The following is a 116,230-nucleotide window of genomic DNA, read 5'->3' on the forward strand; positions in this document are numbered from 1 at the left end:
TCTTTTGTTTTTCTTCCATGTATTCCGAGTATATCCACATCACCATCAGACCAATTTATTGGTAAACTACATGGTAATGTAAAACATTTATTTTTTAGTGATCCAATACGTAATATAGTACATTTATCATAATTTGGTTGTAATCCAGAGAGGTTAGAAAATGTATCTAGATCCTCTATGAGGCTGTGGAGGGATTCAAGTTGTGGATTTAAAAGAAAACATGAATCATCAGCGTACAATGACACCTTTGTTTTTAAGCTCTGGATTTCTAATCCCTTAATGTTATTGTTGGATCTGATTTTAATAGCTAACATCTCGATAGCCATAATAAATAGATATGCCGATAGTGGACAACCTTGTTTCACTCCTCTTGACAGTTTAAAACTTTCTGAGAAATAGCCATTATATACTATTTTACACCTAGGGTTACTATACATGATTTTAACCCATTTTATAAGAGATTCTCCAAAATTGAAATGCTCCAGACATTTATATATAAACCTCAGTCGTACTTTAACTAATACCTTTTCAAAGTCTGCTATGAATAGCAGGCCTGGTTTCCCAGATATTTCATAGTGTTCTATTGTTTCCAGTACTTGCCTTATATTATCTCCAATGTATCTTCCATGTGAAAAACCTGTCTGATTAGAATGAATAATATCCGACAATACCTTTTTAATTCTATGCGCTATACATTTTGCTAGAATTTTTGCATCACAACACTGAAGTGTAAGGGGCCTCCAATTTTTTTAATGGACTGGATCTTTATACCATTTTCTATCTAGCTAGTTGGTCATCTACAGTGGGGAGAACAAGTATTTGATATACTGCCAATTTTGCAGGTCCTTCAGGTTTCGGGGCTGTTGCTGGGCAATACGGACTTTCAGCTCCCTCCAAAGTTTTTCTATTGGGTTCAGGTCTGGAGACTGGCTAGGCCACTCCAGGACCTTGAGATGCTTCTTACGGAGCCACTCCTTAGTTGCCCTGGCTGTGTGTTTCGGGTCGTTGTCATGCTGGAATACCCAGCCACGACCCATCTTCAATGCTCTTATTGAGGGAAGGAGGTTGTTGGCCAAGATCTCGCGATACATGGCCCCATCCATCCTCCCCTCAATACGGTGCAGTCGTCCTGTCCCCTTTGCAGAAAAGCATCCCTAAAGAATGATGTTTCCACCTCCATGCTTCACGGTTGGGATGGTGTTCTTGGGGTTATACTCATCCTTCTTCTTCCTCCAAACACGGCGAGTGGAGTTTAGACCAAAAAGCTCTATTTTTGTCTCATCGGACCACATGACCTTCTCCCATTCCTCTGGATCATCCAGATGGTCATTGGCAAACTTCAGACCGGCCTGGACATGCGCTGGCTTGAGCAGGGGGACCTTGCGTGCGCTGCAGGATTTTAATCCATGACGGCGTAGTGTGTTACTAATGGTTTTCTTTGAGACTGTAGACCCAGCTCTCTTTAGGTCATTGACCATATCCTGCCGTGTAGTTCTGGGCTAATCCCTCACCTTCCTCATGATCATTGATGCCCCACGAGGTGAGATCTTGCATGGAGCCCCAGACCGAGGGTGATTGACCGTCATCTTGAACTTCTTCCATTTTCTAATAATTGCGCCAACAGTTGTTGCCTTCTCACCAAGCTGCTTGCCTATTGTCCTGTAGCCCATCCCAGCCTTGTGCAGGTCTACAATTTTGTCCCTGATGTCCTTACACAGCTCTCTGGTCTTGGCCATTGTGGAGAGGTTGGAGTCTGTTTGATTGAGTGTGTGGACAGGTGTCTTTTATACAGGTAACGAGTTCAAACAGGTGCAGTTAATACAGGTAATGAGTGGAGAACAGGAGGGCTTCTTAAAGAAAAACTAACAGGTCTGTGAGAGCCGGAATTCTTACTGGTTGGTAGGTGATCAAATACTTATGTCATGCAATAAAATGCAAATTAATTACTTAAAAATCATACAATGTGATTTTCTGGATTTTTGGACCTCTACATGCTTTGTAAGTAGGAAAACCTGCAAAATTGGCAGTGTATCAAATACTTGTTCTCCCCACTGTACATGTTGCTAGTTATACATATCGTTATATGTCTGTCATAATGAGGTATCTAGCTATGTTAAACATGATCAATCAAATGGATAGGTGTAAGCAATTATGGTAATTCCAAATGCCCTTAACTAGGTGTCTTCGCTAGACAGACACACAGAGAAAGAGGGGGAGAGAGAGGAAGAAAGTGAGAAAGGAAGGATTCAAGTGAGAGCGGGAGAGAGAGAGGTGGGAAGAGAGTGGAAGACAGAGAGAGAGATGGAGAGAGAGAACGACAGTAGTGCAAATTTACTTAGACTTGAGTATTTCAACAACTCGTCTCTTCCAACTTGTTAGACAATCATATGTACCTAAGGAGGAAGGATGGCCAGCCACACAGGAGGGTGATTTTTACAAAGGAGGAGAAGGAGGCCGTGCTGACCAAGATGCATGCTGGCCATTTTGGAGTGAAGCGCATGATTGCCAAAATCAACCCACGCTTCTTCTGAAGTGGAATTGTCAAGGAGGTGGATAGCTGGGCAAGTGAAATAACCCAGGGGCGCAACTTTGGTTTTAGAAGTGGGGGGGGGATATAATGTTTTTATTTTTATTTTTTATACAGTCTGATAAACACTCCAAACAGCCTACCCGACCGCTCTGAGGCATCCGCATGGTCCTAAAGCACACCTGTGCCTAGTTTTGTATCACATTCCAATGATAAAACTGAGGGGGGACGAAAAAAATGAAATTTCAGAATGTGTGGGGAGGGGGGGGGGGGGGGGGCATGAAATAACCTTTTGTTTATCAATCACGTTCTATTATATCTGAAATTATTATTATTTCAACGAATGTCATATCAGAGAGCACACAATGTTTCAATTTGTCACTTTGTGCTTAAAGGTCAGTACCCTGTCTAGCCTGCCAGAAGTTTGAGGGGGTGAAGACTGTGTGCCGGAGTTGAAGCCCATCAAAGTTGTTTCACCATGGCACATGATCGGTAAGTGTCCCAATTCAAATTTTGCCCTGATAAGTTGTTTTGTAATGGTTGTTTTATTTTACCACAGCAGAGTTCAATATTATAGAATGTGTGTGTCAGTATTCTTACAAATATGAAAATCTGCATACTGTATGACACAGATACGGGTAAGAATAAAGTAATATTTTCTAACACTTTAAATGTTAGGAGTGAACCTCATCGGACCCTTCATAAAACCCAGGATTGGCAACAGCTGGTGTCTGACGGTGACCAATCACTTTACCAAGTGGGTGGAGGCTATACGCATTAAGTTCAGTGAAGGAAGAGAACGTGCTTAACTCTAAATTCCCTTCTGTTACCCATTAAAAAGGGTACTTGGAACCAAAAATAGATGTTCCTTTTGTATGATACCCATCAAGGACGAGACTGGTGAGGCCACCTCCAAGGCGATGATGGACATCTTCAACACCCACGGTTCTCCTGAGGTCATCTTGAGTGACCGAGGTCATGAACACTGGAACAAGGTACAGATGTTATAGGTTATATTCTGTCACCAATGGTTTGTTTTATTTATTTTTTACAATTTGTTTTTGTTTTTCCATGGTACATAATCAGACATTTCAATATCTTCCATTGTCAATAGATATCGCTTTCCTACCCCCTCCTCCAGGTTTGGATGAATGAACCAACCAGACCCTCAAGACTGCCATGGGCAAGTCCCTTGACGGGTACCAGGAACAGCAGTGTCCAGGCCTCCACCGAGTACGGACGGGAGCCGCAGCTGTTGACTGAGGTAAACAATGCAATTGTATATACAATTATTGCATATACTGTAGTTTTTCAAATTTGTGATTGACTTTGTGTTGTTGTTTGTCTATTGCTATTTTTGTCTAAAGTACTTTCAGATCACTGAAACCCCACCTGATGTGGTGGAAGATGTCGAACCAGATCACAACGCCTTAGAGGACCACCTTCAGACACGGACTGAGAAGGATGTGGGATGTGGAGGTTTTTGACCAGGTAAAAATGATTGTCCGCTGTTAATTTATTTTCTGGCCCTCCAAGAGATATGTAAGAAATGAATTTGTAGTATGAAATATAATATCATTTATTCCTGTTATCAATCAAGGTGAGACTGAACATCGACAAGGCGCAGGAGAAACAGAAGTCTACCGGAGGAGAATCAAGGGGACCAAGTGCTTCGACATCCGGGCGAATGACTTGGCTTGGAAGAAGGAAGAAAGGAAGGGGAGACCTGGGAAACCTTGCTGCTCTTCCTCCTAGCTGGGGTCACCATCCGTTAAGGTGAATATAAAAAATCTCAGATAATAACTATTTGCATTTGCACACAAAATAACCTGAAGCTAGTTTTAGTTTCCCCAACACTGATAGTTTTCTCTTTGTCTTCCTAAGGTTACCTCGGTGGAAGCCAACAATCTTCTCCAGTTGGAGCAGTTGGACGGTCGGCCACTGAAAGCCCTGACGCCCTACACTTCGGTGAAGCCCAATAGACAAAGTATGTTCAGCTTTGGTTGACATTTGAAAAAGCAAGAAATTGTAGTTATTCTGAGCTTATAAAAATGTACCTCTTCAATTTACCTCTCCAAATGACTTTAGGACCATCAACTATCTGAGCACCCAGGAGGTATCCCATCCACCAGAGCCAGTGAGTTCGGATCAGTCTGATTCTCTGTGCTCTGAGTCGAAGGGGTACCAGCTTAAGGTAGGCTGTACCTTCCAAAACTGTTGAAAAGTACATATCTCCCATTTATAACACTGCACTAATCCATCAAATGTTCTCACAGTAAAGTGTAACCTGTGTGTTTGCTTGTTTACGTCTCTGTCTCCTACCCCGTTCCCTTTAAGTCTGCTCCTGTTCTCCAGGACCTAGTGGTTCTGCCCAACACCCAGACATGGATCCACCTGATGTCCTCCATTACCAACCACCCTCCAACTTTTCATTACATCATCTACAGCTACTGTTATTGTCATGTTGTCATTATCTGCTAAGAACGTTTTCTTGCTCTATTATACTGGGCACATAATGTGAGATACACAGATTAGCTAAAAACACTAGCACTGCAAACACTCAGAACAAAGAGAGCAGCAGTGCCTGGACTTTGCAGTCTCCCTCTTCCAGTCCCCCTTCTGAGACTGGCTGCCTGTTGAGAACAAGTGATAGGTATTACCTCCCAACCACACAGCCACCACCTCTATATTACACACCAGAATTCTGTATTTTAGTCTATGATTGTCATGTGAGTGAACAAAAAATCTGTGAAAATAAATTAATGACACAACTGTACCAAAAAAAATATCAAAGTTTGTATATTAAAATCTTAAATATTGCCAGGTTGGTTTTCACAGCTGTTTCACAAGGTGTTCATTATTCTAAGTTGTAAGGTATCCTTTGATGGTATTTATTAGTTCTACATGTATTCATTGTTGTATCCTAGGACCTAAAGTATGAAAAATGTATGCACTCACTAACTGTAAGTCGCTCTGGATAAGAGCGTCTGCTAAATGACAAAAAAAATTACAATTAAAAATAGATAAATATATATTCAACCACATTTACATTTACATTTTCGTCATTTAGCAGACGCTCTTATCCAGAGCGACTTACAAATTGGTGCATTCACCTTATGATAGCCAGTGGGACAACCACTTTACAATATTATTATTATTTTTATTTTTTTGGGGTGTGGGGTAAGGGGGGGTAGAATGATTACTTTATCCTATCCCAGGTATTCCTTAAAGAGGTGGGGTTTCAAGTGTCTCCGGAAGGTGGTGAGTGACCGCTGTCCTGGCGTCGTGAGGGAGCTTGTTCCACCGTTGGGGTGCCAGAGCAGCGAACAGTTTTGACTGGGCTGAGCGGGAACTGTGCTTCCGCAGAGGTAGGGGGGCCAGCAGGCCAGAGGTGGATGAACGCAATGCCCTCGTTTGGGTGTAGGGACTGATCAGAGCCTGAAGGTACGGAGGTGCTGTTCCCCTCACAGCTCCGTAGGCAAGTACCATGGTCTTGTAGCAGATGCAAGCTTCAACTGGAAGCCAGTGGAGTGTGCGGAGGAGCGGGGTGACGTGAGAGAACTTGGGAAGGTTGAACACCAGACGGGCTGCGGCGTTCTGGATGAGTTGCAGGGGTTTAATGGCACAGGTAGGGAGCCCAGCCAACAGCGAGTTGCAGTAATCCAGACGGGAGATGACAAGTGCCTGGATTAGGACCTGTGCCGCTTCCTGTGTAAGGCAGGGTCGTACTCTGCGAATGTTGTAGAGCATGAACCTACAGGATCGGGTCACCGCCTTGATGTTAGCGGAGAACGACAGGGTGTTGTCCAGGGTCACGCCAAGGCTCTTTGCACTTTGGGAGGAGGACACAACAGAGTTGTCAACCGTGATGGCGAGATCATGGAACGGGCAGTCCTTCCCCGGGAGGAAGAGCAGCTCCGTCTTGCCGAGGTTCAGCTTGAGGTGGTGATCCGTCATCCACACTAATATGTCTGCCAGACATGCAGAGATGCGATTCGCCACCTGGTTATCAGAAGGGGGAAAGGAGAAGATTAATTGTGTGTCGTCTGCGTAGCAATGATAGGAGAGGCCATGTGAGGATATGACAGAGCCAAGTGACTTGGTGTATAGCGAGAATAGGAGAGGGCCTAGAACTGAGCCCTGGGGGACACCAGTGGTGAGAGCACGTGGTGCGGAGACAGATTCTCGCCACGCCACCTGGTAGGAGCGACCTGTCAGGTAGGATGCAATCCAAGAGTGAGCCGCGCCGGAGATGCCCAACTCGGAGAGGGTGGAGAGGAGGATCTGATGGTTCACAGTATCAAAGGCAGCAGACAGGTCTAGAAGGACGAGAGCAGAGGAGAGAGAGTTAGCTTTAGCAGTGCGGAGAGCCTCCGTGACACAGAGAAGAGCAGTCTCAGTTGAATGACCAGTCTTGAAACCTGACTGGTTTGGATCAAGAAGGTCTTTCTGAGAGAGATAGCAAGAGAGTTGGCTAAAGACGGCACGCTCAAGAGATTTGGAGAGAAAAGAAAGAAGGGATACTGGTCTGTAGTTGTTGACATCGGAGGGATCGAGTGTAGGTTTTTTGAGAAGGGGTGCAACCACAAGAGTGTACTAATAAGCTATGCGAGATAGAAAAAATTGAATCATAATAGAGGACTACTGAAATTATATTATTTCAGTGTCGATAAGGGAAGGGCAGGGCAGGTTAAAATAAAAATATGACAGCCAGACAAGCCAGTGTATGAATCAAACGGATTTGCATATGAATGGAGTGGAAATTAGCTGACTTTGATCTGTAAGGTAAGTAACATTAATGTGTCAAGCAGATTACACGTTTTCTTTGCTATTTCTGAAATGTAGCAACGTTTAAGACATGGATTTCATGTTGTAATGTTAACAAACTACCCAAAAGTTGTTTGAAGCAATGTTTTCATTTTATTAACTAAACAAACCTTGTTTAAACAGTGAAATTGTAGCGGAAATCATCCTTGTTTGAATAGCAGGGATGAAAATAACATTATTTAGGCTGTAATGATCTCCAAAATTTGAATCATTAGATCATCACACCGTTGACATAGCAACGGACGCTAATAGTTCATCAAATCCCATTGTGATGCGGGGGGGGGGGGGACGACGACACTTTTTGGCTGGGGGACATTATATGGCATGACAGGCCCCCAAAATGCTAGGGCCGGTTCTGGATGCATGTGTGGGTATGGAAGTGGGTAGGCTGTGGCCCTTCATGATCAAATCAAATTGTATTTGTCACATGCGCCGATTACAACAGGTGTAGACCTTACAGTGAAATGCTTACCTACATGCCCTTAACCAACAATGCAGTTTTAAGAAAAATAAGTGTTAAGAAAGTATTTACTAAAAGAAAATGAAGTTTAAAAAAAAAAGATGAACAAAAAAAGATGATAAATACCATAACAAAAACTAATAATTAAAGAGCAACAACAAAAGAACAGTAACGAGGCTTTATACAGGGGGTACCGGTACAGCGTCAATGTGCGGGGGCACCGGTTAGTCGAGGTAATTGAAGTAATATGTACATGTAGGTAGAGGTAAAGTGACTATGCATAGATAATAAACAAAGAGTAGCAGAAGTGTACAAATGGGGGGAGGGGGGGTCAATGCAAATAGTCTGGGTAGCCATTTGATTAGCTGTTCAGGAGTTTATTGCTTTGGGGTAGAAGCTGTTAAGAAACCTTTTGGACCTAGACTTGGCGCTCCGGTACCTCTTGCCGTGCAGTAGCAGTGAGAACAGTCTATGACTAGGGTGGCTGGAGTCTTTGGGAATTTTTTCAGGGCCTTCCTCTGACACTGCCTGATATAGAGGTCCTGGATGGCAGGAAGCTTGGCCCCAGTGATGTACTAGGCTGTACGCACTACCCTCTGTAGTGCCTTGCGGTCGGAGGCCGAGCAGTTGCCATACCAGGTGGTGATGCAACCAGTAAGGAAGCTCTCGGTGGTGCAGCTGTATAACTTTTTGAGGATCTGAGGACCCATGCCAAATCTTTTCAGTCTCCTGAGGGGGAATAGGCGTTGTCGTGCCCTCTTCACAACTGTCTTGGTGTGTTTGGACCATGATAGTTCGTTGGTGATGTGGACACCAAGGAACTTGAAGCTCTCAACCTGCTCCACTACAGCCCCGTCGATGAGAATGAGGGCGTGCTTGTGAGTTAAGGTTTTTCGTGGCCCCACCCCCATCAAAGTTGCCCATCCCTGCTCTAGGTCAATGTGAGAATCAGAAATGGATAGCAATCAATAATGGATAATACATTTCTTATTCCAGATTACATGTCTGGCATCTATTAATCAGTTATTGTCCCATTTGGTCAATGCCAAGGGGATGACAGGCACCCACACAATAAGTAACAGGGACATTATTTCGTTCTAGACCTTTAAACATAGTTGGTGATCTTGAACTGCTTGCTACCCTTGACAACATTTTTGGAGTTCTAGGTTTTGATAGGTCATTTAGAATGTCCCCATTCTCACAATAACCCACCCAACCTTGTGACACCACACCACCATAGCATCCATAACTGCCAATTACCTACCACTTTTCAAAAGCTCTGACATGGAATCATCAAATGACTAATTTGCTTTATCAATTTCCGATTAGGAAAATTAACCACAGTCACAATAATATTGATCGTGACTGTGAGGCTAGCACGCTTGCGGTGATGCGCTTCTGTGTTGCGTGGCCTTTGAACCCATTGTTGTGTCGCGGCTGACGTCAGTTCTGTGTGCGAGACAGGCAGAGCGGCGTGCGCCTGGCGAGACAAAGGCGGCGGACCAGGGAACAGCCGGGATAAATATCCAGATACAATTGTCGGGAGGTATCTGGCTGCATGGAAATATAATGATAGACTACGAACCGATGCAAAGATTGACGGGCCGCTAAATGACCTCGACATTCGTCTGGAATAGGATCTTATAAACAGCCTGTCCCTTCTCTTTCGTTTTAAAAAATTTTCTCCAACGCCCCCAATTTAGCGAGCTAGCTACTAGATAGCATTAGCGCACTGGTCGCCACTCATCTTTCCTTCAAGAATCAAAAGAGAGGAACTCCATAAAATTGGGAGGTTGCCAAAAGGTAAAGTAACTTCATGATAGTTTATTCAAATAAAAAATACAAGTATTTGGCTTAGACAAATTATTGAACTGAAATATTTTTGCTCGGCTATCGAACTAGCCAGCTAGCTGTGGTACTCCCAAACAAAGGGGACGACAACGTGACAGACTCAACTGTGTGGAGCTAGTTTGCTAACCTTAGTTAGCTAGCAGATTACCGGTTTTCCTAATTTGATGGTCCTTTTTGGGGATGAGACGGGCTGAATAGAGAACAGAAAATGCTCTAGTGTTGGTCAGTGTTAATGAATATTTAATGTGTGTATGATGCATATTTCAACAAGAACCAACCAGTCACACACAGTGAGACAGAATGCAACAACACACAGACAAAGCAGTATAGGAGAAGGGTTGAAGTGGAGCAACACACTAACCTATTTATGAAACTAGCAAACTATATGACATAAGATATGTTTTATAACATTTAGTGCATTTAAGTTGTGTGTTTTCTAAAACGTATCATGGCGCAACACGTTTTGTGCTGAAACTCCCTTTGTTGTGTCTCTTCCCTAGAAAAGAGCGCTTTGCACACAGTCGACCCAAGAACTGATGTTCATCCTCGTGGACTATGCCTAGCCCCTTATTCCACCCCGAGATTATGGACCACGACATGGTAGTGAGCAGCCAGCACAACGGGGTCAGCCTGCCGCGAGAGACGGACCAGGAGTCCCGGGACGAGGACCATCAGGAGGCGCTCCGCTTCGCCCTGGACCAGCTGTCATTTATGGCCCTGGAGAAGGTGGACTGTGGGGGCGGTGGTGGGCTCGTTGACACGCTCGACGGGAACCAGGGACCGGGCTCCGAGAATTGCAACGGCGGTTATGTCGACCTGCAGATGCTGGAGCACCAAGGAGGCTCTCGGGACTCCCCGACATCCTGCTCCCCGTCTCCAGAGTACTATGGATCAGGCGGGTACCACATGGCTGGCCCGCACTCTCACCCCATGCTCGGGGAACAAAGCTCTGTTCTCTGCAATCGCAAGAGGAGTGTCAACATGACAGAATGCGTACCTGTGCCCAGCTCCGAACACGTTGCTGAAATAGTGGGAAGACAAGGTAAGAATTCTGTATTTTTTCACTTTTGTTTATCAATGTGGTTTGGCCGTATCTAGCTAATTCATAAGGTATTCTAGCTATAGAAGTTCAGGGTCTAGCAATTACCAACTACCTCTCTCATAACCACACGAATGCATAGGACTGCCTTCCTTTGTTTGGGTGGTGAGATGATGTCTCATAAGTTTATCAGCGCCGGCTCGTGTTATTGAGGGTTGGCCTCGATGGATGTTGTTTATGCGCTTTCATAATGCATGTAGATCAAGAATTACCTACTAGCCTAATTTGCATGTCCTGACAACAGTGTTGCGACTACTAAGGATGTTCTTGGTTATGTGTATGGTATTCGAGTAGGAGGGGGAGGGGTGGGACAGGGTCAGACAAAGCGGCAGATTGTCGGGAGTCTGGACATGTCTAGCAGCCTGCACCAAACAAAAGAAACCTATCGAATAATTTTTATTTAGCTATATGTACGCCACAAGTCACATTTAAACAATAGGCCTGCCGTTGACGTCCACTTTAAAAGTAGATTTTTTAGTCATTTGTATGTAATTTTGCTCAGCCCCAATGCGAGGCTGTTGGGAGGTCCGATGCACAGAACACGGGACTGGGCGGTGTTTTCGCACCGAATCCAGCCCCGTCGACCGCTCTCGACTGGTTTCAAAATCTACCCATATTTTATCTCCGCACATTTAGCTCAATATTCACCACTAGTTTGCATACACACAGTCTATGCTTGGCCCAGTTGTGGCAGCGTTATTGCATTGTTCTCTTTGTTTGAAAATGCCATGCTTTCTGCCTCCCAGAATGACATCACACACTCAGCACCCCATTGGTGAGTTAGAGTAAACCGTCCATATTTAAAGGAACAGTGCAGCGGTTCTTGGGTTAGCGTTATAAATACTACTGGGCTAACAAGCTATATGCCTACATATTATGGAAACAGATTTTAACCAGCCTGTTTGTCAACCAGTGATTGCAATGTGGCCAGATGAATATTTTAGCCTGCTTAGTAATTTTTTTGTGTGTCCGACAAATTCCTTGTCTTTGAATAAATAAAACAGCAAGCAGCGGTTGTAACAATAACAAAGCATATCCCCGCCCCTGTTTTGGTAAACCCCGCCCCTGTTTTGGTAAAAAGCTCAGGGAGGGGTTGGAGAATTGTAACCACTCTCAAATGCATAGACCGAGCTATAGATGTAAGGACAGACCATCTGTGATATCAAAATTATACTTAACGATGTTTTGAAGCTTTATAGTGTTTGTTTACATGTAATTTGTTTACAAACATTGGAGTCAAACAAGCTTATATTTGGGGTTCTGGTGGGGTAAGACAGTTGAACTAAGCCCATTACATTTTAGTCATTTAGCAGACGCTCTTATCCAGAGCGACTTACAGTTAGTGAGTGCATACCTTTTCATACTGATGAGGCATTTATTAGTTATATTCTTCAAGAATCAATGCGTACATATCATCAATTTAAATATGGATGTAGCTTGCCCCTTAAAGTTAGTCACTGTATATATTGTAGTAATTCATTTTCACATAGTTTATGCACAACTGATACTTTCCATTTAAATTCCCAATATGAAAATAATGATTAATTATTTAGTATTATATATACACACATTCTTCTTCACCCTTCCACCCCTCTCTGTCCCAGGCTGTAAGATCAAGGCACTGCGTGCGAAGACCAACACCTACATAAAGACCCCGGTGAGGGGCGAGGAGCCCGTGTTCATCGTGACAGGGCGCAGGGAGGACGTGGAGATGGCCAAGCGGGAGATCGTCTCTGCGGCTGAGCACTTCTCCATGATCCGGGCATCCCGCTGCAAGGCTGGGGCCACGGGCACAGGAGCACCCGGGACAGGGGGAGCACTCCCCGGACCCCCACACCTGCCTGGACAGACCACCATACAGGTACGACAACCACAGTAGGAGATACAGCAGCCTCATTTTTGTTAACCATTTATTTAACCAGTTGAGTTCCATTGAGATGGTCATCTTTATTTTACGACAAGGGAGCCTTGGCCAGTAGTCAGCATCACAAGCACCTGTGGAGATATACAAATATCTGTTGGTTAAAATGGCCCTTCTTTGAATAGATAAAGTAGAGGTCATAATAACGTCTACTTTCATACACTTATTGCACAACCGTTCAATTCCATTAAATGCCAGTTCTTGCCAATTGCTTTACTGCTCTGCCAGTACAGGGCATGGTTCATCCCCACTTTATCCTGTATTACTAAGTATTTCCTTCCCTGGTGCAGGTGCGGGTGCCGTACCGCGTGGTGGGGTTAGTGGTGGGGCCAAAGGGGGCGACCATCAAGCGCATCCAGCAGCAGACACACACCTACATCGTGACGCCCAGCAGGGAGAAGGACCCCGTGTTCGAGGTGACAGGCATGCCTGAGAACGTGGACCGAGCCCGGGAGGAGATCGAGACGCACATCACGCTGCGGACCGGGGCCTTTGTGGACCTCCAGGGAGACAACGACTTCCACACTAACGGAACCGACGTCAGCCTAGAGGGCCTGGGCTCGCTGGCTGGGGGACTGGGCGCCGCTCTCTGGGCTCGGGCCAACAACCCCCACCCTGCCCCTCCACCCCCGCCTCCCCCTCCACCACCCCCGCTCCCCCTGGCCATGCACCACTCGTCTGGGAGGAAGCTGTCCTCCTTGGCCGCCTACCACCAACACAACGGAGGGATGGGCTCTGAGAGCTACTGTGCCCCCAGGAGGGCCACTGAGGGAGGCAGCCCCACCAGCCCATTCAGCACAAGCTCCAGCAACGCCGGCGGAGGAGGGGGGTTCACTTTCGGGGGCGACTCCACCCCGGGCCTCCCCTCTGAGGAGCTGGGCTTTGAGTTCAGCGCCGCAAACATCTGGGCCCCTTTTGTCAACGGAGGAGGGAAGATCCCAGGCACCTCTCAGAAGCAGCCTCTCCGCCGAAACAGCAGCGGCCTGAGTGGCGGCGCCGTCACCCCCCGCCTGTCCCCCACCCTGCCCCCCGACACCGTGGTGGGACCCCTGGATCATCCACTGGCTCGTCGGGCCCAGAGCGACCCGCTCAGCACCCTCTCCTGGCTGCAGTCGGGCGGTGCCGGTGCAGGGTCCTTCTCTGGAGCATCTAGCTCCAGCTCCGGAGGCTCATCCACCGGCTACTCCTCCTGCTCAGCCTCCTCCCTGCCCGGAGGCTCTCCCACCGACTCAGAGGGCGGGGGCAGCGGAGTGGGCCTGGCCTCTGGCATGCTGGGCCGGCTGAAAGCCGCGGCAGGCTCTGGTGCTGGGGGTCTGGTTGGCATGGGGCCAGGGGGCGTGAGCAGGGACTGCTTTGTGTGCTTTGAGAGCGAGGTGACAGCGGCTCTGGTGCCGTGCGGCCACAACCTGTTCTGCATGGACTGCGCCGGACAGATCTGCCAGTCCGCTGAGCCTGAGTGCCCTGTCTGCCATTCCACTGCCACACAGTGCATCCGTATCTTCTCCTAATAGCCCCCCCTCACCCACCCGAAGACAAGGGAGGGGAGGGGGACAGAGGAGGGGGCGAGAGGGGTAGGGGTGTCATCTTAAAAAACAGAACTTTACTGTCTTACTATCCGAGAGAACTGCAGTGGAGCATCAACTGTGGCAGGACAGACGAACACCAACAACCTTCTCTGCATATAGGATGGACCATAATGATTACAATATTAGAAATATGACACTATACAGATGTTGATTCAATGATAATAACTATGACAATAATAATAATAATGATAATGAAAACATTTCCAGACTGACTGATTTTGATTGATTCTGCGGACTGCAGAAACAGTTGGGTGGGATCAAGAGGTTTCATGGTGGACTTGTATGGAAGGAAACCAGTGTCTTATCTTTCTTCAGGCTTTTGTTCTGACCTGGACCAGCCTTCAGGTCTGGCCTAGCTCAGCATCTAGGTTGCCAGCCTGTCTGTCTGTATAGTTTTCATTCTCTCGCTTCTTTTTCTTCTTCAGATATCTCCGCCTGCTTCTCTCACAAGCCTTTCCTTTGACACTTTTGTACTTAATAACAGATATTTTTGAACGGAGCTGCCTAGGCCTGCACTTTTCTACTCAGTTTTCTTTTCGATGTTCTTTGACAGGATGCAAAACGCCGTTTTTCTGGTCTTCTGAGTTCTCCTGTTCTTTTTTTTTTCAGCTCTCTCTCGCCATCTCTCCTCTCTCTCTCTGATTCAGAGGGGTTGGGTTAAATGCGGAAGACACATTTCAGTTGTACAACTGACTAGGTCTCTCTCGCTCTCTGGCTAGCTAGTGTAGTAACATAAAGGAAATGCTTTGGTATGAGCCTGGAACTGACTTTAAAACAGGCACAGAGACACCTATCAGACAGAAACAAGCCAGAAGACCCTCTCCTAGATCTTATGAAGATTGAAACACTTAAGATATTTATACTGTTCAAAAACTGATATCCAATGTTGTGGTTTTAATGAGTAGTATAGGAATAATAGAATGGTGTTACGTTATTTAAGGAATATCAGAACTAATGCCAGAGGTCAGTTACTCAGTCCCCCTTGGTCCGTCTTTCTCTCAACCCCTCTCTCCTCTCGCGCTCTCCCTCTCCACCCCCTCTCTCTCCTTCAATAGTGCCAGTCTCTTCCTCTCTCTCTTCCCCCTGTGGAGCTCAGTGTAGACACCTAGCCATCCACAACCCAGTCCACACAGATCCTGTATCTGTTAGTTTGCTTTGGAGTGTTAATGTATTTTTTAAATGGGTCTTTGGCTTTTGACTGTAAAGTATGTTGCCCCTGACTCCCTCCTCTCTGAACTGCATTGTTGAAGTCAAATAGGATAAGATGGGTCTTGGTGATGTCACACACACAGGAATGTCTCATCCAATAGGGGTCTTGGTCTTGGTTAAGGGGGGGTGGCCCGCCCCCAGTATTAGGGGCATCAGAATTAGCCGTCTCTGTGCCCTGCAAACCTTGAGCGACACATTGTAATGTTATTAGACCCCCCCCCCCCCCCTCCTCCTTGGGGTCCTCGATTGAGTGATTTTTGGTCTTCCCCGCCTCAACTCCCCCAGCAAAGCTCTTTGTCTCCTAGTCCAACCTGGATCACCCCTCCCAAGTGGCAGTGTCATCCTGGGAGTTCTATTTTGTGTTTCTATTTTTGTGTGTGTATTTTCATATCAACTGCCTCTCTCATACTGTGTTTTTAAGTATGACATGGTTGGTTTTGGTGTGACGGTACATGGTTGTTAAATGCAGCCCTCTGAACGTACATGCGGATCGACTCATAGAATGAGACAAGCCATGGCAAACAAAATCAAAACAATGAATGGGAGAGAAAAAAGGGCTTCCTTGCACACATGCTACATTCTCAGATGTTGACCTTCTCATCTGTGACAACAGCGAGAATAATCAATTTATCCAATATGGCAGCTAGTAGCTAGTTCATCCAGGGCTTCCAGACACTCTGTGTTCAAACCCCAACAGCTGCAGAATGTGTTGCTTGTTCTTTTCTCTCTGGTCTACATCTATAGAACACTGGTCAACCCTGTCAGTACCGTTCATGTCCATCGCCTGTGAACGAATGAACAGAAGGCTCTGTTCCAATACTTTTCAAATGCAGCATCCTTTTCTACCCTCACACCTTCAGGTACTATCCACTGATCTACCATGTGTGGACAGGTGAAAGCAGGTTCTCTACTGGATTTTTCTCAATAACGTCACTTCAGATCAGTGACTACCTTCAGGGAGGAAGGAAAGGATGTAGGGCAGCAGGGAGCCTAGCAGTGGGAGCGTTGGGCCAGTAACCGTAAGGTTGCTGGTTCAAATACCCGAGCCGACAAGGCGAAAAAATCTGATGTGCCCTTGAGCAAGGCACTTAACCCTAATTTACTCCATGGGCAACATACTACTATGGCTGACCCTGTAAAACAACACATTTCACTGCACCTATCTGGTGTGTGACAATTAAACATATAATTTACAAGTTTTTTTTTTAAAGAGAACGAACAGACAGTTCACATTGCTACAGAGCTCAAGTGCAGGTTGAGGTTCAAGCCGGGCTACTTTTTAACAAACAACTTCTGTGTCTGTGAGATGCCTGACTAAATGAGCTCGTCAAGTGAAGGGCACAGCGGCTTGACGTCTTAGTCTGTAATCTAATAATCGACCCTCCACATTGAACTACAGAGCAACGCTCCCAACTTGAAAGGCCCTCCATGTCCACAGATGTGGAGCTAGTAGCTGGCTGACTGATGAGTCACATTTCACTGAAGACTATAATGGTGCTTTGGTGCAACTCACTACTGACACAGATACTGTTTTCTACGGCAACACATGGTCATAGCGTCCTCTCTCCTGTTCTTCTTTTAGGAGTTAACTGTATAACTGGCAACCCTGACCCCGCTCTCTCTCTCCCCCAAACGTGGGAGCGATCTTTGTAAACTGGCAACCCGTCCCTGCTGGGTCTGACTTCAAATGTTTTTCATATCGTTTTTCTCTGCTCCTGCAGACTCAAATTGGGTGCAGGGAAGGATGTGACCATGTCTTTAAATGAACAGATAAACATGACTGTTTTTTGTGAATCTTTTTTAGTGTTTAAAGGAGGCCAATCTTAAAGGCCCTTTTCCAGAACTGCCCATCACTTCTCAGTCACTAAAATGTCCGGAGTTGAATTTGCCAGGTGGTTCTGGTGTAGGTTCTGGTCTGGTTGTTTCACCAGGTCATGTACAGTAGCATGAACAGTTAAAAGGTACAGAATATTCTCATTGACTGCAGATTATTATTTTTGCTGAACTTAACCCCTGACCCCCAACCCCCTTAAGGTTTGAAAACAGGGTTTATAGAGGAGTGACCTCTGACCTTTTTGTGACAGAGGTGGACCATGGGGGAGCCACGCCCTCCGGGAAAGCAGCTCCCCCTGGAACTCCGCCTTCCTATTTTGCTTTAATTATTTTATAATGCAGAACCAAAATGTTATGTCAGCAAACAAGGTTTCAGGCCTGACTTGTATGTGTATATACCCTGAATACAATCAATGGGGTCTCATTTTCAAAAAGTTACCAGACTTAAGTAATGAAGTTGTGTAGTTTTTAACAACATGTATCATTATTTGTAGGTTATCCATCTGCATGTCTTCAAGCCATCAAGCATTAGCAAATAATTTTTAAGATGGGTGAAAAAAAGCTTTTTACACTTTATTTTTGCAATTTATTTGCTTACCTAAATATCCCAGACAATAATGTGACCCTTTTTATTACTTCAAAATAATGTTTTATTTTCCATATTTTTCTTTATTTCCTGTGTACAACATGTAGGCAATTTATAACAAAATGAGAAAAAAATTATTGAAGAAATTTTAAAATTGAAATATATTTTATTTGAAAGTTTATGGACCTTTTTAACCGTGAGCCGGAACAATATATGCGTATCATTTCAGGTGTCTTGACGGTTATGAGAAATGTATCAAGAGTTTTATTTTTTATGCTTCTTTAATAAAATCTTGTTTTTGGTTTCATTTTTTTACTGTAAAACAATAACCCTATTGTGTTTGCGTTTTCTTTCTCCTCTCTTCACTTTATGGTCAGAATACTGCATGACTGGATAGTAACTAGGTGGTTACCTTGCATGACAAGCTTCCAACCCAATCAGTGATCTACTAATCTCTGATGGACAGCCTGCATAAACATATCTGAACAAATTATGCAATATTTTATGTCTGGGTTAACTGAGATTAGTGAGCTACACTGATTTGGTTGGAAGCTTGTCATGCAAGGTAGCCACCTAGTTAGGAATGCTAATTTGGTGTGGTTTGAACATGCTACATTTATCAGTTGACAGTGGCTAGGTTAACAAAACCGAAGCATGGATGTCCTTAGACTGCTTTCAGGGCAAGGAAACAAGTAACTTTTAAATATGTGTGAACTATTCCTTACAATAGGTGCCCAATTATTATTATTTTCTCATTTCACCACATGGTGGCAGTAGATACTCATTGGCTAGAGGCTATGAACGATGGCCGTGCATACTGCAGCCTGACAAAGCTCTCCCATTCAGAGGAGGGGCATTGCAGTTCAGTTGGCAGCCTGTAGATAGGTTAAGGAAATACTTTTTACATGTGATCATTGAGTCAGATGTTCTGGTAATGGAGGATAACAGAATTAAGAATAGAAAGGCAGTTTGTGACACAAATGTCATTTTATAGGAAGCAGTTCACAACCAGGCTGCATTCCAACACACCTTCATCCTTGATAAAGAACAATCAATCATAATGATAAACGAATTTGAAACATCCTCAAAAAAATTATCATGCGAATTCTGTGTACAGGCTACATTCATATTGGTTAAATATTTTGTCTTCACAAGCCTTTTGAAAAATAAATGTTCATCATCATTAATTAGGTATTCAAATAAAAACAAAATGTCCCATAACTAGTAACATCAAAGAGATGTGTGCTGGCAAGATAAAGTTAATTTTCCTTTCATGCACTGGTGTTTGTTTTTATTCACAGGGTGGGCATCACTTGGTCTCCATGGAGATGTGTTGGCATGCATGCGTGTCCATCTCACGTGTGCCCTTTTGTGCTTGAGCATACGTCAGTGTGCGTATATATGTGTGCAGAGTATGTAGAGACAGTAGGTTATTGTAGTTAAAGTAATTGTAGTTAAGTGATACATTCTCACTATCAGTGGCACACTCGGCTATCATGATCCTGTGATGTGAAATGACATTCAGAAGCCTTGAATTTGGCTAAACAGGTCGAAAGTAAAATATGAAGAAAAAAACAATTGTATTAGCTCTCCCTCCACAGTGCAACATAACACAGGCCATGTTGCTCTCTAGCAGTGGAAATAGCAACAGAAGCTCTAGTTGATTCAAACTCATTTACAATAAGCAGAAACATCACAATACAACCGTTTTGTGCGAACACCCATCATTTTGCATTGTAAACGTAGAACTGGTCAAAAATGGACAGACAGGTCTGTGTAACATGGTGTGTTTTCTGTATAGTAAGATAAGCTATGATATATATATATATATATATATATATGACATGGTAAGTGGTTGGTTGATTATTACCCCCCTGTCGTATTATTAAACTACTACATTGTCATATACAATGGCTTGGGCGTTGACACTGCTAGCCAACAGGAGTCTTTGAAAAACATTAGCTGGTCCGTTTGAGTTGGCCCATTCACCTCAATCTCCGCAAAGTCATCCACTGGAAAAGTCTGACCAGGAGCTGACAGAACAGTAGATAGGTCTTAATGTAAGCCGGAATGCTCTCCCGCTCCAATGTCCAGTATTCCTAAAGTATTCCCAGTATTACAAGAGAAACACACACTTCCTATGAGGAGGGGATTGAGATGAGTCCATCATAACAGGGAATTCCCCATTCAGTGATCCAATGAAAAGTTGGGATTTGGCATCCCGCTCCTTGGATCTGGGTATTGCAGTTGGAATTCCTGGGCGTGCCACAGGTTTCCAGTGATTACGTTGGGGTTATATTGCTTGCAACCACATTAAACAGATGAACTCTTAGCCCAGAAGTTAGGTAGGACAGAAAACATGCACACAAACACACTGCAAAATGCGCTGAAACCCTTTGACCAAAAAGACAACTAGATATTGCCTTAAAACACAGAATCAGATTATCATGAAGGCAGTCAGAGAGACCATGCAGTTGCTCTGCAGTTTCCTGTACGGTATATAGTGGCCTATGGGTTAGTAATCGTATGGCCCATAGCCAAAACATATTTCTTAAATTTTCACAAATGCAGACGTGTGGACTGACCAGGCAGTGTCCTTTCTGTGTCTGCTGGTCCTGTAGCCCTTTGCAGTATTTGTGCACTTTCAGGGGAACATAGAAGGGGGTTTGTTTGCGAGAGGTTGTCGCAACCATCTCTTGGCTATTATTTCTCCTTTATAGTGATGTGAAACGAGAGCCATTGCTAGAGTAGGTGAGTATGTAAAAAGAGCAGACCATCTTCAAAAGGTACATGCTTGGGTCTATTGCACCATCTCAGTGTCTATGTACAATACGGCCATATGGTGTGTCCCAAACAAGCCGACTAACATCCAACAACTGATCCAACCCTCAGGTAGGCTACACTCTACGCATGTGAAAGTCTGGCGTGTCTTACAAGCATTTCGCTACACCTGCAATAACATCTGCTAAACATGTGTATGCGACCAATAAAACTTGATTTGATTACAATCATATAAAATACACATTCATGTCAGACAGCGGAACATTCTTCTTATTTCACTTTGTGTTTTATACTGTATAGTAGTTTGGATATGAGTTATTATACCAGGTTATATGCACCGTGCACACAGGTATAAGGTGTCAAGTGAGAGTGGGTGTGTACAGATGTTGCCATGGTAACAACCGTTTTGTGCTAACACCCATCATTTTGGATTGTAAACGTAGAACTGTTCAAAAACGGACAGACAGGTCTGTGTAACGTGGTGTGTTTTCAGTATAGTAATGCCAAGGGATTTTTTTATTTCAGCTCATGAAACATGGGACCAACACTTTACCTGTTGCGTTTATATTTTTGTTCAGTGTAGATCAGTGTGGACGCATCTTCACCCTACTTGGTGTGATGATGTACTTCCTGCATGTTGAACCCAATTCTCAGAACACTGTGATTAATTTGCTGTTACCATGGCAAGGAATGTAAACACATTTGTGCACAAAATTTGAGTGAAATATTTTTGTGGGTATGTAATATTTCTGGGATTTTTTTTTTTTCAGCTCATGAAACATGGGACCAACACTTTACCTGTTGCGTTTATATTTTTGAGTGGGACAACATTACACAGGACACTATCAACAGCCTGATCAACGCTATGCGAAGGATTTGTGTCACGCTGCATGAGGCAAATGGTGGTCACACCAGATATTTACTGGTTTTCTGATCCACACCCGTACTTAAAAAAAAAAGGTATCTATATTCCCAGTCATGTGAAATCCATAGATTAGGGCCTAATTGATTTATTTCAATTGACTGATTTCCTTATATGAACTGTAACTCAGTAAAATCTTTGAAATAGTTGCATGTTGCGATTATATTTTCGTTCAGTATAAGATCAGTGTTAAATGTCCCCTTCCCTAACAGGCAAAGTGAGGACAAGGAGACTGTAAGCTGATCCTAGATCTGTGCCTGATGGCATCTTCTACCCAGAGCACATCACAACAGAGAAAAACCGAGAGGTAGCAAGAGAGAACAACAGACGGATATATCGACAGACAGAAACAGACAGAGGAATAAGAGTTGGGGTTAGGGCTGCTCTCCTGAACATGCAGAGAGGTCAAAGTGCAAAGTCATCCATCTCTATACCTCCTCAGGTGATATATTTTTTAACTATCTCACATTTCTGCATTAAATGTATAGAAAAAGTGTATGTAATATGCAAGAGTGAAAGAGAGCAGCAGAAATTGATAAATTAATTGATTGATAGGTGTCCAAAATCTGTCTATGGTTGAAGGAACCGTTGGCCACCTCAGTGTTTGTACACGTGATAATCGTTGTGATAGAGATTATTAGTGTGTTCATGACCATGTTTGTATAACATGCACATATGTTGTGTGGGTTCACGTATGTGTTTGCCTGTATTGTTTGTGTGTAATGTACAGTGTATGTTTGTGTGTGGTGTATGAATACATGTGTACCTCTGTATGTTGTGCGACTGTGTGTGTGTGTGCATATGTGCGTCAGTATCTCTAGATCTCTGTTCTCTCTCAGCTCCCCTGTCCCTCCTCGGCAGAGCGCTGGTCTGACTTAAGCTTGACGAACTCTTTGGCCACCTCATCGTTGTTGCGTTGAGATAGGATCCTCAGTACTGTCAGGCCCGTCTCATCCATGTGGACCCTCTTCCCCAGGGGGAGCCAGCATGTCACGCTGCCCCTAGAGGCCATGTCCTTCAACTGCATCAGGGCCATGCCCACCGTACGGTCCTCCCTGGCGAAGCAGTAGTCTTTCACACACACCTGCAGCTCATAGCCCTCAGGACCCAACTCACTGCCCAGGGAACTGGAGAGGAGACAGAGAAGAAGTGGGTTGGATAGTGCACACATTGACATTGACACGCACACACACCCTAACCAGAAATAGGCTTGATATACTCACTACTGAAAGGTCTCGTTGAACTTGGGCGACCAGCTGTTGTTCTTGGACTTGGTGGCGTGCTTCCTCTTCTTGTCACTGAGGTGGGGACCGATGATGTAGACCTCCACGAAGGGACGGAAGATCCCCTGGGTCTGCCACTTAATGTCATTAGCAGCCACCACTGGGAGAGAGAAAGGGTCCTGGGTTTTTGCAGTGCATTTCAGAGAAGCTCAAGCCTAGTGCAATTATGTATGTAAAGCCCATCATTACCACTACCTTATGCCCTCCCTTTCCCCATTACCCCCTCCATCTCTTTCTCCTTCCCCCTCACACCCTCCCTCCATCTCTTTCTCCTTCCCCCTCACCCCCTCCCTCCATCTCTTTCTCCTTCCCCCTCACCCCCTCCCTCCATCTCTTTCTCCTTCCCCCTCACCCCCTCCCTCCATCTCCTTCCCCCTCACCCCCTCCCTCCATCTCTCACCTCTCACAGTGATCTTGTGTTCTCCAGTGTTGGGGTGGGTGAAGATCTCCACATGCATGACCACCTCTCCGATCGGCTCCTCCACTCCCGACCCTACCAGAGGTCAAGTGTTAACCATGACATAAGACACACAGCATTGAGATCACTGCTGTTGACCAGAGCACACTATGACCCCCGCAGTGTTTCAGATTGTAGCAAGCAAGTTTAATGCACAATAAAGCAAAGGCAAGCTGATAAATCTGTCTACACGATGCATGCTGTGTGTGTGTGTGTGGGAGTCTGGCCATGTCTAGACGTTGGGATCATTCCACCACTGGAATCCTTTCCTACATTGTCCATTCCCTGATTTAAATGTTTTATCCAAGTTTTATTGTCATGTGCATAAGTATGTATGTGGTCTACTAGGACTAGACGGATATCTGTTTAATCCAGTTAGTTTAAGAGCGCAGCAGTGTTTTGCTGGCTGGCCATAGCTACAGTGGGTTTAGTGCCAGGGTTAAAGCCTGCAGCTGGTCTGCACCAGACTGTTATCCACTAATTGACGGTTATTCTCCGGAAACACGCTGTTTACATTAAATGAGTATGGAGAGGGGAGGGGTGAGGCAGTGGCAAAGGTACTTACCCTTCTCTGGTAATGTGTCTTCGTTGAGGGTATACCTGACCCCCTTCCCTCCATGGACTAGCAGGGAGAGAGAAAGAGAAGAGAGGAGAAAGTTCAGTAGGATATCCCAGCTCACATGTATCGTTGTACCAAATCTCACAAGGAGAGTTACCATTCACAGAGGCAGGCAGAGAGAGAGAGAGAAGTGGAGAGCCAGAGAGCCAGCCAGCCAGCCATCCAGACAAACAGAGAGCCAGCCAGACAGAGACAGAGTGAGTGTCGTACCCTGAGCGTTTTGGGAGAGGACAAACTTCCTGATGAGCTTGTCAGTGTGTTGTGTGTAAAGGGACAGGGCGTAGTGCAGAGACTTCAGGTCCGGACTCTTCTCCAGGAATGTCTTCTTCAGACCCACACCGCCCGCATGGAAGTATTGCTGCAGGGGAAGAGGCCAACAGGCATTGTTATTTATCCATAGAGAGACATAACATATTATAACCCTTGTTATAATACATGATGTAGGTTCATACATGCTTATAACAAGTTATAAAGCTTTATACCTGGATTCTTTAAGTAAAGTGCATTTTATGTACTACATAATACATACTACACATACTTCCTACAAAGTGTACATTATGTATACTGTACCTTAATGGTGTCCAATGCGAGCTCTATGACGGCACACTGTTTAGGAGTGAGAGCCTTGGCCTCCTCTCGCACCATGTGCTCCTGCAGGGCAGGGAAACAGAGGCCGAGTTCATTCATGCAACAATGTAGTTAATACAACACACTACACGACAGTGTGCTGCAGAAATGAACTCATCCTAATGTGTCATCATTACCTTGAGCTTGGAGAGCTGGCCCAACTCCTTAGCTGCATTAAAGATCATCTGAGTGCCCTGTGGAGGGGAGAGAGAAAGAGGTTGAGAGAGAGAGCGAGGTTGAGAGAGAGAGAGAGAGGTTGAGAGAGAGAGCGAGGTTGAGAGAGAGAGCGAGGTTGAGAGAGAGAGAGGTTGAGAGAGAGAGAGCGAGGTTGAGAGAGAGAGAGAGGTTGAGAGAGAGAGAAAGGCTGAGCGAGAGAGAGTGAGGTTGAGAGAGAGTGAGGTTGAGAGAGAGAGTGAGGTTGAGCGAGGTTGAGAGAGCGAGGTTGAGCGAGAGAGAGCGAGGTTGAGAGAGAGAGCGAGGTTGAGCGCGAGAGAGCGAAGGTTGAGAGAGAGCGAGGTTGAGCGAGAGAGAGCGAGGTTGAGAGAGAGAGCGAGGTTGAGAGAGAGAGTGAGGTTGAGCGAGAGAGAGCGAAGTTGAGAGAGCGAGGTTGAGCGAGAGAGAGCGAGGTTGAGAGAGAGAGCGAGGTTGAGCGAGAGAGAGCGAGGTTGAGAGAGAGAGCGAGGTTGAGAGAGAGATGGTGACGATAGAAGAGGGAGTAGGATGACGAGGGGAGAGTTGTGCTTGAAGAAGATAGAGAGTTTATACATAGCTAAACATAACATGTCACAATAAAGAATCGGGGGAAAAAGGCATGTGCAGGACAGGTTTCAAATCCAGTACCGGGTTGTGTGGAAACTCCAATCCATTCAACATACAGGCAACACTGTAGCGGAAGGACACACGATAGGACAGGAGGTAAGGGAGGAGAGGAAGAGGGGAAGGAGAAGCGTAAGGAGGGGTGGGGGTAAGGCGCTGTATTGCAGTGGCACCAGGTCAGGTAATCCATCTCTCAGTCGTGCACCATGCGCCTATCTAAAATACAGGGGATGATACTGACACTATTCAACACACTCAAATCCACCCCTCGCCCCTACCTACTAGTCTTACTGCTTACACCAACCACATTTTTCTAGAGTTATACAAGCGGGGGGTAGGGTCTTGGGCTCAATCTGAGAAGGAGAGATGGGGGACAAGAGGAGTGATACTGTGCTGTCGCAGGTAGCAGAGGAGTCTGTGTGTCCGTGCTGACAGACAGCAGACAGGGAGAAACACACACACGCACTTGTTCACACACACATGCACACGTACACACACAGTACTTACTATTGCCTAAGGAGGAGAGAAAGAGAGGGTGGGGCGATGGCGAGAGTGGGGGGGGGGGGGGGGGGGGGTCAGTGAAACTCCAGGCCCATCTCAACCAATCAACAACGAGCAGGGAGAGGAAGTAACCATTCAATCCTCTCCTCTTATTCTAGCCAGGACTTCATATTTATAAATGAATGGTAGATACGGTATTATACTATGGAAAAGGGCATGAAAAAAAGACCTGAAGCAGAGAGTATTGAAGAGAGTTTTGTGCAGGTTTGTAGACATAAGAAAAGTGTATGTGTGTTTACTCACTGACTGGTCTGTGAATGGTGGAAGCACAATGCTTTTCTCCATAGTGTTAATGACCAGTTTCCACAGTTCCTTCAGCACTCTCTTCAGTACGGTCTTCTCACAGATTTTAGCAAACAGCGACAGGCTAGGGAGGTGAGAACACATACATTTTAGCACACTCATGCTGAACAGAGAGAGAGGGAGAGTGTGTGTGTGTGTGTCTGTGAGTGCATGTGCATCTCTGACTCTGTGGCTCACTTGGTGTCGAGGAAGTCCATGATGGGCTGCAGGACGTTGTCGGCGTCCCCGGCCACGCTGTTGTTGTCAGTAACAGTCTGTCCCTTCACCTGGCCCAGGATGTCGCCCATCTGCTTCACATTCTCCTCAATATGGGGCTGGAAACTAGACACACAGACAACCATCAAAACCCACAACATTCTCCTTCATCTGGGGCTGGAAACTACACAACGGCAGACACACCACAACCATCAAAACCCATGACTCAGGGTCATATGCATTAGGCTCCAAGCGGAAGAAAACAGATTGAAAGAGGGAGTTCTGTTGCATGTCCTAATGAATACGACCCTGGAAGCACCATGCTTCAACTAAACAACTCCACACACACACACACGCGCACGCACACACCTGACGGCAAATATCCTACTAAGGTCGTCCATGACGTTGTTGAGCTTTAATTGCAGGTCCTTCAGGAAGTCACTGGCCTCCACATTAAGCTGGGGGCAGGAAGTAAGTGTCCTTAATACATGTATTTACATAGCAGGAAGTAAGTGCCCTTAATAATACATGTTTTTACATAGAAAATGACACTGTGGGTACAGTGTAATCATTACATTGTAGGTACACATTTTTTACAATGTGGTTCGTGTAATGGCACATTGAGCTCTGAGTGATGGCACATTTTACATTGAGGTTGACAGACTCACATTTTTGCCTCCCATGGCCTCAAACATCTTCTCCAGCTGCACTCTCAGCTGCTGGATGTTATTGATGATGATACAAGGCTGAGGGGAAAGGAAGACACACATAATTAGAGATCTTCTCTTGCAACTTTGCAGAAGCTGTATCTTGCTGATACAAGCAGGCAGACAGATAGAGAAGCTGTATCTTGCTGATATCCAAGCAGAGGCAGAGCAGACACAGAGAGAGAGAGAGAGAGAGAGAGAGAGAGAGAGAGAGAGAGAGAGAGAGAGAGAGAGAGAGAGAGAGAGAGAGAGAGAGAGAGAGAGAGAGAGAGAAAAAAAGCTCTATCTTGCTGATGTAAAAGCAGACAAAGAGAGAGAAAGAGTGAGAGAGACAGACAGACAGACAGAGAAGCTGTATCTTGCTGATCCAAGCAGAGGCAGAGCAGACAGACAGAGGCTCTAGGCTCAGTGTTGACTATAGATGAATCAGTCCACTGGGAGACTTGGTTTTCTGGGAGCCAGTCCAGCTTCTCCCTCTAGACCACAATCAGTTCTCATTCACTTACAGTACACACGCACATGCACAAACACACAGACACACACACACGTGACATTTCCCTAACCTACCACTTTCTCTTTCTCTTTGTTCCCGCATTGTTTGGGGAACTCTTTGGAAATGATCTCAGCATAGGACAGCAGAACATTGCCGATGGTCTGATAGAGAGAGAGAGACAGAGAGAGGGAGAGACAGAAAGAAAGAGAGAGAGAGGATGAGAGACAATTAGCATCTTCTGTATCATCTAACCCTGTTAGTGTTCGATCACAGAAGACCTCCACATTATATCATATTCATAAGGGCTTTTTCAAGTCACACATCATAGACCAATACAGTCTGAAATGTCGGCCATATTGGTAAGGCCTACAGGGAAAGTGGTACCTTGGCGAATCTCTTCATGTAGTTGCCTACGATCTGGGGGTCGGGACACTCTAGCTTGCGTATGATCTCAAAGCTCTGGTTGAGCTGGGAGAACACGTCCACCACCGAGCAGGAGAACAGAGCATGCTCCGACGTTACCTGGAACTGTAGGGGGGAAGAGAGGAGGGAAGGGAGGAGAGGAAGGGAAGGGGGCGGGAAAGGAAAGAACAGGGGAGAGGAGCAAAGGGGATGAGGAGAGAGGAAAGGAGAGAGGAGGGTGGGGGATGAGAGGGAGAAAGGTGACATGGCAGAGAAGAGAGGAATTGGGTAGAGGGAGATTGGGGGGAGTGGGAGAATGGACGAGACGGGGGATTATTAAAGTGCTTTGATATCTGGGTGCTTTGATATCTAACAAAAGGCACAAGTAACAGGTCCATAATGATCAAGACTGGGATCCCCACACTTCAAAGAACAGGAGAAGGATGCCCCCTTTTTCAAGGCCATACATTTCATCTTATATGCTAAAGATAGATGGCAAGTGCTGTTGAATTCTCTATGAATGGACAGCGTGTGGCTGGTTCCTCTCGCCACATTAATGATGTGGTGATCAGGGATATGATGGGGAGCAGAGCCCTCATTAACACCCCTGTCATTAGCGGGGTATTGAGCGGTGTTGTGAAGGGGAGGGTGGCGGTGGGACTGGATTCCTGCTGACACAGGAAACAAGAAGATGCTGTGGGCGACAGAAATTGGACCCTTAGGACCACAGACGAATGAGGGGAGAGAACCTGCTCATACGCATCGACTCGCGTGTGTGTGCGAATGTGTACTCAGTGTGTGTGTGAGTGTGTGTGTGTCAGTTCCTCGAGGGCTGCCGTGTGTGCTAGGTCTCATGTCTGTGTGTTATTGGCCACATATTGATTACGTTGAGCCTCTAACCTGCTTCTTCCTCTCTCCCAGACCACTTGGTGCTGAGTAAGGGAAGTACACATGATGGAAGTGTGTTGGGGGAATTGGTGGGAAGGACAGGGCAGTCATTTCTCTGTTGGGTGTTTACAACATTTACAACTTTTACAGTGAAATTGCATAGTACATCTTTATGTCTAGTAGGCCTACATCAGTAGGATCTTTAGTACCTCAAAATTCATTTAATAAGGTACATATTTTGAAACGTTTTAAATCATTTCAATTAATCTCAAATAAATAATAAACCTACAGTATCAATTATTGAGAAACAACTACGTAATTACAATTTGACGATGTATCGTCTAGCAAATAACACAAGTAAATAGAAGCCTGTAATACAAACCATTGCCAATTTATTTTTAATATCTCAGAGAGGAAACAGATGTGAGTTTACCCCGTCCTTTGTGTCCCTCACTAGGGCACCGTGCAGGAAGTCTCTGGACACTTCCTCGTTCTCGTCCAACCACTGGATGACAAACGGCTCAAACCACCTATGAGACAGCAGAGAAAGGGTCCCCAAAATCATCTCATTATGTGATAACAAGCCCCCCAAATATATATTCTTCATGGACTTTCCCTAAAAAAAGAGCTGAATTAGATGAGATAAAGGACACTCACGCTGGGTACTCAGGAACACGTTTCTGGAAGGTGGGCAGCTCTTTGCAGTATTCATTGTAGAGCCACTTAACCTTGAAGTGCAGGTTCATGTAATCAGCACTCTTACACAGACGGTTCTTCTCATGCTCTGGGAACCAGAGACAGGTTGGTAGCATTAGTTTAGGGACTTATTGATTGATACGACACACGTGCGCGCGCGCACATACACACACACACACACACACACACACACACACACACATACCCTCCATGGCATATCTCATGTCTTGAGCGAACATGTTCCACATGACCTCAGCACTGATGACACCCACGTTCAGTTCCTGAGGAAACCTACAGAGGGCAGAAGAACAGAGTGTTCAGAGAGGAGAGAGAGAGAGAGAGAGAGAGAGAGAGAGAGACAGAGAGAGAGAGCATGAGACGGAGAGAGGGAGAGACAGAGACAGAGAGAGAGAGAGAGAGAGAGAGACAGAGAGAGAGAGAGACAAAGAGAGGGAGGGAGAGAGAAGGAGAGACGGAGATAGAGAAACTCACTGGTTGAGACAGGGTGTGTAGGAGTTCTTGTCCTCTTCTATGATGGAGACAATGAGGGTGATGAGTTTGGACCAGAAATCCAGGTTCTTGATGCTCGGACCCTGCTCTTCTGGAACGTCAGCCTTAGCCTGGAGAGAAAGAGGACGGTCAGACACAAACACACAGATATGCATGCACTCACATGAACTCACATACACATCACACACCACAAACACACACCCCCCAACCACACTCACAGGGTCTGTCTGGTATTCTCTGCCGTAGAGTTCATGGCAGTTGTTGAAGATGTACTCGTAGGTGGAGTTGAGACAGGCTTTGACACAGTCCTTCACCACCTGACTGGCCCTGGGGGGGCTCTGCAGCTCCTGGACCTAATCACACAGTAAGTTCAAAGGTCAGTTAGCTTAGCATTAGCATGCAGTGCATTCGGAAAGTATTCAGACCCCTTGACTTTTTCCACATTTTGTTACGTTACAGCCTTTTTCTAAAATGTATTTGTTTTTTTCCTCATCAATCTACACACAATGCCCCATAATGACAAAGCAAAAACAGGTTTTTAGAAATGTTTGCAAATTTGAAATATCACATTTACATAAGTATTCAGACCCTTTACTCAGTATTTTGTGGAAGCACCTTTGGCAACGATTACAGCCTCGAGTCTTCTTGTGTATGACGCTACAAGCTTGGCACACCTGTATTTGGAGAGTTTATCCCATTCTTCTCTGCAGATCCTCAAGCTCTATCAGGTTGGATGGGGAGCGTCGCTGCACAGCTATTTTCAGGTCTCTCCAGACGTTAGATCGGGTTCAAGTCCGGCCTCTGGCTGGGCACTCAAGGACATTCAGAGACTTGTCCCGAAGCCACTCCTGCATTGTCTTGGCTGTGTGCTTAGGGTCGTTGTCCTGTTTGAAGGTGAACCTTCGCCCCACTCTGAGGTCCTGAGCACTCTGGAGCAGGTTTTCATCAAGGATCTCTCTGTCCTTTGATCCGTTCAGCTTTGCCTCGATCCTGACTAGTCTCCCAGTCCCTGCCGCTGAAAACCATCCCCACAGCATGATGCTGCCACCACCATGCTTCACCGTAGACATGGTGCCAGGTTTTCTCCAGGTGTGATGCTTGGCATTCAGGCCAAAGAGTTCAATCTTGGTTTCATCAGACCAGACAATCTTGTTTCTCATGGTCTAAGAGTCCTTTAGGTGCCTTTTGGCAAACTCCAAACAGGCTGTCATGTGCCTTTTACTGAGGAGTGGCTTCCGTCTGGCCACTTTACCATAAAGGCCTGATTGGTGGAGTGCTGCAGAGATGGTGGTCCTTCTGGAAGGTTCTCCCATCTCCACAGAGGAACTCTAGAGCTCTGTCAGAGTGACCATCGGGTTCTTGGTCACCTCCCTTACCAAGGCCCTTCTCCCCCGATTGCTCAGTTTGGCCGGGCGGCCAGCTCTAGGAAGAGTCTTGGTGGTTCCAAACTTCTTCCATTTAAGAATGATGGAGGCCACTGGGGTCTTGGGGACATTCAATGCTGCAGAAATTTTTCCCCAGATCTGTGCCTCGACAAAACCTGTCTTGGAGCTCTACGGACAATTCATTCGACCTCATGGCTTGGTTTTTGCTCTGACATGTACTGTCAACTGTGGGACCTTTATATAGACAGAAACATCTCAAGGATGATCAATGGGAACAGGATGCACCTGAGCTCAATTTTGAGTAATTACTTATGTAAATAAGGTACTTCTGTTTTCTATTTTTTATAATTTTGCTACATTTTCTAAAATCCTGTTTTCGCTTTGTCATTATGGGGTATTGTGTGTAGATTGATGACGAAAATGTTTTATTTAATCAATTTTAGATTAAGACTTTAATGTAATAAATTGTGGAAAAGGTGAAGGAGTCTGAATACTTTCCAAATGCACTGTATATGGCTGATACACCCTAACCGGTGCTAAATGTTGCCCTCAAGAGCTAGCCTGATCAAACCATCCTGATTGCTGCGCTCTCGTTTTGTTTTACTGAATCTGTGTAGCAAAACATGATGTAAGCTCGCGAGATCAGGATGGTCTTAAGAGGCTCCTCAAGAGCTAGCTTAGCAAGTAAGTCTATTTATGAATCCACATATATATTGCTTCTTTCCTGGAATTAAATGTTGGCTGGCACAAGCCAGCTCTACGACTTGAGGAAAAAGAGATGAAGAAGGAGATGAATGGAGTTTTGTTTTGTTTACCTTCATTCTGAAGAAGGTGATGCTGGTCAGTAGGTCTACAGTGGACTTGAGGTCCTGCAGCCTCTCAGGGCTACTAGCTGGGAAGTTATTCTACAAACACACAGGAACACCATTACAAACATAGAAACACACTGATATATACTCTACAACAGTGTAGAAACACACAGAAACACTGTTACGAACAGAGATATGTTCTTGAAAAACAGGTTCAGATACAGTTGAAGTCGGAAGTTTACATACACCTTAGCCAAATACATTTAAACTCAGTTTTTCACAATTCCTGACATTTAATCCTAGTAAAAATTCCCTGTCTTAGGTCAGTTAGGATCACCACTTTATTTTAAGAATGTGAAATGTCAGAATAATAGTAGAGAGAATGATGTATTTCAGCTTTTATTTATTTCATCACATTCCCAGTGGGTCACAAGTTTACATACACTCAATTAGTATTTGGTAGCATTGCCTTTAAATTGTTTAACTTGGGTCAAACGTTTCGGGTAGCCTTCCACAAGCTTCCCACAATAAGTTGGGTGAATTTTGGCCCATTCCTCCTGACAGAGCTGGTGTAACTGAGTCAGGTTTGTAGGCCTCCTTGCTCACACACGCTTTTTCAGTTCTGCCCATACATTTTCTATAGGATTGAGGTCTGGGTATTGTGATGGCCACTCCAATACCTTGACTTTGTTGTGCTTAAGCCATTTTGCCACTACTTTGGAAGTATATTGGTACTTTTCGCACCAAAGTACGTTCATCTCTAGGAGACAAAACGCGTCTCCTTCCTGAGCGGTATGACGGATCGGTGGTCCCATGGTGTTTATACTTGCGTACTATTGTTTGTACAGATGAACGTGGTACGTTCAGGCATTTGGAAATTGCTTTCAAGGATGAACCAGACTTGTGGAGGTCTACAATAATTTTTCTGAGGTCTTGGCTGATTTCTTTTGATTTTCCCATGATGTCAAGCAAAGAGGCACTGAGTTTGAAGGTAGGCCTTGAAATACATCCACAGGTACACCTCCAATTGACTCAAATGATGTCAATTAGCCTATCAGAAGCTTCTAAAGCCATGACATCATTTTCTGGAATTTTCCAAGCTGTTTAAAGGCACAGTCAACTTAGTGTATGTAAACTTCTGACCCACTGGAATTGTGATACAGTGAATTATAAGTGAAATAATCTGTCTGTAAACAATTGTTGGAAAAATGACTTGTGTCATGCACAAAGTAGGTGTCCTAACCGACTTGCCAAAACTATAGTTTGTTAAAAAGAAATTTGTGGAGTGGTTGAAAAACGAGTTTAAATGACTCCAAAGTGTATGTAAACTTCCGACTTCAACTGTATCACAAGACTGGTAAAATAAACATGGCTTGTTGAAGGCCTATCTAACTTAGAATGTAAGGTTTATTTTGATAGTATAATTTTGTAGTAGTCTATTCTATCTCCTCCATCATGCCCTTCAACTTTTGGTCGAATAAAAGTAGAATATAAATATAATAATGTCAACTGCAAGAAAATGCTACTCATCTAATGGCCTACAGATGGAACTGGAAGGATAATCAAATTACACAAAACAAAATATTCACAAACAAAAACAACTAAAATACAAAAACACATGAATGATTAGAAAACGCAAATACTGGAATAGAGGGCTAATCTAAAACAGTGACTTTCATACATAACACAGAATACAAACCAGTGTTTGTGTGAAGTCAAACTTTGTGAAAAACACTTCTAAAAGTATCTCAATACACTTAACACATTAAAAAAAGAAAAATAGAAAACAGTGAAAGAAAATAGTTGACATTACCCTGTACATGGAAAGGTCAATCCTCAGGGAGTTGTGGAGCTGATCTAGAAGTTTCACAAACCTGTCCTTCTACCCACAGAGGACACACACACAGGACAAGATAAAACAGGATTAAAAATTGTAACATCATCTCAGCTGACAGTGTATATTTGTGTATATTTTGCTTATGTCAATCCAGGACAGGATCTAGCTTAGCTTGGTGAGTCTGATTGGGCAGTTGGGGATGTAGGTTGGGCCACTGTTTGAAAATGGGTGTTGGAGGCTGTATTAGGGCAGAGGGCCCTCAGGACAATGTTCCGGTTTTGAACCTACTTTCCTTTTTACTTTACCTACACAGTTCAACATGTCTTGACATGTAATCTCTAAGAAGACATTTCCATTCATAATTAATCAATACAGTTAATACAATTTTAAATGAAATACCTTTTAATAAAATGTAAACCTAAAACAATAATGGTTGGTTTCAGGGACACAGATTAAGTGTAGTCCTGGACTAAAGAGAATCTCCATTGAAATAGCTTTTAGGTCCAAGACTAGGCTTAATCTATGTCTGGGAAACCGCCCCTAAAAGTATAAACTAATGAACTCACTCCAAAGTTGGATGCGGCGAAGCGGTCTGATGCTGAAACGTTATTGGTGGACTGGGTGGTGTGAGCATAGTAGGCATTGATGTTGGCCAGAAGGGTACTCATCACCGCGGGAACGCCCGGGCACATGTACTTAGACGACAGACATGCAAAATGGCTGTGGACACACATAATAGAATAATTATATTCATATTAACTGGGACTTTTAGGGATGAAATATGTTGTCATTTGTCTGTCCAGTGTAGTTTGTCCAGTAGTCTCAAGTGTGTTTTATTCTGTATTGTGTTACATGTTATCACAGTCAAAAACTGCACCATCGAGAGCATCCTGACTGGTTGCATCACCGCCTGGTATGGCAATTGCTCGGCCTCCGACCGCAAGGCACTACATAGGGTAGTGCGTACGGCCCAGTACATCACTGGGGCCAAGCTTCCTGCCATCCAGGACCTCTATACCAGGCGGTGTCAGAGGAAGGCCCTCAAAATTGTCAAAGACTCTAGCCACCCTAGTCATAGACTGTTAAGTGCCTTGCACATCCAACAGATTTTTCACCTAGTCGGCACGGGGATTAGAACCAGTGACCTTTCGGTTACTGGCACAACGCTCTTACCCTCTAAGCTACCTGCCGGGTGATGGTACATAATACTTGTTCTCTCCTTAATATAAGGTTAAAATCAGAGCTGTATATTTATGTAAGGGATAATCATCAACGCAGCGTTCTATGGAAAATAATGAACAACGTGGAAGGTGTGTTCCACGACGCGGCAGCGTGGCTATAATTTAACACATTTGCCAGTAGAAATATGTTCAACATCCATTGAAGTAGCAAGCAAGTTTACTAGATGGCTAGCTACAGTAGTTGCCATGGTAACGAAAAAAACAGAATTGCTAGTTTAGCTAACCAACCTATCAATCCTAGTTTGCCATTATGAAAATCGAATTCAACAATGCCAATAATGTTTTCAATTCAACTTTTACTTTTAAAAGCAGCTCAAACATAGAACATGTAAGAATGAACTATAGCCATTGAATTCTACCATGCAAATATACAGTGCGTTATAAGAAAATAATGCACACTCTAGAATGCCCTTCAAACCAATCAGAAAGGAGTATTCAACAATGCCATGGTATAAATGTATATATGTATAGCTACGTCTCTGGTCTAAACCAATGACCAAACTCTCTGTATGTGTTCTGTATGGTGATGGTACTGACGTCATAGCCTGGTAGATGGACTCCACTCCGTAACGCATGGCGAACTCATCCACGATCTCCTGAGGAGTCTCCTCGAAGTACACCTTCCACGCGTCGTCACCTTTGGCATCAGGTATCTTCACCACACCACTGTTCTGCTCCTCTGTAGTGTACTGAAACAGGTGCTTCACACACAGCGGGAAAAAACGGTTAGAGGTGTGTGTGTGTGTCTGTGTGTGTGGTAAGTAAGGTAAGTTAAGGTATGGTAGGTCTTACTTCATGTAGACAGGTGTACTGGACATGGTAGGGAGCCACAGTCTCCTCTCCTTTGATCTCTACACTGATGTGCATCCGGATGGCTCCAGACACAGCAGACTTGTCTGTTCTCTTGTCTGTCAGAGGACACCAACACACTCACATCAAGACATTCTGTTGAGGTGACCTCTGATGCCCTCTTCTGATCTCTCTCTCTCTCTCTCTCTCTCTCTCTCTCTCTCTCTCTCTCTCTCTCTCTCTCTCTCTCTCTCTCTCTCTCTCTCTCTCTCTCTCTCTCTCTCTCTCTCTCTCTCCCCTCACTCTCTCACTCTCTCACTCTCTCCCCCTCCATCACTCACCCAGGTTGTACCATACGTCCATCTCGCCGCTGAGTGTGCGGACCTCGATGATGGTCTGACCCAGGAAGTCATCTGACTCCCGTTTGAACTTCTGCTTCACCCTGGACTTGATGTCATCGTCTTCGTCCCACACGCGTACCTTGATGCGGTCCGACGAGTTGTGGCATTCGCTACGAGATTAAGAAATGATGTCAGACGTAACCACACACAGCCATGCATAGACAGACAGACAGACACGCACTCGCTGTACTCACAAGTGGAAGTTCTCATCCCAGACAGGGTTGAGGTTACCGTAGATGGTCTTGGTCCTCTTCTTGGTCTTGCCCACCTGAACTGTGACGTACGGGTCACTGGAGCCGGTCTTGTCCTTGGCCTGGAGGCCCTGGGCACACTGCACTGAGAGACGGACACAGTCACACCATTAGACTCTGGGCATACACCACACAGAGAGTTTTAGCTAAATGGTTGTTTCAGTCTCCTTACTTGAATACACATCAAAATCACTTTGTATAAGAGCATCTGCTAAAGAAAGAACTCAAAAGCAAACATGTAAAATATAATGTATTCTCTGGTTGGCAAAGGGAAGTCTACTGATGTAATCTTCCTACTGCCAGTCAGTAACCAACACCCCCTCCAATCCAAACCTAATCTCAATCTTAATCCCAATCTCAATCCCAGTCCTTGTTTTACCAGTCATGCTGATCATGGCCGACCACTTGGACGTCCCATCGAGCACACTCTGTTTGATCTGCTTCATCTGCGTGGCGTGCGTCGCCTTGACGATGCTAAACACTTCCTGGATGAGCTCGAAGATTTCCGGTTTGTTCCTCTCTCTGATCTTCATCCTGTCCTTTAGAACCATGATGATGTTCTGGGTTCTGTCCTCCTCCCCATGCTTAGAACTCTTCTCCGCTGCCCCTGGAGATGAGAGAGAGGGAGGGGGTGAGAGAGGAGAGGGGTTAGAGTATAGGAAAAGAGCCGGAAGAAAGGAGAGGACAAAGAGAGAAGAGAGAGAGAAGAGAGAGAGAAAGTTGAGAGAGGCAATAAGAAAAAGTTTAAAAGGGCATGAAGGAGGGAGAGAGACTAGGAGAAGAGAAATATTTTTTATGGCCCCCACCCCCATCAAAGTTGCCCATCCCTGGTATAGATGGAGAATATGAGATAGAGAGAAAAGAGGCAGTGATGGTCATTTGGGTAAACCTTCAGATTAAAGGCTCCTAAGGAATAGTGGGGAGAGGGGACAAGTGAGTAATAGGAGATAAAAGAGACCGTAAATCAGTAGTGAATTGAGCTAAAATCTAATCTTGGGGAATGTGAATTAGAGAAGTAATAAGGATGGAGGGACTGAGTCCAGGAGAGAAGCAGGAGGGATGACAGCACATTACTCAGGAGATAAATTGAAAAGGAAGAGGGGAGGAGAAAGAGAGAGAGGAGAGTAATGGGATGTCAATCGAAAAAGGGAAAGCAAGAGGGGAAATGAGAGGGAGTTTTTATGGGTGTATATTTATTTCTGTGTGTAGAGTGTAAGGAGAAAATAGTGTGTGTGTGTGTGTAATGTAAAAATGAGACACAGTAGTTATACGTATGTGTGCATGTTTTCGTGTGTGTGTGCACTTGTGTGTTCCTTACTCTGCAGGCAGTCGGCATTGAGCAGGTCCTGGCACTTGTCGTGGCATTTGACCCCGCACTCGGAGCACCTCATGCCCTGGCGAGCGATGCCCCACAACAGCCCCTCGCACTCGTAGCAGTAGGTGGGAGTGGTGGCTGTCCACACCTCAAAGTTATGGGGTGTGGTGCAGGAGATGGGGTAGATCAGAGCCTGTAGGGTCTTCTTGTACACATGAATCTTCTGCAGAAGGGATGGAAGGGGAGGGGGGGAGAGAGAGAGCAAGAGAGAGCGAGAAAGAGAGAAGCATAAAGAGCGAGAGGCAGAGAGAGAGAGCGGCAGAGAGAGAGAGAGGCAGAGAGAGAGAGAGGCAGAGAGAGAGAGAGGCAGAGAGAGAGAGAGGCAGAGAGAGAGAGAGAGAGAGAGAGAGAGAGAGAGAGAGAGAGAGAGAGAGAGAGAGGCAGAGAGAGAGAGGCAGAGAGAGAGAGGCAGAGAGAGAGAGAGGCAGAGAGAGAGAGAGGCAGAGAGAGAGTGAGAGGCAGAGAGAGAGGGGGAGGCAGAGAGAGAGATAGAGAGAAAGAGGCAGAAAGAGAGAGAGAGGCAGAGAGAGAGAGAGGCAGAGGGAGGAATATGGTATTAATTATACATGCACACTACCTGATGAAGGCAGCTAGCTGCCAAAAACCTTGGTTGTTTAATAAATCAACTGCATTTCAGCAATAAAAAGTGTGGTCGGCTACATTTTCTTTTCGAAGTGTTATGTTCCACCGTGAAAATTGCCCCTTGGGGATGATAACAATAAAGTTGATTGAAATTAGACTGAAACTGAATGGATATTTATAGCTGTGCCGAGACACGCTGAGGTCATAAGTCGTGTGACCCACCAGGTCCTCATTGCCGAGGGTGCTGCAGGCCATCGCCGTGGTGATCCCAGCCTTCCGAGCGTTCTGAGAGGCCATAGACTGGAGAGACAGACAGAGAGAGAGACAGAGACAGAGACAGAGAGTGAGACAGAGAAAGAGAGGAGAGAGACAGAGAAAGGGAGGGAGAGAGAGAGTCAATTATAAATGAATATGAGCCTTGGTACACTACATGACCAAAAGTATGTGGACACCTGCTCATCGAACATCTCATTCCAAAATCATGGGCATTAATATGGAGTTGGTCCCCCCTTTGCTGCTATAACTGCCTCAACTCTTCTGGGAAGGCTTTCCACTAGATGTTGGAACATTGCTTCCATTCAGCCACAAGAGCATTAGTGAGGTTGGGCACTGATGTTGGGTGATTAGGCTTGGCTCGCAGTCAGCGTTCCAATTCATCCCAAAGCTGTTTGATGGGGTTGAGATCAAGGCTCTGTGTAGGCCAGTCAAGTTCCTCCACACCGATCTCGACAAACCATTTATCTATGGACCTCGCTTTGTACACGGGGGCATTGTCATGCTGAAACAGGAAAGGGCGTTCCCCAAACTGTTGAAACAAAGTTGGAAACACAGAATCGTCTAGAATGTCATTGTATGCTGTAGCGCTAAGATTTCCCTTCACTGGAACTAAGGGGCCTAGCCCGTGCCATGAAAAACAGCCCCAGACCATTATTCCTCCTCCCCCAAACTTTACAGTTGGCACTATGCATTCGGGCAGGTAGCGTTCTCCTGGCATCCGCCAAACCCAGATTCGTCGGACTGCCAGATGGTGAAGCGTGATTCATCACTCCAGAGAACGTGTTTCCACTGCTCCAGAGTCCAATGGCGGCGAGCTTTACACCACTCCAACCGACACTTGGCATTGCGCATGGTGATCTTATGCTTGTGTGCGGCTGCTCGGCCATGGAAACCCATTTCATGAAGCTCCCGACGAACAGTTATTGTGCTGACGTTGCTTCCAGAGGCAGTTTGGAACTCAGTAGTGAGTGTTGCAACCGAGGACAGATTATTTTTACACGCTATGTGCTTCAGCACTTGGCGGTCCCGTTCTGTGAGCTTGTGGGGCCTACCACTTCGCGGCTGAGCCGTTATTGCTCCTAGATGTTTCCACTTCACAATAACAGCACTTATAGTTGACTGCGGCAGCTCTAGCAGGGCAGAAATTTGATGAACTGACTTGTTTGAAAGGTGGTATCCTATGATGATGCCACTTTGAAAGTCACTGAGCTCTTCAGTAAGGCCATTCCACTGCCAATGTTTGTCTATAGAGATCGTGGTCCTCTGTAGCTCAATTGGTAGAGCATGGCGCTTGTAACGCCAGGGTAGTGGGTTCGATCCCCGGGACCACCCATACGTAAAAATTTATGCGCACATGACTGTAAGTCGTTTTGGATAAAAGCGTCTGCTAAATGGCATATTATTATCATTGCATGGCTGTGTGCTCGATTGTATACACCTGTCGGCAACGGGTGTGGCTGAAATAGCCAAATCCACTAATTTGAAGGGGTGTCCAAATACTTTTGTATATATAGTGTCATTAAAGTATGGCTATTATGATTACAAGAGAGTTTCAAGGGTTGTTGGTAGTACACCAGCAGACTGGTACAGGTACTCACCATGGCCTGTAACTGCATGACAGATGTAGAGAGACAAGGGAAGGGGGTGAGGGAACATATGTTAGTAAACAAGCACCATACCAGAATTGTATATAGCATATTGATTTATACTCATGTCTCATTGAGTGGCATGTTATAGATGTTTATATACGATGTATAAGAAAGGGGAAGGGGGCAGAGGGTGTGTATGTAAATGAGTGTGTGTGCGTGTGTGTGCCTGTTTTGTGTGCGTGTTAAACAGCTTTTAGCTTGTAATATATTCTGCCCTCTCCCTCCTTTTACGTACATAGGCGTCTTATTCGCTGCCTGACAGCAATTCAAATATATGACTCAGACAGAGGATGCCACAGTTAGAGTCATGGCTATAGACTTCCTGTCACACCATCCACTGCAAAATGGTAATCCCTCATTTCGTGTCATGGTTTCACAGTTTCCCAGGACATAAGGCTGGCTAAAGAGGGAGCGGGTGTGATGTCTGTGGGAGGGAGCTAGGTCCCCAGAGTGCTGCAGAGGAAACTGAACAGACAGAAAGGCCAATAATGGCAGTAATGATTCCGAAAGGGGGAGGCGGAGGGGGTGGCATGGGCCAAGGTACGGTTGCTGTGGTGTGTGTGTGTGTGTGTGTGTGTGTGTTTGTGTGTGTTTGTGTGTGGTCTCTTACGAGGTCTCTGACCAGGGTTGGACCTTTCTTCTTGCGTAGGTCAGGCATGCTGTCGATGCTGTACAGAACCTCTCCTACCCTGAGCAGGTAAAACAACCTTACTGTTACACACCAGCCAACAAATATACTGTATACCTCTCAGACATTTATCCGCTGCTACTGGTAAGTTTAGACTATTTTGTTGAAGTGAAATGATGATGACAAGGTGCTCCAGATGTTGTTTTTTTATTGCTATTTACTTTTAAAATCTGGACAATAATGTATGTCTAATCTAATAATTCTCCTCTCCAATTCTATTCATAAAGCCCTTGAGAGGACTGGAGCCAGTGGATGAAACACTATCCTCAGTATTACATATTTACAGTAGTGGCAATCATTTATTGATTGATTGTTGTACTACGCTAGTTAGTATAGCATTTACTGTAAATGCAAATCTCATTGTGGTAACTGCACTGAGGTGCCGTGGTAGAGTGGTAGTTACTGTATGTGATCTTTTGTTGTGAGCAGTGATGGGTAACTCACCCTCCTTTACCAAACCACAAGGAATTGGACGGCTCTCCTCGTGCCTGGAGAGAGAGGGGGAAGAGGGAGAGAGAAAGAAGACAGGGAGGAGGAGGGTGGGAAGAGTACAGTTACGTCTGGGTGATGAGTATCTTTCACTAAACGTTTGAAATCAATTTCATCCATATGCAGAGCATCTAGAGTGCACAAGAGTGCAGCATTTAGCTGGTAAATTTGATTTTTTGTGGGGGAGGATGCCCCCGAGCCCCCAAACAAGGAAATCAAGACCATTTCCACCACTGATGACTACCTCAGACAACATTCTTAAAGCTGCACTATCTATTCATCCTCCTCTATCTCAATCTCTTTTCATCTTTCTCTCTATCCTCTCTTTCTCTCTCCCACCCTCTCCAGCTCATTCCTTCTGTCATAGAGATAAATTAGAGCTAGTAAACTGTGAAATCACTTCTATAGAGACCTTCTACTAAAGAACCCATTCAGACTCAGAACTCCAGGTGAGTGAACTCTCTGGCCAACCAATGACATGAATTGATCAGTCAACCACAAGGGAGAAAAGAAAACCAGCCTTTCTTTGTCCCTTAAGGCCTGGAATTGAGCAGCTCTGCAATAGGCCTATATCTAATATTAAAGCTACAGTCTATGATTCTGAAAAAAACACACACATATTCTTCAAGGATCAATGGCTATATATCACTAATTCAAAAGTCCAAAAATAGATTTACCAGCTTTAACTGAATAGACCGTCACAGCAATCACATGTACTTTTATCTCGCGCTAGCTATGGCCCTCGTCACACATTCAGACTCCCATCCTCCAGCTCAGGGTCAGAGAAATACCATAATAGAGAAAGAGAGAGTTTTGACTCATTCAACCTTGGGATTCTGCCACATCCTAACGCTGTTTGTCTGGTTTTATTTAAAGCCTTCTTAAACCCACAGATTTGAAGAAAAATATAATGAAGAAATACTGAAAGGAAAATTAATTCCAACTGCATACTGGGTAAAAATATAAACAGGTATAAAAAATCTAATGTTAATGATTGATTTTGCAAGCAACACTGCAAAGGTATTGATGGAAAAGTTTCTTGCCGATTTCACCTGACGGTAGTTAACTCCTACGAGCTTGGCTGAAAGATTGTTATAGTTATAAAATCATAATAATGAATATGCAAAGTATCCAAACCATGAAACTCAAACAATTAAACATTGTATAAGATAATACAGCATAGTTGTTATGAAGTAAAATGGAAAAGGTCAAATGAATGTGTGCACTGCAGGACATTACTGAAAAATCATTGGCCAACAAGTCCACCATTCTCTTCAGCAACCAATCATTGTACCCACCTGTCAATCTGCTCCAATCATGGCCGACCAGAGTGCATGTGAGTATCGCTATGGCAATGACATGAAACTGGAAAGAAAAAGTAGTGGGACAAACAAAAATGGGGTGAAAAGGGAAATCAACAAAACACAGGAGGAAAAAAGCAAAGTGACAAAACCCACAAACATCCAAGCAAGTGTTTATTAATTCAATTAAAAAAGAATGATTAGCAAAATGATGTGAATAAATGTGAGCAAACTGATAAATCAATCAAGCCAAGCTGAACGTTCAAATCAATTGTTTTAGCAGTTCCGTGAGACTTAAAGACAGAGTTGAGTGAGTTATTTTCCATACTAAGGGAAAATGTGCACCACCATCTATAGAAAATGTATTTTCAGATCATTTAAAATATTGATTGTATGTACTTTAAAAATAGTCTCAGGAACCCATTCACTCTAGCTTTGGGAGTAAATAATGCATATCACATGCATTTTTCAAAGCTGTGCAGAAAGTACTTAGACACTTTTAAAATGTTTCTACTACTTACCCCTCTCTTCTTCTCCAAACCTGGATAAAGCACTATGGATGGGACTGGGGTGCAGGGCAGGGGCTGGAAACAAGGCTGGTAGGACTGGGTGGCTAGACTACATAGGTCCGGGGCGGAATTTAGGGCTGGCGTGTTAGGCAAGGGTTAGGGGATGGGGCTGGGGGATAGGACAAGAGGATCGGGGATAGGACTGGGGTTGAAGTTAAGGTTAGGCTTAGGGATGTGGATATGTCTGGCGCTGGATCAGGCGTAGGGCCAGTAGTATAGGACTGGGACATGGAACAAGGTTTGAGTGTGATACCTTACCTCTCGAAGCTGCTGTTGGACCTTGTCGATGATTCGTAGCCAGTTCTCCCTAGCCCTCACGGACGGGTCCACCGGCTCCTTGGGCTCCTCATCTACTGGAGGACTACAAGGAAGAGAGCAGGTCTGAGAACAACTCCATATCTGGGGCTGAAATGGCCCCCTATATAGTGCACTACTTTTGAACATTTGTACATTTTTCTACATTTTAGTAATTTAGTAGATGCTCTTATCCAGAGCGACTTACAGTTAGTGCATTCATCTTAAGGTACACTATATATACAAAAGTATGTGGACACCCCTTCAAATTAGTGGATTCGGCTATTTCAGCCACACCCGTTGCTGACAGGTGTATACAACCGAGCACACAGCCATGCAATCTCTATAGACAAACATTGGCAGTAGAATGGCCTTACTGAAGAGCTCAGTGATTTTCACTATGGCACAGTCATAGGATGGCACCTTTCCAACAAGTCAGTTCGTCAAATTTCTGCCCTGCTGGAGATGCCCCAGTCAACTGTAAGTGCTGTTATTGTGAAGTGGAAATATCTAGGAGTAACAACGGCTCAGCCGCGAAGTGGTAGGCCACACAAGCTCACAGAACGGGACCGCCGAGTGTTGAAGCGCGTAGCGCATACAAATTGTCTGTCCTCAGTTGCAACACTCACTACCTAGTTCCAAACTGCCTCTGGAAGCATCGTCAGCACAAGAACTGTTCGTCGGAAGCTTCATAAAATGGGTTTCCAATGTTCCAACATCTAGTGGAAAGCCTTCCCAGAAGAGTGGAGGCTGTTATAGCAGCGAAGGGGGGACCAACTCTATATTAACGCCCATGATTTTGGAATGAGATGTTCGACAAGCAGGTGTCCACATACTTTTGGTTATGTAGTGTAGTTAGGTGAGACAGCAACATATCACAGTCATAGTAAGTACATTCTATCCTCAATAAAGCAGCTATCAGCAGTCAGTGCTAGTAAGAAAAGACAAGTGCAAGTGTTATTGCAGGAAAGGCACGTTTCTTCAAATGTGTTTTTAAGGGGGAAGGAGGGGGGGGGGGGGTTCTGTGGGATGAATCAAGATACTTGGTGCACTGAAAGGGAATAAGGGGGTCATTTCAGACGCACCCCCATGTGCTTTTTCACAGTCCACCCAATATGGTGGCCCAATAAACAAAGCCCCTGTTGCGCCTGTATAACAGAAAAGCTTGAAGATTTGAGATTTGGGAGGGGGGTTTACCTCTCAGGGAGGGGCTCCTCCTCCTCCTCTACGGGGGTGGGGGGGCAACTCTCGTCATACTGTTGGTCCTCATCTTCCATGGGGTGTTTCTCCTCTGTCGGGGTGGGGGTCCTAATTTTTGGGGGAAGGGGTTTGTCTCCCTCTAGGAGGAGTTGGTCCGCTGGCAGGGGGGGTTTGGCATCAGGGCCCTCTGATTGGGTGGTTGTAGGGGCAGGGGGCTGGGCCTGAGAGGCAGAGGCAGTGGAGGGGGTCGGCTGAGAGGGGGGGCCAGTGGTTGTGGACTGGGGCCCATGGGGGGGAGGGGTGGCAATGGCGGGGTGAGATGGGGGGATGGAGGAAGCAGACTGGGGCTGGGGTTGGGAGGCTGGGGGGTGAGCCTGGGCAGGTTGGGCAGTAGGGACTCCAGATGACAGGAAAGAGGAGGCCAGGCCTGTTACTGCTGCTGAGAAGGGCTTGGCCATGGAGAAGAAGGACTGGGCTGGGGCAAGGGCTGGGGCAGGGGCTGGCTGAGGCTGAGACTGGGCTTGAGGGGCCTGGGTGGGTGGCTGACCCGGGGGCTGTCCAACTGGAGCCATGCCTGGAGGGTGGGCCTGATTTGGGGCATGGCTGGGCGGTTGGCCAGGTGGCGCCTGCTGTTGATGCAGAGAGGGCTGTTTCTCCAGGGGGGGTCTAGAAGCACCTGGGACGTCCAGTGTGGGGGGTGCCGTGCTGGTGGGGGTGGGGGTGTAGGGGACCTCCATATCCTCACTGTGGGTCCCATCCAGATGGTAATCCTCATCGTCATATATGTGCCCCTCCTTTCCTTCATACGCTCCCTCTTCCTCATACAGACCCCCGTCATCCTCCTCATAGAGGGCCCCCTCCTCGCCCCCGTCCTTACTGTAGTCCCCCCCATCGCTGTACGCCCCCTGGGTCTCGTCGGGGTCCCAGTCGGGAGAACCTTTGCTGTAGCTGACAGAGGAGTGGCAGGAGTGGTAGGAGTCATTCTCATCGTAAGGGTCTCTCTCTCTGTATTCCGGGCCGTACTCCTCCTCACTCAACTGGCTGCTGCAGTGACTCAACTCTGCCGACGACGCATAGCTTCCCGTCGGACTGGAGAGGAAGGGGGAGCAAGACAGGGAAACAAAGATAAATGGGGGGAGAGAGAGAAGAGAGAAAGGGGGAAGGATAAAAAGAATAGGAAGCAGTAACCAACATGGCGGGACAGACAGAGACAATGTCCAGAGCATCCCTGAGCAATAGTAAAACACCTGACTGTGAAGGTAAAACTGATGGTTAATCAATGAGAGTTAATGGCGACAGCAGAGTGTCAGACAGAGAGAGAAATACAATTAGGGAAATAGAGAGAGAGAGAGAAGAGAGAGAAAGAAATAGAGCAGAACAGAAAGGTGACAAGTGAAAAAGAACAAGCATCCTCACAGGGAACAAACACAGGAGGAGTATGTACAGTATACGCCATGATGAATGAGGCTATTAAAGAAAGAATGGAGAGAGGGAGAGAGAGAGAGGGAGAGGGGGTGAGCAGAGAAGAGAGAAAGGTAAAGGAAAGGATACAGACACACTCACACACTCACTGGCCGTGTCCGAATACCCATACTTGCATTCTAAATAGTAGGCTTTTTGGGTATCCGAAAATGGAGCGTTTTATAGTTCAATCTAATACAGGCTTGACTGAATGGACAACAAAGATGGAATGAAATATGACATTTTATAAAATTGTTTGGGGAATGGCCTCGTCTCCGAGGCAAGATCCTTGGAGCCAGATGTGATGGCAGGTAGCTCTATACTCCGAGTCGATATTCACGTAATAATAAGGAATTTCCCTCGACCACAATTTTGGGAAAACAAACATTCTTTCCAATTGACCCCCAATGTAAAAGAGCCAACTTCGTTGTCAAGGTTTTGTTATACAGAAATAACAAAACATGCCGAAAAGCTGCTGTGTTGATCAATGTACATGTAACCAGGTAAAAAATCCCGACCGAAAGTCGCAATGCTCCCACGTAGGGAAATGGAGGCAGTGAGAAGAGCCCTGTGGCTTCAGGCTATTTGCCGTGAGAGAGTGGGAAATGTGGGAACCCAATGTCGAAGTAGACTACATGTAGCTATGTGTGTGGAAAACATTTAAAATCACAGGTAAGACATTTAACTTGTGTAGTCCATTTGTAACTCCACTCACTACCTATAGCTGTATAGTTTGTTTGTGTTGTTGGTCTTGGCTAGCTTAATGTTCTGGTCGGTAGCTAGCTAGCACTCACGTGGCTGCAAGCACGTCATGAAAAGGGGCATGAGGGAAGCCCTACAATATTACGTTTTTCTGAGTAGTGAGAATGGTAGGGAGCAGGCAATGTTGAAAAGGAATCTTTAGACATGCACTTTTCTTGAATGTAGTTTTGTAATTGATTAAAACGAGCAGACAAGAAAATTGCGTTTGAAACAGGTCAAGATTTTGCTGTGAGCCAATGGAGTAACATACAGTAGGTAACCACAGGTTGTTTTCCCCACACAGGGTGGGGCCGCGATGTTCTATCTAATACCGACTGGGACTATGAGGGGATGCTGGCATCAAAACCCCCCTGCTGGCGGAAAGGAGTTCCAATGACGGGCCCTAAGGTTATTATAGCTGGTGGTTGTGGGGAGGTGGATGGTTGGCGAAAATTGTTGCTGAAAAACAGCAAGTGAGAGAACAAGGGTAAGTTGACATATAAATACATCCAAAGATTTATGCCCATTGGTTGAGAGAGAGGAATGTGATAATTGCAAAAGTGAGCCCGTAGGTTAAACAGCAAGTGTGAGGAATGTACATTATTGTTCCGTGCTTATAGGCTATAAGGTAAATAGGTGAATGACATTCCTCACATGGCTAACAGGAAAGAGGAGAAGAAACAAGACGCTATGCTGATGATGATACGTTTGTGTTTATACCCACTATGCTCTTAGAATAGGAAACAATGTCAATTATGTTATGCTAACTGGATGAAGTTAAACAAGCATTCAGACCCGCCTTCCTGATTGAACTTTTGTGAACTACATTCTGTGACATTTCGAAATGTTGTATGCTTTAAATGCCATGATGTCATACTCATTTCGGCTTTTCATCTAGTGGAATTCGCTGCACATTCTTGAGGAAGAGAATTGTATTTCACACCCACGTGTGTTCGACAACAGCTGATAATCAGAATAGGGGACGCGGTCCAGACGGCATCCCTAGCCGTGTCCTCAGAGCATGCACAGACCAGCTGGCTGGAGTGTTTACGGACTTATTCAATCTCTCCCTATCCCAGTCTGCTATCCCCACTTGCTTCAAGATGTCCACCATTGTTCCTATACCCAAGAAAGCAAAGGTAACTGAACTAAATGACTATCGCCCCGTGGCACTCACTTCTGTCATCATGAAGTGCTTTGAGAGGCTAGGTAAGGATCATATCACCTTACCTGACACCCTAGACCCACTTCAATTAGCTAACTGCCCCAATAGATCCACAGACGAGGCAATCACCATTGCACTGCACACTGCCCTATCCCATCTGGACAAGAGGAATACCTATGTAAGAATGCTGTTCATTGACTATAGCTCAGCATTCAACACCATAGTACCCTCCAAGCTCATCATTAAGCTCGGGGGCCCTGGGTCTGAACCCCGCCCTGTGCAACTGGGTCCTGGACTTCCTGACGGGCTGCCCCCAGGTGGTGAAGGTAGGAAACAACACATCCACTTCGCTGATCCTCAACACAGGGGTCCCACAAGGATGCGTGCTCAGCCCCCTCCTGTACTCCCTGTTCACCCATGACTACGTGGCCACGCACGCCTCCAACTCAATCATCAAGTTTGCAGACGACACAACAGTAGTAGGCCTGATTACCAACAATGACAAAACAGCCTACAGAGTGGAGGTGAAGGCCCTGGGAGTGTGGTGCCAGGAAAATAACCTCTCCCTCAATGTCGACAAAACAAAGGAGATGATCGTGGACTTCAGGAAACAGCAGAGGGAGCACGCCCCTATCCACATTGACAGGACCGCTGTGGAGCAGGTGGAAAGCTTCAAGTTCCTCGGCGTACACATCACTGACGATCTGAAATGGTCCACCCACACAGACAGTGTGGTGATGAAGGCGCAACAGCGCCTCTTCAACCTCAGGAGGCTGAAGAAATTTGTCCTCGCACCTAAAACCCTCACAAACTTTTACAGATGCACAATTGAGAGCATCCTGTCGGGCTGTATCACCGCCTGGTACGGCAACTGCACCGCCCGCAACCGCAGGGCTCTCCAGAGGGTGGTGCGGTCTGCCCAACGCATCACCGGGGGCAAACTACCTGCCCTCCAGGACACCTACAGCACCCGATGTCACAGGAAGGCCAAAAAGATCATCAAGGACATCAACCACCCGAGCCAATGCCTGTTCACCCCACTATCATCCAGAAGGCGAGGTCAGTACAGGTGCATCAAAGCTGGGATCGAGAGACTGAAAAACAGCTTCTATCTCATCAGACTGTTAAATAGCCATCACTAGGTGGCTTCCACCCGGTTACGTAACCCTGCACCTTAGAGGCTGCTGCCCCATATACATAGACTTGAAATCACTGGCCACTTTAATAATGGAACACTAGTCACTAATAATGTTTACATATTTTTGCTTTACTCATCTCATATGTATATGCTGCATTCTATTATACTGTATTTTAGTCTATGCCACGCTGACATTGCTCATCCTAATATTTCTATATTCCTTAATTCCATTCTTTTACTTTTAGGTTGTGTGTATTGTGTGAATTGTTAGATATACTGCACTGTTGGAGCTAGGAACACAAGCATTTTGCTACACCTGCAATAACATCTGCTAAATATGTGTATGTGACCAATACAATTTGATTTGATTTGATGCCTTCTCAGTATGGAGTAGTATGTTGATATTTGTTGCTTAATGCATACGTTTGTCCTAAACAGTATGCTCTAAATAGTATGTAGTACGATTAGTACACATTATTTAGTTTAGGAAAGTAGTAGGCAAGCCACATTTCAGACACACACACACACACACACACACACACACACACACACACACACACACACACACACTATTGACCATGAGATTGTTTGTTGAATAATGCATGAAGAAGCAGCGAGAGAGGGACAGGCCAGGGAACCCAGTCAGGGAACCCAGTCAGGGAACCCAGTCAGGGAACCCAGGCAGGGAACCCAGTCAGGGAACCCAGGCAGGGAACCCAGGCAGGGGAGTGTGTCTTTTCCTCAGCCAAAGGGGAACAGGCCTACAAGGCAAGCACTGAGCTGAAGCAGGAGATCAGGCAGCAAACAAATAGACGGGAGTAGGACAACACCCACCTAATGGCCCTCTGGTGGTAGTCGAGGGGGTCACAGCTGTTGGAGGGGGGGTAGAAGGAGGGGCGGTTCTGTTGGTCTCTGATGGGGTACTGGTGGACGGAGGCGTTGGGCTGGGACGTGGTGTAGTAGGGAGGAGGGATGCCGTTACTGGTCTCACTGCGATAGTCACTGTCTCTGTCATCCACAGCACTGTCTGGGTCCTCATCTGGAGGGGAGGGGAGTGGGGGGGAGGGGAGGGGAACACATTCAATAAATGATCATTAAATTAATCAGGGCCCTGGTTATCCTCGAGGAACAGTGACACGGGATGGAGGGACAACTCCCTTGGGGCAGGAAGAAACCTTGAGAGGAACCAGACTATTGAGAATAGCTGGTCAATGAACAGTGTGGAGGTCTGCAACACTGACTCTTTCTATTCTCTCCCTCTCAGGGACTAACTTAGACCTGAAAGTGAAAGTGAAGCTGTCACTCTTGAGAGAATGGGTATAGGAGAGAGTGGGTGAGACTAAAGCTACATTTACATTGTGGAGATTTGGGACTGTCGTTCACACAGATAGTCTAGACTCATCTCATTTGGACTGGTTCAGATGATGTCTGTTGTGTTCACATTTTAAAACATTGGAACCTGTTCACACAGGAATCTGACTAAATCTTGCCCGGTTACACTGCCAGTTTGTATTTATTTAACATTTATTTTAACAGGGAAATCCCATTTAGACCAAGGCCTCTTTTGCAAGGGAGCCCTGCATGTACATAAATTATACAACATTTACAATTTTTTAAAAATAAAAACATCCAATATTTACAAGAAATGTAAGCAATCACATTCCTCAAGACATATGTTCTCCATCAACAACTTCAACTGGCCTAGAGGTAACAGAGCATCAAGGTGCAGAGAGATCTGCAGATCATTCCATACATGGGGCACAAAAAAACTGAATGCAGATTTACCTAATTTCGTAGAGATCAACGGGACCTCTAGAGTTAGCCATCCCTGTGTTCTGGTAAATCATATGTCTGTCATTTAAAAATGAAGGTATGGCGGAAGTTTATGCAAGAGGGTTTTATAAACAAAAAGAGAGCAGTGTATAAAAGTGCGCTGTGGTAAACTGCATCTACTGGTTTCAGTGTAGTGGCAGCTGCATTCATATATATTGTGTCACCGTAGTCTAGCACTGTTAGGAAAGTTGACTGAATTATCTGATTTCTGCTGTTTAGGGAGAGGCATGATCTATTTCTAAAGAAGAAGCCTATTTTTATTCTCAACTGCTTAACTAACTCATCCATATGCTTTTTAAAAGATAACCTTTCATCAATCCAGATGCCCAGATATTTATAAGGACACGATCAATGTGGGCACCATCCAATGTACATATGCGTAAATCCTCAGATACATTTTTAAGTGAATTTGAAAACATCATGTACTTTGTTTTACCTGCATTAAGTACCAATTGCACTTCAACAATGGCTTTCTGCAAAGCAACAAAGGCAGATTGCAGCGCCAAAAAAGCCTGGTCAACCTTACAGTGTCATCTACATATAGGTGTATGTTATTTTTCTTTTTGCAGATAGACCAATATTATTTATATTGACAGTAAAAAGTACAGGACCTAAAATACACACCTGTGGGATACCTTTCGTAATATCAAGGAAACTCGACTTAACACCATCAAAAAATACACAGTGTCCTGTCTGTCTTGTAGTGTTTAATCCAATTACATTAAGCCTGATTCAGGGCAATTTCAGACAACCTTTGAATTAGTAAAGAGTGGACGACAGTTATGAATGCTTTATACAAGTCAATGAATACAGCAGCACAGTGTTTCTTCCTAGTGAAAAAATGTACCACATCATTTAAAACCAGTGATTCTGCCGAGATGGTGCTATGCCCTGGTCTGAAGTTCTCCTGATGTACATTTAGAATAGATTTGGAAGTTAAGAAATACTGTATCTTAGCTGAGCATTAATCAAGAATTCAAACATGTTATCTAGGCAAGAAAGTTTAGAAATAGGATGATAATTATTAAGGTCACAAGGGTCACCACCTTTGTAAAGGGGGAGAACATGGGCCGCTTTCCAGACCAGTGGTCTGACTAAACTAGACTAACTAAAGGGTCAGTTAAACCACTATTTCTTTCACATAAGAAGCCTCCAGAGATAAAATGCTAATTAACTGTATCACGTATCTAACATTGTTCAGTAATGATGCCAGTGTCAGACAGAACGTGCTTAGGCAGGAAATGGGTGGAATTTCCACGCTTCAGTGCATTAACTATTTTCCTAAATGTAGCTGCATCATTAGCAGAGTCTGAAATAGAATTTAGAAAGTAGCTTGATTTAGCCTTCTTAATTGAGGAAGTGCATCTATTTCTCATTTGCCTGAAAAGCTGACAATCAGCTATCGAGTCAGTTTTTCTAGCCCAGGATTGATTTCTCATTATAATAAGGTCAGAAAGCTCTGAAGAGAACAAATGATTTATTCCTTTTTAACTCTAAGGCGTTTAAAGGGGGGCATGTCAGTCCGCCAGAGAGACAAAGATACATTTATTTATTTATTTAGTTCACCTTTATTTAACCAGGTAAGCCAGTTGAGAACAAGTTCTCATTTACAACTGCGATCTGGCCAAGATAAAGCAAAGCAGTGCGATAAAAACAACAACAACACAGAGTTACATATGGAATAAACAAAAACGTACATTCAATAACACAATAGACAATAGAAAATCTATATACAGTGTGTGCAAATGTAGTAAGTTATGGAGGTAAGGCAATAAATAGGCCATAGTGCAAAATAATTACAATTTAGTATTAACACTGGAGTGATAGATGTGCAGAAGATGATGTGCAAATAGAGATACTGGGGTGCAAATGAGCAAAATAAATAACAATGTAAATAACAATATGGGGATGAGGTAGTTGGGTGGGCTAATTACAGATGGGCTGTGTACAGGTACAGTGATCAGTAAGCTGCTCTGACAACTGATGCTTAAAGTTAATGAGGGAGATAAGTGTCTCCAGCTTCAGAGATTTTTGTAGTTCGTTCCAGTCATTTGCAGCAGAGAACTGGAAGGAATGGCGGCCAAAGGAGGTGTTGGCTTTGGGGATGACCAGTGAGATATACCTGCTGGAGCGCATACTACGGGTGGGTGTTGCTATGGTGACCAATGAGCTAAGATAAGGCGGGGATTTGCCTAGAAGTGATTTATAGATGACCTGGAGCCAGTGGGTTTGGCGACGAATATGTAGTGAGGGCCAGCCAACGAGAGCGTACAGGTCACAATGGTGGGTAGTATATGGGGCTTTGGTGACAAAACGGATGGCACTGTGATAGACTACATCCAATTTGCTGAGTAGAGTGTTGGAAGCTATTTTGTAAATGACATCGCCGAAGTCAAGGATCGGTAGTATAGTCAGTTTTACGAGGGCATGTTTAGCAGCATGAGTGAAGGAGGCTTTGTTGCGAAACAGGAAGCCGATTCTAGATGTAACTTTGGATTGGAGATGCTTAATGTGAGTCTGGAAGGAGAGTCTACGGTCTAACCAGACACCTAGGTATTTGTAGTTATCCACATATTCTAAGTCAGACCCGCCAAGAGTAGTGATTCTAGTCGGGCGGGCGGGTGCAAGCAGCGTTCGATTGAAGAGCATGCATTTAGTTTTACTAGCGTTTAAGAGCAGTTGGAGGCCACGGAAGGGGTGTTGTATGGCATTGAAGCTCGTTTGGAGGTTTGTTAACACAGTGTCCAATGAAAGGCCAGATGTGTACAAAATGGTGTCGTCTGCGTAGAGGTGGATCAGAGAGTCAACAGCAGCAAGAGCAACATCATTGATATACACAGAGAATAGAGTCAGCCCGAGAATTGAACCCTGTGGCACCCCCATAGAGACTGCCAGAGGTCCAGACAACAGGCCCTCCGATTTTACACATTGAACTCTATCAGAAAAGTAGTTGGTGAACCAGGCGAGGCAGTCAGTTGAGAAACCAAGGCTATTTAGTCTGCCAATAAGAATGCAGTGATTGACAGAGTCAAAAGCCTTGGCCAGGTCGATGAAGAAGGCTGCACAGTACTGTCTTTTATCAATCGCGGTTATTATATCGTTTAGGACCTTGAGCGTGGCTGAGGTGCACCCATGACTAGCTCGGAAACCAGATTGCATAGCGGAGAAGGTACGGTGGGATTCCAAGTGGTCGGTGATCTGTTTGTTAACTTGGCTTTCAAATACTTTCGAAAGGCAGGGTAGGATGGATATAGGTTTGTAACAGTTTGGATCTAGAGTGTCACCCCCTTTGAAGAGGGGGATGACCGCGGCAGCTTTCCAATCTCTGGGGATCTCAGACGATATGAAAGAGAGAGGTTGAACAGGCTAGTAATAGGGGTTGCAACAATTTCGGCGGCTAATTTTAGAAAGAAAGGGTCCAGATTGTCTAGCCCAGCTGATTTGTAGGGGTCCAGATTTTGCAGCTCTTTCAGCGGGGGGGCATGGGCAAGTTGCAGCGGAGGGTGCAGAGCTGGTGGCCGGGGTAGGGGTAGCCAGGTGGAAAGCATGGCCAGCCGTAGCAAAATGCTTATTGAAATTCTCGATTATCGTAGATTTATCGGTGGTGACAGTGTTTCCTAGCCTCAGTGCAGTGGGTAGCTGGGAGGAGGTGTTTTTACTCTCCATGGACTTTACAGTGTCCCACAACGTTTTGGAGTTAGTGCCACAGGATGCAAATTTCTGTTTGAAAAAGCTAGCCTTTGCTTTCCTAACTGATTGTGTATATTGGTTCCTGACTTCCCTGAAAAGTTGCATATCGCATCTTATAGTTGCATATGATAAGACTTCCAAGGCTAATTCAGGGTCAGGTATGCAACTGACAAAGGAAAGCTCAGAGCAATACTCTACCCTTGGGGAGAGACCATTTTCAAATGCATTTTCATAATTACACGAGGATCAGTGTTTTTCTGCTTTGTATCTCTAATACAGGCAATAGGACAGTGATCACTAATTGCATTAGCAAAGACACCATTTGACAAGTTCTTGTGCAGTTTGTCAGAATAAGATCAAAAAGGGGTTTAGGTGGTGGGCATGGCAGGGGGTGTGGCAATGGTCATGGTCGGCCCGTCGGCTAAATTGTAGATAATTTTTGTTGTTGCATTTTAAAGCACATTTCTTGCAATTTACACATTTTGCCATGGAGCTGAGAGAAAATGTTGCACTTTTTCTATGACATTTTGACATGGCTAATGCTGTGTTCTTTTGCTCAAACTCAATACTGCTAAATTCATTGTTTTGGGAATTTCAATTCTCCCTGATTGTCTAGCTTTTATTTGGTGATTGCTAGTTCTCAAAGATTATATTATAAAAAAATATATAAAAATCTCCATGATCTTTTCTACATACTTTATATCTGGTTTTAGTCGTTTAAGTTTACAGTGAAAGCGTTTTTCCATCCCAAAAATATATATATTTTTTTTACACTGTTTGGACTTAGGCGACCCAAAAAAATGCTTAGGTGGCCCGCTCCAAATAATTACAAAGCCAGTCTCCAGACCTTAATCCCATAGAAAATCTGTGGAGGGAGCTGAAGGTTCGAGTTGCCAAACGTCAGGCTCGAAACCTTTATGACTTGGAGAAGATCTGCAAAGAGGAGTGGGACAAAATCCCTCCTGAGATGTGTCCAAACCTGGTGGCCAACTACAAGAAACGTCTGACCTCTGTGATTGCCTGCAAGGGTTTTGCCACCAACTACTAAGTCATGTTTGCAGAGGGGTTAAATACTTATTTCCCTCATTAAAATGCAAATCAATTTATAACATTTTTGACATGTGTTTTTCTGGATTTTTTTGTTGTTATTCTGGCTCTCACTGTTCAAAGAAACCTACCATTAAAATTATAGACTGATCATGTCTTTGTCAGTGGGCAAACGTACAAAATCAGCAGGGGATCAAATAATTTTTTCCCTCACTGTAGAGAACTTCATTACTTTATTGTCCCACAGAGTAATATATTTTTTTAATGCTGCAGAATCATGATCAAAACCACTCAATCACAGTGCCCACTCATTCACAGTGCCCACTCATTCACAGTGGCTATCCCAGCTAATGTGGACCATCTTAACACCAACCATAGAACTCCCATTGAGCTCATCTCTCCAGGTCACCCAGAGTGCCATCATATAAATAATAATCTAGTTCCGTCACGACTCTCTACTCCACATCATTTACATTCTATAATCTCAATTTCTAGGTGTAAAATGGGGTTATAGGCTGCCATAGATCAGAGACTATAGGGTCCCAGTGGGATGGGGTAGGGGAGTTGAGCAGAACCAAATCACCCTCAGTGCAAACCTTAATCTATTCATCATTAATAATAATAATAATAATAATAATAATAATAATTGTTCAAAACCCTGACAAAACCTGCTAGAGCCATAACACCTATCTCTAGAGCGTTTTTAATCCATCTCGTCTTGCTGTATAAACAGAAGAGGCATACTTATCTTTTCCCACACAAGAGAGTGGGTTGGAGGTTATTCTGGAGGAGTTTTGCAATATGGTATTTTAGTTATGCAGCAAAGGTAATCAGGATAGCGGTTCTCTTTCCTTCATAATCCCATGTGGCGCTCCCTCCCTCCCAACGCTCCTTCCCTCCCACTCCCTCTACTACACTCCAGGAAGTGAATGGAGGTGGATTAGCAACACTGCAGGGGTGAGTGGGATTCTGATGGAGGAACCATGCTTATATAAGAGCATCAGCTAGATGAGCAAGAGAGAGTAATAGAGACAGAGGGTGTGATAAAGGGAGACTTCACAATTTGTCAACTTCATATTCATCCTCTTCAGCACCACCCCAACATCAACATACTGTATGTGAAAATGGTGCGTTTTTGTTTTGTAGTTAAAAAGATAGCGGAAGATAAGGGTTTCCAATTACATCATCGGTGTGCATCGTGTGATTTTGACCAATTGTGAGTAGGCATTGCCTACTAATTGGTTGATGCGCCATTTTCACATATGTTGATGTTGGAGTGGTGCTGGAGATGATGAATATGAAGTTGACATTTTTTGAAATTTCCCTTTGAGGGTACTCACTTTGTTGGTCTCCCCACAGACTCCAGTTACCTACAAAGAAACAGAACGTTTTGAGAAGGATTCTATCTTAATTACGAAACATTAGGAATATGACAATATCAACGTCATTTCATGGGTTTCAGAACACTTTAATTGAACTGTTTACACCATGGGTCCCCAATTACATTTAGCCGTGGGCTGAATTTTCCTTGAGCAGATGGTCGGGGGGGCCGGAACATAGTTATAAATAATTTGTACAATGCAAATTGACCGCAAGAATCCCAAACAGATATAGTATTTGACAAAAACAGAATAATTTCTAACCTTGATTACATTGGGATAAGATCACATATGCAACTGTATTTATGAGTGGGAATACTTGGGAACAGCTTTCCTAAATTAAAGTCAATTTGAGCTCATTTCCTGGTGATTCTACAGTCTTATGTCCAAGAACTAAAATGATAGGCCGCCTATTGGGGATCCCGGGTTTATGCTGGGTGTCTTACTACTGATATTGTATGTGCTGCAAGGGAACTTTTGGGTAAAGAGTGCCATGCATTGTTATTGTTATGGAATATTTTGGTGCCTACATGGAGGCTAGTTTGCTGAGCTCTCTGTGTGTGTTTGTGTGCATGTATGTGTGTGTGTGTGTGTGTGTGTACGCAGGAAGACTCAGTGGGGCTTGTCTGTCTGTGAGATGGGTCATAGGCAGACAGGAAGAGCCATAGCCCCAGTGTCTGCCTCCTCTCCCTGAGAGCTGTGTCAGCACGCCCAGTAAATTCTGACACCACCAGAAACTCTGCATCCAGTGCCTCTGTATATCTGATACTCATATTGATGTTTCACTTTATCAATGTGGATACACACTGACATGCAAACACACACAAACACACACAGGAAATAGGCATGCACGCACGCGCACAAACACACACATAAACAAACTCTTGTGCAATCCAAATACCTCTCACTGAACTGACAGGGCGATATCAAATAGTTGACTCTCATTGGTTAATCCCTAACACATGTCTATCAGACAAGCCCAGTGATTGGTGGATTACTCACAGCACTGTGTCACTGGGACAGGAAGTGGTCGCTCCTGGTCTTCTTGGTATGAGTACTGGTTAGTTATCTGAAATACATACACATTTGTATTTGTATTTATTATGGATCCCCATTCCTGGGGTCCAGCAAAAATTAAGGCAGTTCATACAATTTTAAAAACATTACAATACATTCACAGATTTCACAACACACTGTGTGCCCTCAGGCCCCTACTCCACCACTACCACATATCTACAGTACAAAATCCATGTGTACGTGTGTGTATGGTGGGTATGTTATCATGTGTGTGTATGCATGTGTCTGTGCCTATGTTTGTGTTGCTTCACAGTCCCCGCTGTTCAATAAGGTGTTTTTTTATCTGTTTTTTAAATCTCATTTTACTACTTGCATCAGTTACTTGATGTGGAATAGAGTTCCATGTAGTCATGGCTCTATGTAGTATTGTGCGCCTCCCATAGTCTGTTCTGGACTTGGGGACTGTGAAGAGACCTCTGGTGGCATGTCTTGTGGAGTATGCATGGGCGCCAGTAGTTCAAACAGACAGCTCGGTGCATTCAACATGTCAATACCTCTCATAAATACAAGTAGTGAAGTCACATATTTTTAATATTAGCTCTCTGTGTACATCCAAGGGCTAGCTGTGCTGCCCTGTTCTGAGCCAATTGCAAATTTCCTAAGTCCTTTTTTGTGGCACCTGACCACACGACTGAACAGTAGTCCAGGTGTGACAAAACTAGGGCCTGTGGGACCTGCCATGTTGATAGTGCTGTTAAGAAGGTAGAGCAGCGCTTTATTATGGACAGATTTCTCCCCATCTTAGCTTCTGTTGTATCAATATGTTTTGACCATGACAGTTTACAATCCAGGGTTACTCCAAGCAGTTTAGTCACCTCAACTTGCTCAATTTCCACATTATTTATTACAAGATTTAGCTGAGGTTTAGGGTTTAGTGAATGATTTGTCCCAAATACAATGCGTTTAGTTTTATAAATATTTAGGACTAACTTATTCCTTGCCACCCACTCTGAAACTAACTGCAACTCTTTGTTAAGTGTTGCAGTCATTTCAGTCACTGTAGCAGCTGACATGTATAGTGTTGTCATCTGCATACATAGACACTCTGGCTTTACTCAAAGCCAGTGGCATGTCATTAGTAAAGATTGAAAAAAGTAATGGGCCTAGACAGCTGCCCTGGGGAATTCCTGATTCTACCTGGATTATGTTGGAGAGGCTTCCATTAAACACATAAGTCATTCTACTGTGCAGAGCCCGAGGTGTACCAGTAATGCTTCCCAACTCTAACCACATGTACTCCTCTCCCACCGGAGACCTGGGTTCAATCCCTGTTCCAATTCTTCAAGCTATTTGTCCCACATGCCTGTATCCTCTGTCATTTTAAATCTGTCTCAATAAAGTGAAAATACGTAAAGAGAGTGGGAAAACTCAGTCTACTGTATAATAGAGGGTGATCCATAAATATGTGTTCGACAACAGCTTACGTCCTGATCTCTCATGGCGTTGAGTTGCTCCAGTTTTTTGGCCCAATAGCGTGCCTCCTCCTCAGGGATATCTGAAAACAAATATATATATTCACACAGCTGACCAGCACACACACACATAGGCATGTCCCCTCGCGACACACATCTGTAATGCCGCTAAGATGTTTATAATCTAATTCACACACACACACACACACACACACACACACACACACACACACACACACACGGCTAGCAGTTACCATTAAGCTTTCCACCAAGCTTTCACTTGGATAGCTTTTATACACTAATAGATGATTAGTAGTTAGCCTATCACACCCATTCCCCTCAAAATGATTCTTGCCAATGACATTGAGTGTGACTTTTCAGCCAGAACCCCACTTGACGGGTGCTCAGTCAGACAGACAGACAGGATCAGATCACCAGTATTGACCAGGGGATGGGAGGCAGTGTAAAACGACACCTAATCAATGCTAGGAGAACACAGCCTGAAGTTAAAGGGAAAGACACAAGCAGCCAATCAGTGTGTTTCTATGGGGACACATGGAATCTAATAAAACTGGTTAAGGGTGAGTTTCCCAAAAACATAAAGTACATATTATGATTATTGTTCATTCATTGCCTACAAATGGACTTAAGATGATTTTAGTGCTGAAAATAATCTTTATGTTTTTGGGAAACGGACCCTAACCCAGTTAACATTTACATTTATATTTTAGTCATTTAGCAGAGACACTCTTATCCAGAGCGACTTACAGTTAGTGAGTGCATACATTATTTTTTTATTCTTCATAACCCCTGTGGGAATCGAACCCACAACCCTGGCATTGCAAACGCCATGCTCTACCAACTGAGCTACATCCCTAAAGATCAGAATGCATGTTTAGGTGTGATTATGTTTACTGTAAGATGCTTCTGTGGCATGCCTGTGTATGTGGATTGTGGACATGTGTACAAATATGATTAGACACATTGCTGTATTTCAAGTCGTTTTTGGGGTATAAATTGCAGTCAATTAAGTATATTCATTACTTCATTCATTAAATTGTTCGTCTGTCCATTCATTAATTCATTTCCTTGTTTGTTCAGTTGTCCATCCATTCATCCATCCATCCATCCATCCATCCATCCATCCATCCATCCATCCATCCATCCATCCATCCATCCATCCATCCATCCGTTAGTTTGTTAATTCTTTCATTGATTCTCTCTCTCTCTCACTCACCCAGCGGCAGTTCAAAGCGTGTGTCCAGCAGCAGCTGGTGTAAGGTGGGGTCTTTGGTTCCACAGATATCGTTGTCCGCCATGATGACCTGGGAGTCCAGGGTCAACCACTCCCCCGGACTCTCCTACACATAGAAATAGAATGCATAGACCTGATATACCATTCATTATCATTGTTAGTTTGTTATTTAGATCCCAATTGTTATACTGCATACAAAAACATTAGTCAGGTCCCAGATCTGTTCGTGCTGTCTTACCAACTCTTCTACGGTCATTGTCACAAAGAGTTCGTAAAACAGCACAAACAGATCTGGGATCAGGCTAACAAAACATCATGTCTGTCCCTGGATCTTTCTGTGGGGACTCATTCAGTGAGTCATTCTGATTATTCATTCCACTCATTCTAATTCCATGGCTGGTATAATTCATTATCCCAAGGAGTTGCCTTGCCCTGGCTTAGGGAGACATGCTCACATAGTCACTTGGCATACTAAGTAGTATGCTAGTGTAAGTATTGGGGGGTGTAGTGTACCACGTTTGATTGGTGGATGCTGTGCAGGGGGATCCAAACGGTTCCCACCATGGTGTCCCATATTAAGCCTTTATTCCACACCTCCACCGTCAGCCCCAGGTCCAGCCTGTTGATCTCACTAGAGAGAGAGAGAGAGAGAGAGAGAGAGAGAGAGAGAGAGAGAGAGAGAGAGAGAGAGAGAGAGAGAGAGAGAGAGAGAGAGAGAGAGAGAGAGAGAGAGAGAGAGAGAGCGCATTCGGAAAGGAAAGAGAGAAAAGACAGCACAGAGGAGAGAATAGAAAGGGGAAAGATAGCAGGAGAGAGAATGGTGAGGAGAGATACACTTCTGTGTGTGTCAGGAGGACAGGAATAAACTGAGTGGAAGAAGAGAGGGAGGGGGAAGAGGGGATGAGGAGAAATTAGATTGAACAGAGACATAAACAGAGTCAAACAATAGCCCAGAGTGGGACATAAAAATGTGCTGTGTGATTGTAAAGATTCATCTCACACACAGCGTTGTTAACACACACACACACACACACACACACACACACACACACACACACACACACCAGACCTGGCGCCAGGATAAAGTGACTAAGGGGGCAATTTAAATCGGTGAGGGGGAACAATTTTGGGGGGTTCTTGCATTGGAATATATATTGAATTCTGCTTATATCACACTATACCACAATAAACAAAGTTCAAATGCCGAGACTCCAAAACCATTGATTGAGTGCTTTTGAAGTGGCAGGTTGGCGCGAAATCTCCGCTGCGCTGTATCAGCACAATGGACAGTGCCTTACACACTAAAGCAAGGCTGTTTTGTGGATGAATATAGGCTACAAGTTCGATAGGGTAATTCACCTATTACAAACACCCTATGTGAATGCAGCCATACACACAGCTGTCTAACAAAAATAATGCAAACTAAATGCTGAAAGTAGTAGCCTAGTTTTTCATGCATGCAAAACAAATACTGAATACTAGTTTGCATTAGAATTCCCACACAACTGCGAATGCGAATGAATTAATGTGAACAGAACAAAACAGCAGTAACAAGTAGGCCTAGTAAACTAAATATCAGATCGATAAAGGCATGACACCATCTATATTTAGGCTAGTTACTGTAGTGTCGAGTCAATGCTGGTAATTATTACTGAACCTTGATCATAAGTTTTATTCATATCACAAGATTTCAGCATAAGTTTACGGGTGTCATGATCCCCCCCGGAGAGCAGCGTTTCCCAGATTGTAATGGCCGCTCTAACCTCTTCTTCGTTTAAACCCAGTATATATAATCTTCCCCAAAATATGGGTGGCTCCCTCTACTGTCCAATCCCCTGTCTTCTCTGGGGCATCACCCTAAAAACGGCTCTCTTTGACACTAAATAAACATCCTCTCAGATTCCACTTAAAAACATTAACAAAGTCATAATCTTCATATACTACATTACATTAACAGTAAACAAATGCAGTAAACAAAAGACGAATGGAGATCCAAATAACCAAAACATAGCCTACAGCTTACTACAGAACTTTCGACATGGGGAAAAAAATGCCGGATCTGCAGTAACCGAGTATTCCAGCCACTCTCTTCCTATGAACCAGTTGCTATTAAATTAACATTTTTGGACAGAAAACCTGCAGCTAGCGTATGATTCTATGCTAACCTGGGCTGGCTCCTCTGTTCCAAGATCTTCAGGAACAGTCAGAGGTGGAGGGGGCTGTGGAGCCATTATCCTGGCGGTGCTTGTGGAAGGGTGGGTAGGCTCTGCACACGCGGAGCTAGCTGGAGCTCAGCAGTATCATCGCTGCTGGACTTGGCGGTGGCCTCGGTGGTTTGATGCTGCTGCTGCTCCTCGCTCTCCATTTCTGATATCCATCGTGGCAGTGGCAGATTAGCTGGTTCGAATTAGGCTAATAACACTAATGCTTTTTACAGCTAGCAGCTTGAACGGTAAACTTGACCCCGCCCTTATAAATCAAAATCAAATATTACAGGCGAAGGCGTATCACATTATTTTTTCCCGCTTTTTAAGGAAACCCAAGTCATACCTAACCACCTCAGTGGCTTTCCATAGCCCCCCTATACACACTGCGGCACGCTCTGTCCATTGTGCTGACACACACACACACACACACACAGGTGGTACACCGCTGTCTTCATACTAATTACTTATGGGTCTGATGGTAACAAAAAGAAAACATGTCTCTATAAGAGAGAGCCTGGGAGGAATCTAACAAACAGCCTTTACAAGACAACAGGGAGTTATTAAACAGAGAAATATGGGGGGGGGGAGACAAGAAAGTGAGCGAGAACGAGAGAGGAGAGCAGGGAACAGAAGACAAAGCATGTGTTTAACTGTATATGTGTGTCTGTGAGAGAGAGAAGTGCCATCTAGAGAGTAGAGGGAGGGGGGGGAGAGAGGGAGGTGGAGATTGTATTCAGCGCCTGGAGGGAAAGAGTGGGAACTTTAATTTAAAAAGAGGGAGGCAGGATTTCCAGTCTGGGTAGTGACTTTTAAGTGCCATTTTGATTAGTGTCCGTAACTGAGGGAGGGGACTGGGAGCCATTACAAAGGGATAGGAGTCTTACATAACACCTTCCGTGGTGCAACACTATTACAATGCCCAACGCCTAGCACCATCACACTACAGGCAGCCCAACGGACGCTAATCTGCAGTCAGCCAGCCAGCCTGCTGCCGCATGCTACACGTTTCATAACCCACTAGTGAGCACAATACACACCAGTCAAACTAGTATACACTCACTGGCACACTACACACCAGACAAACTAATACTCACTGGTAGTGATGGGGGGAAAACTTGTATACAGTTGCATATTACGATATTATATCGATATTTGACTCCAAGTATTGACTTGTAAAATATTTGCAACTGTAGACAGCGTTAGCTAGCGCTAGTTGGTTGTACATGCGCCAAAACTCCGGTATTTTTCATCCTATAGCTTGTTCTCCATCATTCTTTTTAAATAGTGAGCCAACATGTTTTCAGCACTTTTATTTCCCTGACTGATCAAAACGTGTTTTCTCATGCTCTCACTTGTCTCTCTACAGCAGACATATAGTGAGCAATATGTTTGGAACATCAAATCGCAATACAATCGCAGTATGAAAACGCAACACATATAGAATTCAGAGAATCGTAAGACTCGTTATACATATCGTATCGGCACCTAAGTATCGTGATAATATCTTATCGAGAGTTCCCTGGCAATTCCCAGCCCTAATGTAGTACACCCTCACTGGCACAATACACACCAGTCAAGCTAGTATACACTCATTAGCCGACTACACACCAGTCAAGCTAGTATAGACTCACTAGCTAGCTACCCACACCATCCACACTCACTGACTAGTTCACTACACACCATCCACACTCACTGATTAGCACACTGACTGTTACTAAGTGCCCCATTCAAGTCTGAAAATGGAAACGTCCCCAAAGAGAAGGTTATATGAAAGAAGAGGAAGAGAAAGCAGAGGGAAGCTGAGGGAACGGTTGGAGAAGAGAGGAGGAGGAAGGAGGAAGAAAGTAAGAGATCAAGGAGCAAATGGGTAGGAAGAGGAGAAGGAGGAGTGGAGAGAGAGGGGCTGGGAGGTAGCCAATGTGGAGGGGGAGTGAGTGATAGAGGTACCAAGGGAGAAAGGATGGATGAGAGAGCAGTAGAAAGGAAAAGGAGGTAGAGACGGAGACGGAGACATAACACAAATGAAGAGGATAAAGAGAGATGGAGATGAAAGAGGAAAGGTAAGGAGTGACAAAGAAAAGGAGAGACGCATGGAGAGAAATGGTGAAGAGAGGGAGATGGAGTGATAGAGAAAGAGAGGACTCACAACATGAAGTCCTGCTCCCAACTGGGCAGGCTGCCCCGGACAGCGATGGTGGTGCTCTTCACATTCTGCACCTTCAGGGTCACGTACGTGTTGAACTTCTCTGTGAGGGGGAGAGAGAGAGAAAGAACATAAGGTTACTTTCATAACCCCGGTTCTCTGATAATATGAGTGAGATGTATTACATATGGGGGATTCACTCCAGGCGGATTACTACACGAAGAACCAATCACACGACGTCTGTCGGAGACAGACAGATCGAGTGGCGAATGAGGTGAGGCCTTCCCTCTTTATAAGGCGCCACTCGCCAGTCCTCTGGTCATTCTCAAGCATGCCTCTATTCCTTGTGCTCTTGCGAGCAGGGAAATGCGGTGATACATCACACTCATATTATCAGAGAACCGGGGTTACAAAAGTAACCTTAAGTTCTCTTTCAAATACTTTTTTCGATGTATCACATGAGGATATGGCCAACTCCCATATTGCAGACATGCTCTTCAAAGCTAGGGTAGTCCCAACAACATCACCCCTCAGACACTGAGGACAGTATGCGCCAACGAAGGTGCAGTGACGTCCAGTCGGTAAAACCTCAAAACGTATGAGGAGTGGCCCAACATGCCGTATCGCAAATCTCTTGTAAAGATATTGCCTTTGAACAGTGCCCGAGAGGTAGCCATACCTCTGGTGGAATGAGCCCACAGGCCCTCCGGGGGCTGTAAACCGTTGCTACTATAAGACAATATAATAGCCTCCACTAACTAATAGGATAGCCTTTGATGAGAGAGGGGCCTCCCATTGCAGGGAGGTGCCCAAGAAACAAAGAGCTGGTCACTCTTGCATAAAACTCTTGTTCTATCCAAATACAGTGCCTTTAGAAAGTATTCATATCCCTTTCCTTGACTTATTCCAACTCCTTTTGCGTTACAGCCTCAATTCAAATTGCATTAAATTGTTTTTTTTCTCACCCATCTACACACACTACCGTAGTGAAGAGAAAAAAAATATCAAAAACGGCGACAGGTGGTGGTACTTGGATATTTTTTGGGGCATAATAGTACTTTTAAAAAGTGCCAATATTCCGAGAATAAAGTGCCAATATTTAGAGAATAAAGTTGAAATTAGATTTTGTGAATAAGTGGCAATATTTAGAGAATAAAGTGGCAATATTTAGAGAATAAAGTGGCAATATTTTGATTTAATTTAATTTAGAGAATGTTATATTTCCAGATTAAAGTCGTGGATTTGGTTAACTGCATATTGCCCTGGCTCCCTTTTGCTGTGTGTGCTACCGTTGAAATGCCTGTAGCTCAATTGGTAGAGCATGGCGCTTGTAACGCCAGGGTAGTGGGTTCGATCCCCGGGACCACCCATACGTAAAAATGTATGCACACATGACTGTAAGTCGCTTTGGATAAAAGTGTCTGCTAAATGGCATATTATTATTATTATAATATATTATTATATTATATACCTGGTGAAACTATACTTTAGAATGGGCTTTAGTAACAAGGAAATACTTTCTATTTTCATCCAAGTCTGTGTGGTTACATAAATTACTTATAGTGCATTCGGAAAGTATTCAGACCCCTTGACCTTTTCCACATTTTGTTACGTTACATCCTTATTCTAAAATGTATTTAAATAGTTTTTTCCCCCCTCATCAATCCACACACAATACCCCATAATGAGAAAACAAAAACAGGTTTTTATAAATTTTTGCAAATGTATAAAATGTAAAAAAAAAAAATGTCACATTTACATAAGTATTCAGACCCTTTACTCAGTACTTTGTTGAAGCACCTTTGGCACTGATTACAGCCTCGAGTCTTCTTAGGTATGACGCCACAAGCTTGGCACACCTGTATTTGGGGAGTTTCTCCCATTCTTCTCTGCAGATCCTCTAAAGCTCTGTCAGTTTGGATGGGGAGTGTCGCTGCACAGCTATTTTCAGGTCTCTCCAGAGATGTTTGATCGGGTTCAAGTCCAGGCTCTGGCTGGGCCACTCAAGGGCATTTTGTGTGTGTTCATAACGCACCATGGCCGTTTAGAAGAGTGTAGGCCTATAGTCTAGTCCAGGGGGAAACTTGTTGTGTGTGTGTGTGTGTGAATGCGCGAGTGTGCGTGCAAGTGTATTAGATCATTAGATTGATAGCCATTTGTTTGTTTTGCCCCTACTTTTTACCACCCACACACACAACCAGCCCATCTCTACCTAAGTATTTAACCACGGTTACACCTCCTGAAAATAATCTGTGGCACAGCCTCTTCCTGTTTCTAATACTTATAATAATATGGTTATTCTGTGCTAAAAGAGCAAGGATGTCCTTGTCACTAAAGCCAATTCTAAAGTCTAGTTTCACCAGGTCATCTAACTCAGGCATTTTAACAGTGGCGGGCACAGCAACAGGGATCCAGGGAGACATGACATTTACCAAATCCCCTATGTTCATCTTGAAATATAACTGCGACTTTATTCTTGAAATAGACACTTTTTAAAAGTTCTTTAAAAAACATCCAAGTACCACCACCCCTCGCCATGTTTTCATTTTTTCTCTTCACTTGGCTCTAATACTCTTCCATACAATACCCCATAATGACAAAGTGAAAACTTGTTTTTTGACATTTTTGCAGATGTATTGAAAATGAATTACAGAATTTCATTTACATAAATATTCACACACCTGAGTCAATACATGTTAGAATCACCTTTGGCAGCGATTACAGCTGTAAGACTTTCTGGGTAAGTCTCGAAGAGCTTTGCACACCTGGATTGTAAAAATTCTTCAAGCTTTGTCAAGTTGGTTGTTGATCATTGCTAGACAGACATTTTCAAGTCTTGCCATAGATTTTCAAGCCAATTTAAGTCAAAACTGTAACTAGGCCACACAGGAACATTCAATGTCATCTTGGTAAGCAGCTCCAGTGTATATTTGTCCTTGTGGTTATTGTCCTGTCTACAATTCCAGGGCAGTGGGAAGGTGGAAGTGTCACCGAGAGGAGGAGACAATGACCGTAAACTCTGCCAAAGAGAACTCTGGATTCATACCTTAGGCACCGTACAGCCGTTAAGGAGGATTTTGATATGAGGGTCATGTTGTAATTCCTAGCTTACACACACACACACACACACACACACCCTCCCTGGTATTATGGTGTCCTGTATTCATGACGGCCCTACTGGCCCGATACTTCCCCGACAGGTTACCTTTACCATTATCTAGATTTCTCTTGGTTCTACATATGTACATTTACATTTACATTTTAGTCATTTAGCAGACGCTCTTATCCAGAGCGACTTACAGGAGCAATTAGGGCTAAGTGCCTTGCTCAAGGGCACATCAACAGATTTTTCACCTAGTCGGCTCGGGGATTAGAACCAGCAACCTTTCAGTTACTGGCACTACGCTCTTAACCACTAAGCTACCTGCCGCCCCATAGGTGTTGTATATGTTTTCCTCTTCTTTTCTTTTGCTTTATTGCTCACTTTGAGAGTATGGGTTCCTTATACTAACACCACATTCCCTGTGTGCATGTTTCGTTCTAGTAGAAATACATCTAAAACATGTTCTGTTCGATCCTGTATTTCTATAGGATATGACATCTAGTGGCCCTTTTGGGTACTTTAGATTACCACAGGCAATTACCTCTGGCTTGCTGTGGCCTTATCTGTCCCACTATTGTTTGTGGAGATATGCTCTGATGAAGGTCGACTGACCGAAAGCTCAGCTATAATTAAAATAAATTAGCATCTGAGTGGAATTGTGCGGGGAATTTTTCCTGTTTCTCCAGTTTTGCCTTTTGCCTTCAGCACCTTCATAAATCAGCTTTGGGTGTGCGGTAGATTCTGCCTATTATCTATAGGTTATTGTCCTGCTGAAAGGTACATTTGTCTCCCAGTGTCTGTTGGAAAGCAGACAACCAGGTTTTCCTCTAGGATTTTGCCTGTGCTTAGCTCTATTCTGTTTCTTTTTATCATAGAAAAACTCCCTAGTCCTTGCCGATGACAAGCATACCCATAACATGATGCAGCCACCACCATGCTTGGAAATATAAAGAGTGGTACTCAGTGATGTGTTGTGTTTGCCCAAAACATAACGCTTTGTATTCAGGACAAAAAGTTAATTTCTTTGCCACATTTTTTGCAGTATTACTTAAGTGCCTTGTTGCAAAGGACTTCCTGACGGGCCGCCCCCAGGTGGTAAGGGTAGGTAACAACACATCTGCCACGCTGATCCTCAACACGGGGAACCCTCAGGGGTTCGTGCTCAGTCCCCTCCTGTACTCCCTGTTCACCCATGACTGCATGGCCAGGCACGACTCCAACTCCATCATTAAGTTCGCCGACAACACAACAGTGAGACAGCCTATAGGGAGGAGGTCAGAGACCTGGCCGTGTGGTGCCAGGATAACAACCTCTCCCTCAACGTGATCAAGACAAAGGAGATGATTGTGGACTACAGGAAAAAAAAGAGGACTGAGCATGCCCCCATTCTCATCGATGGGGCTGTAGTAGAACAGGTTGAGAGCTTCATGTTCCTTGGTGTCCACATCGCCAACAAACTATAATGGTCCAAACACACCAAGACAGTAGTGAAGAGGGCACGACAAAGCCTATTCCCCCTCAGGAGACTGAAAAGATTTGGCATGGGTCCTCAGATCCTCAAAAAGTTATACAGCTGCACCATTGAGAGCATCCTGACTGGTTGCATCACCGCCTGATGTGGCAACTGCTCGGCCTCCGACCGCAAGGCACTACAGAGGGTAGTGCGTACGGCCCAGTACATCACTGGGGCCAAGCTTCCTGCCATCAAGGACCTCTATACCAGGCAGTGTCAGAGGAAGGCCCTAAAAATTGTCAAAGACTCCAGCCACCCTAGTCATAGACTGTTCTCTCTCTCCAAAAGGCTTCTTTTACAGCTTCTACCCCCAAGCCATAAGACTCCTGAACATCTAATCATGGCTACCCGGACTATTTGCATTGTCCCCCCCACCCCCTCTTTTACGCTGCTGCTACTCTGTTTATTATCTATGCATAGTCACTTTAACTCTACCCACATGTACATATTGCCTCAATTACCTCGACTAACTGGTGCCCCCGCACATTGACTCTGTACCGGTACCCCCTGTATATAGCCTCCCTACTGTTATTTTATTTTACTGCTGCTCTTTAATTCTTTTTTACTTATCTATTTTTTATGTAACACTTATTTTTCTTAAAACTGCATTGTTGGTTAAGGGCTTGTAAGTAAGCATTTCACTGTAAGGTCTACACCTGTTGTATTCAACGCATTGGCCCAGCGTCGTCCGGGTTTGGCTGGTGTAGGCAGTCATTGTAAAAAAGAATTTGTTCTTAACTGACTTGCCTAGTTAAATAAAGGTAAAATAAATAAATACAAATGTGGCAAATAACACAGGCTTCCTTCTTTTCACTTTGTAATTTAGGTTAGTATTGTGGAGTAACTACAATGTTGTTGAGCCATCCTCAGTTTTCTCTTATCACAGCCATTAAAACGCTGTAACTGTTTTAAAGTCACCATTGGCCTCATGGTGAAATCCCTGAGTGTTTTCCTTCCTCTCCGGCAACTGAGTTGGGAAGGACGCCTGTATCTTTGTAGTGACTGGGTGTATTGATACACCATCCAAAGTGTAATTAATAACTTCACCATGCTCAAAGGGAATTTCAATGTTTGCTTTTTTATTTTAACCCATCTACCAATAGGTGCCCTTCTTTGCGAGGCATTAGAAAACGTCCCTGGTCTTTGTGGTTGAATCTGTGTTTGAACTTCACTGCTCGACTGAGGGACCTTACAGATAATTGTATGTGTGGGGTACAGAGATGAGGTAGTCATTCAAATATCATGTTAAACATTATTATTGCACACAGAGTGAGTCCATGCAACTTATTATGTGACTTGTTAAGTACATTTTTACTCCTGAACTTATTTAGGCTTGCCATAACAAAGGGATTGAATACTTATTGACTCAAGACATTTCAGCTTTTAATTTTGTATTTATTTGTAAAAATGTCAAAAAACATAATTCCACTTTGACATTATGGGGTATTGTGTGTAGGCCATTGACACAATTGAGGCTATTTCACAGCAGCCTTTTGAGCCGCTGGAAAGCATGGCGATGCAATATCTCTCCTTCATACCGCTACTAAAAACAGTTTCCAAGCTACTAATTTCCCTTACATCTGCAAAGCAATTGAGTGAGCTGCACGCAGTGTCAGTCCACCATTTGTGCCTACAGTTTGCCGCAGGGTTATCCAAGGTAACCTTGTTACCTAATCCCGCCATCATGCCTTAGAGCTTTTGGCTTTCCACCCGCTGCCATTCACCTCTACAGAGGAAGAGTGTGAGATTTACAAACTCCGGGTTACCGATAGTGTTAACTAATAATCATATAAGGTTGTATACGTGTGAGACCTAATTATCCATCGAAAGTCGCGATAATTAATTGTTTCAAGGAAGGGACTAAAATAGGTCGCGTGAGAAAGAATGGTTGTCCCATCCGTTTCATGAAACTGGGGTCTTAAAACAATCTGGGTTACGGGTTGAATAATTTAAATGGTTAATTACAAAAGTTGATCATAACATTTGCTCAAAAGTCGCACCTAATAATAAGTCCAAAGGAGAATAATTATTGAGTGAATTATTACAAGATTGATGGAGTCCAGGGATAGAAGGATCCTCCATGATGTGACCAGGTGGAGGGAGAGGTATGGTTTTGAGGGACCTCTGGACGCAGACAAACTCAAATCCATGGTAAAACAGATGCAGAGACCGAGTGGAAGGGCTAGATACGGCCATGATGTGGCTCTCGGAGTCTCGAAAGAGAGAGGAGGGTGAGGATAAAGAAAAGGAAGAAAGTACAGTTGAGGTTCTTAAGAAACTTTTGGAACAACAGCAGCAAACCTAATTGGAATTGCAGAAATTAGAGAGAGAGAGAGACGGAAAGAGAAGGCTAAGAAAGTAACTAGAGTACTAGGGTACAATAGGGGGGTCAAGGGACCGAAGGGTGGAAGACCCATGTCCCTGAGGAGACTTGAACCCCACAACAAAAGTCCAGTTACGAGGGAAGAACAGGAGGATTCAGAGCTGAGCTCAGGAGGGAGTCAGTATGAGTCAGGAGATGAGAGAGTAGGAAGGGGCCAGTACCCAATGATAGCCTTACCCATTGGCAGGGAATGAAGGGGCCCCAGCAACCTTAGATGTATACAGGCCATGGACACAGAGGGACGTGGCCCGAGCAGTAGAAGGAATGACCCACCCCAAAACAGGAATAGAAGGGTTTAGAAGGGATCTGGAAGGCTTGGCAGCAAGTTTTAAGTTGAACACTGGGGAAATTGAGAGAGCAGTCAGACAGATGGTGGAAAAGGATTGGGCTGCCGTTAGAGGCCAGTGGGTTCCAGGGGATGCCCAGAGGGCACTTTTGCCATGGGCCGATCACGGAGAGTATGTTGGGAAAATAACTGAATTGTGTAATCGCCTCAGGGAACATTACCATCGTCATGCAGACTTCTCTAAAGTACATGAGTGTAAACAAGAGGATAGTGAGTCTGTTAGCCAATACTTAGAGAGGCTTAAGGATGTGTTCAACGCAAACCTTGGCATACCCGAGCCAGACCAGGCACAGGGGAGTGATACGCCCTACCATCAGCAATTAAAAATAGCGTTCCTCAGTGGAATGAGACCAGAGATAAGCAGGACCATTAAAAATACATTGATAGGGTGGGGAATGGCATAGCTAGCTGAGGTTAAAAGATATGCAATCCATCATGAGCAGAATAACAGACAGGACTGAGCCAAGAAAGAGCAGAAGGGAGCAGAGTACCTAATCGCAACTCTGAGAGAGAGGAGATAGGGGTAGAAACCCAGGAAAGAGGGAGGGCTACAACAGAGGGAATAAGTGCTTTAACTGTAGCCAGGAAGGGCATTTTGCCAAAGAGTGTGAGGCGCCGTGCAAATACTGTAAGAGAACAGGCCACAACCATCGAGATTGCAGATAGTGGTAGGAAAGGATTGGGCGACTGTGAAGGGAGACTGGACCCCAGGAAGGGGGGACAGAGTTATTTTACAGTGGGCCGTAGACGGAGAGTATCAAGATAGACTTAATCAACTATGTAACAATCTCATTTCTAAAATCCATGAGTGCAAACAGGTAGCAGATGGGCCGTATCATCAACAATTAAAAATAGCCTTTTTTTAAGCGGAATGAGGCCTGAAAAAAGACCCTGATTGGCTGGGGCACAGCAACACTGATTGTGGTTAAAAGGTATGCAGTTTACCAAGAGCAGAATGGGAGAGAAAAGAGGAGTAAGAGAGACCTGAAGGGAGTGAATATCTCATGCCAACTCTCTGGGAGATAGGAGGCCAGAACAAAGGGGCAGTGTCCTGGAAATCACAGTCTGTTTTTTTTTTGTCAGTTCTGCTGGGAGTATATTTGATGAAGGGGATTTGTGTTGAATGAGAGGCTAGAGATTTCATAAAATAATAATTGGAATAATAATTATATATTAACTTGCTCACCCAAACGTAGACATACGTCATGGGTGAGACATAATTAATATGGGTTTTCTGAATAAACTGACCATGAGTAATGCTTGCGAGATACTGTAAGTCATGGTCCAATGACTGTACCTGCTAGAAGCATATGTCCCACGTCCGAAACTACATCCATAATTGGTAGACGGTTCTGATTGGTGAGGCTCCTTGACCTATAAGACATAGCTAGCAAGTTTGACCGAATTCAGTCCTGTATGTTTTGTCCATTCTTATTTCTAGGTTCTCAGCAGCACTTACCTTAGCTAGCAGCTTTTAACGTGCTAATGTGATGCTCCATTAGTCGTTACAGGTTAGGTACTGTTTGGCATAGCAGAGAATTTTCAACCAACCTTAACTTGGCGATACTTCCTAAATTCTCAACAATTCTAAACGTCCATGTCTAGTTGCAAGGGGTTCGTTTGTATTTAGAAAATGCTCTGTTATTAAATCAAATATTTGTTTTGCTCCATGAAGTAATAGAAACATGTGTACACTGCCATGCATGCTTCCAAAGTTGTGGCAAAATGGCTTAAGGATAACAAAGTCAAGGTATTGGAGTGGCCATCACAAAGCCCTGACCTCAATCCTATGGAAAATGTGTGGTCAGAACTGAAAAAGCGTGTGTGAGCAAGGAGGCCTACAAACCTGACTCAGTAACACCAGCTCTGTCAGGAGGAATGGGCCAAAATTCACCCAATTTATTGTGGGAAGCTTGTGCAAGGCTACCCGAAAACGTTTGACCCAAGCTAAACAATTTAAAGGCAATGCTACCAAATACTAATTGAGTGTATATAAACTTCTGACCCACTGGGAATGTGATGAAATAAATAAAAACTGAAATAAATCACTGTCTACCAGTGGCGGCTCCTGAAAAAATTCTCAGGAGGGGCAATTTTTCTGATGATTTAGGTGACCTACACACATTTAAAAAAAGATATGTCCAGCAACAACATGAAGACAGGGGCAGCATATAAGTCAATACCAGAAGCATTTATTGACTGATCTGGGGAGATGGATTCCAGTTTCTGTGACAGATTATAAATAATCTCTGATGCCTTTGTTATGTTAGCTTTTGGTTGAATGTACTGTCGTAGTAAATATATAATGTTATAGCTTGGTCTGACTAAAATCTTGTGCATGACCCATTTTGTGTTGGGCGTTTGTTTTCAATCAATGCTGTTCCTATCCTATAACAATGGACAAAAGAGTCCTATCTTGTCAGCCTTGTCAGCAGGTGGCCAAGGACAACTGGTCCTCTGTAGCTCAGCTGGTAGAGCACGGCGCTTGTAACGCCAAGGTAGTGGGTTCGATCCCCGGGACCACCCATACACAAAAAAAAAAATGTATGCACGCATGACTGTAAGTCGCTTTGGATAAAAGCGTCTGCTAAATGGCATATTATTATTATTACAACACCCACGCCATAGGTCTCTCAGTTCTTCCAACTCACGAGTTCTTGCTCTGAGGACACACACACACACACACACACACACACACACACACACACATCATCACTGATAACACACACACACACATCATCACTGTTAAACACACACACACACACACACACAAAAATCCCCTCTCTTTAGGCTGAACATTTGAAGACAGAGAACCCGACTCAGAGCCAATGCAACAGTGGAGTGGACCTCGCCCAACTCATCAGGACCAATCAGAAGATCAGAACTACTAGATTCAACCTACATCATTTATTGTATAAAATGTCTGCACACAATGTTTTCAGGGCTCTCTTCTCCCTAAGAGTTTGACGAACGAGTCCGTGCACGCGATTCCAGATATCTTTACCTCTGAATAAACTGCCTTTATTATACCATTATCCACCCTGTCCAAAGTCTCTACTTGGTCTCAGTTCTCCAGTAAACTTGTGATTATCAACAGTACACAACGGTAACAAACAATTGGGGGATCTCACGGGGCAGATAGTAAGGTCGCAGTGACACAGAAAGCAGTTCAATGTCGGGGTACAGAGTCGCTCTCTTACCAGGATCGCGGTCCGCTCTGACCAGGGTGAAGCCGGCCGGCTCCACCTCTCTGTCCGGGACTCTGTCATCCAGCCAAGTCTCCCAGCTGTATTGGGATTCAGCTGCCAGCAGCGTTTTCATTATTTAGTCCGTTCATAGCGGGTATGTACACGATCAACAAGATCAGTCCAAAACCAACCACTGGAAATCCATGGTTGGCAGAATGTTTGTAAACTAAGTCTACAAATTAAAAACATAAAATAACGCCACACTGCAGGTCGTGCTAGCCGCCATTTTCTTAGCTACGTTCATGGTTACGTCACGTATGACGAAAGCGCGTAAGTGCAAGCCCACAGACACCCATAGAGATTGTATTGAAAGCTTTGAAATTTGAAAAAAATAGATTTTACATGACAGGCTATGAGAGACTTCTGGGCGATTTTCAACTTGACTGAAATCGCCCCAAAAACGGGCGGGGCCATTTGAAGCACGACTTTAGCCTGATTTGACATTTAGTGGCTGGCAGATCAGACGTGAACACTGATAACTACTGTTGCCGTGATATAATTGATTAGAAAAAAAATCCCTTCCTTTTCCCGTTTGGCAGTGCGTCGCCCATATCGCCCTATTGAACAAGCCGTCCCTGCTGTCTACTATTATTCTGACATTTCACATTCTTAAAATAAAGTTGTGATCCTAACTGACCTAAGACAGGGAATTTTTACTAGGATTAAATGTCAGGAATTGTGAAAAACTGAGTTGAAATGTATTTGGCTAAGGTGTATGTAAATGTCCGACTTCAACTGTACAATAAATCAACACCATATCACTCCTGGTCACTTTAATTGCCTCCACCTTTCGCAGTGTGTCCTCCACCATCTCCTTGACTGCAAATGGATCTCCCAAAAACACATCCTTATCCATGAAATGTATTCCAACAAGGAACGAGGCATTATTAGACCGAGGCCTATCTTCATCAACAACATTAGCCTGTTTTGCTCCATTCTCCAATGTTATAGTTTTCCACTCATTTCCATTCACTTTACTCAACGCACCATCCGACTCAAACAGTGCTTCCGCTTCCGCCATCATCACGTGTTCCTCGTCCACAGGTGTGCCATCATGACATGCAGAACTTTGGGGTGGACCCCCACCTGTCTCAATCAATGAGAGAAGATTTGGAATAGACAAGATGGCAATGTACACATTGTTGGATTACTTCATGGAGCAAAACATTGATTATATTTAATAACGGAGCATTTAATTCAAACAAACCCCCAGCAACTAGACATGAACGTTTAGAATAATTTTCTTCCAAGTCAGGAATTGAGGAAGTATCGAAAAGGTTAAGGTTGGTCGAAGATTCTCTGTGCTACGCCAAACAGTACCTATCTAATAACGCCTATCAGCCAGCTGGAACAGAGTAATGGTCTGATTAGGCAATATTTTTAATAGCTGCACTTACCTTGGGGTCCATCCAGCTTGGCTTTCTTCACTGTGAAAACACATAGAGGAACAGAGTCACACAGGGAAACACCATCTGTTGACAGAACTTTTACACAAAGAATATAACATGCTAGATCCATTTCCCTCCAAAATGACTGCCAGTTTCCTGTTTTGTGGGTAGTTCTCAGTCTCACATTGGTTCATTTCTCTGGATCCCCATTAGCAGCCACTCTTGGGGTCAACACAAACATTAAATTATTCTTGTGAATTCTCCAAGAAAATATCAAAGCCAACTAATCAAAGTGGCCAAGTGCCCAAGAAAGATGGCCACTGAGTTACTTGACAGGTCAGGTGGTCATCAGTTGTCTAATATGGCAGACACACACAAAATAATTCATTGAATGGCAGCCATCATCTGAGGACACTTCAGCATGCCTCATGGACAAAAGTGAGTTATTTACTTGTTTGTACCTTACTTTGTTTTCATTGCTCTATTAGCATTTAGTCCATTTAAGTTTATATGCGATTATAGTATTGCCACTTTTTGTTGTGTAATCATTAGTCCTTTTCAACCCATACCATTTCTTATAACAATCAAAAGCATAGACAGAAACAACAATATAGACAGCAAAACACACCTTATATACCCACATGGAGGAATACTTTTACCTTTGAAGCTTAAAACAATCAAAGTGAACTAAAACTCTGCTGAAAACAAATTCAGATGAAGGCTTTCATATGGGTCTCTGCTTGACATTTGGAGTGATTTTAAAAGGTACAGTACACATTGTTGTTGGACAAAATAAGCCCGCAACCCTGTGGTTATAGGACAACTGCACTACTCCTAGTGCCAATAAGGTCCAGAACTCTTGGCAGAGGCTTTAGCGCACCCACAAAGGTTGCGTCCCAAATGGCACCCTATTTCACTTCATGGTGAACTACTTTTGACCAAAGCCATTTGGGCCTTGGTCAAAAGTACTGCACTATATAGCGAATAGGGTGCCATTTGTGACTCCGCCATAGGAGGTTACACTAGTATGACTGGCCTGTTGTGTTTTATCAGTGTGGTGTTGCAGTAGAGACAGGAGGTGGGTGGTGGACGTGCTGATTTTCTGAGCGCAGAGACTTTACTTGTCTTATTACAGAAGGGGGAAAAAAACATGTTACCTTGCAGTCAATGCCTACACTGTGCAAAACAGATTTAGTCACTAGCCTAACTTTCAAGAAAGTTTTCTTCATTAAAAATAGATTTGACATCAATCTCCAGGGGCCTCATTTATCAACCGTGCATACATTTCATACTCAATTCTGGCGTATGTGAAGATACTAAGATTTGCATGGGCCACAAAATATTAGGATTTATCAAAATGTCGCACGCAACATATACACTTGTTTTCATTGATAAATCAGAGCTATATTATATTTGTGTGCTCATGAACTAGCGCTACAACCCCGCCTGGAAAACGCCCTCCATTAACCTTTTATGGTAACAAAAATGCCCTCATTTTCTGTATGATTTGGAAATGTTGGAACTGGGCCATATCCGTTTCTAAAAGAAAGCGGAATTGCAAATGTGATCAAATTTCTGTAGAAGTGCGGGCAGAATGCAGTGACTTTTCAAACAAAAAATGCATATCGCCTATAGCGAGTGCCAAACACTGCCCTCATTCTGCAAGATTGATTGTCTATTGAACAAATATTGCACAACAATACTGTAGCCTACCCATGCTGTCATAGGCTATACCGGTCTATTTAGTTTCGAGCCTGGTTGGCTATTGAATGAGCGATGAATAAATGGTAGCCTAATATTTATTGTGGAGTGGGAATAAACCAGTCATGTCAGAAAAGGAGAGACATGCCCTGCAATATGATTATGATTTAGGTCTATATAATAAAAGTAAAATAAATATATTAGGCAACATGCTGCTATGTTACCTTATCAACGGCAAATACAGCCGTTTTGTCATTAGGCCTACGTTTTAATGTTTTTATTAGCCTACCATTATTATTCCCATGCATCAAACACCTCGATTTCCTCCCCAAAATGTGCTTTCTAAACAGTTTATCATCCACTGCAAGGTGTGCATACGCATGGTCTGAGATTTGGTATGTTCAAAATGTGTTAATACCAACCTTAGCAGAAAAGGTTTAGAGTATTTTTTTGTACCTTTTGATAAAATAGGTCCCAGGGTTGTTTAGATGAAAGCTATAACGCCAAATGTGTTGTTGTTTTTGTAATAAAGAAACAGGGCAATTCCACGTTAACAGAATGACACTGAGACTCTGATTTGTAACTTTAAAAGTATGCCAAACATAAACCATTGACTGCAAAGTTAAACCATACAACTTCTACTTTTAACAATTTCCACAGAACATTTTAGAAAAACATGAAGATCAGTGCAGAGTGGTATACTACGAAGCAAACTAGATCTACTCAGGCTTTTATAAACCTAGCCAGCTTCAGTTAGCTTCACATTCCAGGTCAGGCTTCATCCATACTACGACCGTGGCTATTGCTCTTCCACCTGCTGCTAACTCTAGCAGGCTTTTAACGTCAAACTCTTCATTTAGACAATTCTAAGACATACAGTTGAAGTCGGAAGTTTACATACACCTTAGCTAAATACATTTAAACTCTGTTTTTCATTCCTGACATTTAATCCTAGTAAAAATTCCCTGTCTTAGGTCAGTTAGAATCACCACTTTATTTTAAGAATGTGAAATGTCAGAATAATAGTAGAGAGAATGATTTATTTTAGCTTTTATTTCCTTCATCACATTCCCAGTGGGTCAGAAGTTTACATACACTCAATTAGTATTTGGTAGCATTGCCTTTAAATTGTTTAACTTGGGTCAAACATTTCAGGTAGCCTTCCACAAGCTTCCCACAATAAATTGGGTGAATTTTGGCCCATTCCTCCTGACAGAGCTGGTGTAACTGTGTCAGGTTTCTAGGCCTCCTTGCTTGCACACGCTTTTTCAGTTCTGCCCACACATTTTCTATAGGATTGAGGTCAGGGCTTTGAGATGGCCACTCCAATACCTTGACTTTGTTGTCCTTAAGCCATTTTGCCACAACTTTGGAAGTATGGTTGGGGTCATTGTTCATTTGGAAGTCCCATTTACGACCAAGCTTTAACTTCCTGACTGATGTCTTGAGATGTTGCTTCAATATATCCACATCATTTTCGATCTTTGTCCCCATGTGCAGTTGCAAACCGTAGTCTGGCTTTTTTATGGCGGTTTTGGAGCAGTGGCTTCTTCCTTGCTGAGCGGCCTTTCAGGTTATGTCGATATAGGACTTGTTTTACTGTGGATATAGATTATTTGTACCTGTTTCCTCCAGCATCTTCACAAGGTCCTTTGCTGTTCTGGGATTGATTTGCACTTTCCACACCAAAGTACGTTCATCTCTAGGAGACAGAACGCGTCTGCTTCCTGAGCGCTATGATGGCTGCGTGTTCCCATGGTGTTTATACTTGCGTACTATTGTTTGTACAGATGAACGTGGTACCTTCAGGCATTTGGAAATTGCTCCAAAGGATGAACCAGACTTGTGGAGGTCTACAATTCCTTTTCTGAGGTCTTGGCTGATTTCCTTTGATTTTCCCATGATGTCAAGCAAAGAGGCACTGAGTTTGAAGGCAGGCCTTGAAATACATCCACAGGTACACCTCCAATTGACTCAAATGATGTCAATTAGCCTATCAGAAGCTTCTAAAGCCATGACATCATTTTCTGGAATTTCCCAAGCTGTTTAAAGGCACAGTCAACTTAGTGTATGTAAACTTCTGACCCACTGGAATTGTGATACAGTGAATTATAAGTGAAATAATCTGTCTGTAAACGATTGTTGGAAAAATTACTTGTGTCATGCACAAAGTAGATGTCCTAACCGACTTGCCAAAACTATAGTTTGTTAACAAGAAATGTGTGGAGTGGTTGAAAAATGAGTTTTAATGACTCCAACCTAAGTCTATGTAAACTTCCGACTTCAACTGTAACTGCTGTTTGACTTAACAGAAAAAAATATTTATTTCCAGTGCGGAGTTAGTAGTGTAACTGACATGTAACGTTAGCTAATGTTTCATCCCCTCTCGAATGAAGTTCTGTATGAAGAGAATGAACTAGCTAGCTATCTAGTAGCTACCACCAGTTCAGCTCTAGCCTCTAGCTATCTGTCAGATAGCAGCTTCTAACAGCTGTTGTGTGTATGGAAATGTTTTGTAGCCTTTTTGTCCCGTTTCAACAGAAGTAAATTAACTTGGCTAGTTTTTGCCAGTTGACGTACCCTTAGAGCTAAACCAAAAAGTTTGCTATCGTTAGCTAGCTAGCTAGCTAGCTCATTAACTTTAGGTATTATTATTGCCTCAATCACACTACACCTGAATCAAATGATGAAACCAGCGGCCAAACGATTGAAGACCAATGTTCTGACGTCTTTTGACAGCACATTGGGAGTTTTTATTAGTCAGTATAGCAATGTAACGTTATTGATCTGTCAGTTTCCCTAGATAACTCCCTACCTTTCACACTGACACGGTATAAACAGGTCTACAGACTACACTATCATGGTGCACAACACAATGTTGATGAATGGATACAGATGTTCATGTTCATTTAATCTCAGACATAAATTACTCAGTTTAAGACCATCCATAGAACATCATATATGCCAGTGAAACTGAATATCATGCACTCAGAAATGTAATTCCTCTACTGGAAGTGTAAAACACAAAAGGGGACATATTTCCATATGTTATGATCTTGTGAAGGCTGGCTGAATTCTGGTAAAGAGTATGTTCTTTATCTCAGCATGTCTACAGATTCTCCCCTCTCCCTATTTTTGTTTGCTTGGAAATGTTGATACTGGAGACTGTTATCAGAAGAAACTGTGTAACTTAGCATTTATAGCGGCTAAGAAATGCATTGCTATTAATTGGAAGGTTGGTTTTCCTCCCACAATGTCACAATGGATGGCAGAAATGTCAAGTTATGTATCACTAGATTTAATTTATTATAAAATTAAGGCTATTCTGTGCAACTTTCATAAGGTCTGGGTGCCTTATATGGAATAGCCTAGTGTATGACAAAAGGGGTCTGTATTGAAAACATGAGATTTTCATGGCACACGAGACACCTGTGTGATTTGCGCCTGTCTCAGTGGACTAACCCATTGAGGAGGCCGCGAGGATGCCATGGTCCAAGAATATGGGGATTGTGGCTCATTCAAGAATATGGGGATTGTGGCTCATTCAAGAATATGGGGATTGTGGCTCAGATGCACAAGGCACATCTCTCTCCAAAATGCGCTCTCTCCCGTCATTTCGTGTGTAGTCATTGTTTCATAACTTCATTGTGTGCATTGTTTGCTGTGTCTATCAATTCCCCATTACATACATCACCAGTATTAGCCTACATTTACCGTTAATTCCCATAATTTCTAGTTAAGTTTGTTTGGTTATGTTAATTTCTGTTAATGCATCAATATACAGTGGGGAAAAAAAGTATTTAGTCAGCCACCAATTGTGCATGTTCTCCCACTTAAAAAGATGAGAGAGGCCTGTAATTTTCATCATAGGTACACGTCAACTATGACAGACAAATTGAGGAAAAAAATTCCAGAAAATCACATTGTAGGATTTTTTATGAATTTATTTGCAAATTATGGTGGAAAATAAGTATTTGGTCACCTACAAACAAGCAAGATTTCTGGCTCTCACAGACCTGTAACTTCTTCTTTAAGAGGCTCCTCTGTCCTCCACTCGTTACCTGTATTAATGGCACCTGTTTGAACTTGTTATCAGTATAAAAGACACCTGCCCACAAGCTCAAACAGTCACACTCCAAACTCCACTATGGCCAAGACCAAAGAGCTGTCAAAGGACACCAGAAACAAAATTGTAGACCTGCACCAGGCTGGGAAGACTGAATCTGCAATAGGTAAGCAGCTTGGTTTGAAGAAATCAACTGTGGGAGCAATTATTAGGAAATGGAAGGCATACAAGACCACTGATAATCTCCCTCGATCTGGGGCTCCACGAAAGATCTCACCCCGTGGGGTCAAAATGATCACAAGACCGGTGAGCAAAAATCCCAGAACCACACGGGGGGACCTAGTGAATGACCTGCAGAGAGCTGGGACCAAAGTAACAAAGCCTACCATCAGTAACACACTACGCCGCCAGGGACTTAAATCCTGCAGTGCCAGACGTGTCCCCCTGCTTAAGCCAGTACATGTCCAGGCCCGTGCTAGCGTGCATTTGGATGATCCAGAAGAGGATTGGGAGAATGTCATATGGTCAGATGAAACCAAAATAGAACTTTTTGGTAAAAACTCAACTCGTCGTGTTTGGAGGACAAAGAATGCTGAGTTGCATCCAAAGAACACCATACCTACTGTGAAGCATGGGGGTGGAAACATCATGCTTTGGGGCTGTATTTCTGCAAAGGGACCAGGACGACTGATTCGTGTAAAGGAAAGAATGAATGGGGCCATGTATGGTGAGATTTTGAGTGAAAACCTCCTTCCATCAGCAAGGGCATTGAAGATGAAACGTGGCTGGGTCTTTCAGTATGACAATGATCCCAAACACACCGCCCGGGCAACGAAGGAGTGGCTTCGTAAGAAGCATTTCAAGGTCCTCGAATGGCCTAGCCAGTCTCCAGATCTCAACCCCATAGAAAATCTTTGGAGGGAGTTGAAAGTCCGTGTTGCCCAGCGACAGCCCCAAAACATCACTGCTCTAGAGAAGATCTGCATGGAGGAATGGGCCAAAATACCAGCAACAGTGTGTGAAAACCTTGTGAAGACTTACAGAAAACGTTTGACCTGTGTCATTGCCAACAAAGGGTATATAACAAAGTATTGAGAGAACTTTTGTTATTGACCAAATACTTATTTTCCACCATAATTTGCAAATAAATTCATTAAAAATCATACAATGTGATTTTCTGGATTTTTTTCCCTCATTTTGTCTGTCATAGTTGACGTGTACCTATGATGAAAATTACAGGCCTCTCTCATATTTTTAAGTGGGAGAACTTGCACAATTGGTGGCTGACTAAATACTTTTTTTCCCCACTGTATTATTATTATTATTATTATTATTATTATTATTATTACAGTAATTTACTGTTCTCATTGTCAGAGTGGACGTGTTTTGCAGAACTCACAACCTATACAACACTTGTGAGAAACAAGTTTCTGTTTATTTCATTCCATTTACGAGTTTTGTCAATTTATTCATTGTCTTTTGTTTGAAACGCGCCTGTCAATGTTGAGTAAGGACACGCGCCTGATTACACATATAGAAGTAGGACTAGTCTACCTGGCATGCGCACAAATGTTGGCCTTTAAATGTGCCCATTTGGGGATGTCTGATAGTATTTCTGATTGTCTTAACTCACCACCACTAATGAGCTGTGGCGCTTCTCAAAGTATTTTATTTTTCACCTCAAACAGCATGTTTACAAAGTCTGTTTTTAGAATCAATTGAGAATGACAATAGTTCCTCAAAGTATTTGAACAATATTTCAATCTCTCTCCCTTTTGATAACCACTTGGCATGAAAGGGAAAAATGCTCTCATCCAGTGGAAACGTCATATACCTGATTTACTTCTTGTCCCTTGCACAAATAGCGTACAGCTGTGTCTGTCCCGAGCTCACTGGCGCGGAAAACTCTGAGGGCCCAGAATATTTTATACAATGTTTCAAGTTTGCTAGCACAAGTTTTGAGGTGACCCAGTTGATAGTTGATAGACTCCCTGCGGACCTGGCATCTTTTCACTCCCTCCTCTCTACATTTTCTTCATCTGTTTCTGCTGCTAAAGCCACTTTCTACCACTCTAAATTCCAAGCATCTGCCTCTAACCCTAGGAAGCTCTTTGCCACCTTCTCCTCCCTGCTGAATCCCCCCCCCCCCCCCCCCTCCTCTCTCTCTGTGGATGACTTCGTCAACCATTTTGAAAAGAAGGTCGACGACATCCGATCCTCGTTTGTTAAGTCAAATGACACTGCTGGTCCTGCTCACACTGCCCTACCCTATGCTTTGACTTCTTTCTCCCCTCTCTCTCCAGATGAAATCTTGCGACTTGTGACGGCCAGCCGCCCAACAACCTGCCCGCTTGACCCTATCCCCTCCTCTCTTCTCCAGACCATCTCCGGTGACCTTCTCCCTTACCTCACCTCGCTCATCAACTCATCCTTGACCGCTGGCTATCTCCCTTCCGTCTTCAAGAGAGCGAGAGTTGCACCCCTTCTCAAAAAACCAACACTCAATCCCTCTGATGTCAACAACTACAGACCAGTATCCCTTCTTTCTTTTCTCTCCAAAACTCTTGAGCGTGCCGTCTTTAGCCAACTCTCTTGCTATCTCTCTCAGAATTATCTTCTTGATCCAAACCAGTCAGGTTTCAAGACTGGTCATTCAACTGAGACTGCTCTTCTCTGCTCTCTCACGGAGGCTCTCCGCACTGCTAAAGCTAACTCTCTCTCCTCTACTCTTGTCCTTCTAGACCTGTCTGCTGCCTTTGATACTGTGAACCATCAGATCCTCCTCTCCACCCTCTCCGAGTTGGGCATCTCCGGCGCGGCTCACTCTTGGATTGTGTCCTACCTGACCGGTCGCTCCTACCAAGTGGCGTGCCGAGAATCTGTCTCCGCACCACATGCTCTCACCACTGGTGTCCCCCAGGGCTCAGTTCTAGGCCCTCTCCTATTCTCGCTATACACCAAGTCACTTGGCTCTGTCATATCCTCACATGGCCTCTCCTATCATTGCTACGCAGACGACACACAACTAATCTTCTCCTTTCCCCCTTCTGATAACCAGGTGGCGAATCGCATCTCTGCATGTCTGGCAGACATATCAGTGTGGATGACGGATCACCACCTCAAGCTGAACCTCGGCAAGACGGAGCTGCTCTTCCTCCCGGAGAAGGACTGCCCGTTCCACGATCTCGCCATCACGGTTGACAACTCCGTTGTGTCCTCCTCACAGAGTGCGAAGAGCATTGGCGTGACCCTGGACAACACCCTGTCGTTCTCCGCTAACATCAAGGCGGTGACCCGATCCTGTAGGTTCATGCTCTACAACATTCGGAGAGTACGACCCTGCCTTACACAGGAAGCGGCACAGGTCCTAATCCAGGCACTTGTCATCTCCCGTCTGGATTACTGCAACTCGCTGTTGGCTGGGCTCCCTGCCTGTGCCATTAAACCCCTACAACTCATCCAGAATGCCGCAGCCCGTCTGGTGTTCAACCTTCCCAAGTTCTCTCACGTCACCCCGCTCCTCCGCATACTCCACTGGCTTCCAGTTGAAGCTCGCATCTGCTACAAGACCATGGTGCTTGCCTACGGAGCTGTGAGGGGAACGGCACCTCCGTACCTTCAGGCTCTGATCAGTCCCTACACTCAAACGAGGGCATTGTGTTCATCCACCTCTGGCCTGCTGGCCCCCCTACCTCTGCGGAAGCACAGTTCCTGCTCAGCCCAGTCAAAACTGTTCGCTGCTCTGGCACCCCAATGGTGGAACAAGCTCCCTCACGACGCCAGGAGAGCGGAGTCACTCACCACCTTCCGGAGACACTTGAAACCCCACCTCTTTAAGGAATACCTGGGATAAGATAAAGTAATCCTTCTACCACCCCTTACCCCACCCCAAAGAAAAAAAACACACACACAAAATACACATTTTAAAGTGGTTATCCCACTGGCTATAAGGTGAATGCACCAATTTGTAAGCCGCTCTGGATAAGAGCGTCTGCTAAATGACGTAAATGTAAATGTAAATGTTTCAAGATCGTTGCAGACAGGCCATGCGTAGCCAATGTGATTTGTAGGATATTTATTTTTATCAGGATATTTTCTACCTGCAGGCTGCAATGTTTTTGTGTTTGCTTTATGTATGTTATTATTACATTGTTGGCAATGGCAATAAAAGTTACTTTTAGATTTGTATAATTTTCATTTAGATTTAATGTAGATTAACCACAGACAATGATTTTGAGATACAAAGACTATTATAAATTAAATGAAATTGTTCCACGAAAATGTGCATATGAAAATCATAACTGGCACGCAGATTGGTAGAAATGGTAAGATAAATTGGCACTCCAAATGGAAAAGGTTGCGGACCGCTGGTGTAGCCTATTAATGGCAACTTCAGGAGCGTAATGGCAGAATCTGCAAAGGCCAGCGGCAGCGGGAGGAGGGTCAGGAACAGTTTTTTTTCTTCTGGTTAGGCTATCTTGATCTCTGGCTCCCTCGAGTCATTTGTGTGTCTTCATTATTTAATCAAACAGCGTACTTAAAGCATCAGACAAATTCAGTACATATAGCCTGGTTGATTTTATTAAAACACATAGGGTGTGTCTATATAGCCCTATGGAAAAATACACGTCTTAACCAATCGATTAGTCGAAAGAAAAGACTACTCTTGGTGGACCAAGATTTTTTTGGGGTCCGGGACAGCCCTAGTCGAAATGCAGGAAATTAGCTTTAGATGCGCAATGATATTAAAGGTGCACTATGCAGAAATTACTCCGCCATTTCCTGGCTGCTAAGATTCTAATGCTTCGCATAATTTTTGTTTGTGATAAAACAAGCAAGTATACTGTAAATAATCATTGTACCTTCTAAACTGTTGTGAAATATATTTTCCAAAACCAAAATTATTGTATTTTCAGCTGTTTGAAGCTGGTGTACAAAACAGCGTAAAAGACGCAAAAACGAAACTTAAGAACAGGAAGCATAGAAATAGCGCACATAGAACTGATCTTTGAACCAACTTGCTGAAGGATACCTCTGCCATTCGGCCAGTTCAGGAACAAATAACAATAATTTGCAGTATTGCCTAATAGGCCTATGACTACGTGGTATAGCTATTTGTAGGCTGTAGCCTAATGTAAATACAAATACATATAGCTTAATATCATTGCACTGTTTGCGAGGAGAGCTTTAGTTTCATTCTATTGTGTAGCCTACACTACGCTGTATCATAAATAAACTTTGATTTGATTAGCTTGAAAACATGGTTACAATATACCCTATTACAGAATAAAAGAAAACAGAGGTGAGCTATCAATTCATTTAATTTATTTGCATAGATTAAACATGCTATCAAATAACTTGACCAAGAAGTGAACATAAACCATTACTACGTAGAATTGCAGGAAATTAATTTTAAAACAGCCATAAAATCAAGCTTTTTGTCACGTTCGTTGAAGGACGGGTCAGACCAAGGCGCAGCGTGATATGCATACATGTTTATTTAAATGATAAACACACGACAACACAACAAACAAAACGAGACGTGAAGTCCAAAGGCTGAACACAAAACAAGCCTAAACACGGAACAAGATCCCACAATCCATGAATGCCAATAGGCTGCCTAAGTATGCTCCCCAATCAGAGACAACGAGAGACAGCTGCCTCTGATTGGGAAACACACCCGGCCAAACATAGAACTACAACCTAGATTATAAACATAGAAAATACAACATAGAACATTCACACCCTGACTCAACATATAAGAGTCCCCTGAGTCAGGGCGTGACACTTTTGGTGTGGTGTATTCATGCATCTCTATAAACTATAACCTAAATGCATTATTACCTCCAACTTGGACCAATTCACATTTCCAATTGCCCACCCTAACATACCAAGCTAGAACGGGCCCTAGAACGGGCCCTGCATCTCAACCAATAGCCAATATAGGCTAAATATCTCAAGCAGGGCGACAGCAATTTCCAGAGAGAGTCATGCTCCTTGGACTTTGAGGTGACCACTCTGGTTTGGGTGTCCTCGGCAGAACGGTGTCGCCATAACGAGGGCTGTTACTGTGACCTTACTACAGGGTTCTTCAATTCCGGTCCTGGAGGGCCGAGACACCTCTGTTTTTCATCCTCTCCTTCTAATCAGGGGCTAATTCAGACCTGGGACACCAGGTGAGTGCAATTAACTACCAGGTAGAAATAAAAAACAGAAGTGTTTCGGCCCTCCAGGACCGGAATTGAAGAACCCTGCCTTACTACCACCACACCGGCGGTCACGAGTCATGACCGCAGTCAAATTCCATGTGACCATTTAGTCACGGTATCTAGGCTTCTCCAAGCTCTGATGCTGCTGATGGTCATTAGTAGCCTACCAAACTTGCTAACTGCCTGGTACCCCGCACTCTATTGTCCCTCTAATGACTCTGATGTCAATGCAAATGTTTTCGAAAAAATCAAACACTTCATGAGATCCCATGAGCTCATGTTGCTTAACATTTCTATAGACTATGCAATTGTGTGAGAAAACAGAGTTTTGATGGCCTCTATTAAAAAGAGGAGGATCCCATCAGATTTCTATAGGCTAGGCCTACTATATATATTTATTTATTTATTTATCTATCAACTTTCCTAATATTAAGCACATTGCTTCGCTTACAACAGGAATATAGCCTACCTGGCTGGCATGAAAATGAACCACCGGAAAAGCGTCCTCCATTCGCTATTTACAGTGCATTGGGAAAGTATTCAGACCCCTTGTCCTTTTCCACATTTTGTTACATTACAGCCTTATTCTAAAATGGATGAAATTGTTTTTTTCCCCTCATCAATCTACACACAATACCCCATAATGACAAAGCAAAAACAGGTTTTTAGAAAAAATGTCTTAGCTGAGATGCCTGCGAGAAGGACCCAATCACGTGACAGGCATTGGCTAATAAGAATTGAAATATCTGAGAGAGCCAAGTGAGTGAGAGGTGCTTCGGAGTCCGGCAGCCGGGATAAGGGAATTATAATTATTATATTCAGCCCAAGGGCACAATGGCCACTTTGGCATGGATTTTGGCATGGATTTTTTAGGGGGCATTACGGCCACACAAGGGGGCTGCCGCCGGGAAATTCGAGACCTGGTGAGAATATTATCAAGTGCTTGTCAAATTATGAATGACAGATTGATTAAGGATGTGCAGCCTGCACAAGAAACAAATCATAGCTCATACCTTTCATGCAACTTTTTTCAAATCATCATTAGTCTCATCATGCAGCCTTAGAATGTATTAACAATCAAAACATATAGCCCAACGTTTGTATCACAACTAAAGTTGCAGAAATTACTCTAAATTAAGCATATAGGAGGATCTGTTTCTTTGTTAACCGCTCCACACAGAATAGCCACGTGTGCACTTCCTTGGAAATCATTTGGAGAAAATATACATTCTATTTAATTCAGCTATGTTCAATTGTATTCTTCATACTGTAAAATAATGCCACGGAATTCTAAATGAACTAGTGTAGCCCACAGCCATATGGCATAGCCAGATCAAGGCCTAACATCAGGACAACTTAGAGTATGCTATTCTGTTCTTCTGAAAAATACTACATTTTCTTCATATCATGTTTCTTTAGACCTGTCTAAAATAAATAATGTATTTAGTGTGATGGTGTAGGCTATAATAAATGGATTGATTATACTTTTTAAAAAGTAGATGTTCCAAATGTCTGCGTCAGTGTCATGTAGACTATGCGTGGAAGCCAGGAGATGCTACGCGTGTTTATTTTCATTAACGGTCAATTACCATGAAACCGTCACTTATTTGCTTGACAATCACCGGCTGACAAAATGTAATGTCCGCCACAGCCCCTAGCCGGTAACCACATATAATTTTTTGTTCCACTGCGCAAGAGGGGGTCCGTGGGGTTTTATGAACATCAAGGCAGACACACAGCGAATTTGGTTCCTATATCTCGTTGATGTGATAAGGTTCATGTGGCTAATCCCCCATTCACACTCCGCCGAGCTGCAGGGAATGAGATATGTACAGTTAAGCAGAGGTCTCAGCTCACGTGGCACCTGTTCTCCCCTAGTGTCAACAAAGTCCTTAAAGCCATTGATGGTGGAGGAGCACGGGAGGGAGAAGCATTGGCACGGGACGCAAATGTCTTCTTCCCCGAATCCCAGAGGGAGAGGCTCTGGCCAGCTCTCTCCAGGATGTTTGCCTGACGTATCAGGTGTGTGTCCTCGGACTGTGCTGCAGCCTGATCCGCTGCCGACGTGCCTTTTTAAAGCTTGTGGTTGTGAACAGGCGGCTTCTCGTGTTGTTTGTAAGGCTGGATAGGAACTGCTGGTGATTGAGGGTTATTCACTGAGGGAGACTTACCCCAGTTTTACCCCTCTTCCAGCCACTACAGCCTCCAGGGTTTTTGTACCTGGCCTTTCTTTTAGTCCCTCTAAAGAGCGAATGCTGCGGTGGATCAGTTGGTCAAAGTGGTCAAGCCTCCGATGGGCCTTCGCAGTGCACACACGTAGCCTACAGTTCATCATTCTCGCCACCGCCAGAGAGAAGACAGGGAAAAAACCACCATTTAACTACCTCTAGGCTGCTACACATATTTATTTGGTTTGTCATTCTATCGTTTTTCATGGAATTTGTGGTAAATAAATATAATTTCCAGAAATAGTTTTACGAGCTCTGTGTATTCTCAAATTCTAAAAAGTGAGGGAGCGCTGCTCCCCCCTGCTCCGGCAGCACTATACCCCTGACAGTACGATACAGTAGAGTACGGCAGCACTATACCCCTGACAGTACGATACAGTAGAGTACGGCAGCACTATACCCCTGACAGTACGATACAGTAGAGTACGGCAGCACTATACCCCTGACAGTACCATACAGTAGAGTACGGCAGCACTATACCCCTGACAGTACCATACAGTAGAGTACGGCAGCACTATACCCCTGACAGTACCATACAGTAGAGTACGGCAGCACTATACCCCTGACAGTACGATACAGTAGAGTACGGCAGCACTATACCCCTGACAGTACCATACAGTAGAGTACGGCAGCACTATACCCCTGACAGTACCATACAGTAGAGTACGGCAGCACTATACCCCTGACAGTACCATACAGTAGAGTACGGCAGCACTATACCCCTGACAGTACCATACAGTAGAGTACGGCAGCACTATACCCCTGACAGTACCATACAGTAGAGTACGGCAGCACTATACCCCTGACAGTACGATACAGTAGAGTACGGCAGCACTATACCCCTGACAGTACGATACAGTAGAGTACGGCAGCACTATACCCCTGACAGTACCATACAGTAGAGTACGGCAGCACTATACCCCTGACAGTACGATACAGTAGAGTACGGCAGCACTATACCCCTGACAGTACCATACAGTAGAGTACGGCAGCACTATACCCCTGACAGTACGATACAGTAGAGTACGGCAGCACTATACCCCTGACAGTACCATACAGTAGAGTACGGCAGCACTATACCCCTGACAGTACGATACAGTAGAGTACGGCAGCACTATACCCCTGACAGTACCATACAGTAGAGTACGGCAGCACTATACCCCTGACAGTACCATACAGTAGAGTACGGCAGCACTATACCCCTGACAGTACCATACAGTAGAGTACGGCAGCACTATACCCCTGACAGTACCATACAGTAGAGTACGGCAGCACTATACCCCTGACAGTACGATACAGTAGAGTAGAGATTAGTACAGTAAAGTACAGTAGAGTTCAGAACGATACAATACAGAAGAGATTAGTACAGTAGAGTTCTGTACAGTAGAGTATAGTACAGTAGAGTTCTGTACAGTAGAGTATAGTACAGTAGAGTTCTGTACAGTAGAGTATAGTACAGTAGAGTTCTGTACAGTAGAGTATAGTACAGTAGAGTTCTGTACAGTAGAGTATAGTACAGTAGAGTTCTGTACAGTAGAGTATAGTACAGTAGAGTATAGTACAGTAGAGTATAGTACAGTAGAGTTCTGTACAGTAGAGTATAGTACAGTAGAGTATAGTACAGTAGAGTATAGTACAGTAGAGTTCTGTACAGTAGAGTATAGTACAGTAGAGTTCTGTACAGTAGAGTTCTGTACAGTAGAGTATAGTACAGTAGAGTTCTGTACAGTAGAGTATAGTACAGTAGAGTTCTGTACAGTAGAGTTCTGTACAGTAGAGTTCTGTACAGTAGAGTTCTGTACAGTAGAGTTCTGTACAGTAGAGTATAGTACAGTAGAGTTCTGTACAGTAGAGTTCTGTACAGTAGAGTTCTGTACAGTAGAGTATAGTACAGTAGAGTTCTGTACAGTAGAGTTCTGTACAGTAGAGTTCTGTACAGTAGAGTATAGTACAGTAGAGTTCTGTACAGTAGAGTATAGTACAGTAGAGTATAGTACAGTAGAGTTCTGTACAGTAGAGTTCTGTACAGTAGAGTATAGTACAGTAGAGTTCTGTACAGTAGAGTTCTGTACAGTAGAGTATAGTACAGTAGAGTTCTGTACAGTAGAGTATAGTACAGTAGAGTATAGTACAGTAGAGTTCTGTACAGTAGAGTTCTGTACAGTAGAGTATAGTACAGTACCACAGGAGGTTGGTGGCACCTTAATTGCGGAGGACGGGCTCGTGGTTATGGCTTTGAGTGGAATAAGTGGAATGCTATCAAATACACCAAACACATGGTTTCCATGTGTTTGATGCCATTCCTTTTGCTCCGTTCCAGCCATTATTATGAGCCGTCCTCCCATCAGCAGCCTCCACTGTTCAGTACAGTAGAGTTCAGTACAGTGAAGTATAGTAAAGTACAATGCTGTGCTGTCTGAGAGAGAGAGAGGGAGGGCTTGTCCAGACTGTTTTCACACTCTTGCTTCGACCACCATGTGACAGAAAGGGAAAGAAAACATTTATTAGCAGAATATAACAGTATGCCAGTGGAAGGGAGGACAGTAGCAGGTGACCCAACTGTGGTTTGTGACTACTATGAATCCCCATTGTAGACAATTGTTGCAGTCATTCTGTTACAGATTTGTTTGGTCATTCTGTTACCAATTTGGTAACAGAATGACAAGTTGTAATCACTTAATGAATGATAAACCAAATTGTTATAAGTAAAAACACTATAACTAATTGGTAGGTCTACCTTTACTTGTTAATTCTGTGAACTTTCATTATCCTCCTCATGAAGGAGAGCAATTTGAAAATATCTTAAAAGATATGTGGATTTTTGGTAACAGAATGACAAGACACTAGACAATATTTCTTAAACTAACAGAAGGCAAATTTCTGCTAAACTAAATATAAATGTTGATATTAGTTGGCAGGGGTGTTTACTTCAACATGATTGTGATTTGATGTATTTCTAATCCCTTTTAAGTATTTTTCTGCTAGATGTTTTCTAAAACCCCTTTTCCATCTGTTTGATCAGAAATCTTACATTTTATGATGAAAATTGTTGAAAAATGAATACAGTGCATTTGGAAAGTATTCAGACCCCTTGACTTTTTCCACATTTTGTTACGTTACAGGCTTATTCTAAAATGGATTAAATAAATAAAAATCCTCAATCTACACACAATACCCCATAATTACAAAACAAAAATGTTTGCACATTTATATATAAAAAAAAAAAGTAAGTATTCAGACCCTTTGCTATGATACTCGAAATTGAGCTCAGGTGCATCCTGTTTCCATTGATCATCCTTGAGATGTTTCTACAACTTGATTGGAGTCCACTTGTGGTAAATTCAATTGATTGGACATGATTTGGAAAGGCACACACCTGTCTATAATAAGGTCCCACAGTTGACGGTGCATGTCAGAGCAAAAACCAAGGAAGAGCTCCGAGACAGGATTGTGTCGAGGCACAGATGTGGGGAAGGGTACCAAAACATTTCTGCAGCACTGAAGGTCCCCAAGAACACAGTGGCCTCCATCATTCTTAAATGGAAGAAGTTTGGAACCACCAAGACACTTCCTAGAGCTGGCCCCCCGGCCAACGGAGCAATCGGGGGAGAAGGGCCTTGGACAGGGAGGCGGCCAAGAACCTGATGGTCACTCTGACAGAGCTCCAGAGTTCCTCTGTGGAGATGGGAGAACCTTCCAGAAGGACAACCATCTCTGCAGCACTCTACCAATCAGGCCTTTATGGTAGAGTGGCCAGACGGAAGCCACTCCTCAGTAAAAGGCACATGACAGCCCGCTTGGAGTTTGCCAAAAGGCACCTAAAGGACTCTCAGAACATGAGAAACAAGATTCTCTGGTCTGATGAAACCAAGATTGAACTCTTTGACCTGAATGCCAAGCGTCACCACTGGAGGAAACCAGGCACCACTTATCACCTGGCCAATACCATCCCTATGGTGAAGCATGATGGTGGCAGCATCATGCTGTGGATATGTTTTTTAGTGGCAGGGACGGGAGACTAGTCAGGATCGAGGGAAAGATGAACGGAGCAAAGTACTGAGAGGTCCTTGATGAAAACCTGCTCCAGAGCGCTCAGGACCTCAGACTGGGGGTGAAGGTTCACCTTCCAACAGGACAACGACCCTAAGCATACAGTCAAGGCAACGCAGGAGTGGCTTCGGGACAAGTCTCTGAATGTCCTTGAGTGGCCAAGCAAGAACCCAGACTTGAACCCGATCGAACATCTCCGGAGATAACTGAAAATAGCTGTGCAGCGACACTCCCCATCCAACCTGACAGAGCTTTAGAGGATCTGCAGTGAAGAATGGGAGAAACTCCCCAAATACAGGTAGACTTGAACCTGATCTTGAACCCGATCGAACATCTCTGTAGCATCATAAGTCTGTAACGTAACAAAATGTGGAAAAAGTGAAGGGGTCTGAATACTTTCCGAATGTACTTCTCTCCATGACAACGGACAAAAGGGGACTACATGTGAAATTCCCTGACTAAGTGAGAGAAGAGGCATTACACACACACACACTGAACTAGTGATGAGTGTCTTACTAGAATACCAATGGAGTTACTGTATTATGTAAAGAAGGCTGAAGCATGTGTGCTTGCCTGTAGTTACAAACAGAGAAAATCCTATGTTGTGTTGGTGAAGAACTTCAGCTATTCAGTACCTCCTTCAACACTTTGTTTTTTATCAAAGAAACACCTTTGCATTATTGAACCTCCTTTTCCATCCCAGAACGGCTGAACATCTGAAATAGATCCAGTTCATTTTTCAAACCCTAAATGAATATCCGAATTCTATACCCATTGTAACTCTGCCAGGCAGCACTGCAAATTAAACCATTCAATATTGAACTGAAAGTGGAGAATCAAATAAAAATGGCCTTTTCATCGCTGGAAACACACGTCTAATTGTAGCAGCAGATGAGAACAGACCACTAGCTGATTGTGTTCCAGCAGGCCTAGAAACAGCTCAGGCAATATATCAGTACATGAGAAGGATCAATGGGAAATACATTTAATTGCAGAAAGGCATGGAGCTAACGCTTAATAATAGGTCTGAATCATAAATCTCTGCCCATGTAAATTATTCAGGGAGGAACCTCTGCTCACAAACAATACACGTGCACGCACATGCACATTTACACACATGCATGCCTGACCACACACACACCGCGCACAAACAATACACTAATCAATGACAATTTTCACAAAGAGTTCCAATGGATGGGTTCATTCAAACAAAACGGTTTATAGCAGTGGTTTCCCAAACCGTTTTGTTCTGTTACCCATCAGTTTTCCTAACATCACCAAGTAAACAAAACTCTTTGTAAGACAGAAAACAATGCCTATTTCTGCCCAGAATCGAACCTAGAACAACAGCATAATTTGGCCTGACACCCCTGGTCTGTCCTATCACCAGCTTTTATTTACTTATATTAATTACGCTAACGGAATTGCATTATGGGTCCCTGATTTTGTACTACACAGAAATGCATAATTATGGATATGAACGTAATTATCTTCATATTGATGTATCCTGAATACTGTAGGTACACAAAGGTAGAAATATGCAAAAACATCCTTTGCATATTTGGGTATTATTCTACACACTGGCTATTATTCTAATGAGCTCCACCCCCAAACAAGACCAAATTTGGTTGGTCTGGACCGGACCAAATCTGAACCAATCATAGACTTCTATGTTTCACAAGTTTGGACAGCACAGTACAGCACATAGAGTACAGTAGAGTACATCACAGAAGAGTAGAGTTCAGTAGAGTATAGTAGATTATACAACGGGTGTGTCTAATCCTGAATGCTGATTGGTCAAAACTGCATTCCAGCCGGTGTCTATTCCACAAGTTAACACCGGCTAAATCTATGATGTTAAAATGCCTATTTACTCTGTTCAATCTGACTGTGCAATCCACTGCCTCATCAGCCCAGCCAGGCACTTCATAAACTTGATCACCACTATAAAAAGCATCTAGACCAGGGGTGTCAAACTCATTTTAGCTCAGGGGCCACATGGAGGAAAATCTATTCCCAAGTGGGCCGGACCGGAAAAATCATGGTATATATAACTTAAAAACAACAACTTCAGATTGTTTTCTTTGTTTTAATACGATCAACATAAAGCATAAAGCTGGAGCCTGAGGACAGTGTGTCCAAAATAGTACAAGCACAACATCACTATTAATCATAAAACACGTCAAGTTTATTTGAAAATTCTAAAGAAAAATAACACACAAACACACAATGCCTCAGTGATTAACAGAACTGTTTCACAGATCACAGAACTATATCAGGGTGTCATTTCTCAGGCAGAAATGTAGATACAAATAATGAAATCCTGTTCCCCAAACAAGTGCAAGAACCACATAGTCAAGAATAGGTTAAATATACAAATTATATAAAATCAATTAAAAACAATAGCACATCAACATAAAAACATATAAACATAAAGCTGGAGCCTGAGGACAGTGTGTCCAAAAGCACAACATCACTATTAATCATAAAACACCTCACGTTATTTGAAAGTTCTGAGGACCAAGAACACACAAACACACAATGCCTCAGTGATTCACAGAAGTATATCACAGATCACAGAACTATATCAGGGTGTCTCATGCAGCACTTTAAGTGGGGTTGCATAGTTTATTTGACTCCTGATACTTGGCATCTTTTAGCTTTCACCAGCGCATCAATATCAGGCGTCACATCCTGAGTGGCAGCCAACTTCAGGATGTGATTCAAGTGCTTGTGCGTGAGCCTTGAGCGCAGCTTTGTTTTATTTATGCTCATTACAGAGAACTTGCTCACAAAGATATGTGGTTCCAAACATGCACAACAGTTTTGCAGCGAGGGCTGTCAAGTTGGGGTAACCTGGCAAGAGATTCTGATAAAATGTGTCCAAGCCAGCTGCGGCAAATTTGCCCTTCAAATCCGAGTCACACTGCAAGTCTATTATTTCAAGTTGGATGCTGACGGGCAGATCAGAGGGATTCACGGTGAATGGCGAGCAAAAAACATTGAAGTCTTTCTCCAGTTCACCAAAAATCTGAAAGCGTTGCTCAAACTCCCGTAACAGTCCCGTTATTTTATCTTTGAACCGCTTCATGTCTGCCACATGTTGGGTCGCGCACACATTTTTCAGACAGGGGAAGTGAGCTGCATCACCACCGGCGAGTTGCGTCTCCCACAATGACAGCTTCAACTTGAAAGAACGTATGCTGTCATAATACTGCGTGACATCTTTGTTGCGCCCTTGCAGCTGTGTGTTCAAGTTATTCAGGTGCTCTGTAACATCCACCATAAATGCAAGGTCCTGCATCCATTCTGCGGAATGAAATTCTAACACTGGTTTGCCCTTTTCTTCCATGAACTGTTCAATTTCTTCTCGTAAATCAAAGAAACGCCTCAGCACAGCACCTCGGCTTAACCATCTTACCTCAGTGTGGTATGGCAGGCCATAGATGTGGTCTTTCTCTCTGAGAAGGCTGTCAAACTGACGGTGATTCAGGCTTCTGGATCGGATGAAATTAACAGTTTGGATGACCACCTTCATGACGTTATCCATCTTTAATGACTTGCAACACAAAGCCTCCTGGTGCAAAATACAGTGAAAAGTCAAAAAATCACGTCCTCCATTTGCAGATTGCACTTTCTCTCTGAACTTTGTCACAACGCCTGCTTTTTTCCCCGATCATTGAGGGCGCACCATCTGTAGCCAGGCTGACAGGGCGGGACCAGTCCACTCCAACCCTGTCCAGCGCGCCGACGAGTGAGGTAAAAATATCAGCTGCTGTAGTTGTATCTGTCATTGGCACCAACTCCACGAACTCCTCGGTGACGGTCAATGTGTCATCAACTCCGCGGATGAAAATGGCCAGTTGTGCAACATCTGTAATGTCCGTGCTTTCATCAATTGCAACCGAAAACGCAATAAATGACTTTACTTTTTGCTTCAACTGGCTGTCCAAATCCACTGAAAGATCGGAAATCCTGTCTGCAACTGTGTTTCTTGTCAGGCTGATATTTACAAAAGCCTGACGCTTTTCAGGGCACACAATCTCCGCTGCATTCATCATGCATGTTTTTACAAATTCACCCTCACTAAATGGTTTTGAAGCCACTGCAATTTCATTAGCAATGAGGTAGCTAGCTTTCACTGCAGCGTCACTGATGTCTCAGCTGTGAGTAAACACAGACTGCTGTTTCTTCAGACCCGCCAACAGTTCATTCACCTTCTCTCTTCTCCGCTGTCCTTGAATGTTGTCATATTATCTTTTTTGTCATGAAGACTCACATAGTGGCGACGAAGGTTATATTCTTTCAGCACTGCAACATGCTGTGAACACACCAAACATACAGCTTTCCCATTCAATTCCGTGAATAAATAGGAGGATGACCATTTTTCTTGGAACACTCTGCACTCTGCGTCCACTTTTCTCTTTTTTGACAGAGACATATTGGGGCAATGAGGGTGCCAAAGCACATAATGTTAAAAGTAGAAGCCGTAATAAATATCGCGGGCAAAACAAAGTAGCTCATCCGGACTGGCTGCACGTGCTTGACCTACTTGCTCTGCCCCGGTATAAACAGTTTGCTTGCTTAACACAATTGCTATTGCACCATCCAGTGGACGCAATTGGAACAGCAGTTTATTTTATTGAAAAATTGCAGCGCATTTTTATACTTTACAAAATCATCTCGCGGGCCGGATTAAACCCGTTTGCGGGCCTGATCCGGCCCGCGGGCCGGACGTTTGACACCCCTGATTTAGAACAAACAAAAAGACTGAACGACTGGGTCACGTCTCTAGCAACCGAAACAATAGAACGAACGACCAGCCGGCTTGGGTAGCAACCCTAGATTTGTGTCGGGACTATATCTTGTGGAAGGATGAAATAGTATAAATAAATTCATAAAAATAACATTTTTAATGAAAATATGTCAATCATTATTTGAATATGTTGGTAACCTAGACTTTGTCTCGGGACTAACAACACCTGTGCCAATATATCCTCCAAACACCGGCTTCTCTGGCATTATCACTTAAGTAGAGTACAGTACATTATACTGTAGTACTAAGTCATGTTTTGCAAAGGGGTCAAATACTTCTTTCCCTCATTAAAATGCAAATCAATTTATAACATTTTTGACATGCGTTTTTCTGGATTTTTTTGTTGTTATTCTGTCTCTCACTGTTCAAATACACCTACCATTAAAATTATAGACTGATCATGTCTTTGTCAGTGGGCAAACTTACAAAATCAGCAGGGGATCAAATACTTTTTTCCCTCACTGTATGCCAGTATCTGTCTGCATCATGCGTCCAAAACATAATCAATATTCATGGTATTCTTATGGCAGGATACAAATGTATTGACTGTAGATCAAAACGAATGAAAAGGCTACACAGATTGATTTGGTTGAATCCCATAAAAAAACTTTACTTACAACTCAACTTCATATGCTTTACATTCTACATACAGTGGGGAGAACAAGTATTTGATACACTGCCGATTTTGCAGGTTTTCCTACTTACAAAGCTTGTAGAGGTCTGTCATTTTTATCATAGGTACACTTCAACTGTGAGAGACGGAATCTAAAACAAAAATCCAGAAAATCACATTGTATGATTTTTATGTAATTAATTTGCATTTTATTGCATGACATAAGTATTTGATACATCAGAAAAGCAGAACTTAATATTTAGTACAGAAACCTTTGTTTGCAATTACAGAGATCATACGTTTCCTGTAGGTCTTGACCAGGTTTGCACACACTGCAGCAGGGATTTTGGCCCATTCCTACCATACAGACCTTCTCCAGATCCTTCAGGTTTCGGGGCTGTCGCTGGGCAATACAGACTTTCAGCTCCCTCCAAAGATGTTCTATTGGGTTCAGGTCTGGAGACTGAATAGACCACTCCAGGACCTTGAGATGCTTCTTACGGAGCCACTCCTTAGTTGCCCTGGCTGTGTGTTTCGGGTCGTTGTCATGCTGGAAGACCCAGCCACGACCCATCTTCAATGCTCTTACTGTGGGAAGGAGGTTGTTGGCCAAGATCTCGCGATACATGGCCCCATCCATGCAGTCGCCTGTCCCCTTTGCAGAAAAGCATCCCCAAAGAATGATGTTTCCACCTCCATGCTTCACGGTTGGGATGGTGTTCTTGGGGTTGTACTCATCCTTCTTCTTCCTCCAAACACGGCGAGGGGAGTTTAGACCAAAAAGCTCTATTTTTGTCTCATCAGACCACATGACCTTCTCCCATTCCTCCTCTGGATCATCCAGATGGTCATTGGCAAACTTCAGACGGGCCTGGACATGCGCTGGCTTGAGCAGGGGGACCTTGCGTGCGCTGCAGGATTTTAATCCATGACGGCGTAGTGTGTTACTAATGGTTTTCTTTGAGACTGTGGTCCCACCTCTCTTCAGGTCATTGACCAGGTCCTGCCATGTAGTTCTGGGCTGATTCCTCACCTTCCTCATGATCATTGATGCCCCACCAGGTGAGATCTTGCATGGAGCCCCAGACCGAGGGTGATTGACCGTCATCTTGAACTTCTTCCATTTTCTAATAATTGCGCCAACAGTTGTTGCCTTCTCACCAAGCTGCTTGCCTATTGTCCTGTAGCCCATCCCAGCCTTGTGCAGGTCTAGAATTTTATCCCTGATGTCCTTACACAGCTCTCTGGTCTTGGCCATTGTGGAGAGGTTGGAGTCTGTTTGATTGAGTGTGTGGACAGGTGTCTTTTATACAGGTAACGAGTTCAAACAGGTGCAGTTAATACAGGTAATGAGTGAAGAACAGGAGGGCTTCTTAAAGAAAAACTAACAGGTCTGTGAGAGCCGGAATTCTTACTGGTTGGTAGGTGATAAAATACTTATGTCATGCAATAAAATGCAAATTAATTACTTTAAAATCATACAATGTGATTTTCTGGATTTTTGTTTTAGATTCCGTCTCTCACAGTTGAAGTGTACCTATGATAACAAATTACAGACCTCTACATGCTTTGTAAGTAGGAAAACCTGCAAAATCGGCAGTGTATCAAATACTTGTTCTCCCCACTGTATTGCTCTTGTAGCCGCGATGGTCCAGTGAACTACGCTTGTGTGACGAGTAATGTTGCTTTAAGGCTTAAAAACCCTTACTATAACTTCCATTAGCTCATTAGGTTACCACAGTCTTGGAGTCTGGTAGATTTGAAGACACAGGTTCGACACCCGGTCGTTTGCACTCTCTCAGTGTAACGGCACTTTTTCACGCATTAACTCAGACATTGAGTGGGGAAGACAGACGCGTATAGACACAGAGATTCAACAGCGATCTTATCTGAACAGGCCGTCTTTGATTTATTGGGGAGTTAAAAGGATTGTCAGAGAACTTTAGAGAGGATCCCAGTGGGATAAACCATTACACTTGAACTGTCACATGTGAAATACGCCGCCCAGCCACCACCAGACCCCAATGATGAATTAATGGGTGACTGCACTTCCTGATTTGGCCTCGTTTTGAAGATTGCTCATTAAGAAATGCCATGACTGAAGCCAAACGTGAGTTGTCTTGGGGGTGTGGTTTGATGTGGGTGTGTTATGTTCGCATATCGTACTGGCAGGTACTGTTGTTTGCCCCTCCGGAGTCAAAATAGCCACTTCCTCAAATTAGTCAATTCCTCAAATAGTCAGAATGAATCTAAGATAAATCAAGAAATCTGTAATTAATTTGGATGTTTTGCCGAGGAGGTCTTAGTCACGCAATTTTACATCTAGCTAAGGTGTTTTGGTGCAGTATTTCTTAAGTTAAAAAATGTGGATGAAAAACGAGTCAGTGCTCTGCATACAGTCTGTCGAGTCGAAAGTCTGGCTGCATGTCTACATTTTAGTCATTTAGCAGACGCTCTAATCCAGAGCGACTTACAGGAGCAATTAGGGTTAAGTGCCTTGCTCAAGGTCACAGACAGATTTTTTTTCACCTAGTCAGTTCGGGGATTTGAACCAGTGACCTTTTGGTTACTTGCCCAACGCTCTTCTTAATTGTTAGGCTACCTGCCGACCCGATTTCTGCGAACAATAACGTCTGCAACTTCATAATCTGCAAGCTGTCAAACTATTGTAAATAAAGCACAAGCTACACCAGGGGTTGGCAACAGTTGGGATACAAGTGCGCTCCCATTGAAGAACGTGTTACAATTAACCCCGCAGCCTGTTACAATTAACCCGTGAGAAATACAAGAGGGACATTTCACTTCCACCACTTCCGGTTGAATTTTAAACAACTGGTATGTCCTAAAAACTTTGCTACAGTGTGTAATGGTAGCTAAGATACACCTGCTCGTCGAACATCTCATTCCAAAATCATGGGAATTAATATGGAGTTGGTCCCCCCCTTTGCTGCTAAAACAGCCTCCACTCTTCTGGGAAGGCTTTTCACTAGATGTTGGAACATTGCTGCGGGGACTTGCTTCCATTCAGCCACAAGCATTAGTGAGGTCGGGCACTGATGTTGGACGATTAGGCCTGGCTCGCAGTCGGAGTTCCAATTCATCCCAAAGGTGTTCAGTGGGGTTGAGATCAGGGCTCTGTGCAGGCCAGTAAAGTTCTTCCACACCTATCTCGACAAACCATTTTTGTATGGACCTCGCTTTGTGCACAGGGGCATTGTCATGCTGAAACAGGAAAGGGCCTTCCCCAAACTGTTGCCACAAAGTTGGAAGCACAGAATCGTCTAGAGTGTCATTGTATGCTGTAGCATTAAGATTTCCCTTCACTGGAACTAAGGGGCCTGAACCATGAACAGCACCAGACCATTATTCCTCCTCCACTGAACTTTACTGTTGGCACTATGCATTCGGGCAGGTAGCGTTCTCCTTGCATCCGCCAAACCCAGATTCGTCCGTCGGACTGCCAGATGGTGAAGCGTGATTAATCACTCCAGAGAACACGTTTACACTGCTCCAGAGTCCAATGGCGGCAAGTTTTACACCGCTCCAGCTGACGCTTGACATTGCGCATGGTGATCTTAGGCTTGTGTGCGGCTGCTCAGCCATGGAAACACATTTCATGAAGCTCCCAACAAACAGTTATTGTACTGACATTGCTTCCAGAGGCAGTTTGGAACTCGGTAGTGAGTGTTGCAATCGAGGACTGACTATTTTTACGTGGTACCACTTCGCGGCTGAGCCTTTGTTGCTCCTAGACGTTTTCACTTCATAATAACAGCACTTACAGTTGACCGGGGCAGCTCTAGCAGGGCAGAAATTTGACGAACTGACTTGTTGGAAAGGTGGCATCATATGACGGTACCATGTTGAAAGTCAGTGAGCTCCTCAGTACGGGCCATTCTACTGCCAATGTTTGTCTATGGAGATTGCATGGCTGGGTGCTCGATTTTATACACCTGTCAGCAACGGGTGTGGCTGAAATTGCCGAATCCACTAATTTGAAGGGGTGTCCACATACTAGTGTATGTATGTTTGTATACAAATATTATGAATATTATTTTAATATTAAGCAAAAGTCTCAAACTGTTACTTTGTTCCCCGGGTCTCACGTAATGTTTCTGACTCATCGATGTCACATAGGCCGTTTAAAACCAGTGTAGTGTATTCATGGATGCCAAGGGAAGCCAGGCTTCACAAAAAAAATTATGAAGAAAAAAAACATACACTACCAGTCAAATGTTGGGACACACTCATTCATACTATTTTTTACATTGAAGAATAATAGTGAAGACATCAAAACTATGAAATTACACATATGGAATCATGTAGTAACCAAAAAAGTGTTAAACAAGGAGTTCCCACATATGCTGAGCACTTGTTGGCTGCTTTTCCTTCACTCTGCGGTCCGACTCATCCCAAACCATCTCAATTGGGTTGAATTCGGGGGATTGTGGAGGCCAGGTCATCTGATGCAGCACTCTATCACTCTCCTTCTTGGTCAAATAGCCCTTACACAGCCTGGAGGTGTGTTGGGTCATTGTCCTGTTGAAAAACAAATGATAGTCCCACTAAGCCCAAATCAAATGGGATGGCGTATTACCGCAGAATGCTGTGGTAGCCATGCTGGTTAAGTGTGCCTTGAATTCTAAATAAATCACAGACAGTGTCACCAGCAAAGCACCCCCATACCATAACACCTCCTCCTCCATGCTTTACGGTGGGAACTACACATGCGGAGATCATCCGTTCACCCACACCACGTCTCACAAAGACACAGCGGTTGGAACCAAAAATCTCCAATTTGGACTCCACACCAAAGGTCAGATTCCCACCAGTCTAATGCCCATTGCTTGTGTTTCATGGCCCAAGCAAGTCTCTTCTTATTATTGGTGTCCTTTAGTAGGGGTTTCTTTGCAGCAATTCAACCATGAAGGCCTGATTCACACAGTCTCCTCTGAACAGTTGATGTTGAGATGTGTCTGTGACTTGAACTCTGTGAAGCATTTATTTGGGCTGCAATTTCTGAGGCTGGTAACTCTAATGAACTTATCCTCTGTAGCAGAGGTAACTTTGGGTCTTCCATTCCTGTGGTGGTCCTCATGAGAGCCAGTTTCATCATAGCGCTTGATGGTTTTTGCGACTGCACAAATGTTCCGTATTGACTGACCTTCATGTCATAAAGTAATGATGGACTGTCATTTCTCTTTGCTTATTTGAGATGTTCTTGCCGTAATATGGACTTGGTCTTTTACCAAATAGGGCTATCTTCTGTATACCATCCATACCTTGTCACAACACAACTGATTGGCTCAAACGCATTAAGAAGGAAAGACATTCCACAAATTAACTTTTAAGAAGGCACACCTGTTAATTGAAATGCATTCCAGGTGACTGCCTCATGAAGCTGGTTGAGAGAATGCCAAGAGTGTGCAAAGCTGTCATCAAGGCAAAGGGTGGCTATTTGTAGAATCTCAAATATAAAAATACATTTTGATTTGTTTAACACCTTTTTGGTTACTACATGATTCCATGTGTTATTTCATAGTTTTGATGTCTTCACTATTGTTCTACAATGTAGAAAATAGTTTTAAAAAATAAAGAAAAACCCTGGAATGAGTAGGTGTGTCCAAACCTTTGACTGGTACTGTACATTATTTTATCTTTCGACTCTCTTTCATAATCTTCCTTCAATTTGCAAGAGGCTGACTGTATCTCACCGGGAAAAGCATCAGAGCGAGCGAAACAGCACCCCTCTGTCTCTGTATGTGTAGGCCATCTATCTGATGTTGTCTGGTCAAAAAGAGTATGACATTGTTGCTGCCTGTAGCATTTCATGCAAGAGAAGCCAGAGAGCATTTGGCCTCCCTTGATAAAAAAGTGTACAATTATAGCTAATCAGCGTTGAGCTAAATAAACTAAGTGGAAAAAAAAGTGTCAAGGGAAGCCAGTTTGGATTTGGCTGCACTCCAATCACATCGAGAGCAAAATGTCATTGACAGGAGAAAAACTCGAATTGTGTTGTTGTTCTCTGGTGGCTGGCTAGCTAGCTAGCTAAAATTGGCAGTTTCCTAAATTAGCCATGGATGGAGATAGGGATTTGGACTTGTGGTTTTACTTAATTTGTTGTACTGGCCAGTGATTATAATGTTGATTCCGATCCAACCATAAATTCATACATTTTGCCCCTGGCCTGAGAGGATGGAAGTTCAATATGTAGCTAGATGTAGTAGGCTAATGTTAACTAGCTGACCTGGTGCATTGTTGCCCATGAAAGGAAGTTAACATGAAAGAGAGGAGGATGGCATTGGCGTTTAACGGGTGAGTTAACATGTTGTTTCTACTTGCACATGAACACATGCTCTCACACACACACACACACACACACACACACAAATCAGAACCATGGACAGCCACATCATATTTAGCTTACTAAATTGTTTTTGGTATCTTTTAGTTGTCATTGTAATCAGACTAAGCATAGTTGATTTGATGATGTTGAAATGGTACTGGAATAGTGGAGGCAGATCCTGTTTTCTTTGCGACTTGCAGTAACTCTCTGTGGTTCTAAATCAATAGTTGTTTAGTAGTTCGAAAATGTCCTCGAGGTACACATATGAATGCTGTGCACCATATCATGCATGTAATGCAAAGCTAGATGAGATGATCTGATTTGATGAACAAACAATGAGCATGTCTCACTCTCCCTCGCTCTCTCTCCCACTCACTCCAGAGATAGCAACACTCACACCGTGCAAGGTAGGCCTTTGCATGTGATGTAATATAACAATGAAAGGGGCTCTCCGCCAAGTCTCCTTGCCTAAGATCCAGAGCCATGCGTGTTTATGAATAAATAGCACGTCCGAATGAAACCTCGACTATATGGACAAGCAGTGACTTGGTAGACCATGCGCTTAGGTTAAATTGGTTTACAAATTACAAGGCATTATCTGACTCAAATAGGCTACTTATTCAGGTTTTGTGCAAACAATGACAGCATATCTGGCATTCTCGGAACGGGGCCTGATGAGGTTACGGGGCGCGACAGGGAAATGTCGTTACATTTCAGCCCACAGGTGGCACGACCTGACGCGAACACCCTCCATAGGATTCCCTCACGACCGCGGGAGGCTCGCTTCCACGCAGCAGCGGTGCCGCAGGGGCTTTCCTTTCCTTGCTACACTGGCCGCCCACGCATGAACTGGCATGGCACGCAACACACATGCAGCTAAAACAATGTCTGTGGAAAACGGTGCTATAGATGGCAAATAGAAACAAATGTCGACGTTTTGATCATTACATTTTTAAATGTCCACGATAAGATTGCCCACAGCAGCTCCCCAGTCTGTTGTGAATAAGACTATAATTGATAGCCTACTTCTAACTTAGTACAATATAGCCTAAGCTTTTAGGCTACTATTGGGCTTCTTCAATCTGTGCTGTGACTTTTGGCATCATTTATTGCACCTCAAGCATACATAGCCAAATCATCTCTTTCCACCATAGAAAGCTGCCAGCCACCCTTGAAAAAAAACGGAGCTCTCTGTCATCAGCAAAACGTATTTCACCTGAGAAAAATAATCTCAAGTAGCCTATAGCTATCTCTCTCTGCAAAGGACCGCGTTCTTAAAATAACTATGTCGCCCAAATGTACAGGTGTGAATACATTTTGCCACAGGTAAAACAGGAAGGTGAGATATTAGGCGATAACTAAGTCTCGCTATGTAACGTTATCCCATTCTCCTTTTTCAGGCTACTCCAACATTACAGGCTACCATGGTTTAATGCTTATTGGTCATTCAGCACTGGCAGCTGAGGTTCTAAAAACAGATGCTAGAAACACTGAATCGGGCTATAGCTGCTGGTAGGTAGTCTACAATATATAACAATCACATCAAATAAATATGAAATGTAACATGAATGGTATAAACATAATGTGTATTTCTTCTTACCTCGGACACAGAGAAGGGACATCTCTGAAAGTAGCTGTGAGCGTCCCCGGCTGTCCTCTACCGGCCGCCTGTTCTTCACTGTTTCGCTTGGCTACAGTTACCTCTCTGTGTAGGCTACAGATGTCGGCTACGTCATAACATAGGCTAAATATCGCAGTAGTGGATACAAAAACGATTCGAGGACATATTACAACGGAACCCGTCCGTTTTTCACGGATATGGCTATTTGTTTTGCTGTTTAAACGCTCCCCCCACTAAGCTGTCTCTCTCGCGCTCTCTGCATCACTCTCCTCCGCTCCTCTCGCGCGCACAGCCATATTGTTTCAGCACCAGCGTCGCGTGGACAGTTCCGCGCCGCCTGACGTCACGGTTAATGTGACGCGAGGCAGCTGTAGTGGGGGCCACGAGATATCTATAATTATCTCTGAGAACTGGCGTAGCGGAAACCCCAGCAAGTCGGGAGGCATATGAGCTCTGGGTGCGCATGCCCGGTCATCTCTCACCTATGTCTACGTTTTATAAATGTTTTAAATAAATAATTTTGACAGTAACACTCCTTTTGAATTTCCACATGTAGCAAGGGAAGTGTTTGTGTTGTCCAATCTGCATGGGTAGTAGCTGAGTCAGACAATTTAGTTTTCATGCATCTAATTAACCTATTTCTCAGCGGCGCCGCCTGCCTCGACCTCCTCACCTAATTGGCTATCACGTTCAGAAAAGTTAGGTAAATCAGGTCGGAATCCGATGGAGAGTGAGTGCATTGTTCAAGATGGTTAAACAAAAGGCAAGACCAAGAGGTGCACAAAAACGCCGCAGAGAATCTTTATCTGATCAAGCTCGTGCCAAATTACTGAAGATAACCACATCAGCAAAGCTACCACCTCGTCCTCGACTGACCAAACACCTTCGCAAGTGGAAGCTAGGAGGCCTACTTATGCAGCCACCACTAGCAATCTCCCAGTCCCGACAGAGACCTCTCTGCATGGGCCCAACAATTACAGTGGCCTTGCTCCTCCACTTCTTTCTCCCCTCGAGAATAGTGACAGTTCCTCTAGTGAGAGTGCCGGCCCTCCTCCTCCTCTCCCAGAAAACAAAGCTGATGACTGCCAGAGACACAACGGCGCTCATGGGAGCGACCCTCCTTCTGTGAACATTGGTAAGCGAGTGATGAGATGGATAGCCCCGACAGCGTGGAGTCCGAGATCCAATGTATAATATAAATAGGCTACCAGCTAAATACTGTATATAGATATAGATAGACTACTAGGTGAGTCTGCATAATGTAACAATCCAGTGGAGGCTGCTGAGTGGAGGACGCTCATAATAATGGCAGGAACGGAGCAAATGGAATGGCATCAAACACATGGAAACCATGTGTTTGTATTTGATACCATTCCACTCATTTCGCTCCAGCCATGTTTAACACCTTTTTGGTTACTACATGATTCTCTGACTTTGCGGGGATCCAGATAAATATTATACTGCTGGCCACTAATGCTGGCCCAGTGCAGACAAAAATTTGATTTCCCTGTGTTTGTTATACACTAAACAAAAATATAAACGCAACATGCAACAATTTCTAAGTTTTACTGAGTTACAGTTCATATAAGGAAATCAGTCAATTGAAATGAATTCATTAGGCCCTAATCTATGGATTTCACATGACTGGGAATACAGATATGCATATGTTGGTCAGAGATACCTTAAAAAAAAAAGGAAGGGACGTGGATCAGAAAACCAGTCAGTATCTGGCGTGACCATCTTTTGCCTCATGCAGCGTGACACTTCTCCTTCGCAGAGAGTTGATCAGGCTGTTGATTGTGGCCTGTGGAATTTTGTCCCACTCCTCTTCAATGGCTGTGCGAAGTTGCTGGATATTGGCGGGAACTGGAACACGCTGTTGTACATGTCAATCCAGAGCATCCCAAACATGCTCAATGGGTGACATGTCTGGTGAGTATGTAGGCCATGGAAGAACTGGGACATTTTCAGCTTCCAGGAATTGTGATCAGATCCTTGCGACATGGAGCCGTGCATTGTCATGCTGAAACATGAGGTGATGGCGGCGGATGAATGGCACGACAATGGGCCTCAGGATCTCGGCACGGTATCTCTGTGCATTCAAATTGCCATCGATAAAATGCAATTGTGTTCGTTGTCCGTAGCTTATGCCTGCCCATACCGTAACCCCACCGCCACCATGTGGCATTCTGTTCACAACGTTGACATCAGCAAACCACTCGCCCACACAACGCTATACACTGTCTGCCATCTGCCCGGTACAGTTGAAGAGCACACTTCTCCAGCGTGCTAGTGGCCATCGAAGGTAAGCATTTGCCCAATGAAGTCGGTTATGATGCCAAACTGCAGTCAGGTGAGGACGACGAGCATGCAGATGAGCTTCCCTGAGACGGTTTCTGACAGTTTGTGCAGAAATTATTTGGTTGTGCAAACCAACAGTTTCATCAGCTGTTCAAGTAGCAGGTCTCAGACGATCCCGAATGTGAAGAAGCCGGATGTGGAGGTCCTGGGCTGGCGTGGTTACACATGGTCTGCGGTTGTGAGGCTGGTTGGATGTACTGCCAAATTCTCTAAAATGACATTGGAGGCAGCTTATGGTAGAGAAAGGAACATTCAATTCTCTGGCAACAGCTCTGGTGAACATTCCTGCAGTCAGCATGCCAATTGCACGCTCCCTAAAAACTTGAGACATCTATGGCGTTGTGAGACAAAACTGCACATTTCAGTGGCCTTTTATTGTCCACAGCACAAGGTGCACCTGTGTAATGATAATGCTGTTTAATCAGCTTCTTGATATGCCACACCTGTCAAGTGAATGGATTATCTTGGAAAAGGAGAAATGCTCACTAACAGGGATGTCAACAAATTTGTGCCCAAAATTTGAGATGGAACATTTCTGGGATAGTTTATTTCAGCTCATGGAACATGGGACCAACACTTTACATGTTGCGTTTATATTTTTGTTCAGTATATATTTCCACACTATGAGGTTGGAATAATAGTATGAAATTGTGAAAATGATTATAATGACCTTTAAGTGTAAGAGCTGTTCGAAAAGACCGCCTGAAATGTCAGCCTGTTTTGGTGGGAGTTTTGGCCTTCCATGGTGACATCACCCATTGGACCTGCATTTCAACCTTCCCTTCGAATCAGGGACCGACTCTTTAGCCAATCAATCATGGTCAGACTAACCATATCTGGGGCCCTGCATGGGCAAGAACCTTTCATTGTCATCAATATCTAACTTTGAGTTTTGATCACTTATTGACTACTTATCCTTACTGACTACATAAGAATATTGAAAGTCATTTAGTATTTCAACATGTCTATGTTATAGATAGAACACAAAAAGGACAAAACAAAGACATTACTCTCTCTCCTTCTTTCCTTCTTGTCTGTTCCTACTTTATAATACAGTAATAATGCCTCTGTCTTTACATGGTAGTGGCAAACTAGTAGCCATAGGCAGGTAAAGTGTAAGCTCGAACACGCAATGGCAGAGACACTGTCAGAAGGGGGCGCTATTTACATAGCTCATGGCCTCCCAAACTATGAACAACGAAGGGTCAAACAAACAATACCGCTATAGAGCAGGCTTGAATGCTCTTCCCACAGATTCTGTTTTACAGCTAAGAGTTACTTCGACAATCTTCTATAGCCACATCTATCTAGATCACGTTTTTATTTGAGTAATTTGCTAACATACACATTTAACATATCATCTTTTCACATATAATCATATTTGTACACTGATTCTTCATATCCTTCATACTACTAGGTTTATGCGTTTTTGTACCAAAATAAATGATCCTATCTTTACATGGTGAACACTGAATGTGTTGTAGTTGTTGATCCAGTGGGTTGGCCAGAGTCGCATGTAGACATTTACATTTTAGTCATTAAGCAGACGCTCTCATCCAGAGCGATTTACGTGAGCAATTAGGGTGAAGTGCTTTGCTTAAGAGCACATCGACAGATTTTTCACCTAGTTGGCTCAGGGATTAGAACCAGTGACCTTTCGGTTACTGGCACAACGCTCTTACCCACTAAGCTACCTGCCGCCCCACATCTCTATCCTCCAGCAGCAGGGACACTCCATTAGAGGAGGTAATCCAATGGCTAGGTTGATGTTCATAAACTACAACTACATTCTCTCCATTCTTGACCAAGACGGCTGCTGTACCACATGAACTATGTCCACTTCCATGGATGGTCCTCTGTAGCTCAATTGGTAGAGCACGGTGCTTGTAACGCCAGGGTAGTGAGTTCGATCCCCGGGACCACCCATACGTAAAAATGTATGCACACATGACTGTAAATCGCTTTGGATAAAAGCGTCTGCTAAATGGCATATTATTATGTAGAACTTGACCTGGTAGACACCTCTCACTGGTGCAATGAAGAAAGCTGTATTGGAGCAGTAACGCTTAGTTAAAACACACACACACTTCAATGTGCTTCACCTATGTTCTTATGTTATTTTTTTATCTTTACTCGTGCGCCATAAAATCTCCTAAATTCAGCAGGGATTTGGTAATCTCTTCCATTGTTATCCTGTGTGGGGCTCCCTGACAAATGTAGTCAATAGCGCATAAGAGTCTTCTCTCTTTATGTCAAATATTAAAGCACTGATAGCTGTATATACACTTTTATTCAGAAGTAACTTCAATGTAGTGTAGCCTACCTGTGTTTGGATTATAAGCATTGCCGATTTTGTCGAGGTCTCTGTAGACCAGAGGGGTGTGGACATTGTAGGGTTCTGTGTGTCCAGATCCTGAGGCCAAAAGTAAAGATGAGAACGCCACCTTCCTGACTGAGAGACACAGATGAGACGGCATCAACAGTAGAGTTAGTAGTCAATAGATATCTTTCAAAGCTGAGATGAATATCCAAATAAAGTGTAACAGCTGTGGATTGTGAATACTGTTAAATATGTAACAGAAATTACCTTCATTTTGTCTACTCTGCTCCTCCAGCTGACTCTTTGTAACGTTGGACTTGGCTTTCATGGATGCAAGCTCAACTGCTTGTGCTGAAATATACAATTCAAAAAGCAATATACTTATCAATAAAACGGCACAATAAGGTTCAGAGCGTTCGATATGCATGCAGGGGGGAAAGGAGACCCCTAGCTCTGATAAGCCATTGCCAATTAGCTAAGTGCCGTTTTCAAGAGGTTGTTAAATATCAATCGTGATTGAAAACGATGTCGAAAAGGGGATAATGTTAACTAACTTAGCTAGGTACGTTGGTTGGTTGGAGAAAAAAGTACATTCGTTTTACTTACCACTGTTTAGCCAACTGTACAAAGTTTCTAACAGTAGCTTGCAAAGTAAACATTATCAGCTAACAGTAGGCTACGTCGACAAATGCGCCCTTCTGCAGTTTGACAGGCAGAGCCCACAAAGGATGGGGAAATTAACCTAAACCACATACTTGTCAGGTATAGATTACTTTTATTTTATATCACTCAAATGTCCAATTAATGGTGGCCAATATTGAGAGATATCTTGAGGTTACCCTAAAGTAGGCTATCTGAAGTTACATGATCAATTTATGTTTACTGATCATGAAAAGCATTTACTTGCTGCTAAATGTGCGCAATTGTTTTGTGTGGAATAATCGAAAATGTGTAGTTCTGACTATGCTCTTCAAGAGGGGCTGATGTTACAACCAAATAGTTAACATTTATTTAACAATCCCTTGAAAACGGCACAAAGATGTCAATGGTTTTAACGGTGCTGTGGGTCTCCTCTCCGAGCAACCAAATCGTACGCTCTGCACGGTATTGTGACATATTATTGACGACATATATGCCTCGTTCAAAACAACTGGGAACTCGGAATTCTCCACTTCCGAGTTTAATACAACTGGGAAGTCGGGAGAATAAAAAACGGTCATCCAACTCGGTTTTCCTAGTCTGAAACTCGGGCATCATTCTAGAACTCAGACTTTCCGACCTGAAGATCACTGACGTCATGATTTGACCTTGTTTTCTTCGAGTTCCCATGCTGCGTTCAGAACAACTGGGATCTCTGAAAAATATGTGGGCAAATCCTGACGTTAATGATATTCAGGTCGGAAAGTCAGAGCTCTAGAAAGAGGGCAGAGTTCCCGAGTTGGAATTCCGAGTTGGATGACCGTTCAAATCGATTTTTCCCAGTCGGAGCTCGTTTTTTTTCAGAGTTCCCAGTTGTTTTGAACGCACTGAAGTAGGAAGTCAGAGATTTCCGAGTTCCCAGTTGTTTTGAACGCGGCACCAGTTGTCTTGAAAGCATCAATAGTCACAGTCGGTATTCACGTAATAATAAGGAATTCACCCCGAACAAGCCCACAAATTGGGGAAAATAAACATTATTTATTATTCACCACCTTTGTAAAAGAGGCAACTTCGCCATCTATTTTTTTGTTATACAGAAATAACAAAACATGCTGAAAAGCTGCTGTGTTGTTCAATGTACCTGTAGCCAGGTCAAAAATCCCTCGGTTGGCAATGCTCCCACGTTGGGAAATAGAGCCTGCCAGAGCCCAGTGGCTTCAAGCTATTCGTTGTGGGAAATTTGGGTAGCAATGTGTGTGGAAAACATTTACTTACAGGTAAGACATTTAACTTGTTTAGTACAGTCCGTTTGTAACTCCACTCACTACTTGTAGCTATGTAGTCTGTTTGTTTGTGTTGTTGGTCTTGGCTTGCTTAATGGTCCGGTCAGTAGCTAACTAGCACTCTCAAGTCGCTGCTAGCATAGTCATGAAAAG

General features: G+C 43.9%; 2 protein-coding genes across 2 annotated transcripts; one reads left to right on the forward strand and one right to left on the reverse strand.

Annotated features, from left to right (window-relative positions):
• The first annotated feature begins 9,310 nt into the window (after window positions 1–9,310).
• Window positions 9,311–18,221, forward strand: LOC311147044 (RNA-binding protein MEX3B-like). The gene is made up of 4 exons (XM_084183651.1): window positions 9,311–9,617; window positions 10,166–10,707; window positions 12,369–12,625; window positions 12,976–18,221. Exons 2-4 carry the CDS (start codon window positions 10,221–10,223, stop codon window positions 14,191–14,193), a joined length of 1,962 nt encoding a protein of 653 aa, XP_084039777.1. The 5' UTR covers window positions 9,311–9,617; window positions 10,166–10,220; the 3' UTR covers window positions 14,194–18,221.
• Window positions 18,222–22,437: 4,216 nt separating this feature from the next.
• Window positions 22,438–109,475, reverse strand: LOC311147040 (protein unc-13 homolog A-like; the record flags this gene model as incomplete). Its single annotated transcript, XM_084183647.1, has 42 exons — window positions 22,438–22,729; window positions 22,826–22,985; window positions 23,286–23,378; window positions 23,908–23,964; window positions 24,172–24,319; window positions 24,532–24,612; window positions 24,726–24,782; window positions 26,209–26,332; window positions 26,446–26,589; window positions 26,833–26,921; window positions 27,132–27,209; window positions 27,738–27,824; window positions 28,048–28,191; window positions 29,387–29,483; window positions 29,611–29,737; window positions 29,855–29,940; window positions 30,142–30,269; window positions 30,378–30,512; window positions 32,360–32,449; window positions 34,167–34,235; window positions 34,757–34,910; window positions 35,969–36,132; window positions 36,224–36,339; window positions 36,562–36,731; window positions 36,816–36,957; window positions 37,252–37,479; window positions 38,191–38,410; window positions 39,052–39,129; window positions 40,704–40,715; window positions 41,365–41,443; window positions 41,887–41,930; window positions 44,060–44,162; window positions 45,293–46,384; window positions 50,635–50,839; window positions 57,711–57,740; window positions 58,752–58,818; window positions 60,251–60,321; window positions 61,476–61,599; window positions 62,007–62,124; window positions 65,847–65,946; window positions 77,834–77,863; window positions 109,454–109,475. The coding sequence occupies 42 exons, from the start codon at window positions 109,473–109,475 to the stop codon at window positions 22,438–22,440; spliced, it is 5,655 nt and encodes a 1,884-aa protein (XP_084039773.1).
• Between the last annotated feature and the right edge of the window lie 6,755 nt (window positions 109,476–116,230).

Source organism: Coregonus lavaretus, assembly GCF_964263955.1.
Source record: "Coregonus lavaretus genome assembly, chromosome: 19".
Lineage (NCBI taxonomy): Eukaryota > Metazoa > Chordata > Actinopteri > Salmoniformes > Salmonidae > Coregonus > Coregonus lavaretus.

Excerpts from the sequence above, each read along its gene's own strand:
- LOC311147044 (XM_084183651.1), top strand. The coding sequence starts at position 10,221 with ATGCCTAGCCCCTTATTCCACCCCGAGATTATGGACCACGACATGGTA. Across the intron at positions 10,708-12,368 it reads TGAAATAGTGGGAAGACAAG|GCTGTAAGATCAAGGCACTG; the intron begins GTAAGAATTCTG and ends TCTCTGTCCCAG. Across the intron at positions 12,626-12,975 it reads CTGGACAGACCACCATACAG|GTGCGGGTGCCGTACCGCGT; the intron begins GTACGACAACCA and ends TCCCTGGTGCAG.